Raw genomic sequence first — 144,179 nt, forward strand, 5'->3', positions numbered from 1 at the left:
CCCTTTTATCTATTTCTCATTTTAACACTAAAAAATGAGTAATTATGTGTAATGTGTTGAAACTAAAACCTTTTATAATATATTCATCACCTTTCAAAATCAAGTTGTTAATCATAACTAGATTCTGAATCATATAATTCCTCATCATCTATGAACTCGTTAATATCTTCAATCTCATCATCTTCAATATCATCAATGAAGTGATCATGATGCAAGTTATCCATTGGATGATGTATATCATTGTTGCCTACTTCTTCCATTGGAGCAATTCCATCAAACAATAGTATCGTCTCATCGTGTATAACACTTTGGTGTGCTCTTAAGGATCCATCATCTTGGTAATAATCAGTATAAGTTAGCTCATTTGATCCACCAAATTCATCATTTAATGTCTCAGCCATAAAAAGTTTTGGTCTAACTTTGCAAGCTGCCCACCATTCATCACTAGATCTACCCCCACTTTGTGGGTATCTTGTGTAGTAAACTTGTTGTGCTTGTTCAGCTAAAACAAATGGCTCATCTGATTGAAGCTTTGATTTATGTTTGATATCAACCAACCCATATCTTTCATCAATAGTGACACCATTTGGGTCAAACCAGTGGCAGCGTAGGATAATTACTCTTTGATGTCCAAGATATGATAATTCTAATATATCCTCAACAATTCCATAATAGTCTAAATCATTCTCACCATATATATTTCCCCGAACGCATACCCCACTATTCATGGTGGCTTTATTATGTCCATAGTCCTTAGTATGAAATCTATATCCATTAACTATTAAGCCATTAAAAGAAGTTGCAAATTTAGATGGACCATAACTTATCTCTTTAATCATTTGATCATCAACTTGATTTGTACTTACCTGTAAATGATTTCAAAGAGAAAAAATGGTTGCATCACTTAGTATATATTATGAACGTTAAAAAGAACATTATATACATTTATGAGTAAGTTGACTCACTTGATGTTTCAACCATTTACTGAAGTTTTTATCGCGAGTTTCCACTATTTCATCCTCATCAATATTGGGATTTTTTTCCTTTAGCGAATCCTCAAATTGTCTAATACATATAATAAATTTAATAAGAAAACTAATTTCACTATAAACTACCAAAATTGAGAAATTAGGGAACAAACTTACTGGAGATAAGGTTCCACTTCTTTGCAATTTACAAGAACATATGTCTCAGCAATTTCAAGCTCTTTATCTGTTAATATTATTTTTTGACCCTTGCCAATAGGACGACATGGGTATTTAAAAATAGACAACTTATCATCACCATTGGCATCTTCACCACCATCATCATTTCGAGGAACTTGAGTGTGTCTTGTTTGTATAGTTGGATCAAAGTACATAGAAGCAAAATTAGAAATTTCTTCCACAATATAAGCTTCACAAATGGATCCTTCAACCCTTGCTTTATTTTTAACCTTCTTTTTCAAGTACAACATGCACCTCTCAAATGGATACATCCATCTGTACTGCACTGGTCCTCCAACCTTGGCTTCATAAGGGAGATGCACAATTAAATGTTCCATGGAATCAAAGAATGCTGGCGGGAAAATCTTTTCAAGCTTGCAAATTGTTTCAATAATGGAAACCTTAACATTGTCCATGACAGAAGTACGTATCTCATGTGCACAAATTTCTTTGAAAAACAAGCTGAGTTCTGTTAATACTCCCCATATTGGCTTTGGCAACATATCACGAAATGCCAAAGGAATTAGTCTTTGCATAAAAACATGACAGTCATGACTTTTCATTCCATATATCTTTCCTTCATCTATATTAATGCAACGTGATATGTTAGATGCATATCCATCTGGAAATTTTAATTGTTTTATCCACTCACACACTTTCTTTCTTTGATTATCATTCAAGACAAATGTTTTTCCACCCAAAATGTTTCATCCCTGTAACGATTTCTACATTTTGCACATGGACAAGGAATGTGTCCCACTTCATCAATAATTGCCAGGTTTCTTGTGGCAACCCGAATGAAATCATCAACTCCATTTCTAAATTCTTCACTTACAAGGCCATAGTGGTCTTTTCGTCTTAACATCCAACTTCGATCTGGTCTCATTACTCTTATTTTTTATTTCACAAAATAAAATAATAAGAAATAGGATTAATAAGCTATTATTAATCTTTTGTAAAATTCAATCTATATATAAGAAATACGATTAATAAGCCTAACAAATCAGCAATGATAGATAACTGTCTTGGCTATATAACGAATTTAGTTTTGGCCAAGAAATAGGATTCAACCTATATAACAATTCAGCAAAGACAGATAAATGTTTTTTAATTAAAATTAAAATTAAACCTATATAGCAGCCACAGGTCATAAATTAAAATGGACTCAACAATTAGCACACATGCATAAAACTAAATTAATTAATTATCAATTAATAAATATAGATAACATAATGGAAGTGGAACTGAGGCTGAGAAAAATGTAAAAATACATGGTATGAATAATATAGTGAACGTGTGGTGGTTTGACATTGAAAAGCGGTGACAGCATCCTCAAAAATCCAAAGACAGGTAGATAACATTATGGATGTAAATATAGAGTTAGAGAGGAACAAATAAAGGCCAAGTTTTGTAGATTTACTTAGTTTTTTATCTACCCAAAATCTCCCACTTTGCATGTTCTGTCCTTTTAGTCACGTTCAATTTCTGTCACATGTTTCAAAATTGAAATGTATGTCCATAGTTCCTTGTACGTGTAGTTTTAAAAATATGAATTTCAGGGTTTTGATTATTGACATTGAACCCTTAATTTAACAGATTTAGGGGGTGCTTGTTATTTGTTGAGATGTTTGGATTTGCAAAACTTTGGTTCATTTAGGTTTTTGAAATATGTTTGAATCCCATTTCGCACATGATGCTGTTTAGCAGGGTAGATAGAGATTGATTGTGTTGTCATATAAACAACATGTGTATCCCTGTATCCATTGAATTCTATTGATTTCTCTTTCTAGAATGATTACAGGATATATAACTACCATATATATTGCATTACAAGAAGATTAATTATTATTTATTTTCATTGTCTTGTGATGTCTTTGTTAGACAAAATGCCATGGCTTGTGGAGTTTGAGTGTAACCTTTTTTTATTTTGTTAATCTCTCTTATAATTCTCTTATTTCTACAAATATAATTAAAACTAGTTGCATTAATAAAAGCAAAACAGCAACTAGTTGGTTCAAGTTATAGAGTGGGGAAGCCCGTCAAGACCTAATGGGCCAACTCTGATCCACTTAAACCAAACTTAAAAACCATTATCCAATTAGTCCAATTTATCATTTGATTTTAAAACATTATTTTTAAGTATTAAAATGTATTATTATTTTTAAATATATTTGTAGAAATAAATATTTAAATTATGTTTGTGTATTGGAAAAAGAAAAGAGAATATATAAATTTTTACTATAAGTTAAAAAAATTAGCACATACGTAGGTTGAATAAGTTTTTTTTTTTTGGAAAAACTACTATTTTAACCTATGCATTAACTATTTTTTAATTTGTGAGAGAAACTTATTTCATCTATTATTTTTATTATTTTATAAATATTTCAAGAGAAATTTATTTAACCTTTGCGTTAACTATTATTTTATAAATATAAAAAGTTTCTAAATCTCATAGTTACATTTTTATGTAAGAATCAACATTTAAAGGCAAAGTTCCAACTTCATAAATCATACAATAGTGAATGAAAAAACTCACCTGCAATTTATGACTATCACCAACAATAAGAGGTTTTTGGTTCTACTTTCACAACCTGTCAAAAAAAAAAAAGTATGCAGAGATCAACTTCCTTACAACTAATTATCCAGCTATTATAATAGTAGGAGATCAGTAAAATGTCTCCCAATAACTACACTATTAAAAGGTTAGGCTTCGGACTTGTAATAGGCACACAGACAGACATTTAAAAGCCAAACCAAGGCTCAAACTTAATTAACAAGCATCAAAATAGATTAATCAATTATATCCTAAATAAAGTATATAATGAAATCAACACAAATAAAGATTATTAGTGTTTCTTTCTAAAGTATGTTAATTAAAATGTTTTCTTTTAGGAAAGAATCAAAATGTCTGTATGTATGTAATTAAAATGATTGTTTTAGAAAACCATTAAAACATTTGAAGCAATCGGCGTGAAGATTCCACGTACCAAAGCTACAAAATGTTGGCTTTCTTAAATGTTGCGGCATTAAAATTATAGTAAAGAATCGTGAAAGGCACTATATTAAAATTATAATTTAATTTCCTATTATTATTATAGCACGGAACTGTGTCCTTTTTATGTAGTGGTGACTAAGATGGTGGCGTGCGTTCATATCAGTGTGTGAGATTGGAGACACTAAAATCCAATAAAAGTGATGTGTAGGAAGAGGCACGTCACGTAATATGGTGCATTTTGCTGAATCACTTTTCGATTCTTGGGTCATTCTTGCAAGCCATTGAAATAAATAATAAAATATTAATTATAAAAAACATTGAAAAAAAGAAGAGGTAGATAAGGAAACCTGAATGGAGGGAATCAGAAAAAGCAATCGACGCCGTTTCAGCAACCACCGCAAACCGTACGGAGACTGGTCGTGGAAGTAATCGACGCCGTTTCAGCAACCACTAGGGTTCGACCCAAATGCGACCCAGCGGCCGTAAATCCACAACAACAAAAAACATTATTCAGAGAAAAAGCTTTGTTGTTCTCAGATTTCACAAGCAAAATTAAGAGAATAAAAAAGAAGTAGGCAAAATTAAGAGAATAAAAACCGTACGGAGGAAGACTGGAGAAGTAGGGATGGGGAAGAGAAGGGGCACGCAACTTTCACCTTTCTACTTTTACCTTTGAAAAAGTAATTTTACTCTTAGAGTTTAGGAGGGAAACTAAAAAATAAGGCACTAACAACTATTTTTTCCTTTATTTTATATAAATATAAAAAATATTAGTTAATATAATTTTTTAAACATATTATATTATTAAATATAAATTTTTAAAATTTTTTATTTGATAAATTTAAATAACTTTTATCTTTATAAATGAATTTAATTTAAACTATAATTAAAAATAACAATAAGCTAAATAGAAATAATACTGATAAAAATATACAAAAAGATATATTATTATAATTTTAATATGATATTATTTTAAATTCCAAAATAATATTAAAAAAGATAAATATAAGAAAAAAATTATACATAGTAATAAGTTGTTGTTTTAGTTTTAAAAATAATAAAATACTGGTATTTAAAAAAAATTAAAATACATTAAAAATGAAGTGAAATATTTACTCTATGCAATTAGTTTTGTTTTAAATCTCATGTATTTATTACTTTTACCTCTTATAATATTACTATTGCTTTTATTTTGAATACTTTTAAATAAAAAATTAAATTAAGTTGATTAAAATTTTATAATTTAAACTACTGAAACGAATATTACTTAATATTATACGTGTTTTATATTTTTTTTCGGAGAAAAGGTAAGTGTATTTTTTTCTTCACACAATCATGCAATATTTATTAGTTATAGAAAATGCATTAGTAGTAAGATAAATACTTTAAAAAGTAGTATTTCTTTTAACAACATTATAATAAAAATTTTATTTAAGATTTATTTATATATGATATAAATGTACTAAAATTACAATTGTATAAAAATATAATAATATTTGGAACAAAAAACTTATACAAACGAAAAGTATTATAGCATACTAATGTGGCAAGAGAGAAGAAAGTAAAATTATATTTATTGAAAAGAAACACACACACACACACATATATATATATATATATATATATATATATATAGAGAGAGAGAGTTATGGAGAAAATGTAAATTAAATTAAATTAATTAAAAAAGATAGAGTAAAAAAAATATGTTGAGCAAAAATGTTTTCGAAAAAATCGTGATACGTGTTTAGAAAAAAAAAACTTCCTTTATATATAATATGATAATTAAAAAATATCTTGATAAAATTGATTAATATATATATATATATATATATATATATAATTTATGCTTACTTTAATTTTTTAAATATTATATATAAAATATAAGCTAAATATTAATTTAGAGTTTTTTAATGTTGATTCTTACAATTTTTTAAAATTATTTTTAATCCTTATAGGATTATCCTTTCTCAATTTCAATCTTTATAATATTTTTTTTCAAAGTTTAGTCAATATAAGTTTATATTTTTTCTTTCTAATTTTTAGTTGTTAGTACGAAGTTACATGAACTAAAGTGAAAGAAAATTATAATATATATTTAAAGAACTAAAATTTGAAAAATGCATATTTATAAGGATAAAAATTTAAAGAACTAAAATTGAGAAAACATGAACTTACAGAGACTAAATTCATATATAAATCAAAATAAAAAAAATATTTTAAATTATCATAATTAAGAAAACAAAACATATACGGACTAAATTCATATTGTAAACATATAAATTATATTTAAAATTTATGATGATATATATATATATATATGTGTGTGTGTGTGTGTGTGTTTTAAAAAAATATATATGAGTGAAAATTCAGTTACATCAAAAGTAACTCTTAAAAGAGTTATTTAATGAATGTAACTACGTTATATATTGAATTTCTTATTCAATAAATTAAGTCTAAAAATTTGTATACTTTATTTTTTAATCAATAATTTTATTTAATAGATAATGTTAGATAATATTTAATAATTTTTAAAATTAATATTAGATAATATTTAATAATTGTAAAAATATTTTCAAATATTCAATAATTAAAAAAAATGAAGAGATAACAAATAAGATAAAATATATATAAGTAAAATAAAAAGAAAAAAATATGAGGAATTTCAAATACTTACTTTTTTGGGAGAATTTGAAATTATACTATTTCAAGAAATTTTACAAATATTTGAATTTCAAATTTTATTAGCAACGAAATCTCTTATTTGCGAGGGATTAGCGAAAAACCTTTTCCCTCGCTAATTTGCGACGGATTTGCGAGGCCTTTGCGAGGGCTATCATTAGCGAGGCATTTGCGACAAGAAAATCCCCTCGCTAGATGAAAAAATTCATTTTATAATTTGGCTCATAATTTGGCGAGGGATTGGCGAGGGATTTGCGAGGGCGTAAGTTCCTCGCTAAATAAGCACTAGCTTTAGCGACAGATTTGCGAGGAGATGAAGGTTGGTCGCAAAATGATCCTATTTAGCGAGGGAATTTAGCGAGGGATATAAAACCAAGCTATTTCCTCGCTAATTAGCGAGGGATTAGAGAGGAACTGTATTCCTCGCTAGTCCCTCGCTAATTAGCGAGGAAATAGCTTGGATTTATATCCCTCGCTAAATTCCCTCGCTAATCCGCGAAATTCTTGTAGTGTGAGGGCCCAAAAGGCCTTCCACCTTTTGGGGGAATAGAACATCAAATTGATTTTGTACCTAGAGCAAGTCTACCAAATATGCCTGCTTATAGGACAAATCCACAAGAGATCAAGGAAATAGAGAACCAAGCTCAAGAATTATTGGACAAGGGTTGGGTACAAAAAAGTTTGAGTCCCTGTGTTGTTTGTCCCTAAGAAAGATGGAAAATGGAGAATGTGTTGTCATTGTAGGGCTATTAACAACATCACAATCAAGTACAAGCACCCAATCCCTAGACTTGATGATATGCTTGACGAGTTACATGGTGCTAATATATTTTCCAAAATAGATCTTAAAAGTAGATATCACCAAATAAGAATTAAAGAGGGTGATGAGTAGAAAACTGCTTTTAAGACTAAATTTGGATTATATGAGTGGCTTGTTATGCCTTTTGGCTTAACCAATGCACCAAGTACATTCATGAGGCTTATGAATCATGTCTTGAGAGAGTGTATAGGAAGATTTGTGGTTGTTTATTTTGATGACATCTTGATCTATAGTAGGTCTCAAGATGATCATGTAGGACATCTTAGAGAAGTTTTGATGATTCTTAGGCAAAACCACTTGTTTTGCATATGTTGAAAAATGTACTTTTTGTGTGGACCATGTGATTTTCTTAGGATTCATTGTTAGTAAAGAAGGGGTTCGAGTTGATCCCGAGAAAATCAAGGCTATTCAAGAGTGGCCAAAACCAAGTAATGTGAGTGAAGTTAGGAGTTTTCATGGGCTTGCAAGTTTTTATAGAAGATTTGTGCCTAACTTCTCTACCATTGCATCACCCTTGAATGAACTTCTAAAAAAAGATGTACCTTTTGAATGGACCAATAAACATGACCATGCATTTCAACTCTTAAAGGACCAACTCACAAATGCACCAATACTAGCTCTTCCAAATTTTGAAAAGACTTTTGAGCTAGAATATGATGCATCTGGAATTGGTATAGGAGCCGTGTTATTGCAAGGAAGACACCCCATTGCATATTTTAGTGAAAAACTAAAAAGTGTCTCCCTCAATTACCCTACTTATGACAAGGAGTTGTATGCATTAGTTAGGGCTTTACAAACTTGGGAACACTATCTAGTGTCCAAGGAGTTTGTAATCCATTGTGACCATGAGTCACTCAAATATTTAAGAGGTCAAGGTAAGTTGAATAAGAGACATGCCAAATGGTAAGAATTTCTTGAACAATTTCCATATATTATTAAATTCAAGAAAGGCAAGGCTAATGTTGTGGCTGATGCCTTATCAAGAAGAAATACTTTGCTTGTGTCTTTGGGAACTCAAATTCTTGGATTCTATAATATTAAGGAATTGTATGAGAAAGATCTAGATTTTGGTGATATTTATGTGAAGTGCCAACAAAAATCTTTTAATGATTTCTATATGACTGAAGGGTATTTGTATAAAGAGGAAAAATTGTGTATACCTCAAGGATCTATAAGGAAACTATTGACAAAAGAAAGCCATGAAGGTAGGCTTATGGGGCACTTTAGGGTTGATAAAACTCTTAAGTTGCTTAAAGAAAAATTTTCTTGGCCCCATATGCGAAAAGATGTCCAAAGGCATTACCTTAGATGTTTGGATTGTTTACAAGCTAAGTCTAAAGTTATGCATACACCTTTGCCTGTTGCTTCATCCCTTTGGGTAGATATTAGCATGGATTTTGTGCTAGGATTACCTAGAATCCAAAGGGGCATGGATTCTATTTTTGTGGTAGGAACTAAACTCCTTTTTTCTACTACTTGCCATCCTCAAACTGATAGTCAAATTGAGGTAGTTAATAAGTCTCTATCCACTATGCTTAGAGCTATCTTGAAGGGTAATCATAAATCTTAGGGATGAGTATTTACCACATATTGAGTTTGCCTATAATAAGGTAGTCCATAAAACTACCAATATTTTTCCTTTTGAGGTTGTTTATGGGTTTAATCCTTTAACTCCAATGGACTTGATACCTCTTCCTAATGTTAATCATTTTATACATAAGGAAGGTGCTTCAAGGGATGATTTTGTCAAAAAATTACATGAGAGGATTAGAACTCATATACAACTGCAAATTAAGAAATATGCTAAGTCCAACAATAAAAGCAAGAAACCAATAGTCTTCGAGGAAGGTGATTGGGTTTGGCTTCATTTAGAAAAGAATGTTTTCCACATCAAAGGAAGTCCAAACTTAGTCCCCGAGGAGATGGACCGTTTCAAGTCCTACAACGTATCAATGATAACGCTTATAGGCTTGATTTACCCTCTGACTATGGTGTGAGCCCAACTTTTAATGTTAGTGATTTATTACCTTTTGTAGGGGCTAGTGATGATGAGGATGACTCCTTAGATTTGAAGACGAATCCTTTTCAAGAGGGAGGGGATGATGGAAGAGCATGGACCAAAGGTCCAACCACTAGAGCTATGACTAGGCGACTACTTGAAGATTTGACTGCTTCAGAGCTTAGTGGGCCCAATGGGCTTGGTGGGCCCAGGGTTCTCTTCACATGGGCTTTACATGAATGACCACCTCTTTTATTACATATTTAGTAGTGTAGGATTTCATGTTGTTTGGTCTTGTATTATGGACCTTAGTCTAGGAATTTTTTGGGCTTTAGGCTTATTGGGCCTAGTTTTAAGCTTCATCAGCCTTTGGGCTTTTGGTACCTAATATTGGGCTCATTTTCATTCTTATATTTTTTCCTTTCCATGGCCATTGTATTTAGGCCATTAGAATAGGAATTTAGAAGGAATAAGTATTAAGCATGAATCATAGAATGTTAATTACATTTAGGAGTAATTAGAGTTTCATTTGAGTCACATGTTTTGTGTCAAAGGTGGCTGCATATATGTACACTTAAATGAACCCTAAATTACCTCTAAATACAATTAGGATTCTAGAAGGGAGGGCTGCACATGGCATGGTGCAAGTGGACGTCCAAATTTGAATTCAAATTTGGCGCCACTTTGTGTGCACATGGGAGTGGTGCCAAATTCCATTGATCCATGGCTTTATATACTTGAACCTTCACTCTTGTAATTCACTTTGATACTTAATGAGATTTCTGAATTTTTCAACCAAGTCTCTTCCTCTCAAAGTCACCTAAAAAGCCTAGTCTTAGCCTTAGGAAAATCACTTCTCCTAAGCCTTGTCCGTGGGCTTTCTTTTGGTTCTCTAGCTAGGATACTTCCTTCCTTAGCATAGGGAAACTCTCCATTCTTCTACAATTCATCCGTTCATGTTTGAGTACTTCATCAAGGAAGAAGGTCCGTGAGTTTGGAGGAGGCAAGGGAAGATCAAGAATCATTTTCACCTACCTACTTCCATCAAAAAATTTGTAAAAAATATCTGTAAATTATTTTTAGCAAATAAATTCGTAAAAAAAATTGTGAAATTATTATTGCAAGAAAATTCGCAAAACATTTCTGCGAATATTTTTTTACAAGAAAATTTGCAGGAAAATGACATTTTTCTAGTAGTGAAATAAGCATTATACATGTTTAATAATAATCAATATATTTCTAAATAATTTTTTAATAAAAATAATTTGTTGATTTTTAATTAATATTTAAAAAATATTAGATATGTTTTTCGAGCTGTGATTGTTTTGATTATTAGTTTTTTCCTTCTTGAATTATTGCTCCTTTCATGTGCTTAAAAGACCAAAAATAATGTTACACCTACTATATTAATATTTTAAACAAAATATCTCAGAAATTTATACTTACTAGATTTTTTTTCGATAATTCAATGTGAGAAAGTGAAAGAATTACCTCCAGTTATTAACATGAAGTACAGAAACATGATTATATGTACAAATTATTTTTATGTGTATTTTAAAATTACGAAGAAAAAAAAGGTTTACACTGCATATACCAAAACTGGTTGCATAATGCATTTGATACTTTCTCACATTACAGTAATGATATTCCGATCATAGAAAGTCCACAGACATGGACTTAAAAAAAAAAAAAAAAAAGATAGCATCCAGTTTTGCTCAGAAATATAGACAGATAAAAAAATTATATATAAAAAAAATTATATATAATTTAAAATATCAACATCAAACAATTTAAAATGAAAAAAATTATAAAAGTCTTAACATATAAAAATTTACACATATCAAGTTTGCACATTTAATCTAAAACATTTATCTATAAAAAATTTAAAATATATTAAGGTAGAAAAAGGTGCAATATATTTTAAATAGAAAATATACTAAATTCAATACTTATTACTTATTCTTATTTATTATCAAAATATTAAAATCATTAATATTTTAAAATCCTTCGTAAAGCTAATAAAAAATAATAATTCTCTTGAATGATTTTTAAGGTTCATAGAATAAGTCCTCAAAATTTGTAGATATCACGGATCAAACTTAATTTCTCTTATAATTATGCAAATTTTTTAAAAATAGGCTCATTAATTATGTGGACCGCAAGCTTTGCAAGTCAGCTCGAGGACTTGAACCCATATAATGACCCTTACTTAATGGATTGTCAAGAATTTCACAATCATCAATTATAAGATTTTGGATTGGGTTAACAATGAACGGTGTCACATAGGACCATTCTATGTCAAGTAACTTGTGGCCTATTTAGTGTATAGCTCATTAATGCTTTGTTTGAGAAAAAAAAACACAACAAAACAAGAGATACAAATGAGATGGAGAGAGTAGAAAATAGATAAAATAAAAAATGAACTTTTTTGAATAGTTTAGTTTAAGATAAATAAAAGAATTGAAAAAGAAAAAAAATGTTGTAAGATTATTTGATTTGAATAAAATCTAAAATAAAAGGTTCATAACATAAACATAAAATAAACATAAAAGTATTCTATATTATTTTTATTTTCAAAAAAAAAATTCTTATTTTATAAAACTCACTTAATTGTTTTCTAAAATATCAAATCTTTTATTTATTTATTTCTAAAAATTGGAGTGTTATAACCCCCCTTAAAAGAAATTTCATCACTGAAACCAAAAATAGATATGAAATAACTCAGACATATTTTCTGAGTAGGGAGGTATGGAAAATACTAGGAATGCTCAATAAAAAAAAATGAAGCAAGACTATTCAAAATAGTTTTAAAAATCGGATCAATTATCAAACTTGTTAGGGTACTGAGTCAGTGGATTAAAAGTTGAATCGGTAGATCATTAATTGAACCACATTACCCAGTTTTTATTAAATTTTTTTTAAAAATATTCATATTAAATATATTTTATACTTATAAATTTCAATAAATTCATATCCCATCTTAAATTTCAATTTCCATCTTATTTAAAATTATTTTTATTTTTATTTTATATAAAGAAATACATAAAAAAGTTGCATGTTAGACTATATATTAATAAAAATTAAAAATATAAATAATATGTATATATATATAACATACCTGCAATTGATAGCACAAAATAATATTTGTAATATCTAGATATTATATTATTAAATATATAATTTAAAATTAATAATATACTATAAAATTATTTAAGTTGTATATATTACAAACAAATACATTAAAACAAGTGGTTATTATTATATTTTATAAGACTGTTTGCTCTTCCATGAGTAGGGTTCAATTCTCATGTTGTGTTTTTTTTTAATTTCTTTTTAAAAGTGATAAAAAAAAATTGTGGTTGAACCGGTTTAACCCACCGGTTCATTAAAATTGATCGATTCACTCTAATTTGAAACGAGTCAAATGCATAACCAATCTAATTTAAGGCTTGGACCGACTAGTCCAAGCCGATTTTTAAAACTGTGCTATTCAATAAGCAACTTCGCCAACACTTTTTCAAGGATTTGTACGGATTAATGAAACTCAAAGTAAGCTTACGAGATCTTAATGCTAACAAATTCTAGTTTAAGGAGTTACTTCCAAGAATACACGATCTCCCTCATTAACCTCAAACTCTTTTTTCTTTTTATCATAATAGCTCTTTTGTCTTCTACGGACAATCCCTCATCCTCTCTTGGATTAGCTTAACTTTTTCAATTGTTCGTTGGACTACTTTATGTCCCAAGACAAGGTTGCCTCCAGGCTCTAACTAATACAAGGTAACCTACACCCTTTCCCATACCAAGCTTCACAAGATTTCATTCCACTACTTGAATGATAGCTATTATTGTAGGTAAACTCTATTAAAAGTAAGAAGCTAACTTGACTACCCTGATGTCCTAAAACACAAGCTCTAAGAAGATCCTCTAAATTGGGTGAATCTCTCAATTTAGTCATCAGTTTAGGGATGACAAGTTGAAATCGGTCTAAGCTTCATTCTTAAAGTCTTATGCAAACTTTTTCAAAATCTAGAGGTGAATCTAATAAGAAACTATGCTAGAAGGGATAACATGAAGTCAAACTATCTTACTAAAATAAAGGTTTGTCAACCTCTCTAAAAATTACATATGGTTAGTTAGAGCATAGAGAACGAGTCCAACCAACTTGTCCACTATCACCCAAACATCTTCTATGTTTTTTGTGATTCTAGGCAACATAACCACAAAGCCTATAGACATGTTACTCGATTTTCTCTCACACAGATTCATCTAGAGGTTGTAACTTTCCTTAAGTGATATACAGCTACAGACATAGTAGTGATTTGTGAGTATGTCAACATGATGCCACGTAATTTTTGTAACATACACATATATAATTAATATTTAAATTTTGTTTTATGAGTTGGGTTAGATTAAATTTTTCGCACTAAAACTCAAAGAAAAACTAGTTTGATTGGATTAGTTATGTTTTACTTAAACACTCTAAAAACTCAAACTAAATTGTTTGGATTGGATTGAGTTAAGTTGGATCCGTGAGTACTCATACTTGTGAACATCCCTAAATGAGAATGTAGTTGGTGAGAGATCGGGAGAAATAAGTTTACTTTTTTATTTTTAGACACAAAATTAAAGGCCCAATTTTCACATTAAAAAACAATTTCACATTAAAAAATTCAAACCAAAATAATTAGGTTAGTTTACGTCGGTTTATGTTCATAGGTTATCCATGAGCTCTGGCATTGCCAAGCGAATCAGATCAATGCCTTTCTGTAGTCCAGTCTCCCAATGAATCCAATCTACAACTTTTAGCAATAGTCAATAACAGAAAGAGTGACCTGAGTGAGCAAGAATTTTGCCTTGCAGACAACAAACTTACCAACGGACAATCAAGCCTCACTGGAAGACCCAATTCTTCCTGCAAAGAAATCTTACATTCGGCCTGTACATTACAAATAATTACCGTAAGACAAGTTCAGCTAAAGAGATACAAAGGAAGGGTAATAAAGGGAAAGTGTAAAGAACCTTCCCAGAAAGGTCATCAGCAGAATAATTGCAAGCAATATGTTTATCACATGACGGGTCCCATTCAGTGACATCTATTCCATTTGTGATCCCTAGTCAACAATAAAATTATTACAAGTTTGAGCATCAAGGCACATCATTCAGCAAGAATTAACAATACAGTTTCTTGTTTTGAACAAGCGGAAGCATTAGACAGTGTCATGAGAGAAAAAAAAAATAATGACAAAAGAAGCTTATGGGCTTTGTAGTGATTAGGAAAATACAATTTGTTTGCTACTGAATTGGTGAAATGGAATTGGGATGTTATTTTGAAAATAAATTAGAGGGACTTCAAAAAATTTCTATTCAAAATATAAACCAATATCATTACAACAGATTCTATGACAACACAAGTCAAGATTGCCAAACAAATGAGCAAATAAACAACTTTGACGAGTCCAAAGCAGAGTTAGCATTTTCCCCAAATTTATTACTTAATTGACTTGCAAGAAGTTATCTGAACAAATCAGGTTGATGGAAAAGCAAAATGGAGAACGAATTGAACCCTCCTTAACGTTGGCATTTTTGTCCCCGTTGGTAGATAGGCCCCTACCCCTCAGTTTGTCTGTTTTGTGTTAATGATTGGTCACCACTGTCACAGTTGCCCGATGTTTATTTGGAAGAGAGGAAAGAAAACAAGGGAAGATAGAAAATTTATAAAAATTTGTTTCTCGAGTTTCCTTTCCTCTACTCTTTTCTGTCCACTTTTTCTTCAATAAAAAATTAGAATTCTCAAATTTCAAAACTGTTTGTTCTTCTTTATTTCTCTCTCCTTCCAAACAATAAATATGGTGTTATGTTTCAATTATCCTAACACGGTTGACCAAACCATCACATTAACTTCGGTGTTTAGAAACCTAGGTCTGTTAAATTTAGTCGATCTACATGAAAACAACAACATCATTATTGAGCTCAAATGTATAAAATACGATCTGAGACTTTATTGAAGATATGCATTTGCACTTAAGATAAATTATCTGGCCCAAGCTTGGGTTTAACTTGCTTAAAGACATATTGTTGCTTCAGGAGTATAAACCACGTATTGTCAACTAAAAAAAATCAGTCATAAATCTTTCATAGTTTGAGCTTCAACAAGTATGCTATAAGAAAAATATATAATAAAAAAAAATTAAGAACATACCATTGAGAACGCTTTTTCGACTACTTAATAATTCATGTAGACTACATCCACCTTCACTGGTTGTTATCTCCCAGGAATAGCCCTGGAAAAGGAAGGAAGATCTTTATGCATTGCATATCATTACATAGTAAATACAAGATTCTTCTCTTCTACAAAATTGTCAATTTGTTATGATATCATAGTGATGTAAGGTTTTAACTTCTGGGCGAAACAAAATTTTAAAATGAAAAAGAAAGAATACTGAGCAACAAAAGAAATACCCAATATTGAAGACAATAAAACAGAAGGAAGTAGAATATATAGGATGCAGTATTAGTACCTTGCTTACCGTAACTATCCGGTCAGCAGTAACAATGGCACCTTTTAGAAAGTTGACTGCTTCACCCGTGTCAAGAGCATGCGTCCTTGCCCACGTAGGGAACACCCATCCCATTGCTCCATACTATTCTGAAGGTAGCCCCAAATTACTATATGTAATTGCAGGTTCCACTCCGTAACATATAATTTCATCAGCTTCTATGCTGGTATAAAAAGACTAAACTTAAATATGTGAGCCATACCATGTAAGAATTTATCACAACTACTTCTGTAGGCCATTTATCGTACAGTTTCAGAGTCCTTACGTTACAAACTTCTTAATTAATATCAATATACATTATATTTAGCAAAGCATTACGAACCCCATTTGTAGTCAAAGACAACATTTTCCAAGACTGTCCATTAACACAAATTAGCAACTTTGATATGCATGCACAGCTGCAATCATGTTCAAATCATTCATTTCAATGCGACAAAAACCAACATAATTGTATTCTACATATTAATAAAGTTCAAAAAGAATCACACCAAATGGGATTGTACTTAGTTGTTGGCATAAGCTTCAAGATAAAAGCAATAATTAATAATTTTCAGTTTTTAACAATGTACTTGTACCATGAATTCTAAGTATCTTACTAAAACAGAGGTAAACAGAGGTTTGTCAACCTCTCTAAAAGTTACATAAGGTTAGTTAGAGCACAAAGAACGTATTCAATCAACTTATCCATTATCACCTAAACATCTTCTATGCTTTTTGCGGTTCTAGGTGACATAACCACAAAGCCTATGGATATATTACTTGATTTTCTCTCACACAGATACATTTAGAGGTTGTAACCTTCCTTAACTAATATACATCTAAAGATGTAGTAGTGATTTGTGAATATGTAAACTTGATGTCACGTGTAACTTTTTGTAACATACACAAATATATAATTAATATTTAAAATTTGTTTAATGAATTGGGTTAGATTAAATTTTTCACACTAAAAAACAAAGAACAAATAGTTTGATTGGATTAGTTATGTTTTACTTAAACACTCTAAAAACTCAAACCAAATTGTTTGGATTGAGTTAAGTTGGATCCATGAATACTCATACTTGTAAACTAAATGAGGGTGTAGCTGGTGAGAGATAGAGAGAAATAAGTTTATTTTTTATTTTTAGACACAAAATTAAATGCCGAATTTTCACATTAAAAAATAATTTCACATTAAAAAATTCAAACCAATATAATTAGAATAGTTTACGTCGGTTTATGTTCATAGGTTATCCAGACCTTTGACCTCCGAGCAATAATATATGATACAAACACTTTGCGTACATAAAGAAATATTCTTGTCATGCACTTAAAAATATATTTTTTACATTCGATTTTGCTTTGTCAAATTATATCATTTTTACAATAAACGTAAACAAATACTAGTATCACACTCATTAACATATTATTATCGGTTGACATTTATTGAAAATTATAAAATTTATAAGTTTCATCTTTTATTTAATAAATCTTACTCATAAATCAGTAGAAGAGAAAAGCTGAATAAAAGATACAATGTACAGATTAGATAGATATTAGATGTTAATGTCAAATATAATACGCTATCGATAATGAAAGGGGGCATGTGCACAGACTATTGGAAACGTGAACGAGATATTTGAAATTTTAATCTTTAATATCCCTTAGATCTGAAGGCAGGGTGCCAACTTGCTACAATGATTGCTTAAATTAGTGATTTAATATATTTAGCATACTACATGTCATCCTATCCTACAAACGTGGGACGGTACGCCTGCAACGTGTTCGCTGCCCATGCGCTAGTCACCTGAAACTCAACTCCTTTGTCCCAACGCATAAATCATTGTGCCAACACAAAAATTGTCATTCCCTAGTCCCCATCTCCACCGACCTCAAACACATACCTAAGCTTTCCTCATGCAGGGATCTTACACTTTCAACTTTCAATCTTTATACTAAACCAAATTAAAATATCATCCCTGCTGCATCTCTCAATCTGCTATCAGAGTTACACACCAAAAACCCCAACCTCTCAAACATAACTAAACAAAATTTACTAACAAATGTTCATTAATATATGGCTAAATCAGTTTAAAAAAATCTTTATCATACATAACCTATAACAATAATAACATAACCTCATTAGAAATCACAAAACTCACATTTTGATTAATCACAAGGAAAGATTCTTAATTTTAAGTAACAAAACTCTCCATGTAAACATCAAATTTAACTATTTACTAAAAACTCGAAATCCAAAGTACCGATTAAACAAGAACACACTCATCATGTCAGATAATGAAGTACTATAAACTGCAAAACTTTCTTAGAATATTTAATTCAACATCGTACCTTTCTCTCAGAGCGGAATAACCCTACAGCGTGGATTCATACGGTATGTGGTGATTGAGAGATTCCGAGATGAGTTTCATAGGAATGAGAATGAAAATAGATTGAAGAACACAGGAAGAAAAGCCAAGTTAACATAATAAGGGAGAGAGACAGCATGATAAAACCAAGTGATAGTAGTAATTAAGCATGTTTATGAAGTAGTAATTCTGCACAATTGAAGAAAAGATGTTGAATTCCGATTAAGAAAAGGAAATTTCCAACAGAAATTGGAAGAAAAAAAAAGGAGGAAGGAAATGGAACCTCCCCGATTACATGCATATACATAATATGTATGAAGAAAAAGAAAAATCCCGAGAGAGAGGGACAAAAAAGGGGTGATGGATGGATGGATTCAATAGGTCATGCACTTGAATCCGCTGCAAACCCACAACCAGATGACGAAGAGGACGGTGCAGACGAACAAATCGAGGAGGAGGAGGACCCAGACGTGCTTCTTCCAGACGTGTTTGGGCTTGTGGTGGTGGTGGAGGGGCTTGAGGGAAACGACGTCGTCGGCGAGGACGTCAAGCGTGGAGGTCTTCTTCTTCTTGAGGAAATGGGGCTGGGGCTGGGGCTGGGGTTGAGGGGGAGAGGGGAGGGGGGGGCGGCGGCGCGTGGGGGTCGAAGCGGAGGGCGTGGGTGAAGATGGAGTGGAAGTGGGGCTGGAAGGAGAGGGGGGCGAAGTGGTGGTTGGAGGGGAGGGTTTGGCGGAAGGAGGAGCGGAGGCGGTGGAGGAAGGGGAGGGTTTGGGACTTGAGGAGGGTGTGGTGGGAGATTGTGAAGAAGACGAAGGGAGGGTCTATGAGGAAGGTGAAGCTGCGGTTGTCCACCGTGTGGGAGAACATGGAGTGGTTGGGCGGGGCTTGGGCCACGCATTGGGCCGCCAGAGACTCCATGCTCGCCTCCTTCTCGCTCTGGTGCTGGGCCAGGATCGTCGTTGATCGGGCAATGCACGCGTACTGGATCAGCTCTGGATTCGGAATCATTGCAATTCGATCGGAAATAATAATAGTAATAGATGGATCTTCACATTGGGATTGATTGATTAGGGTTTTGGAATTCTCGCATGAGATTACCAAAAATGATGGCTGGGTGGCGACGAGATGGGATGGGATTGCCTGCGCACCGCGCCCAACTCAACTCTCCCTAATTACCAACTTCTCCTCCCACCTCTTTCTTTCTTCTACTATTCCCAATCTTCTCTCTCTATTTTCACATCTCCTTTCTTCCCTTCACTCCACATATATCTTTTATCAATCATCCCTCTTTTTCTAAAATTAAAGAACCAAATAATATCTGTATACTAAATTCTACTATAATTTTTTTTTTTATTTTTCTCTATGTTTATTTCCTTTTTTTATCTTATTATTTATTTTATTTAATGATGAAAAAGGCAATATGACAGTCTAACCTCGTCAGTTAAACCAAATATAAAAGATACACTAACTCAATTTAATCCAATTTTTATACGAGTTTTTTAATCAATTCTTTTTTTAATTAGGCTTGGTAGGCCATTTTAACAACTATATTCTTATTCATGTATTATTACCGGTAAAAAAAATCAATAAAATTTAAATATGATACATATGATCTGATAGTGTGTTGTTTTGTTTTTTTTTAATTAGCATTAGAATTTTATCTCATTAATACATGTTAACATTTAGGAAACGAATGGTACATAACAATTTTTTTATGTTTGGAATTACAATTAATGAGAATCTTATTAATAAAAATGATGAAAACTTAAATTTGATAGACATAAATGTTTCTAAGAATGTTTACGTGTTATTTAGGAATATTAATTTTTCACCTCTCTATGAAAACAATTTCATGAAAAATCTATGTAAAAAGCATTTTTTAAAAATATTATTTAAACTTTTCACATATCAAAAGTCCACTTAATAAATTTTTTTATTACTCATATTATCCCGATGAAATTCTAAAAACATCAATTTAATATATAAGAATTAATAGAGTTTAAATTCTACTAAAGAAAAACTTTTTTATGTAAGATTCTTAATTTTTTATTACTTTTATTAATTTTAAAAGACATCATCTTAAATAAGCTGGAGCCTATTTTATTTAACAAAATACACACCTAATTTATTCCCTATCATAAACTAGGGCTTACTTGACCTTTCTTAATAATGTAAAATGCTAAGTTGATCTTAAAGTTAATTAAATTTACATATTATGAAAAGTTTTAAATAAAAAAAAAAACTTGAATTATATATTTTTAGTACGATGTAACATGCAATAAAAATTAAACATATTATACATTAAAAAAAAAACGCATATCTTATGCCACGTAAATTATTCTTAAAATAGTTCACATAACTTATTTGCCAAGACTTAAACAAGATGTAAGCCAAACATGTAGGTTGCAGGCCAGCATCGAGTTACCTTTGCCTAACCAACTCTCTCACGCAAGTGGGTCAGCTTCCGGACATCAAAGAGATGCATGCACAAGACAAAGATTGACGCATCTTGCAATTTGTGTCGGTAACCCGCGATAACACAATTCGCATCATTTTTCATACTTTTAACCAATGATCTAATAAAGGCACAGTTCTCAGATGGTGTAAACTCAGCATGGCACATGACCTGTTCTATAATCCTACCCAATACAAAAGCAATAACTATGCATCAAAATTGATTATTATACTTTCTCCCTTGTACGGTAAAAAACTTCTAACTGCATTAAATATTAGGATAGTTACAAAGTGGAATTTCAATTGGTATAAAAGATTCTACGAGGACTGCCTAGCTGAGTTTATTTACCCTATCATATAATGAAAAGAGTACAGCTCAAGATGGGTGAGATATGTGCATCCCTAAAAAGAATTTGTGCGTTTGATAATAAAATTACACCAAAGTGGTGGACTTAAACGAGCAAAGAAAAAATGGCCTACTTCTTGTTATCACTAAGCCATAATTATGAACACGAAAATCCTCTTAAGCAGCCTGCGTGTTCAAAGAATATATTGCGTAAATCTTTTATGAAAACTTTGTTTCAGCTTTCAGCAATAAGGAGGGTCAGTGAATGCCCAGTTAATGACTTCCTCGTATTGAGTGGCAGCATTTACCCATGTGTAATCTTTTGTCATACCTCTTTTCATCAATCCCTCCCAAGAACCCTTGTGTTCATTATATGTTTGAATGGCATATCTTAGAGCCTGTCAAAATTAATAAAAGTTAAGATCATAATGACAACAATAGCCAAAAAAATAAGGAGTGTAGTCAGAACATTACAAAAATGAGAAAAGTTTGTCAGTCCCTCCGTAGACTTTTTTAATGAAATGAGATTGGTACAGATTCCTCAATGTTTTGGTAACTTGATATGGCTATTTTTATAATCTAATGGCTAACTCAGGATTCAAGAAGCCAAACCAATGATAGCAATTAGAGATAAATGATCCCCTACCAAGAACCATTTCATTAACCATCTAGACCAAGCATACACGATTGTCATTAGACCAAGGGTCTCACCCCCAATGAGCTCAGGCAAGAATTGGTTGAGTTTTGACGAAAATTATGCAGTCATATTAGACTATATTGTTAGAGAAATCAACTAGTAATATGATAAAAATAATATAAGTGAGAAACAATTCTTACTTTGTTACCCAATTTTATAGAGTTGAGTCATGTCAAGCCTAAATTCTAAGATATACTTTACTTCCTCTATAAAGATGGTGCCCTTCCTCGTACTCAAGAAAAAGGAAGACAATACTAGTTGAAAGCTCAAAGCTTATATGCTAGGAGTTAAAATTGAAAGTGTTTAATAAGATTGACTAATAAATTGGCCGATAAATTTAAATAATATAAAATGACATATTTTAGTTATTTGAGATAAAAATTAATTAATTAATTAATTAATTAAGATAAAAATGAGGGGAAAGGAAAGTAGGAGCTTCATAAGTTATCTGAGGTAGAATATGAAAATAAGCTAAAAACTACTAAAATAAGACTAAACAAACTTATTTTGGCCAAACTAATTTGAATGGTAGTCAAATTAACTTATGCTCCTCTAATACCTACCAAACACACTCAACCTGTTAGAATAGTTAGGTAATTATAGTAATTACATAAATAGGACAGCTTATGTGTTATGCAATTATGTTAATTAGAGTAACAACTTATAAGCTTTACTATATAATTCAAACAGCTGAATTTATGTCACGTTTCTCGTTCCCTCTCTTTCTCATGATGAAAGCACGAACACCTCCCTTGGTCGACATATTGCAATGTCAGACAAGTTTTTGACGTTGACACTCAATAACACATGTCAGACATTTCTAATAAGGTGTCCAGTTAAAAAATTGTTTTTTGTTGGCTTAGACACTTAAGCCAACACCTCTAAACACCTTGAACACTTGAATTGACCTCCATATGAATGAACACACTAATATTATTAAAAGAAATTCTTTTTTTGACTTTTAGACAAGTCATCTTAAAATATAATAGGAAATATAAAAAAGAAAAAAAAAATAATGTTTCTCACCTTTTATTTAGGCTTGTTATCATAGAAAAAAAGAAGGTTGGTTTAGAAAGGTGAATATATCATCAGTTTACATATTTTGTTGTTACTCATTTCATTTCATTATGATCTCTCTCTTTGTATGTGTATGTCGCGTTGTCTTATATTTTAAACATTACTCGTGTTAGAATATCGGTGTCCGTGCTAGAATTTGAGCTTCGTAGCATTCTCAACACAACCATTTTGATGATTTTTATTTTTGAAAGTAAACATTTTGATAATTAACAAGGCATAGACTAGAAAATTCCATATCAATTTGCAAAAGACAAATAACAGAATTATCTACACTGAAATATTAAGATGCTGTCAAAGTATGCTAAAAATTAAAACAATGAATCTGTATGGACAGGAAATCAAGCTTACCGCTAACATGCTCTCCTTTGTTAGTGGAGAAAATGTCCACCTGTCAGTGAAGTATAAAATATTGTCAAATAATATATAATGAACATATTCATCTTGTATTAGTGAAATCCTGGGGTTGTAAAGTGACCTTTGACAGTCATATAAAAAAATATAAAGTATAGCAGGAATCCATAGATTTAGAAGGCTAACCGTTAGTCCACATACTTGCAGAAACCTAACTTTTGATAAACGGCCATGTCTTTTTGTCAACTTAGATGTTACCTTTTTCCTATAACTACAACAACTCCAGTTGACAGTTGTAACCACCTAATCTGTTCTTACAATGAATATTTATAATTGGCAAAGTTACATGCCATTCACATTTTATCCAGGCTTGTACAGGCTTACGGGAGTTATCTGATCCATGTAATACTTACAATACTTCTACACATTTAAATTATTCACTATCAGCAATAGGAAATATCTAACTTCCTAGATTCATAGCAATAAATTTAGATAAGAGCCATGATTATGATACAAGTTCCATTATTTTATTATCCTATAACTATGTTAGTTTCATTTGGACCAAAGAGTTGTAAGGTTTATCAAGAAAATATGGAAATTGGATAATTGAAAGATAAAATATTCCAAGCTCATGGATAACATACCCAGTGCTTTCAGCATTGCTATCTTCAGTATATGGATTGAAATTATGAACGGTATCCTGTATGAAGGGAAAAACGTCAAGGCAAAGAAATCATATTGAACTAGTCAATTGCTTATATTTTCTTAACTTACTCTTAGCCCCCCAGTTTCATGAACAACGGGTATCGTTCCATATCTCATTGCATACAACTGATTCAGTCCACAGGGCTCAAATGCAGACGGCATCAACAGTATATCACATCTGAATATACCAGGAAGACACAGTAAGAAGCAAAATTGATGTGGATACAGTAAGGAAATTTTGAATAACCAGCAATTGTCCTATAAAGGATTCATAAATTTTGGATTACCCTGCAGTTATTTTATGAGATATTGGGACATTAAATCCCACCCAACCCCGAAATTTATCTTTATAAGCTGACTCCATTGCTCTCATCCAATCTTCATAAATAGGGTTTCCCGAACCAAGCATTACCTAGAAAAAATAACTAGAGACTGTCAATCATATAGCAGGGTCACAAATATACAGTACATTCCTCTGAACTCAGAAGTTATACTTACATAAATTACTTCTATAAATTAGAATTCAAGGGGCCTCTTACTCTAAATTGAAATTATTCATACAAGTAGGTCACATTTGAGAAATGTTCAATCGTATGGATTCTTTTTATGGCAAGCATCAAGATGTTTAAAATTTTATTTAGCAGGCATTTTTTGCAATGTCTCAAGGTGTATTTTATACCCTACCAGTAAACACAGCCTACATTAGATACCAGTATACCACCACTCCATGGATTGAATTATTTGCCAAGACATGCATTTATAAAAATGAATAATGATATACAAAATCACTTACAAACTGAACATCAGCTTCCATGAGCTCTGGCATTGCCCAGCGAATCAGATCAATGCCTTTCTGGTAGTCCAGTCTCCCAATGAATCCAATCTACAACTTTCAGCAATAGTCAATAACAGAAAGAGTGACCTGAGTGAGCAAGAATTTTTCCTTGCAGATAACAAACTTACCAACGGACAATCAGGCCTCACTGGAAGACCCAATTCTTCCTGCAAAGAAATCTTACATTCGACCTGTACATTACAAATAATTACCATAAGACAAGTTCAGCTAAAGAGATAAAAAGGAAGGGTGATAAAGGGAAAGTGTAAAGAACCTTCCCAGAAAGGTCATCAGCAGAATAATTGCAAGCAATATGTTTATCACATGAAGGGTCCCATTCAGTGACATCTATTCCATTTGTGATCCCTAGTCAACAATAAAATTATTACAAGTTTGAGCATCAAGGCACATCATTCAGCAAGAATTAACAGTACAGTTTCTTGTTTGTACAAGTGGACGTGTTAGGCAGTGTCATGAGAGAAAAAAAATGACAAAAGAAGCTTATGGGCTTTGTAGTGATTAGGAAAATACAATATGTTTGCTACTGAATTGGTGAAATGGAATTGGGATGTTATTTTGAAAATAAATTAGAGGGACTTCAAAAAATTTATATTCAAAATACAAACCCTTATCATTACAACAGATTCTATGGCACAAGTTAAGATTGCCAAACCAAACAAATGAACAAATAAACAACTTTGACGAGTCCAAAGCAGTTACCATTTTCTTCAAATGTATTACTTAATTGACTTGCAAGAAGTTATCTGAACAATACAGGTTGATGGAAAAGCAAAATGGAGAAAGAATTGAACCCTCCTTAAATGTGGTATTTTTGTCCCCTTGGTAGATAGGCCCCTGCCACTCAGTTTGTCTGTTTTATGTTAATGATTGGTCACCACTGTCACACTAGCCTGATTTTATTTGGAAGAGAGGAAAGAAAATAGGGGAAGATAGAAAATTTATAAAAATTTGTTTCTCAAGTTTCCTTTCCTCTACTCTTTTCTGTCCACTTTTTCTTCAATAAAAAATTAGAATTCTCAAATTTCAAAACTGTTTGTTCTTATTTATTTTCTCTCTCCTTCCAAAAATAAATATGGTGTTATGCTTCAATTATCCTAACATGGTTGACCAAACCATCACATTAACTTCGGTGTTCAGAAACCAAGGTCTGTTAAATTTAGTTGCTCTACATGAAAACAACATCATCATCATTGAGCTTAAATGTATAAAATACGATCTGAAACTTTATTGAAGATATGCATTTGCACTTTAGATAATTATCTGGCCCATGCTTGGGTTTAACTTGCTCGAAGACATACAATTGCTTCAGGACTATAAACCACGTATTGTCAACTAAAAAAAATCAGTCATAAATCTTCCATAGTACAAGCTTCAAAATGTATGCTATAAGAAAAATATATATTAAAAAAAAAATAAGAACATACCATTGAGAATACTTTTTCGACTACTTAATAACTCATGTAGACCACATCCACCTTCACTAGTTGTTATCTCCCAGGAATAGCCCTGGAAAAGGAAGGCAGATCTTTATGCATTACATAGTAAATACAAGATTCTTATCTTCTACAAAATTGTCAATTTGTTATGATATCATAGTGATGTAAGGTTTTAACTTCTGGGCGAAACAAAAGTTTAAAATGAAAAAGAAAGAATACTGAGCAACAAAAGAAATACCCAATATTGAAGACAATAAAACAGAAGGAAGCAGAATATATAGGATGCAGCATTAGTACCTTGCTTACTGTAACTATCCGGTCAGCAGTAACAATGGCACCTTTTAGAAAGTTGACTGCTTCACCCGTGTCAAGAGCATGCGTCCTTGCCCACGTAGGGAACACCCATCCCATTGCTCCATACCATTCTGAAGGTAGCCCCAAATTACTATATGTAATTGCAGGTTCCACTCCCTAACATATAATTTCATCAGCTTCTATGCTGGTATAAAAAGACTAAACTTAAATATGTGAGCCACACCATGTAAGAATTTACCACAACTAATTCTGTAGGTCATTTATCGTACAGTTTCAGAGTCCTTACGTTACAAACTTCTTTAATTAATTTCAATATACATTATATTTAGCAAAGCATTACGGACCCCATTTGTAGTCAAAGACAATATCATTTTCCAAGACTGTTCATTAACACAAATTAGCAACTTTGAAATGCATGCACAGCTACAATCATGTTCAGATCATTCATTTCAATGTGATAAAGACCAACAAAATTGTATTCTACATATTAATAAAGTTCAAAATAAATCACACCAAATGGGATTGTACTTAGTAGTTGGTATAAGCTTCAAGATTAAAGCAATAATTAATAATTTTCAGTTTTTAACAATGTACTTGTTATAAAGGTATTTCAGGATCTACCAGTCTAATTTGTCGAATGTGACTTAATAACCATGGATAACATGCAGCCAAGCTGAAGGCGTATGGATGGAAAGTATATAATAGAACTCGTAGAGACCCTTATTTTGTTGTTGATGCTTGAAAGCTCACTTTAAGAAACACAGATTAAAACATGATGTCATTGCCACTGCTCTTACCTGATGTGCTATATTATGTATCACTAATATACTACGTGCATCCTTATATACCCCATGTGGACGATACTTCGCTGCCAAAAGTCTGCACCACAATCAAAGTACTACTACTCATCCTCAGTAAGAAAATAATATCAAATCAGACAAATCACAAAAAGCTTCAAATAAAACTTAAAAATGTGAAAATCCACATGCTATAAGGAAGCCTAATAACAATTAAATGGGTAAATTGCACTCACCTTCTTAGAGAGATGCTTAAATTACATTGCTCACTCTCACTCCCCTAATTTTAAAAAATATTCTCTTTTCCCCGAGAGACAAAATAAGCTACACTTTTACTCATTTTAATGTAAACAAACCTCTTGGTTACGGTGAGCAATTATGAACAAGCCTTCTAGGGACATTTTTCTTCTCTGTGCAACTTTCAGTGCCATAGACAGCTAATTATGAACACTAATATTATTTTAGGGTTTTATAAGATGGAATGAAATTTTAAACATTTCTAGCATTGTTTTTGATGATATTGAGATTCACAAAGAGGGGAAATTTGTACCCTAAGAAGCCTGTTTACATTACAATGGATTAAAGCATGACACATCTTAATCTCTAAGGGGAAGCTAGTGTAACTTCAACATCTATAATGAGAGGAGAGGATAATTTACTCTAATAATAAAAACAGAAAAGTGAAGTTTCCAAAAATATAATAACCAATTGCAGGACTTTAGGGGAACCATTAGAAGAAAGATAGCCTTTACCAAAGCAAAGGTATTCGCTCCTTTATTTAAATAAAGAAAATCTGACAGAAACAATATGCTTGGAGGAAAAGCTTATTATGTTGCAGCTCTTCATTGCAAAAGAAAAGGGAGGGGGAGAGAGAGAGATTGGTAAAAGGGTGGATAAAGGTAGGAATGCGTACACTGGAACTAGGCTGGCATGCCAATCATTAACAAGGAATAAACAATTTTCTCCATAAGTGAACCCTCCCAATGGAAGCACCAATGGGGCTTCACACGCTGCATGGCAGAGTAAAGTGAACCGAAACTGTAAAACCAAATGAGAAGGAAATTTATCATTATTAGTGAATGTATAATACTAACATCAAAAGGCTATAATCAAGAATATACCTGATTATCCCCAAAAGTCCCAAACTTGTCTCCATATGGATTCCCTGGTCTGTGGAATGAGGGGTGATCCACAAACACCTAAAACAAGAAGGAAGCAACACCGACCATCATCCGCAAAGAATCAAAGTAGATCCTATGATGTAAGAAGTAAAGTGGTTCTGAACAAGCCAAAATTAAAAACTTCATACATACCCAATCAACCCCTTCCCTGAACTCATGGTAAAAGCCAACTTCTTGGACACCTTCAAAGCAAAACAATTTGGTGGGCCGATCCAAATCAACAGCAGCAGCAAACTTATCATCCTCAGAAGTACCATGAATGTATCTTGGCGTGACAACCATGACGCGGTGGCCGCGAGCAGCGAGCGCTTTCGGCAAAGAGCCGCAAACATCAGCAAGGCCACCAGTCTTGGAATACGGCGCAGCTTCAGCAGTCACAAAAACAATGTTCTGTAACACTCTAGTCTCAGCTCCCTCTCCATCTATACCTTCAATCTCAAGTTTCATAACCTCATCGCCACTAGAAATAGAATCTACCTTAGCTGTATCCCCCGCTTGCGACACTCTCATCAACTCTTCAAGACCTGTGACAGTTTCATCAACTCATCAAGACCAAAACATAACCTCAACCTAAGCTTTAATTCTTTAATCGTCATCATCACATAACATAAGAACAATTTTTTTTATTAATAAATAACGTTCACACAATATTTCAAAACTAACAAACAACAACTAAAAACTAATTTGCACTTTTAGTTAGCTAAGTGTTATTTTAACACGATCAGAATCCATTTCGACCTCTCGTGTACCAGATACACGCATACTACTCATTAAAAAAAAAAAAAAAAAACAGAGGAATTTAATTTAGCGGAATTAAATAAGGGTGGCGAGATTTTCACATACATAGAGAGTGACGTGTTTATGAATTTTATCGTGGAAATGAAAAAGAAAGGTATCGAATCAATACCAGAGTCAGGAAGCAAGCGAAAGCCAACGAGATAGCCAAAATCGTCGGTTTCTCTGGCCAAGACGAGAGCTCTATCGTCTTTCTGGCGAGAGAGTTCGTCTTCGAAGGCGAAAGGTCCATCCGGTGAAGCAGCGGCGCCACCTTGAAGGTTACTGGGAAGTGATCGCAATTTGAAAGTCCTAGTTTTTCCTCTTAGCAGAGAAAGGAAAGTGGGTGAATTGGAGTAAGCTTGAGGCGATAACGACGATGGTGCGCGTGGATGGAGGTGAAGGAGAGGAAGGAGTTTGAGAGAGTCCATGCGTGTGAGAGGAGGGAAGGGATCGGTGGTTGGCAAATGAGAGATAACAAAACAAAAAGACAAGTTAGACACTCGACACTCGACACTCGACACTTCACATGACGTGAGAGGTGCAACTTAGATTTGGAAAGAGAAAACACGTACCATGGCGTCAGATCCAGAAAAAGCGCCAACTCCCAGGCTATTTATTAAAGATCTTCGCTTTATCTTTTTTTTATTTATTTATTATTATTATTTCTTTTTCTTATTCAACTTATTTAATGAGAATGTCTCCCATGATTTTACTTGTTCCTTTTTTGCTTATATATGATATCATCAATATTTCTTTTTCTTACTCTTTCATAAATACTTTGATATGTTATTATTAGTATTTAATGCCAATTCCTATTTCTAAAATTGTAATGTTTATAGTAGTATTCAATGGGTTTTAATTTAATGTGTTAGTATTGTTTTATCATTATGCCATTTTAAGTTCAATTTTATTTTTATTGTTTAATATTTGTGAAAAATTGTTTATTCTTATTATCACTATTTTATACCAGATCTTATTTATGCCTACTAGCAAATATATAATTATTGTCATTCTTGTATGTCTACATTTTTATTACACTATTTGATATACAACAAATTCTTTTATTATATTGCATTGATGTATATATAATACTATAGGAATATAGTAGAATGAATTAACATACATGTAAAATCAATTATTATCATATCCGTGGGTCCATATTTTTATTATGTTAAATTTAATACATTATAACAATTTATTTTTATCATGCATGAACATGTAATAAATAAATGCAAACAAAAAATACAATAGTGCCTATCTTTATTTGTAATTCAATGTGATGTATTTTATATAATGTTCATTCAACTTATTGTTTTCAAAAAGGAAGTTATTTGTTCTTACATAATTTTTTTTTTGAAAGAACATAAGCTTCAAATCCCGTTGCAATTCTACAAGAAAAAAATCTGCATACGCGATGCATTTGCTCAAGTGTTTGGGAATAATTGAAAAAAAAAATGTAAATTTTTTACTTTTTGAAATATTTAAATATCATTTAGCCGGGAAATTAGTTTGGTTCTCATTCACATTAGCCTTATTAAGCACTAGTATGGTATTCATTCAATACGATAATTCAAAACTGTACATTTTTAATGGAAAGAAAACACTCAAAAAAACATTAATTTTGACAAAAAAAAAATCAAACTTTTTTCTTACATGCGAAACAGAACATAAAATGGGGTTCCTAATAGCATCACAACCTCACATTCTCACTTTTTGGGTGTTTGGGGGGGGGGGGGGGGGGGGGGGGGGGGTTATACAATCTCAGATATTGTTGTTCATGACACAACACCAAAACATATTAAACTGTCCTTAAATAGTAAGCACCATTGCATGTCGATGACCAAAGTTCAAACCATTAAAACATGCTATTATTATAATATTAAGAAAAATTAATTAATTAATCTAGTCAAGCCCAACCATTGGCTCCAAGGGGAAGGGCCCAATCCTCAATGCCAATATTATCTGGGCTGCCGCCAGATATCCGTCTAGATTGGAGGCGAATCTCGTTAATTTTTGGGTTTGGGCTCCTTGGGAACACAGGAGCTGCAGAGGCCCCACCAGTGCTAGATGAGTCACAGCCCAACCCAATGGCAAAACTTCTCCTGGTGGATGAGTTCCAGTGAGGCCCAGGTGAGCCCCGTTGCTTAAACGGGCCTTGATTCCGAGTCTTGGCCTTTGTAGACTGGGTAGGGGCCATGTAGCTAGGTACACCTGCACTGTGGTTGCGCTGGTGGTACCTATTGGAGATTGGGCTTGTGTCAAAAGACTCTTGGTGGACGAGGCCCATGTTAGCATGAGTTGAGTCCAGAGCTGCAGCCATGTCCATTTCAACTGTCTTTTCTTCAGACATGTCATCAGTGACAGAAGTGGCTGTAGTAGAAGCAAGAGTCCTGTAAAGGGTCTCACGTGACCCAAAGTGCCTTAAGTTGTGTGATTGTGATGACATCCAACGTTCCAACCAGTTCCAATCCAATTGGGCTCTTTCACGCTCATTGGTATAGCTTCCAATTTCCTCACCATTTGGGTCTACCTGCATGTATTGCTTCATCTGTTGCTGCATACAAAATGATCAACATTCAAAGTGCATTTAGGATAATGAGTAATCACCACTCATATGGAACTATTTACTTGCTACACTACCATATTCTTTAGTGAAATTAAGACCAAGTCTCACATTATTAAAATAAAATAAGTAGAGAAATAAGATATTATAAAACACATACTCTATTAGTAAGAGATTTTTTTTTTTTATGACCATAAACAAAATTATAATAGCGAATGGAAGTTTTGTCAAATTACTGTGCATGTGGGGTTCTCTCTTGAAGGACAAAAATGAATAATACCTGGCAGTTGAAAGCGTAAGCAAGAGCTCTTTCTCTCTTCATTGCTGCTTCATGTTTCCTCAAATCATTTTCCTTAATTTGCTGTCTACTTTGGCGCCTATTGTCCCAACCATCCATATCTAACATTTTGATGGGGCTCAAAAGCTTGGATTCATGTTCCTCTAGCTCTTTTTGGACCTGCTCCTCAACTCTGCTCTGAAGCTTCTCCTGAGTCAGCTGGATTCTACGAGCTCTCACTCTAGTCTGCACTCGGACTAATGCATGCATGCATCGCATTGTCATCTGTGCTTGCTTTCGCACATTGTGTCCCCTCACAAGCGCTTGCAGCCTCACTAACCCCTTCAGAGCCCGCAGTGCACGTCGAGCCTACAAAATTCACTCAACAAACAACACACACCCAATAACAAATCAATTTGACCTTACTTGGGTAACAGTTACTTAATTAAAGTCATAATTCAAACATAACTGGGTTAGAATGAACCATCATAGACTCAGAATTCAAAGCGTACTAGTGTGGCCTGTGGAAGACTTAACTAACACATTTACAATGAGCTGCGAGGGCCAAAGAAAAGATAGAAGCAGAGATACTAATCAGTTGAGAAAAAAAAACAAGATGACTTGAATTATGTGTACAATTTAAGGATGGGAAAGCTCAAATATCCAATCGAATGATCAAGTTGTTTACATTTTTTTGGCGCTATGGTCAAGGGAATACTTCTTGCGTGAACATAGCCATAGACAGTTAGACACAGTTAATCAAAACTTAAGCAAAAATTTCTATCAAGTTATTAACTCTAAGCAAATCATTAACATTGTACCTGCAGATAACTCCCTTCCTTAACCCAACCTAAAAAGGGGATATTTTGTGTGGTTAAGCTCTTGCTACTCCGTACACTACGAATTCAATTATTTTCCCTATAAGTTTACCGTATGAAAAATAAATTATCGTGAACTTCAATTTTGAAGAGGAGGCGATCATATAGTACTGTAAGTCTGCAAGGGTCATTCATATTAATAAAAGTAACTGGAAAACTTTGGGAGTGGGTGGCATATTTATGGTCCATACCAAACCAATGAATTGAGCTGTTACACTGTGACATCAAACAATTAACACCAACTTCACCCAAAGAAGACAAGAATAATTACTTAGTTTGCAAGAGAAGGACAATGGAGGACTTACAAGGTAGCCTCTGTAGTATGATTGAATGAGTATTGCAGCTCTCTCTTCCTTGGAATGGCGTCCATAACCTGCCAATCTCACAACTCTGGCGGCTGCTTGAGCAGCCACCACCGCAGCTTCAGCAGCGGCTGCAGTTGCCGCTGCAAAGGCAACGACATGATTTCTATCTTCAGTCACTGGCGTTGATGTGGCACTCTCTTCATTGGTAACATCTGGAGAACTCTCTGCAGGAAAATGCTCCACAGACACCTCCTCTGGCGCTTCACGCTGCCATTGCTCATCCTTTTCCTTGTTGTCTTTCTGAAAGTGAAAACCCCAACATCCATCAACTCCTAATTAGCAATCATTTAGAAAATCAAGGACTAACAAAACATCTAACAGAATGTGTTTTATTTAGCATGATGGAGACTGCCACGGATGCACATGATGATCGAGATGAATGATGTGATGGGCTGGGTTGTATGATAACTATGTGACCCAAATACTAGTAAAATTATTTATACATGTTCACATGATAGGGGACCATATACACATAATTACACTCTGCATTGGGTCGATGTCCTGAGGACCAGGTCGATCATCCTTTATGTGGTAACACTAAAGACAACAGCAACAACTAAGAAGTTCATTGACTATACTCACGAAGGAGCTATTAGCCTTCAATGCCTAAGGTAGAATGCAGTGATAGAATTAATTACGCGGCAGTTAAGCCATTTTTGCTTTCTTTAGGTTTGTTGGGGATTGATTGAGTAAAAGGTCATGATCATGACTCGTGACTAACTCAATAACTTGGACGTTACGTGTATCGGTGATTAATTACATAGTGTACACAATTAATATAGGGTGAAAGAGGAGAGAAAACAAATTAAAGAACGAGAGAATAGTATAACATACGTAACAAATGAGATAATGAAAAAATAAAGAGAGAAGTAAATAGAAAATGGGTTTAATGGTAATGTTTTATCATTGTAAAAACGTTTAACACAGTAAATCAATCAGAAAACATCATTGTTATGACTTATAAAATAATTATTGTAAAATGAAATAAACTTACGGTATATTATAGTTTGTGATTGGATGATGATATAAAATTATTTTATATTATGATGTGCATGGCCTTTTTTCTCATTGGAAAATAGGATGGAAGTGAAATAGAAGAAACACCGGATGTGTGTATTCAACAAACCTAAGTTAGAATCCCGAATTCCTTTTGATTACTCAAGGTTAACTAGTTCATTTTTTCCTTGTTTTCCCGATTAGAAACATGAAACAATCTTAGAAAGTCAAATTCGCCGTACAAAAATTAAAACCTTAAATTAAAATTAGCCTTGAAATGATGTTGCCGGAAAAACATGAATTTGATCTGAGTAGTCTGTTGTGTTTGGAGCGTATGAAAGTGATAAAATTGCCAAAAATGAATATGATAATAGCTAAAGGAATAGATTAGGCAAGAATTTGGTTATGCCTATAAAAAATAAAAAAAAATGGAAAATCGTAATGATTGTAAGATAAGAAATATGATTCTGTAAGAAGAGAGGAATGGATGACGTAAGAATTAACCTTTTTGTCGGGAGAGTCTTTAGAAGAGGACTTGAAAACTTTCTTGACGGAGGAGAACCAGCCGGTTCCTTTCTTCCCCATGGTAGAGGAAAGGAGGATCTGCGAGGAAGGTGTGAGAGAAAATGGAGAGAGGGAATGTTGGTGTTTGGGGTTTAGTTGGCATTATTGAGATTCATGAGAAAGTAATGTTTGGTCATTTAGCAGAAGAGAAGAGAAGAGAAGAGAAGAGAAGAGAGAGTGTGGCACTGGACTGAACTGGAAGACAGAGCACGAGAGAGAGAGAGAGATGGTTAGTAACCGTAATCGGAGTCGGAGAGAACAGAAGAGAAACTATCTAAATAGGACACAATCATATAAAATGGCACCTCACATTCTCATATCTCACTAATGTCAATCAAATTTTATGTTTTCAATTAATTATAAATTATTTTTATTTTTATTTATCTAAATTATTTTTTTTCTTCTATTTTCATTTTAGTCTTTTTATTTTTTAAATATAAAATTTTAATCACTCCGTTAAATTAATATTTATTAATTTTTAAATTTTAATATTCATTTATTTATATTTTGATATTTAATAATATGATATTGAGAGATAAAAATATAAATTAAATTTATTAATAAAATAAATATCAATGGTCATTAAAATATAAGTAAGGATTTTTTTATATTATTTTTTAATTTATTTTTACATTTCACGTTATTTAAATAGTAGCATTTGATAAATTATTAAAAAAATATTAAAATTTAACGATTAATAAATATTAAAATATTCAAGTAACGATAAATTAAAATTTTATATTTTTAAGAATAGGAAATTATGTATCTTTATTTTAAAATAAAGAGATCAAATTGTATATTAACATATTAGAAAGACAAAAATGTAATATAGTTCTTTAAAATATACTTATATATAAAAGCGATTTTTTTTTTTAACACAATTTTTAGACTATTTGACCTTTAAATTTTTAAATAATAAAAAATATTTTTAAAAATTAATTATTTTTACGAATTTAATACTTGAACTTAAGACTTTAATGTGTAAAGACTAAATACAATATCAATTGATTCAATACATATTAATAATTTTTAAACATTTTTAAAAAAAATTATACCCCCATTAATTTTTATGAAATTGATAAATTTTAATTATTTTTTTGGTAAATAATTTTTAATTATATAATGATTTATAATTAAATAGTTACACAAGAATCTTTTTATGTTATCTAGGTATTTTGATAAAGTTTTAATTAAACTTTGTCCAGTCATTTACCGGTTAGTAAAAAAATTATAAATGCACTAATTAATAAGGAATTTATATTTTTCACTAAATAACAAAAATTATAATTTTCCGCTAATTAATGTATTTATAATTCGGTCAATTAACTGAGTTGTCGTTAAATCGGTACGTTAAAAATTACTGTTTTTTTGGAAAATATTAATAAGTATCTTTAATGAACTGGTATCAAAAATAAAATAAAAAATAAAAAATAAATATTCACACGTTGATCTAACTTTATTTTAGTTTGGATTTAGGTTTAATTTTTATTGCGACTATTTTTTAATCTTTTCTATCTTTAAAAAAAATTTATTTTGACTTTTAATAAAAAAAATTTACATATTGATAAGACATTGGTTAGCAAAAAAACATTTATTAATAAAAATTATAATAATTACAGTAAAGTTTGAACCAAAGACACATACATATTATCTCAATCTAGTGAATCTACCAATTAAATTAATTAAATACATGAATATATTTTTTATGTCAAATCTTATTACAAAACTTCTTTCTTTTATTTATAAATATGATTTGTGGAATATTTTAAAATTAACAATTAATAATTAGTTTACACTTATAAAACGTGATTTTTGCTATTCAATACAGGACCTCATTTAGTTCCTATAATTTAGTTGCTTTTTGCTTGAATTTTGGGTTGAATCAGTTTAGGATTGGTTGGAAAGGTAAAAGGGAAAAATGGAAGATTTACATACCGTAGTAGTAGAAAGGGGAAAAAAAAAAAAGAATTTTAATTTTTTCTTTTAATTTTAGTTTGACTTAAATATATTTTTTAAATCATTAATTTAATATTTTGTTTTTAATTATTATTATTATTTTAATTTATGTATTTCATAAATTAAATATTATATAACAAAAATTTATAATAAACTATATGGACAGATAATTACTATATTTGAATATAGAAATTATATTTAATTTTTTTATAAATAGATATTTTGAAACATATAAATTATATATTTTATATTTATGATAAGTAATTTAAACTATAATACAATATTATTTTTAATTATTGATAATTTTATAAAAATATTAAAACTTAATTTATAAGTGAATATTTTATATATATATAAAAAAATTAATTAGATAAAAAAAAAATTTAAAAATATTAAGAATGCTTCGATGAAAAGCTAACTCCTAAAAATACTTTTAGGTAAGATAATTTTCTTATTAAAAAATTAGATAAATAAAAAATAGATTAAATAAAAAGTTGAAAAAAATATTACACATGTTGTCATTAAAGAATGGCTCATTAAAACATTTTTATATAAAATAGTAGTTTATATTTAATAAATAAGATTGATTTTTGTGATTTAGCACATTATTTTTTCACATCATCTTTAAAATAAAGGAAATTAAAAAAATAATATAAAACTAAAATAACAGAAATAATTTTTTGAAGAGTAAAATATAAAATATTTAATTTATAAAAACTAAAAATATATTTACAATCTCCCTCGTTTATTCATAAAAATTGATGAAACATTATGTATTCATGCTTACGAAGGAAAAGGATATAAACACAAATTTTATGCCATGTAGAAATTAAACATCCTAAACACATGCACAACATAGAAAGAAAGAGAAAGATCAATATCATATATTAAATTTTTGCACTCGTATAATTTAATATTTTCAGGATAGGAAATTAATTAAATATAATACTGATATATATGCAATGATCAAATTATACTAAAAATTTATAATTTTTAATAACTAGTATAAATATTTTGTTTCATCAAATATATGCAATGATCAAATTATACTTATATAACTTTTATCAATTATTATATTATTAATAATTTATAAATTTTTTTATTTGACCGTTCAATTTTTATACTACCTTGAAGGTAATTAACTAGTATAATACTCCCTTTCTTTTTATTTATAAAATATTTCCCAACTAATTCACACATTTTGTGAAAAGTAGTTAATATAGTTAATCACATTAAATTTGTGAATAATGTGTGTTGTTATTTCAAAACTACACTTAACTTTAAAAAAAATATTATCTCTTTATTTAATTGTTTCTCATCTAATTAATTAATATTTAGAAAATAAATAATTAATCAAGTGCATTTTAGGAAAAAGAATAATTAATGCATCTAAAATTAGGGGGGGAAATCTAATAATAAGAGACAAATAATTTTCTGAAAATCATATAAAATAGATAGGGGAGGATTAATTTGTAAAAAAGTTTGTTGTAATTTGTAAGTCACATATATAAGTTTTCTGACAAGTTTAGGCTTGAAGATTACTCATCATGATGGAAAATGGTTCCTTCTGCAACTGTTGAATAGTGAGATATATAAATATAATTGATGTGCGTTTTGTTTCCTTGTTACTTTCATAAATAGAATTCACCTAGAAGTTGCTACGTACGTGAGTATGTATTTTGATAAATAATTGAACTTCAGAATTTCTCCAGCACACAGCTCCATGCCTTCTAAATTCATGCCTACATATATATGAACACTTGTTTTTCATAAAACCTCGTCCTTTGGGTTAAGAGTTTGTTGCCCTACATCTATAATGTGGTAGAAACATAACATAAAAATAATGTTAATCTTAGGAAATATGTAGGCAAAGAAAAAGGTGAGGGTAATTTATTTGCGTTCTTCTTCATGTGACTCAGAAGTAGGTAACGAGTCACGAGCTTGAAGTTGAACCCTTGCTCGCACGTCATGTACGCTGCCTTGTCCATTCTTCAACAATTGGTCCCCACTCACTCCATTTAATTAAGAATCTGAGGTACTACGCGATTAAAATGCAAACCAAAACTAGTTTTCCCACTTTATTAGTCATTCAACGATATCAACTAGTTGGTGAAAATTAATGGATACCCATAAAATATTACAACTAATTATCCTAGGTTTTCCTATATTGATGAGAAAATATAATTCAAATTCAACACCTCCATATCTACATGAAATCCTCCTTCACAAGGAAATATAATTCAGCACCCCCCACAAGAAAGACATGAAAGAGAAATAGATTAATATTGCAAAGCAACACGAGCTCCCATTATGCATAGTGGTGGTTGTGAAAATCATTGATAAAAGGAGAAATCAGTTGCAAGAACTTTTGCCTTCATCCACATCCATGCTTTAAACACAATATCATTAAGAACTTTTATAAGAGTTTTCCGTTAAAACACACCCCATTGCCATGAAGCTAGAGGGACCATAAAGTAGCTATTCATCCACAATCTTATTACTCTTTCTATTTATAACACAATTTGTGATGCCACCAAAAATGAGAAACACAATTGTATGGCCAGGACAATAGAAATACCCCATCATTTGTATCAATCAAGTTAAAACATAGTAGAAAAAGTGACATCCAAACATCAAATGTTGAGTAGTCTCAGGTACAGTACCATAGAAAGGGCAAAAAAATATTCAAGTTATCAATATTGATCCTCTTATCTAGAACAACTTTTATCTAAAATTCTATCAAAAGCAACCCTCCACGTAAATGGTTGAATCTTCAAGGTACTATGCTTTTCCACAAAGCCTTGAGGAAATCTGAATTTTCGCAAAACATAATTAAGAATTGATATGCCAGTGTTTCGTTAGTTCCATTGTTCTTTATCCACCTTAAAATTGAGTGTGTGTTTTTGTTTTTTTTTTCAAGGATATTTGTCAACCTATATATAGTCCTTCACACCGCTTAGGGACAGATGCATTTAAAAGAACACTTGAGAAGGGGATGAATTAGAGAAGATTTTAATAAAATTAGTCTTGTTTGGTGAAGTAAATTAGAAGAAATTTGTGATGAATAAAGTGTGAGTTCTATGGTTTCAAATTCACCCCTTTCACATTAGAGAATTCTCATGGATTTGTACACAAGAGTCATCGACAATTAATTATATCATCTTATATACAAGTTTCATATTTAACGATTAATGTACCTTATTTCAATACATTACCATCCTAAAGCGTTATTTAAGTATAGAAACAAGTCATTATATTCCAATACACATTCAAGCTAATGCAATATGCATCTATCACTTAAAAAAATTTGGTTAAAATAACATAATTGAATAATGTCAACTAGCATAAATCATATATACTACTTTATTACATAAAAAAAATATAATCATTTGTTGTATAGGGGAGATAGTCCGATTATGCAAACTAACATATCTACTATATTACATTAAAATATATAATCTCACTACAATATAAAGAGAAGAGTAAAATGGTACTTTATATTTATATTTAATTATATATATATATATATATATAACTATATACAATACAATTTTAAAATACTAATTTTTTTTAAGTCTTACTTAATTTCAGTCTACATAACAATTACAAATTTTATTATATTTTACTCTATTTTCTACCTATTTCAAACAAAATCAATTATCACTTATTAATTCTATTTCCTCAATTTTTCTCATCTTCCAAACAAAGCATTAGAGTAATTCTTTTTGAAGTAGAAAAATTATTGAAATATATTTACTTCTCTTAATAGAGTAATTTTTATATATGGGGTTAGAAAATCAAACTTTGTAAACATGTTTTAAAAAATCAATTATTTGTGTTAGAAAAATTATATTGCTCTTAGAATTTAGTACATGAACTAATAAGTTACCGCATCATTTTAAAATTTTTGAGTTATAGATCTTATTTTTGTGAATATCAATATCATTTATATATAATTTGTGCAATTAATTGATCAAGGTGGATGCAACTTCAATCCAATTAATGATCTTGATCGACATTATATAGACTATCATGTAACTCTTTCTTTGACAAAAGTATTATATTCCTCTCATACCCTTTGTAAAACTTTTATTTCACGAAAGAAAAAACCAACTTATTTTTCATTTCTTTCCAAATTAGTTGAGCAAAACAAACATCTCTCCGTTATCCAATCTATCATATCTATAATTATATATAAATAAAATTCATCATTTTTATGTATACAAATTTTAAGACATTTTTTATATCTTATTTATTATGGTAACTGTACAATTCTTATTTTAGTAAATAATATTTTAGTAATTTCATTGAATAAATTTAAATAAAAATTATTATTGTTAAAAAAAATATATCTATTTTGTAACTTTCACATTTTACAACACTAATAAGACACAGTATTTTTTTTCATTAGTATATATATATATATAATATTATATATATATATATATATATATATATATATATATAAGAGAGAGAGAGAGAGAGAGAGAGAGAGAGAGAGAGAGAGAGAGAGAGAGAGAGAGAGAGAGAGAGAGGAGAGAGAGAGAGGAGAGAGAGAGAGAGAGAGAGAGAGAGAGATGAGAGAGAGAGGAGAGAGAGAGAAGAGAGAGAGAGAGAGAGAGAGAGAGAGAGAGAGGGAGAGAGAGAGAGAGAGAGAGAGAGAGAGAGAGAGAGAGGAGAGAGAGAGAGAGATTGCACTTTCCTTTTCACTCTTTAGTCTTTAAGCTTCTTCGTCTGCACAGTCAAGAGGCACTGACAACGAAAACCATGTTACGTCCTCTTCCTCACTCCCATCCATTTTATTTATTTGGCTTCAAGAAGCTTACTTGTTCTCAGTGTAAAATTTTAATATTTTTAACAAATCATAATATTTATTCATAAATTTAAAGATTCTCACATAAATAAACTACTTATAATTAAATAATATTATAAGAACTTTTATATTTTTTATAGATACAATATTTATTCATAATATTTAAAGATTCTCACATAAATATATAAACTCTTAGCCCGATTAATTATAAAAATTGTTAAAAACAAATAGTACATGTTAATCAATTAGTAATAAATTGTTTTAATTTAACTAATTGTCGGAAATTTAAATTGAGTATGTAATTGTGTTATTTGTTTAGAGGATTAATTTTATCATCTCCAATTTGAACATGATTACTTTCAATTAAAAATATTTATAGTTTAAAAAAAAGTAGTATAAGTTTGAACTTTGAATAAAATCAGACAATAATACATAGGAAAATATTAACATGCACACAACGGTATATATATGAGTTAATCACCTATATATTGCCAATGTAAAAAAAAAATTTAACACTAGCAATTAATTATATCTTTTAATTGTATCATATCACTATTAAAAATAAATGTGTTTATAGTAACATGACACAATTAAAATATATAATTAGTTGTCCGTGTAAAAAAAATTTTACACTGACAATATATAAGTGATTAACACACACACACACATATATATATATATATATATATATATATATTTCAATAAAATTATGTTAAAACCATTGATATATATGGTGGTTTTTAAACACCCCTAATTTGGAGACACCCATAAGACATCCATCCATCCACAAGACAAAAAAATCTGAGTCAAACAAATATTTTATTTTTTAATTTATTAAAAAATTAAAGGGTAAGGAGTATTTTTATCTCGTAGTGGATGTTATAAAACATTTTCCCACATCATATAAACTTTAATGTAACGATATATTTTATTACAAATTACTTGCAGCAGTAGGCGATTTCGCCGTTGTTTTCTGATACAAACTTGAGATCATATATATCACCGTGCATATTCAACAGATGAGCACAATTAGTAATTGTATTGTATCTCTTTCCCTTGTTGAGGTGTGTTGATTGCAACATTTCTTTTACGAGTTAATCATCCATATTGTCAGTGTAAAATTTATTTACATTGACAACCGATCATATCTTTTAAAGTTATTTATTTTATTATTATTTTATTAAATAAATAATTAACATGTCACTCTTAAAAGATATGAATGATTGTCCGTAGTAAAATTTCTTTTACATTAACAGTGTATAGGTGATTAACTCTTTTTTTATTGCTAAATGTGCTTTAAGGGGTTGTGGTAAATAAAAAAGAAAAAAAGAAACTAAAAATTTATTGAGCATGAATGGGTAATGGGTTATTTGCTTGCTTGCATCGAAAGGAAACAAGATAAAAGGTATGCATTAGAAAGGCCGGTTGTCTTATTTATGTGCCCTCCTTTTTCATTCATTTCTGATCCCCTTGTAATTAAGTTTGGTCACATGCACCTTTCATTGTTTCTTTTTTGCTTACGTCCTGCTCATTCATTAATTAATAACTTTATATTAATGTAAAAACTATTTTATTATCGCTCAGTTACAATTTATTATATATAATAAGTTTATTAACTTCTATAATATTTTTTTTAAAAGTTAATTCTAAAAATAATTTATGATTATTTGATGATATACAAAACAAAAAATGTACTAGTCTTATATGTCTATTAAGCTCTATAAATAATCTTATATGCAACCCACATCAATTTTTGTTGTAACTCATCCAATAGTTTTTTTTTTTTTTTTGTGAATATATAAATATTTTTGTTATTGTGTGTCTTTAGTGGAAGTGGATATTGGGGTTGGATTGTTAAACTTTCTTCACAGATATTGAGGGTGTACTGCACTTGCACTTGGTAAATGAAGAAAGGGAAATTTGGGAAAGGTGTTTATGAGCAAAACGTGAAGATTGGTTAAGGTTTAGGTGGAGAAGACAATTCAAAGAGGCAAATGCAGAAATTGGGCTGTGAAATGTGAGGGAGTGTATGGGCTAGCAAAAAAAAAGTGAGTTCAAAGTAACACGCTTGGGTAACAAGAAAAAAAAAAACTGTTTATGAAACCCACTTAGACAATTTGCAATAGAAAAGAGAGAGGAGTTCCTAAGAAGCCCACCCACGATTTGGGTTATCTAGTTGGTCCACTAAGATAGTAAGATTAAACCTACATTTGATATATATTAAGATATAAGACAATAGTAATAGACAAATGCTAAGTTACTAGAAGATTTTTTATTTTTATATACATAATAATGTTAAATTTTTAATATTAATTATCATAATAAAAATACTATTATTTTAATGAAATGATGGTGGTGAAAATGTGATCACAACAATAATACTAATAATAGTGATGATAATGATTAGGATATGATAGTGATTGATAATAACAATAATCACATGTGACAATAATAGTGGTTTGTGATAGTGGTGGGAGATGACAAACATAGTGGTGTTGAAAAAATAATGGAAATAATACAACAACAATGCTAATGAAAGGGTGAAGATGAGTATTAATTACGACAATAATGATAATGATAAAGGTTAGGATAATGTTAGTAAATAAATTATTTGTCTTGTTCCATGATCCTTTTATAAATTAAGTTATACTTATCTTATTTAATACCAAACTTTTTAGCAAATCAAACAAGTCATAAATATTACCATTGAGATAAATAAAAACAAAAGAGATTTATGTAAAATAAAATTACTAGCGAATAACAAGGTGTAATTACCATTTAGATTTTAATAGTTTTGTAAAATTTTATTTTTTGGTTCTTATAATTAAAAATATTTCATTTTAATTTTCATGTATATCATTTTTTTCTCTTTTAATTCCTATCATCTAATACTACAAGGACTATAAGGTAAATATTATGAAATTATAAATATTAAATAAAAATGATATGTATAAAAAATAAAATATATTATTTTCAATTATAAAATTAAAAAAATCGATGAAATTAATAGACTAAAAAACTAATTAAACTTATTATTATTATAATTTTATATAGAATATAAATTTTATTGGGTCCAATATGTATTATAATTATTTTTTTTTTTAATTGTAGGTTATTATTTGGTGTAATAGTTAATGTGCACTAAATTATATTGGTGTGATTTCTAAACGACTTAATTAGAGATTAAAGTTTAAACAAGTTATTCTAAAACTCATTAATTTTCTTATTTCAAATAAGTCACCTACCTGCTTTGGTTTAAGAGCCTAAGTCATGGGAGTAACTAAGATTGAGTTGAAGCCCCAAGATGTTTTAAATTTTTGTTAGTATTAATTGGAGTAATGGAAGTTATTAAGATGCTGGTTTAACTTTTAAATTAGTGGTCCTAGTAATTAAGTCCTAAAGATCTAGTAGATTCGTTGGTAGGCTTTGTTAAATGCAATACTAATTAAAGTAGAAAATGCCTTAGTTCATTCGGAATGTTGAGTTAAATTTAAGAAGAAACAATAAAATAGTAGTAAAATTATGTCATGGGAGATATAAGATTATAAAATTTACGATTCGGTTATAGTCGTTATAGAGAGTAATCACCATGACAAATATACTTTCTTCTACTTCTATCCAAAATTTTAAATGGGTGTAAAAGATGAGTATATTGTTAAATCAACAAAATTATATTCTATTCATAAAACTCTACATGAAAAAAATTGGTCATTTCCAAATAACATATAAAATTTATTATTAAATAAACCAAAATCAATTACAACTTTAAGGCTTTATGTTTATGACCATAAAAAAAATGAAACGATATTTAAAAAAAAAATCTAAGAAATTTTCGGCACATGTTCCTAATAGTTTAGTATATGAGAAGCAGTAAATAAAATCTCAAGAGGACATGTTATTTAAGATAGAAGATTTTTTTATATGTATAATATTAAAGTTAGAGAAGAAAAAAAAAATAAAATAAATGATGTTAGATTGAGATTAACCCAATTTAAACTCGTTTGTGGTTGGGTTAAATTTACAAAAAAAATACACAAATTCATAGTTGAATTTTGATTATCTATTCAACTAAACTTGACTCGCTTACACCCTTATTAAAAACAAATTTGGTATCCTTATGAGAATAAGGCTCTGGTCAATTGCCTACTTTGACGGTACTTAAAGCTGACATAATGTATAACTAAGTCTACAAATTCTTGTAAAGTTTAATATGATACCTCAGTATAAAAATTTAAATTAATGTAATATTTTTATAAAATACCCATCAATCTGAATTAATAAAATGAAATATTAAACAAGTTTTTATTTTTAAAAAATTGTAAGTTTAACCCATGCATTAAAAGTTTTCAATTTAATAATTACATCATTAAAATTGAATGTAAAATATACGTTATTGAAAACTTTAATTTGATAATAAAATTGTGTCGTTTAAAAATTGTGTCAGACCATACTTTTAATATATATGTCCACTCTATAAAATCAAAGTTTAAGTTTAATTTATTATTTATCATAATTTTTTTATAGGCATGATCTTGTCTATTTAGGCCAATTTTTCATTAACAGCGTTAAATATATCAGTAAATTTAATTTTAAATAAATAAATTATTATATTTTTAAATAAGTGTAAAACTATTTTTTTAATTTGCATTATATTTTTTTGGATGATAAAAATAATTTACTCTATTGTTATTAAAATTTATAGTTTAAAACAAAAAATAAAAAATTAACCAAAAAATAACTTATGCATATCATGTATATTAACATATATTCACACAATTTTTTTTTAAATTCTTTATATCCTATTTAAAATATTCTAAATAATCAATCATAACAATGAAAAGAAAAGAACAGACAAAGATACAACTACTAAAATTTTTATTTTCATAATTTCATATGAGCAAAGAATGTAAAATGTTTAAGTATAGTGAAAATGTAAGTAATATTTTAATTTTTTGTATTACAAAATTATTTATTTAATTATATTGTTAATAATGTAATATATATATATATAATATATATATATATATCATTTTTATTATATCATATAGATAAATAAGTTATTCTATCAGATTTAATAAATATTTTTTTATAATTTTGTTTAACTTTTAATTTTTTTTTAAAAATTTAAACTTAATTTTTTTATTAAATAAGATAAAAAAATATAAATATCGTTCAAGGCCTATAACTATTTACGTCTCTATTTATATTATATGAAAATATTTATTTACATATTTGTATGATTATTAAATTAATAACATTAAATATTAAGTCCAATATATAAATAAATAGATATTGATGTAATAAAAAAAAAAAGAGATACACTACAAGACACGGGCATGGATTTTAATGCGCATAAAAATGACATATAAATATAATTTAAGTTTGCAAAATAATTAATTAAAGAAATTGAATATTATTTGAAAATGTAATAAAGCCAAGGAAGGTGGTTCATAACATAAGCAAGTGTTTGTTGAGTCAACATTGGAATTGTGAGAAAAGGCATAAGGAGGGAGAAAAGAGAGATTCTCCTCTTCCTTTTACTCTCTGGCCCCTATTCGTTTCTCAAATTTCACATTCTGCAATCACAGTCTCAGTTTCACTCTCAGTCATGTTTCAACCACCCCCTTCCTCTGCCATCAAACAGGTTAGTTTCTCTCTGCATTCTCCTTTCCCACGCCATGCAAAATTAAACTACGCTTCCTAGTTTTTCCCCCTTTACTTTTCGGCTTAACCCAAGAGGAAGAGAAATCGCATGTTTTCAACAGCGGGAAAAGGCCAACAAATTTGTTCTGCAGTCACGATTTAATTATTTCGCCTTTCATGTTACTTAATTTTAGGGGTCTATAATAATAATAATAATTTTAATTATTCTTATCTCGTCTTGTGTCAACAAGTAACCTGCATTTTTTCTTACCCGCATTCGCGTTGCTCTGGGGTATCGCGATCAAAGTTGTGACCTATTCTTGAAACACGACATGATTTTCGTTGTTCATCCTAAATTTATTTGAAATTTGTTGACTCTTGGAAATAGCACTTGCATTGTTCTATGCTCACGTTTGTAATGGAAGAAAATCGTATAACCCACATTGTTGGTGGTGGTGATGATTCTTCTGCAGAAAAGGTAGAAAGCGACACCCATTAGTACGCTTACATTTAGGTTTGACTTGGTTTGCAAGTCCAAAATAAAGGTTATGTAGACAATGTTATTTTACACGGGCTAGTTCTTTAGTTGTAGCTGCGTACAAGGGGAGAAAGAAATGACTTAAAGTGCAAAAATTATGCAATTTCATGTTTGAATCTACAAGAAAAGTGGATACTTTTTAAAATCAAAACATGCCTTGTGGTGAGGAGAAATTACACTTAAAAAAGAGATATAGAGCCTATTTGGATGCGAGTTAGAAACACTTTTGAGAGTTTCTTTATTGAAAATAATGAGTGTTTTCTAGTAGAGAAAATTTCAAAGTGCTTCTAAGTTAGTATCCAATCAGACTCATACTTTTATGAAAGAACATTGCTTTTTATATTTGCATATTTTCATGAATAGATACATAATTTTGAAAGAACATCTTTCATACTACTTGTATTTTTTTATGAATAGACAGACAGATACTTTTATGAGAGGATGCAACCTTTCATTATTTTGAAAATCTCTTGCACACATACACCAGTAGCTTAATTCCATGCAGCTAAACTCTATTGTCCCTCTCTAATACTGGCCTGTTGCTTATTTGTGTACCTTTTCACATATGCAAACATTATCTGTATTTATGAATGCCAACAAGCTCCATTTGTGTAGCATTTGGTTCATACAAATGCGCTATCCATCCAAGGGGCTTCTTCCGCACTGGTGCCAGTGGATTTGAATGAAAACACTGTCAAGGCAGAGGAGAATGTGCAAAATGAAGAATTTCTTCAAGCACAATCCTTCATGCGACACTCCCAGGTTGCTTATATTTTATGTTGTTTTTATGAATGAAAAAGGATGACTCTTTTCCTCTACTAATTGCTTGTAAATAAAATAATTTCATCTTACTTCTTTGTGCGTGCACAAGTTGTATTATCTTTACTTAATGGCAGATGCACGGTTCTCTTAAGTTTATGGGTTTCAATTGAGTGATGATGCTTTATTCTAAATTATAAACTTACCTCATACCTGTGGAATACTTACAGAAACTTGAAGAAGAACTACGTACGTTAGGGATGAAAATTAAGCAGCATGAGAACAACCTAAATCATTTGAATACTGAGAAAAGCAAATTAGATGACTCCATTCTTCATTTGCAAGGTACATTTGTTGTGCATTCCAAGGGATTTTTCTTGTTTGGCAGGTGGACAAGAAGATAATTATAATGAAAATATTTATAATCCTGTTCTGTAAGGTGCATTAACAGAATCAGTGTTGTTAGTTTTCATATGGTTGTATGCAATCACAAAGTAGGTATTTCGATGACAACTATAGGAATTGCAGGAATTGTGTGTACTTCCTCACACACAAACTGATTTATTTATAGTCAAGAGGAATACAATAATTAGGAAAACTTGAGAAATAACAGAAAGATAAAATCCCTAAAAGTCAGCCCTAAAGATAAGCTATACATAGTTACTCTATTTACAAATATCCAATTATATGTTACTACAACAAAGTAAAATGTCAATTCATTAATATTGTTGTTATTCACCAGAAGATTCTGAAGTGTGGTGCAGTAGTTTTATCTGCTTATTTAAATATTTTTATTTTGTTTATAAGGTTTATGGATAACTATTGATGTTAGTCATATTACATTACTGCTTATGATATGCATAGATTGAAAATTGAGGTGCATATTCCAAATGTAGTCATTTGCTATTTAGGATGCAATAAATTTTCAAATTTTTATTTGTTAAACTTTTTTTTTTTTTTTTTTTTTGTGTAAGCAATCTGTTATTCCCTTTTCTGTTTTAATTCTCTACTAATGAAGATAAAGTATCATTTTTGTTTTTCTTTTTGCATTCATAGTTACTGTTGGGAAATCAGAGTCTTCAAGTAAGGCCACGATAGGTGATATGGAAAATCCCCTCCCTACAAATGATGAGGAAGTAAATAAACAGATATTGCATAATGAAAAATCTGCTGCTGGTATTTTGTGCCAGCTGAAGATTCGTCATGGAGCTAAGGCTTCTGATCTTACATTGACTAAGGATGTTGTGGGTATTGTTGCTACACTGGGTAAAGTTGAGAATGACAATCTTAGCAGGTACATTTGAGATTTGACATTTATTTTCTCTCTGGCTTGTGTGGTCACACACTTGTATCAAACTTGTAATAAATTCTCTTTTCTTTGGTCTCAGTGGTGTTACTGTTATCTTCAACAGGATAAAAATAATGTATTTCTCTTTATTGGTATGATCTCTAAAGATTTGGTTTTTAACCAAGTGGAATGATGTCATGTGATCCATGTAACCGACCTCACTTAGTGGGATAAAACTTCTGTTGTTTGTTGTTGTTGCTAATATCTATTAATATGTAAAGCACAAATGCGGGTAGTTTCACTGTACTTATTTGGATTGCAGACTTTTCTCGGAGTATCTAGGAGTGGAGACTATGCTGGCAATTGTTTGTAGAACTTATGAAGGGGTTAAAGCTCTTGAATCATATGATAAGGAAGGCTGCATAAATAAAAATTATGGTCTTCATGGGCTAGGTGCCTCTATTGGAAGGGCTTTGGATGGTCGATTTCTAGTGATATGTCTTGAATCTTTGAGGCATAACTTCAAGAGTCTTGTGCCTATGCCTTTCACTTGTGGTTGTGGATAAATTATTTATTTATTTTTTTTAACTTTTTTCATTTTGTATGTTTTAGGCCCTATGCTGGTAATTATGTGGTTAATGATGCACAACGGAAGTTGGATATTTTAAATCCAAGATTGCCCAATGGAGACTGTCCAGCCGGATTTCTTGGCTTTGCAGTGAATATGATTCATGTAGACAACTCCAACCTATTTTGTGTAACTCCCAGTGGTTATGGCCTCAGAGAAACTCTCTTTTATAATCTCTTTTCTCGTCTACAAGTATACAAGACAAGGGCCGAAATGATACAAGCACTTCCTTGCATAAGTGAAGGAGCTCTTTCCTTAGATGGAGGGATGGTTAGGAGTTGTGGTGTATATTCCTTGGGCAATAGGTAAGAGTATGAATGACAGGATTTTAGTTGTACACAATGTGTAATCTCTCTCTCTCTCTCTCATATTATATAGCAGGTTGAAACCTTAAATTATGCCATCCTGGGAATGGAAATAACTCTGTTTTCCATTTTGAGTAGAAAACAGAAGATATTGGCGGGAGAATAATCTTTCTTGCAATTGTATTCCACAGAAATCTTTTCAATTTCTTAAGATGTGGGTGGTTCAGTTGGATTAACTGTAGTATACAAAAATAATGCTATCCATAATGGCGTCCTACAATGTCAATTATCTCAATATTTTACTAGAAATTGTATAGAAACTTGTGATATGAACTGAGTCTTGATATATTTTCACACAACATAGAACATCAACGGATGATCATTGAAACTTGAAAATTTAATGTTTTGCAGGTTCTTGCTTTGATACACTTTTTTTTTTTGTATTAACTGATGAGGAACTGTTATGTTTTTCAAATCTGTTTATAGATCTGTTTTTTTTTTAAAGAGTAAGCTTCATTTTTGAAACATTAGATTGCTGTTTGTTGTAATTTGTTGTCAAAAGAATACAATAATCAAATATGTGAATTCAAAAGGCCTGGGGAATGTGCAGGGAAGATGTTGATGTGAGATTTGCCCGACCTGAAAGATCAACAGGGCTTGATAGCCACCACATTGAAATTGAGAGAGAATTGAAGGATGTCAAATGGAAGAAAGAAAAGATTCTGGAGGAATTAAAAAGGGAACAGCTGTTGTTGGACATGACGAGGTTCAATTTCAATAAAAAGAAGACTGATTATCTCAAGTATTTGGCACAAAGTTCATCAGATGCCACTCAGGTAATCAATCTATCTGGAAAATGGATTTTAAACCTAGGTGATTTAGTCATATGTTGTTTTGACCCCATGCAAGTCAGTTTAAGTTACTTCTACCAACATTTTAGGAATTTATTCTATTATTTAAAGTCTGATTGGGTAAACTTATCTAGAAGCATTTCTGGGAGAGAAAAATAGAAAAGAAAAATGAAATAAGTTTCTCTATGAGTTAAAATTAACTTATTTACAAGTTAATTTTTAGAAGTTCTTTTATATGAATTTCTCCAAAATTTTATTTTTAATTTAGATATAAGCTAATTTTAGCTTATGAGGAAACTTATTTTGATTTTTCTTCTTATTTTATTCTATTATAAGTACTTTTGGAGAAGTTCCATTCTCTTTTAAAGCTCCAAAGTTCCTTTCTCTTTGAGGTAGTTTTGTTTTGTGAATAATTATATTCTAAAAGACTATCAAACTCAACAATGGTTGTTGCCTATTAATTTCAAGAGAAAGAGTCTCGTACTGAATACTGATGCATGCATATGTTAAATTATCTACTTGCAAGCTTATCAAATATCTAGTGCACATTGTTGTTTCAATTGATAGAAGCTTTCCATTTCTGACATCATTTGAATTATAGTCTTAATTGTGATATAACTCACCGTAGTTATGCTACTTCAATCTAATGGCACCATCAGGCTCAGACCGCTCCTGACAGATTCATATCTAGATGATTGAATTAAGGCTGACAGCATACTATGAAGAAGAGAGTCTGTGGCTGGCAATTTGTTGCTTGTAGCTATACCATTTTGTAATGTGGCTCTGGAAGGAGAATGTTCTCATTTTGACTTCTTAAAATTGGAAGATAAATTTTGGATAGTAAAACAAACACATTGTTTTTCTGAAGCTGGAGGTCTTTCTTCAGTTAAGGCTTTAATTTTAATCAAGTTTTGCTGTGAAGAAAAATCAGATTAGCCTTCCAGACACTGGTATCAGATTTACCTGTCAGTATGCATGATTATCCTTCGAGACAAGACATACAGTCTAGGATAACCTTTTCTTGGTTCTTTGTATATCTGTTAGCCCATCCTACTCCTGAATTGAGTGTGATTTGAGGCTGTGAATATTGTACATCTCTGTTAACCATTTTTCCGCTCGTAGTTTTAAAATTTTTCATTCAACTGTAGTTCTCCGTCTTCCATTATTTTTTCTGCAGTTTTTGAAAGTCCCCCTTTCTTTCTCTTTCGATGGGGAATCGGTGGATTGTTTAATGACGTCTGGATCATTTTAAGCGGAGAAAAATATTCCCAAGAAAAATTTAGATTGAATAACATTGATTTGATAAAAATTAATTAGTTTAATTTACCAAAACGAGAGGGTAAGTTTGTAAAAGTATGCTGGATTGCATATATTTTCCAGTCTCCGTGTTTGGTTCGGTTATGTACTTGATTTGGCCTTTGGATTAGAGGTTGTGTTGTATAATCCAATAATCCATCCTGCATGCAGTTTGGTTTAAGAGAAGAAAAGAAGAGAAATGTAAGCTTGCTTGATTTAAAGGGGATAGGAAAATATAGATAATATGTTCTATATATTTATAAATAATAAATATTTGATATAATTGTATATAATTTGTAGTTATTTTTCAAGGAAAAGTACCTACTTAGTGAAAAAGCTTCAGCAGGTTGAACATGTAGTTGTTATGTAATTGAAGGGCCAATGTTGTGCCTCCTGAAAAAGGTCAAAACTCTTAAAATTACACTAGAGGTTCTGGAAAAGGACAAAACAATATGAAAAGGTCTGATAGCAACACGGTGAGAGAAAATTAAAATAGAATGCTAAAAGAGAGGATACATGCAAGAACATTATCTCCTCTGCGAGTTGTTTTCCTCCCTCAAATGTCTAATCTCCACCGTTCATTCCTCGGACTCTGAACATGGTGTCCTAGTTATTTACTCATTGGGTGCAAAATGGAAATGAGCCCATAAAGTTCTTGTTTAAGCTGAAGCCCATTCTATTGTTTTGTTTCCTTTTTTTTTTTTATTTTATTATTTTTTTTATGAGTTAGACTTTACGCGTTAAAAGAAAAAAATGATGTTAAAATTGAGTAAGAAATAATCAATCAAGTTAAAATTATTTTTTCAGAAATACTTGAAATTTTTAATTATACCAATGGTTGCATTATTTCAAAACTTTTTATTTACTTTTAGTTGAGGGCAAAATATATTTTTAAAAATTAACCATGAAATTCAATTTTCTTTTAAAATATTTTTAATTAAATATATTTATGACTTTAACGAGATTATCTAATAAAAAAAAGGCAGTTTAGATCATAAAAAATCCAATTTTTTGAATTAGTATTTTCTAAAAAATAGTTTCCCAACAATGTTTCTTCAAATTAAATAAATTTTAGTGATGAGTTTATTTTGATATTTTTACTTTTAACTATCATGTAGCGAATCTAGTTCCAATAAATTAATTCAAAAAATAAAAATAAAGATAAAAAAATATTTAGAAAGGTTATTGGATTGATTTGTCATAAAGGTAAGAAATTTTTAAGCATGTGCAGTGAATTGCTTCCTCTCTCTCTTTTTTTTAATCTTTTTATAATTAATGTATGTATAATTTTGTTCCTCTAATTCTTTCTTATTCAAATTTTGTTTGTTAAAATAAAAAATATTTTTTTAATCCAAATCAATTGTACATAAATTTATGCGTAACACGAAAACAAAAACTACTTATTCACCATTTATCCGAATTGAGGACGAGAAAAATCTTTAAAATTGAAAAGATATTTTTAGGAGCTGGTTTATTTTATTTTATCCTTAAAAAAAAAAAAAAAAATCTGTTCAGAAGACGTATCTTACTCCATTTCGTGAACCTCTCTGCGGTTCACTTCGCTTTCTGAAACCGGTGTTTAGTCATTCGTGGTTCTTCGGTACTGTAGCGTTTCTGTTTTACTCACGACAACACAACATCATCTAAATTATCAAATCACTCACCTCTTCCTCGCGCCAACCTTAATTCTTCTCCTTCAATGTCTCCTCCCCACACATCTTAACTTCCCTATTCATTATCCACTCTCCAATCCAAACGACAACCATGCTCGCGTTTCGATCCAAGTCCTGCACTTACAGGGAAACAGCCACCCTCGCGCTTTGCCACTTCAGGCGATTGGTCTTCACCTTCTCACGCGCCGGCACCCCTCGCTTGCCTTCTCCGCACGCCGCCTTCGGGGAACGGGGACGCTGGAACGTCGCCGCCTCGTTGGGGGACCCACCGGAAGTATGGTCCGGCGGCGGGATTGTCGTTCGCCCCGGGAGTTCCAATTTCGAACTCACCGGCGCCGCCGCCCCCAATTCCGGCGATTCCAAGGAGGGGTGTTGGGGCGGCTCCAATTTGGGGACCAATTTCCCGACGCCCAAGGAGATTTGCAAGGGGCTCGATAAATTCGTGATTGGACAAGAGAGGGCCAAAAAGGTGGCATTTTTATTTTGGGTCCGTTTTTTTTTTTTCTGTGAGTTTTGGTGGTCTCATTTGTGGTTCAATTGCGTTTTTCAGGTGCTTTCTGTGGCGGTTTATAATCACTATAAGAGAATATTTAACGAGTTCCCTTCGCCTAAGTGGTTGGTGCCGTTACTTAACTGTGTTTTTGTCCTTTCTATAATGAGTTTTGCCTTTCATCAACTCTGTTGATTGTGTGTTGGTTTTTAGTGATTTTCACATGTTCTTACTATTTGGAATGTTAGGCCTGCAGGAGATTCAGATGGTAATGTGAAGGCTGAAGCTGTTGATGATGATAAAGTTGAACTTGAGAAAAGCAATATCCTTCTAATGGGGCCAACAGGATCAGGTAAACCAGTTTTTGCCTTCTGTTATATTGTTTATAGTCTTCTAGTTTTGCATAATGAGTCTGATTGGATACAAGTTAGAAGTGTTTTTGGGTCCTTTGCATTTCATATCTTCATTTCTTTGAACAATTCATTAGTGCCTTGTTATTCCTGGTTACTAGTGTAACTTGTTTTTCTTTGATGCCGTTTCAAGGACAGGGAAGACATTACTTGCCAAAACCTTGGCTCGGTTTGTAAATGTGCCCTTTGTTATTGCAGATGCAACTTCACTTACTCAGGCAAGTTTGTGAGCTTTATTCTTGTTTTCTGATTTTTCATCTCCTTGAGAAAGAAAAAAAAAAGAGGGGCGGGGACAGGGGAAAAAATTGTTTTTGTTTGGAGGTTTCTTCTTTTCAAAGACTTGAAAGCTCTCTATAGGTTGTAACTTTTCAGCATAAAAGACACACATTTGTGCCATCCTGTAATCTAATGTTCTCAAAAGGTGTAGACAACCTGTGCAAATTCTGAACACAAAGAAATATATATATATATATATATATATTCACACACACACACACAGAACATTTCCTTTCATTAAATTCAAAATGCCCTGAGGGTACTTTGGGAATCGTTTTCTTCCCTTTTCTCTGTGATTAGAAGTCATGCATTTATATGTCTTTTTCCATTTTTCAAAATAATCATATTCATCTTAACTTTTGCTCTGTGGAAGTCGTGTGTTTATGTTATGTGTCTAACCCCAAATGTCACCTTTGTACAGGCAGGTTATGTTGGAGAGGATGTGGAATCCATATTATACAAGCTCCTCGTGGTAAATAATATGAAAAATGACTGTGTTTTTAATACAAAATAGTAATTTTTATGATAATTTATGTCCAATCATTGAGGGATTAATTTTGTTATTTGGACAAAAAATGTAAACATATAAAAGTAGTATTTCCTTGCTTTTTAATGTTTCAAAGCCTTATTCATGAGAAGCGAAACTTAATGGGTTTAAAATGTTTGATGTGTGATTTAACCTATTGTAGATCATAATTCATAAGGTTTCAGTTCTTGTACTTCTATGGTTTGAACATAGCATATAGTGCTGTGCTGACTTGACTTATACTTATGCATGCTATTGCAAAACTTCCTGTTATTGGGAACTATTTTCTTCTATCTTCAACTCACTTCAGTTATTTTGAAGTATGATTTTCTCCATGTCCATGGTCTATTAATCTTTAAAAAATTTATTGCATTTTTTTCAAGTGTACTGGTTGCAGTTTGATGTAAGAATCATATATGAACAAACATAGCATCGCAAACTGTAGTCTGAATCAACATTGCATGAGTTTATTTCAGGTTGCAGATTATAATGTGGCAGCTGCACAGCAAGGCATTGTTTACATTGATGAAGTTGACAAGATTACCAAAAAGGTTCCTCCCTGTGACTTTTTTTTCTCCCATCTGTCAAATTTCAAAACCAAATATTTGTCTGCTTTTTTCAACATCTACCTTTACATTTCAGGCTGAGAGCCTTAATATCAGTAGAGATGTTTCTGGTGAAGGTGTGCAGCAGGCATTACTAAAGATGCTTGAGGGAACGGTTAGTTCTTTTCATAATGATCAACATTGAAATGTAGTGCGTTTATAGTTTTGTGAAACTGCTGCTTAAATGATGTTGGAGCAGCAAAGCCAAGGATAGTTAAATCTCCTGGTTATTTATCTAATTCTGCATTTTAGCAATTTATTTTATATTGATCCTGTAGCATTCTTTCCAATCAAGGTTGTCAATGTTCCTGAGAAGGGAGCCCGAAAGCATCCCAGAGGTGACAATATTCAGGTGTGTGTACAGTAGTCTTTTGTGTCCTACAATTTCAGGTATTTATATGCTTGTAGGGACAATCAGATATATTTATGGTGCTGGTACATGGGAGCAATAACATTTCAATATGAGTGTTATTTTCTAAAACCCTTGAGAGATCTTAAGTGATCTTTCTTGTTCTTTTTTCCTCTTCATTCCCCAGTTTGTTCATATGTTTTTGTATACATGCACTCTGGCTTGGTTGAATTTTATTTCTGGTATATTATATATATAATATATATATATATATATATATATATATATATATATTTGAGAGTTGGTATACTTTAATATTACTTAAAAGCATCTGTAGTTTTCATTTTATTTATCTTTTGTGCTATACATGTCTCTTCACAGATTGACACAAAGAATATACTTTTCATTTGTGGAGGAGCATTTATTGACTTAGAGAAAACGATCTCAGAAAGGTTGCACATATCCTGAAAATTTAATAGTAATGATATTAATAATATGGGGTCTGCAGTGTTTCTGTACTCAACTAGTAACTCTTTTTGATTCCCTCTCAGGCGGCATGATTCTTCTATTGGATTCGGAGCACCTATACGTGCAAACATGAGGACTGGTAAAGTCACAGAAGCTGCTGTTGCATCATCGTTATTAGAAACTGTAAGTTTCATGAAGTAGTTCTTTTAAGGATAGCGGCTCTTACCGATCCGACTGAATTTGATTTGGATCTTTACATCTTTGAAAATTATTATTTGGCAGGTTGAAAGTAGTGATCTTATTGCATATGGTTTAATACCTGAATTTGTTGGGCGCTTTCCTATACTTGTCAGTTTATCAGCTTTAACGGAAAACCAACTCATTCAGGTAGGCTTCATGTGTGTAGCAATTCAGCTTGGTCTCAGAAAAATTGTATCTGTAATGCTTTTCTCATTTGGCTGTGTTCATAACCGAATGATGTATCTATGTAACGGATTAAGTATATATTGATTGATTAAACAATTGAATGAGAAATGGTGAGAAAGTCAGAAGGACTGGCATTCTCATGAGCAAAAGTATTGACTGATCTGGAATTGTTTTCATTTTTTCTTTTCCTTCAGCAGTCAATTATTTTGTGTGGTTTACTTAAAAATATATCTTCAAAAGTGCTTTCTTTTTAAACTGTACCAGGTCATTTTTCTTGCTATCTAATGCCGTTAATTATTTTAAATTTCTATAGGTACTCACAGAACCAAAGAATGCTCTGGGGAAGCAATACAAGAAGATGTTCCAAATGAATGGGGTAAATTTTTACCAGCCTCCTTTATTCCCTTGTATATTTTACAGATATGTTTTCTCTCCAATGATTTTAAGCATGAGAAAGATACAATAGTTGGCCTTATACTATATCTTGACGCAAAACCTGAACACATTAAGTTTATGGGTCTTCCTGCTTATAAATAATCTTATTTCTTGCTTGTTCATTGTAGTTTTAAGGAATAGGGAGTCAATTGCTCGATTGGATTTTGAATGACTATCATAGGCTTTGTTGGGATGAAAATGACTATTCTGACAGCAATTTGATGTTACTTGTTTCTCAGGTAAAGCTACATTTTACGGAAAATGCTCTAAGATCAATTGCCAGAAAAGCAATATCTAAAAACACTGGTGCTCGGGGATTACGGTCAATATTAGAGAGCGTGTTGGTAGATGCCATGTATGAGGTATGATATAAATTATATTTTTTGGATGAATAATTTGTTTGTAGTGTATGACATGAAGTGTAGGTGTCTCTTATAGGATCAGGGGGGCACATAACATCGAAGACAGTAAAACTTAAATGACACTGGGCAATCTTTATGCCCTGGGCCTTGGCACCCTCTTACATGCATGTAGACTTCTATTAGAATAGATGAGTTTTGAAACTTAATCAACTACCTAGTCACCATAATTTTTTTTTTGAGTGTGAGTGTGACAGTGGTCATCTATCAAAGTTATGCTCTTCAATCTTCATTAGGTTGACCGCTGTAACCAATATGTGAAGCAGTGGATTGATTACATCAGCCATTTTTGTTTAATTATTATGTGATCTTCATTTGATCATCTTGTTATGATCCTTAAATGTCTCTCATCATAATCAATGAATGTCCCCTTGTGTTTGGGATCTCGTCACGTCACAGGAGACTTTTGTCTTATGCCCGGGTCCACAGAGAAGCTATATCAAGTAGCTTCAACTTTTTGTGTTTACAGGACGTAGAACCAAACAAGCACATCATAAAAACTTGTTGGCTAAATTGTTTCAGATTATATTCCTCCCCCACTCCCCCTTTCAACAAGAGTGCCACGTAATAATTGAGCCTCTGTTGATTAGGAATCGGGCATGTTGGACTATACTGCATCATGAAATGTGTAGATTATCTAGCTTAGCATGTTCCATTTTTTGTGCAGATTCCAGATATTAGAACAGGCGATGATGTTATAGACGGCGTTGTCGTTGATGAAGAGGCCGTAGGAAGTGAGGGGCGTGGGAAAGGGGCTAAAATCCTTTATGGTAAGGGTGCATTGGATCGTTATCTTTCGGAGCAGAAAAATGATTCAGAGGTGTGTATAACAACTTGTGATACATGAATTTTCTCTCTGCTCCCATCAAATTAATTTCTAATCATGCTTGTTTGTGCGCTTTAGACCATGGAGGCATCAGCAGCAGATAATGAAGCAGATACAGAACTTCCTTCCATTGTTGCCAGCATGTAACATGTTGCAAATATTTTAGTAATCTTTGTACATATGATACATTGTTTAATAAATTAAGGGTTAGATTCAGATGGCTCCATGTGCTTTGGGATGAAAATTCGATGTATTTTTCACGGTAACCTCCGTGGTTAGTTTCGTTTGCACATATCATAGTGAGGTCAACTAAATGCCACATACTTCTTATAAGTGTGTAATACCTGATTCATTTATGTAAATTGTGGCATTATTTATGGAGCCAAAAATGTGTATCGTTAAATGGCTGTTCAACATAACTTTTTTTAGAAGAGCAACATCCGATTGGTTCAATAAAACATAATGGTAATTGCAAGTTTTATTGAACATTTCATTGGCGGGTATTTAGAAAATTCATATTTGTTTTGACACAAGTGCATCTCTGGCTGCAAAAAATAAGTGAGCATCCTCGACGTGCAGAAGCTAGTCATAGAATTTGGTGGCTTAATTATAATGATTCAATGTATAAGTGCCTATTATGAGGATTTTGTATGATAATATACACACGAATTTCATATATTTGCATTTGAAAGTTGAAATCATCTCTAGCCTTATCAAAGTAAAAATACATTTGTTTTGTCTCGCTCTCATACTATGTCTGTTTGAATATTTTATTTTGTTTTAAAAGTATTCGTTATTTTAAAAAATTTAAAAAGTATTAAAATTTTAAAATATTTATTATTTTAGAAAATTAAGGCAAGAATAACTCTCTGTAGCGGTATTCTTTAAATATTTGGATTAAATAATGTTACCTGTGCATATTAATTCACATTAATTTGCATTTGAGTGTATGCTCCTTGGAGCAATGTCTCCTCTCCTACCTTATTTAAAAATATACACTCGCCCTTGAAAAACAAAATAATTGTGTTATACACGAGTTCATTTTAATATAAATGAGCCATTTTTTTTTCTCGCGGTGTTACGTGATTATTATTATTATTTTAAAAACTTGTTATCAATTGTGACCTTGTTAAGAAATTTGTTTATATTAAAAAAATCACCAAGTGTAACTTATATTAATTTCTAAATAAAAAATATATTTAAAAGCGACAAGTGCAATTTAGCATCTAAGAAAAATAGGAGTATAATCTACTCTTTTCATACAACTATTTTCAATCTTCTAATTATACCCTCACTTTATTTTGTCAGCTCGCCTTATTTATTGCATTTATGATTTGGTATTATTTGTTATCACGATATCAATCATCAAACATAACACCAAAGCAGGCCGAGCCACGTGCACCGAAAATCAAGTTGTGAAATGTAACCATAAACTTCATCATTCGTGCCCTCTCTCTCTCTCCATGTTACTTAATACGTAGTATAAAAGAGTTCTAAAAAGTTGGGTGAGAGTGCAGAAAATGAGAACTAAACACACTTCATTTTCGTTGTGTCTAACTTCTTTCTACTGATTACTGCCTTGGATCTTCATCCTCTGATTACGGCTTTGCATCCACACGAATAAGATATCACGTCTGGCTCATACCATTTTAAGACTTCTCACACTTCAAATTTATTAACAACACTAGCTATGTTCTTAATTAACCCCTAACTGTTAAATGCATTGCAAAATAACTTTAATTAGGTGTAACTTGACGACATTATTTTCGTTTTGTTTCCTTTCTTAACCTTATTTTATCTTTAGGTACGTACGTATACTTATTTTAGAAGAAATGCACAAAAATAATCGAGTAGACCGCCAACATAATGATCATTGCTTCTAATTAAAAAACAAACAAAGTTCCAAATCAAATAATCCCTTCTTTTTTTTTTTTCAATGAAAAAGGCTAATGTTATGAGGTATCCTCCTCTATTATTATTATGTTTTTAAGTAAAGTTTAGGGTGAGAAAAAAAATGTCAAGTGGATAACCCAATTCAGTTCTTCCATTGCATGCCAAGTTTTGTCATGAAATTAGCAAAAAAATGTTATCCACTCTGTTCAAAAATTAAATATTAGAATTCCGTGAAAATTGAAAAGTTGTGAAGTAAACGGGAGTCAGTTATAGGCTGTAATTGGGAGTTTTGGTTGAAGCATTGAACTTTAAAATTAAAACAAACTCGTGACCTAACAAATGACATGAATTGTTATTTTAGTAAAAGAAATTTAGTTACCGTTGGATTGACCCATCAACAATCTAATTTGTGAAATTAACGGTTCCCTTTTCCTTTCTCTCTCTTCTTCACAGCACGACACAACCTAAGCCTCGGTAGAGAGAGAAAGAGAGAGACAACGAAGAAAAGAACCTGTTCTTCACCAGAACGGTGTTTGGTTTTATAGGATTCCTCCCATTCATCCATTTACCGATCCACGTCCATCTCCATCTTCTTTCTCTTGTTCTTTTTCCGAAGAACACAGGGAATTGAAGAGAGAAGAGGATTGAGAAAGGGGAATACCCAGGTGATTAATTCGGTGAAATTTCGGATTTTGATTACTGGGTGTTTCTGCTTTCTTCATTTTACCTTCACTGGTGGGAAGGGTTTTTGGTGAGTAGATGGACTTGGACAGCGTTGAGTGTGTGTCATCCTCTGATGGCATGGATGAGGATGAGATCCACCCCAATCTTCACCATTCTGAGTTTTCTTCCACCAAGCCTCGCAATGGAGGCACTAATAACAACAATTCTGTGGGCCCCAATGCCATGGCTCCGGCAACCAGCGTCCATGAGTTGCTGGAATGTCCTGTGTGTACTAATTCAATGTACCCTCCAATTCATCAGGTTTGTTCTTTCACCAAATTTTCATTTTTATCTTTGGCATCTTTTGATGAATTTGAATTTGATGGCTCTTAGAAGGGGTTGAGTGGATTTGGTTTGACTGAGTTTGAGTTTTTTCTAGGGGGTAGGGGATAAGGGTAACTTAGATTTGGTTTTGGACTGGAATTGATGATTGTGCAATTATATGACAATACTTGCAATTCATGGTAATAAGGTGTCACGTAGATGGTTGTCAAATTTTAATTTCTTCTTGGTTGTATGTATTTGGCCATGGAGAAGGGTTTTATGGTGCTGTTTAAAACTTCCTTTTCTGCTTTTAGTGGTTACCAGTGTTTCCGATTCTAGACATATTTCATTTGAGGGAAGTTGATTTTAGAATAGTGTACGTATTTTGCTTATGAGTAATGAGCCACGGATTTGGCTTTTTATGAGTTAGTTAACTAGAAGTTCTGATGTATACAGCATGATTATTTGTTTCTCATGATAGCTGGACCCAAAATTGTATGAAGTCTTTGTTTACTCCCTCTATTCTCTATTATAATAATATAAAAAAAAATTGTTCTTAAATATAAGGAAATTTTAACTACTTTTATCTCTAAAATATCTTTTTTTAATGTATGATTTCTCGGTTGCACTACTTTTGGTATTTATAACAAAGACAATTTTGAAAGAATATTGTGGAAGTAGTAAAATTTAATGCGGATAAGTAACTTTCATAATATGCATAAAATCATTGTTTTTTTGCTAATAATAGGAAACAAAGGGAATACTTGTATTGTGTGAAAAATGCTTCAGGTTAGATATGTTTCAGAGTTGCAGGATGTTAATTGTCAATGTATTCAAATGCATTGTCTTGGTTGAAATTTGTTGATAATGTTGTTGAAAGTGGTTAATTCAATGTGTCTTTTTGTATTTATACATACCTGAATGTGAAACTCAATGCACATAAATCTTATGAGAAATCTCCTAGGGTATGAAGAATGTAACTAAAAAAAAAGTAGGAAGAACAACGAGAGCAAACGGTCGACTCAAGGAATCTCCAACTCAAAAGACCTATAAAAGCTGAAACACAGGCTAGAAAAGCAAGCCCATCCCAAAATAGATAGATATGCAAGTGAAAACTACGGATTTAAAATCTACCTATTGTTTGCCTAAGGCACCTTTCTTCGGCTACAACCTAAGTTAAGCTGAAGTGATCTTTGAAATTAAACAAATGCAGCTCTATCACCCCCTTTTAAAATTTATTTTTCACTTGGGAGTTACTTGGATTTAATGACAACACCCTATGGTCTCTTTTGACCAAAGTTAACGACAGAGTTTTATTTGCTGGGTACAACTTCTCTGGGAACTTGAATTAGTTAAAAGTAGATTTAATGAGGTTAATTCTTCAAATGTTTGGTACTTTCAGTGCTCAATAGTCAATATGGAGAGAGCTATAGCCCAAAATTTCTTCCAATCTTTAAAACTTTAGCCAATTTTTTATTCTGCAACTCTTGGGTTAATTTCTTCATTCAAGTTGTGCAAAAGTTGATATTGTCATGATTTAAGTTGCATAAAGGGTATTGTATAAATGCTAAAATGGGAGAGAAAATGTAACAATTAGTTTCTTTGCAGTGTCACAACGGCCATACACTTTGTTCCACGTGTAAAACAAGGGTGCACAACCGATGTCCCACTTGTAGACAAGAGCTTGGAGATATCAGGTGTCTGGCACTGGAGAAGGTGGCTGAATCACTTGAGTTGCCTTGCAAGTACTACTCTCTTGGATGTCCAGAAATCTTCCCATACTACAGCAAGCTTAAGCATGAGACAGTTTGTAATTTTAGACCATATAGTTGTCCTTATGCTGGATCGGACTGTTCTGTTGTTGGGGATATTCCTTACCTTGTTGCTCATTTGAGGGACGATCATAAAGTAGACATGCACACAGGATGCACATTCAACCACCGTTATGTGAAATCAAATCCGCGTGAAGTGGAGAATGCAACCTGGATGCTCACAGTAAGTGTATCACATTTTTTCATTCAATTTTGAAATCCTGGAAGAGGGTGGGGGAGGAGATTGTCTCCCTTTGTCATATATTTTCTGTTCAAAAAATCGTTTATGGATACATTTTCCAATGTTCACTACCACCACATATTTGCTCATCAAACTTCTATAGGTAGGCTGTTGAGGGAAGAGATAAGGGAACTGAGGCTATGATAAAATGCTATAAATGCTCATGACAATTATTTTGTCACTCCCTTATTTTGCTGTTTTACATGGCTCAACCATATTTGTGAGTCTGTTTGGATAGAAAAATTCTTAAAAATTATTATAAACTTGCATTCAAACAGGCTCTGTTTAGTTAAACAATTTTTTCCTCTTATTGTAGAGTGATGGCTAAGGACAGCATGTTTATTTTAATACACCGTCTAGCTGCCACGTGTAATCTTATCTCAGTTTATACTCCTCATTGCCTCTGATTCTTTTGTTTGCGGACTCATTTTCTTTGATAGGTGTTTCATTGTTTTGGCCAATATTTCTGCCTTCATTTTGAAGCTTTCCAGCTTGGCATGGCACCTGTATACATGGCATTTCTTCGTTTTATGGGTGATGAGAATGAGGCTCGGAATTATAGCTATAGTCTAGAGGTTGGAGCCAATGGCAGGAAACTCATTTGGGAGGGTACACCGCGAAGTGTTCGGGATAGCCACCGTAAGGTTAGGGATAGCCATGATGGGCTCATTATTCAAAGAAATATGGCCCTATTTTTCTCTGGTGGGGATAAAAAGGAGCTTAAACTCAGAGTTACAGGAAGAATATGGAAGGAACAACAGAATCCGGATGCTGGAGTGTGCATGCCAAATCTCTGTAGTTAACATGTTATTTGAAGGGCATTTTTATCATTTTGTGTGTTTGAGACACTCTTTTGGGCTGTATTTATACCAACTTTGTGCTTGTTGTAATAGATTAAGGCACTAAGGTGGCTCTTAAATTTTCAGATTCATAAGCTGTGTAATAAACAAGATTTTTTTTTTCTTTCAAATTTGCTTGATTGTAATTCGATAGTGGAAATTGGAATTCGTGTTTCTTGCTCTAAACATCAAGAGTTAAGTTGGTTGCCAGTTGCCATAATTAAAGATTTTTAGTTAAAGTTTTTGAGAATGCAGATACATTCAAAGGGTTTTGGCATTTATAATGGTTTTAAATGCCTAATATAGTACCCGTTTTAGACTAAGAAACTGTTCAAACCGCGTGAAAGTAACAAGCAGAGTCAAATCAAATAAACTGTACAAGCATTCAATTCTAGTTTTCAAAAAGTTCGAATACAGTAGTAGAATTTTATAAATGAAATGCTCTTAGAAGCTAAAAGCTATACATTGTTTAAAAGTTATATAAACTTTTTAAAATTTAAAAGTCACCTTCAAAGTTAAAATTTCTTTTGGTTATATGATCTAGAATGTTGAAACATGAAATAATAGAAAAAAATATAGAAGTTAAAACTCTTAATATTACTTTTAAATTTAAGTTTGAATTTCTTTGGGTATTTGATCTTATGTTCAAATTCGAAATAAAAAGAAATAGAAGTAAAATAAATCTTAAAATTATTTTTATTGAAGTTTCTTTTTAAAATTCTCTTCGACAAATATAGTATTTTATTAACTCATAAAATGATTTGTTTAATCCAATTTCTTCTTAAACTTAAAAACTCAATAAATTAGATCAAATATTACCAATGATATATAACTACTAACTTTCTCCTCAACAGCTATTATTACACATTCTAATCATACACCGTGCCCATGAGTATGACAGTTATTCTACACCCTTTTTTGGAATACACTTTCCAGATGGGTGGGTTCTTTCTCGGGTTTAAATCTAACAATTCTCAATTCCCATCAAAATTAAATTGCATATTGTTGTATCCCATAAAGCTGCAATTTATTTTATTGTAATTATGCATTCACTTGAATTTTTGAGGCTATGAATACAAAATAACATTTATTTCGCATATTTTTATTTTTCTATTTTATCCCCATCAATTGATCAACGTAAATACAAAATTAGTTAATTAACTATTACTAAACTCTTCATACATGCTTCTTGATAATTTTATCATAAAAGCTAGCTATTTTTGATAATGAAAACAAGATACCATAAAAGCACTTCTCCGACAACATATTTATCTAAACAATTTTATTCTCCAAAATCCATATAATAAAAAAATTATAACGATTATCAATTATATCTGTGATGGATTATTAAAATAATCTCTAAAACCAATTCCTTCGAAACCCACACTGAATTGTAAGATTTGCTTCAGCAGCTTGGCAATTTGATCGAAACTTAAAAATGTTTGGAAAATTGAATGTTTGAGCGCACGCTGCATGAAGGCGAAGGAGATCATTGGTAGCAGAACAGTGAAAAGAAGTATGCTTTATACGCACTATAATGTTGTTCACAACTCACCCCAGTGCACAAAATAAAATAAGTTGCTTCATCTTTCTTCTAACCAGTCGTCTACCCCAATGTCAATATTGCTTCACTTTCAATTTAAGAAAATCCATCATAATTCCCAGAGAAACAGTATTCCATTTTAGAAATAAAACATGCCATAATCACAGTTCCAACATCTTGTTGCTCCACTACAGGGGGTTTCGAGAAGGTTTAGACCAACACCCCAATAACGCGGTACTGTAAAATGGGAAAACCATAAATTGCAAAATCCTTTCCAACAAATTTAATTACAAGTAGAATGAATCAAAATGTTGGTAACATAGTTGATGATTCAAATCCATTTTGGCAAATTGACAAAGACATCATACCTCCTCATCCAAGCACCATCAAGTTATCTATCATACCTCTCACCTAAAGCACCAAGAAGTTCCAACTCATGCTGGTACCTCAGATGTTTTCTCTATCACCCTCAGTTTCAGTTGTTTTCTCTGCCAACTCTGCCTCAGAAGTAGTAGCATCAGTGCTACCTTCATTGAGAGCTTGAATTTCACCCTCTGGTTTAGATTCCGAATCCGTTTCCTTGTTCCCAAACAACTTGGATGGAAGCAAAGAAGCTACTGCAGCTCTTGCACTTCTTTTGGCAGCTTCGGCTGCCTCGGCCTCCTTAGCCTTAGCCTCAGCTTTCAGCCTTTCTTTCTCCTCCATGAGTTTGGCCAATTCCTCCTCTCTCCCTTCTTTCCTCAACTCCCCCTTAACAAACTCCTGGAACTCCTCATCAAAATCAACCCCATTGTCATCCAACAACGTATCAACAATTTGAAGCATCTCATCCAACCTCCCCGCATCACTCAGCACCTTCATCATGAACTGATAGCTAGCAACATCCATCTTAAGCTTCTTCACCATGAGCTCAAAGAAAGACTTGGCCTCATCAACCTTCCCAACCTTAACCAACCCATCAACCAACCTATTGTAAACAGCCAAGTTAGGCCTCAACCCAGATTCCACCATCTTCCTAAAATACCCAGCAGCATCATCAGCCCTATCCTTCCCAAAACAAGCATCCATCAACAACCCATAAGTAAACTCATCAGGACTCACCCCCTTCCCCTCCATCTCCCCATAAACCTCCTCCGCCTCCACAACCATCCCATTATCACACAACCTCTCAATCAAGTTATTAAACGACAACGTATCGGGGCTACACCGATACTCCCCCATCTTCCTAAAAACCTCCATCGCCTCCTGAAACCTCCCTTGATCACAATACCCATCCACAATCACATTAAAGCTTCCCAAATTAACACTCAACCTTCTAGGAGGCTCATGCTCATTCATCATCCTATCAAAAACCTTCAAAGCCTCATCAAACCTCCCATTCCGGGAGAGCGCATCAAGCACAGAATTATACCCTACAGCACTCATCTTCTTCTTCCCCAAAGCCTCCTCATAACACTCCATAGCCTCCTTCTCCATCCCCTTAATAAAATAGCCCTTCATCAAGCACCCAAAAACAACCCCATCTTCCACAACCCCACCCAACCTCTCTCTCAACTCCTCGTAGAGGTGCAGAACACCATCACCATCAGAAACCCTAGCATGGCCCAACATCAGGTAATGGTAAACAAGAGGGTCAGGGGCGAACCCTTTGGAATCCATTTCGGTTTTAATCTCCATGGCGCGTTGGAGTTTGCTGTTATCGACCAAACCCTTGATGAGGATTCGGTAGGTGGTGGGGGAGGGGTTCATGGGGGCGTCGTTGAGGAACTGCTTGTAGTGTTCCAAGGCGGTGTCGGGTTTGCGGCAATCGAGGTAGGTTTGGAAAAGGAGGTTGTGGGTGATGATGTTGGGGACGACGCCGGCCTGCGTGATGAAGCGGTGGAGGGAGAGGAGGTCGGAGTAGCGGGAGTGGCGGAGGAGGGCGGCGAGGACGGCATTGATGGTGAAGATGGTGGGGCGGCAGTTGGAGTAGATGGAGTGGCGCGTGTAGAGCGCGGCCTCGTCGAGGTCGTTGGCGCGGATGAGGGCGAGGATGCGGTTGTGGAGGTTGAGGCGGTTGCCGGAGAGGGCGGAGACGTGTTCCGGGAGCTTGGGGTTGTTAGGGTTTAGGTAGTAGGGGGTTTGGGATTGGGATTGGGGTTTGGGGGTGCTTTGGGTGCGGTTCAGAGCGGAGAGGGGGGGCTCCATGCGGAGCTGGCGCTTGCGGCGGCGGCGCTCGGCGGCGGCTTCCTCCGGGGAGGAGAAGGAGAGGAGGCGGAGAGAGATCGCAGAGGGAGGGCGGCGGCGGGTGTTGGCGAGGGCGCGGAGGTGCGTCAAGAAGGTGGGTTTGGAGAGAGCCATGTGTGAGAGAGAGAGAGATAGGGTTCAGAGAGGGTTTTGTTTTGTTTAGCTTTAGTGTTTGATAATGATGAAGATTAAACACTACACACTACACAGTACACAGTACACAGTAAACACCCACCCGTGGTAACGTGTATCCTAGTATGGGCCTATTGCCAACAGGCCCACAAGGAACGAGTTTGGATAATAACGGATTCGATAGGCTCTATACAAAGATAACTCCACAGTCTTGGGTGATAGAAGGTATAAGCACTAAGCAAGGGGTCTTTTTATGGAGATAGAATGTGGAAATTAATGTCTCTTTCACCCTCGCTGGGAGGAGCCATCTTAAATCCTTCCTAAATTAATGTTTTAATGCTAACAAATTTAAATATTTTTAATATAAAAAATTGTTTATAAAATTTTATAAATAAAATGATAATATAAGATAATTTTATGTGATGATATGCCTTTTGACAAGTCTATCAAGCACAAAATTTTGTTTGTCTAAGAGGAATGGATTATATATTTTCTTATTATATATAATCATCATATCATATGTTTCTATGTTATTGAAGAAATAAAAGTTTATTTTCTTCTAATTTCATAAAGGAACGAGGATTTGATTTTTGTTAGAAAGTTTGATTTAATGCACTAATAGATATCTTATTATACAAAGAGAAAATGGAAAGAAAGATGAAACAAGTGTGCGAGCGAAACTCAAAGTTTTCACAACGATCATCATCATATATGCACATATATAAAAAAGCTTGGAGAACTCGAAAAGAAGAAAGAACAACTTCAATTGTTTCATTCATTCTTTCTTTTTGTGAAAATATTTGTACTTAAAAGTTGTATCTTGTCTTGTGAAAAAGATGAAATAATTGTTATCCTTATCCAATTTCAATTATGTGTTTTAACTTGAAACTTGAAGAGACTTTGTTGTTTAATACTTGGTTTTGAAGTCTAAAGAGAATTTTTTGTTCGAAGAATACTTAGATAGTCTACTTAAAAAGACAAGTCAAATAATACTTAAGTTGAGTCAGAAGTGAATTATGAAATTTTTTTAGTTTATTTGTAAATTAAAGATAGTGAAACTTGATCGAGTTGATCAAGAATTATAGATACATAGTTATGGTAATTGAGACGAACTAGTACAAAAACATCTTGTGTTCTTTGTCTTTTGCTTCATTTACATTCCTTGAGACTTACATTAATACTTCACTGTTTTTGAAAATTAAATAATTGAGTTTTTTTAGTATCGTTCCTTGAGACTTACATTATCCAACTCTTCCTTTTAGTATCGTTCTTTACTCCATAGACTAAATGTTTGTGGATAGTTCAATATCAATCCAATGATGGATGATTTGATAAATTTAACAACACTCTTTATGATAGTTTTTTTATATCATCTTAAGCATATGAATTAAGACTTAACTTATAAAACCAAATTTATATGATGAGAGTTATTCCCTACTTATATATACTATTATAATCATCTCACTAGTCCGTATGAGATCTCCAACAAATTATATTGATAGAGAAGCTAACTTGTATGTAAATCACTAGAATTTATCAAGTTTCTAGAGTAAATATACTCTCTTCATTCCTTATTATAGGACTCAAAATTTTAAATTAGTTTTGTTCTTTTTGTAAAACTTAATCCATTATGTCTCAAACATTAATTTTTTTTTTTACTTTACAAGAATATTCTTAATAAAGAAATTTTTGAATTCAATAAATATGTGAAATTCATTTAGTATATGCTTCTTAAAATACAAGTAGTCTCCTATTTTTATTCTTGGAATGCAAAAACTTTGAAATCACATATAAAATGTTTAGGGATAATTTTTTAAAAATAAAGTATAAGTTTAAGACATTTATTCATCACAAAAAAATATTAACTTTTTTTAATTTTGATAAAAATAGTTATTTAAGTTTTATAATAAGGTTAAGAGAAAGTATTAGACAAGAATTATACATAAAAAAGAAAGAAAAGAAAACATATAACGCGTGTGTAATAAACAGGTTGTAGTCAGCTTAGACTTTTGAAAACACTTAATAATCTTTGCTTTGTCACCGATTGTTTCCGTTTATCGTCACAATATCCCACGATAACTACATTATGAGATGCATAATGGTGCGGTTGAAACGTCAATTTTACACAATACTTCTGTGTTTTACTTGCATATCTATGAAAATATGAAATTTGTCTTCTTATTAAATGTTCTTCGTGCACCTTGATCTTCCCTATCGTTCAATCTATAAAAAATTAAAGAGAAAGGACATTTTGTGAAAGAGATGGAATGGACGAATTGTTGTTTTGAATTGAACAGATTGTGAATCACTAGAACTTATCATGTTTCCAAAGTAAACCGCAAAACGAAAGCAAAATTGAAAAATAATAGTAATAAAATACAATGTACTCGTGTGTGTATAAAAATAGGTCGAAGTCAACTTAGACTTCAAAAAATTATTTAATAATCTCAACATGTAAATTATTTAAATATTTGTTTGGCCATCCAACTCCTAGCTTATGCCCAGCTAATTAACATGTACTCAATTGGTATTATTACGACATATCCCCACCTTGGAGAATTAATTTATTATATACAGGATCTGAGACATTATCAAATGAATTAGACTTATCAAACAAATAATTGGGTTTAACACATGTTGTACACTGTGAAATGGTAAAAAAACAGTGATTTCTAACGTATAATAAATTGATTCCTTTTAGAATTTTTTTTATGGAGGAACTTAACCATCTATTTACTTATAATAATATAATGTATTCTATTACTTATAATAAAAGAATGTATTGGTGTCTAATAACTCATTCTCTTAGTTTTCTTATTTTTTCTTATAAAAATAAAAACCTTTTTTTTTTTTTTTTCATTTTCATCGTCAAATTTTTCTTTAACATGGTTCCCTCACTTGCATAAGCAATGGTAATAGGTGTTATTTCTTAGAGGCTATGAGAAAATATTGTCTTCGTGTTCAGTCTCTGAATAAATTAAAAAGTCAAATCAAAGTTTATTTTTATTGTTTTTATGTTTACTTTTCTTTTTCTTTTGGTTTATCTTTTTTTTATTTATTATTATTATTATTTTTATCGTTCCACTTCGTTTTCTTTTGTTCCTCATTTTTAGGTTTATTCTTTCATTTTGGTTCGCAATATTTTGAGAAGATTATTGTACAGATTGTTTATATGATGATTTTCTTTCATTTTGGTTTCATTCTGCTATAAACACCATTATTTAGATAAGTTTTGACTCATAAGTAGAGTTACATCCATTTGTGACCTAGATCGCTATAATTTGTGTGTTTTATATTATGAATTTTAGTTTTATTTTCAATATTATTTTGTTCTTCTAAAAGTATTTACATTTTTAAAACTTATGTTTGATATGCAATGTGAAGTTTGCTTTTACATGTGTATATATATATATATATATATATATATATAAGGAGGGTTCAAACGACACCGGTGTAACTTACTAAGTGTTACACTGCTTAATAACTTTATATTAAATGTGAATTTTGAAAATTCAACCGTTAGATTGAAAGTTCATATCTCTTAGATCATATATGTCAAATTTTGTTAAAATTGAACAACAACTTGAAGGTAATCAAAATGTTCATATTTTAATATATTTTGAAATATATATTACGTCAATTTTGTTTTATGAGAATGAAGTATCAAATCATCTTAGATTAATATAAAATTTGATATATATAATCTAAGAGATATAAACATTCAATCTAACGGTTGGATTTTCAAAATTCACATTTAATATAAAGTTATTGAGCAGTGTAACACTTAGTAAAAGTTACACCGGTGTCGTTTGAATCCTTCTTATATATATATATAGAGAGAGAGAGAGCGAGAGAGAGAGAGAGAGAAGAGATCCGTTTACTGCAAGGGTAAGTCTACCTATACTTACTCCATTCAATAATTCATGTTTTACATCAAATTTCAATAATCTAACCGTTGAATTTAAAGTTTTTAATATATAGATCAAATCTGCAAATTTTTTTTAAAAAATTTAAAATTATTTGATACTTCATTTCATTAATTCAAATTAACGGATAATCATAAAATCATTTTATACATTGATTTGAATTAATGAAATGAAATATCAAATGATTTTCAAATTTTAAAAAAATTTGTAGATTTGATCTATGCATTAAGAACTTTAAATTCAATGGTTGGATCGTTAAAATTTGATGTAGAACATAACTTATTGAACGGAGTAAATCTAGGTAGACTTACTCCTCGAGTAAACGAACCCCTCCTCATATATATATATATATATATATATATATATATATATATATATATATATATATATTCTAAGTTTTATTTTATTTTCTTAAAAGTAATTTTCAATTTTTGGTCCCTATTCAATGTCTTACTTTCTATTAGTTTTGTTACTGCTAAATTTTATCTTACATGATTTATCATGTATTTTTATTTTTTTACAACTTTAAAGGAAGAGAAAGTAAGGATGATTTGATGGGATGGGAACACCCAATATTTATATAAATTTTGACTTAAAATAAGTTATAAAGTATAGTCACGTAGTGTGTATACACAACATGTTGCAAAAAAATTTACCACATCAATATTTTTTCATTTTTGACCAACACTTTCCAATATTTTGGTAAGCATTATACATAAGAAATGTTATTAAAAGAGCAAAACAAATTTGATTTCTCATTCTACATTTTATCTTTTAATTTAGTTATTTTTAAACTATGATAAATAAATGTACATTGCATTCAAGTTTATGTATTTTTTGTCCAACAAATCAACGTGATTTAAATTATGTAAATGACACTAATATTTGATATTTCATAAAAATCTACAAGTTAGTGCCAAATGAAAGTGACCTTAATCTTATGTTTTCACTACAAGAAAAATCAAGATTATCTACGGAAAAATCCGTAGATAAACATAAAAATCTGTAGATAAATGTCAATTATCTACGGATTATTTAGGAAAAAAATCTGTAGATAAAATGGTCGTAGATAACGTTATCTAAGGAATTTTTCGTAGATAACGTTATCTACGGAACATTATCTACGGAATTTTCCGTAGATAATGTTAACTACGAAATTTTCCGTAGATAATGTTATCTACGGAAAATTCCGTAGATAACTCACGAAAGTTGATAACTTTCAGGAATTTTTATTTAATTTTAATAAATTTATTAATGTAATAACCCTCATAGTTGGCCTCTCAAGGATGTTATTTCATTACACTTCACTTTTCAACATGTTTTGTCCTTATTGCACATTTTCTGGGAAACTTCCCAGAAGGTCACCCATCCCTATACTATTTCAGGTCAAGCACGCTTAACTGTGGAGTTCTTATGAGATAGGCTACAGAAGAGCTAATGCATGTTATCAGTATAAGTAGTACAAGTTAATTCATTTAAGTACAATCTCATACTTATACTATTTTTGGATCCCTCTCATTTTGGTATGTTCAGACCGCTATAAAAATATAAAAATATATATAATAATTATATTACCAATAATAATAATAATATTATTATATTTAATTAATATTTATTTATAAATATACTTACTTGTATAATTAACAATCTACTTATTTCTATTTAAAATTAATATTATGATACAATTTAAATTAATTATTATAAATTTAAAAGTTTAAATAATAATTTATATATTTTAAAATGATAAGGGCTGAAATAACACTAGTGTAACTTTTACTAAGTATTACACCGCTCAATAATGTTATATTAAATGTGAATTTTGTAAATTCAACCGTTAGATTTAAAAATCATATCACTTTATATGTTTATATCAAATTTTGTTAAAATTGAACACAACTTGAAGGTAATCAAAGTGTTCATATTTTAGTATATTTTGAAATGTATATATTACGTCAATTTTATTTTACAAGAATGAAGTATCAACTCATCTTAAATTACTATAAAATTTTGTATATATGAGCTAAGAGTAGAAAACTTTTAATCTAACGGTTGAATTTATAAAATTCACATTTAATAAAAGTTACATTGATATTATTATAACCCTTCTCTTTTAAAATATTATTTTTATAAATTAAATTTTAACATTTTAAATAAATTATTAATTAAATTAATATATTTATTCATCTTCAATCTAAGATATAAAATTCAAAAAATGTATTTATTCTTGTTTTATTTTCTAATTATCAATCATTAATAAAATATTAATTTAAAATCTTATCTAATTATATCCTAATATTTTCATATCAAATTTAAAACCATATATTAGTATGTTATTTTTTTTATCATCAATTATTTTATAAAAATAAAAAATTAAAGATGAAATTTTTTAATAATATTTATTTTAAAATATTATAATGAATTAAATAAAATTTTAAAATATATTTTAATCATAAATAATTTTAAAATATATTTTAATCAAAAATATATTTTTTGATCAATACGATAACTAAAAGTATTATGATAAATAATTAAATTAAAAAAATTAAATCTTATAATGATTATTTTTTTAATGATGCTAAATTAAATATTCTAATTATTTTACAATAAATTAAAATGAAAAGATAATAAAATATGTTAATTGATGTTTCAAATATGTAACCTAAGAAATTTATTTACGGGTGAAGTTATCTACGAAAATTTCCGTAGATAACTTATCTACGGAATAATCCGTAGATAAGTTACCTATAGAAATATCCGTAGGTAACTTATCTACAGAAAAATCCATAGATAAATTATCTATGGAAATTTTCATAGATAACTTATCTACAGAAATTTCCGTAGATAACCAATTTTTAATAATATTTATTTTAAAATATTATAATGAATTAACTAAAATTTTAAAATATATTTTAATCAAAACTAATTTTAAAATATATTTTAATCTAAAATATATTTTTTGGTCAATATAGTGACTAAAAGTATTATAATAAATAATTAAATTAAAAAATTAAATATTATAATGATTATTTTTTTAATGATGCTAAATTAAATATTCTAATTATTTTATAATAAATTAAAATGAAAAGATAATAAAATATGTTAATTGATGTTTCAAATAAAATGTATTACCTACGAAATTTATCTACGGGTAAAGTTATCTACGGAAATTTCCGTAGATAACTTACCTACGGAAAAATCCGTAGATAAGTTATCTACGGAAAAATCCGTAGATAAGTTACCTACAGATTTTTCCACAGATAAGTTATCTACGAAAATTTCCGTAGATAACTTATCTAATAACAATTTTAAAAATATTTATTTTAAAATATTATAATGAATTAACTAAATTTTAAAATATATTTTAATCAAAAATATATTTTTTGGTCGATACGGTGACTAAAAGTGTTATAATAAATAATTAAATTTTAAAAAAATTAAATCTTATAATGATTATTTTTTTAATGATGCTAAATTAAATATTTTAATTATTTTACAATAAATTAAAATGAAACAATAATAAAATATGTTAATTGATATTTCAAATAAAATATTTTACCTACGAAATTTATCTATGGGTGAAGTTATCTATGAAAATTTTCGTAGATAAATTATCTACGGAAAAATCCGTAGATAAGTTATCTACGAAAATTTCCGTAGATAACTAAATATTATCTATGGAAATAATTCCGTAGGTAATATTCCGTAGATAACTAAACATTATCCACGGAAAAAATTTCGTAGATAATATTTCATAGATAACTAAACATTATCTACGGAAAAAATTTCGTAGATAATATTTCGTAGATAATAATCATTTTTCTTGTAGTGTTTGATCACAAATTGTTTATATATCAACTATATTCAAATATTTTCAATCATGTGATCAACTAACAAATTAATAAGGTGTCTTGCTAATCTTTCAGTATGCTAGTAGATGCATTACCATTTAAACATTTAATATGGAATGTGATATGCACTCCAAACATATTAGGTGGAGCTAAATTCAAGTTATGATGGATCTCAATTTTTGGTGTCATAAAATTACATGTTTTGATAGTTTATGTGTCATTTTTAACTATGAATATTGTTATATTAAACAAAATAGAATTTGTTAAGTGCAATGTTAAAATACACAAATGTCAATATTTTTTTTTTGTTTTCAGCTTGGTACACTTGTATTAGAATATTAATCTATTATAATAAGAATGTTTAGTTATATATATATATATATATATATATATATATATATATATATAGTGTGTATACATTTGATAAATGTCTATTGTATCTAAAATGTTGGATCATTTAAACACTTATTTAACTTGAATTAAAATGTTTCTTTTCATTTAACCCCTATAAATTTATGAAGAATCAAAAGATTGGATAAATTAGTACTTTGTAAAGAGTTGATGAAGTTTTATTTATAAAGTTTTGGGTTTATGTCTTATAGGTATCAAAGATGATCAAAGGTCTCAAAGCATACTCAAAATCGCTCAATCATTTGTAAAGGGTTGAGTGATTCAAAGGTAGAAAGCAAGAATTGGAGAAAATCCAAAACCGCTCAATCATTTGGAAAGGGCTGAACGATTTGGGTCTAGAGAAGGATGAAAATTTTCTCTTTTAGGGGCTCAGTTGATTCAAAATGGCTCAGTCCTTGAAGTTGCTTTACTTTGAAGAATCCTTCAAATCGCTTAGTCATTTAGAAAGAACTAAGCAGTTTACCCTCTCTCTCCCATACTTTGTTTTATTTTGCTGCACATATATAAAGCTAAAAGGACATAACAAAGTGCGGAGACAAAACACACGAGGGCAAAAATAATAAAGCTTGCAAAAAGTCTAAGAACCAGTTGGGAACGAGGGTTCTAAGGATTTTCCTTTCTTCTTCTTTTACTCTTTTTCCATGTATTATGGATTGGTTCTCACTACCATGAGAAGCTGGTCCTTTTCTTTTGTTGGGATTAAATTTAAACCATCAAACTCTTATGTACTCTTTTTGATTCATATATAAGATGATCTATTATTTAGTGTTAGTGATTTGGATGTTGTTATTACTGCTAAGGTGAATTGATCACTTATCTTGGATCTTTAATTTGGATTTTGGTTGAAAAATATTTTGTAAAAATGATTTTGAATCAAATTACCTAACTACTCTAAAGACTAGGGATAGATTTAGAGTTGTTAGTTGAATAAATTTTTAAACTTAATGCAAGGTTTTCTAATTTGATAAATAGAAGAATCATTTATTGAGTTAGACTCCTTAGAATTTCTAAATACAAAGAATTGATTTGGAGTGAATTTAATGAACTCAATAACATTGGATAATCGAAATCATATATAGATATCTTAGGAGTACACATGGGCGAGATGGGTAAAGTTTAATCCCAACATTTTGATAAACTGTTATCTTCCTGTGTTACTATTATTTTGTTTACAATCTTTTATAATTTCATTATTGAAATTTTAACAACGCTATGTTTATAAAAACTTGGAATCTTTTTATTTCAAACTTTTACTAAAATATCTAAAATTATAAATATCTTTCAAGTCCTTAAGATTCGAAAACTTGTACTCTCTTTATATACTACAGTAACTTTGTGTGCTTGTCTCAAAATCTCATCAACATTTGACATAAATAAAGACTATTTTTAGTGTATATGTGTATCTTATGCATGTTGAACTATATATAGATTATACATTTCAAACTATCATTAAAAACCAACTTTAATCTCAAGTTTTTATTTGCACATAACAAAACTAGCCTTCCCTACTGATAGAGTAATGATTCAAATACGTTTCATTAACCAAAAAATTATTTGTTTTAAATCTTGGTTGATAAATAATGGTTTTCAAATTGTCATATTTCAAACACATTATAATCTTATCGTTAATTGAATAAATAATAAAAGATCAAATAAATTAAAATTAATGAAGTTTATAACAACTAATTTAACTTATTAAATTCATTATGTTAAACATTAACCAAATGTAATATGTAATAAATTATCTAGACTATATATAGCTCATGTTAAGATTCAAATTTTCCTTTTTTTTTGTTAAGCATATTATTCAATTGGAATTCATTTATTTTTTTACTGTCAAATATCTAATGTTTTTTAATACGTAGTTGCATTGTCCCAATTTACATATCGCTAAGATATATTTCGTTGTGGTGCTAGAAAAACTTTATCTTTTAAACTCAAATTATCATGCTCCTGAAGTTATTGAAATTATAAAAAAAAATATCATGACTTTGTTCCAAATCTTATTCTGGAATTGATGTTCACTCTAACTATGCATTTAAATATATTACCAGTTTTTGAATCTCCTTTTACAATTCTTGCATTACGTAATCAATAGATTACTTATATAAACAACAATACTATTAATATTATCTTAAGAAATTTAAAACATGTGTATAACATGGGTCCAAACCGTGCTTTCATCACCTTTGTGAAGACATGGGTACTGTACTAGTTTTAAGAAGAAAGAAAAACTATCTATTTTAATGACCTTAAAATGGTAAAAAGCAATAAATATATACTTATCTATTTTTGGAAGAAGTCATAAAATCATAAATATTAACAAAAGGGTATAAAAACTGATAAATATGTACTCATTTATTTAATTAGTTGTTGATGATGAACAAGAAGCATATGTTGATAATTATAACTTAGTGAAGCATATTTAAAAATGTTTGAGAGACAATAATTAAATTGAACTCTATTTTAATAATATATAATTTTTCTACATGTATTTTAAAAGTTAATATTAATTATATATATTTTAAATTAAAATTTTAATAACTAAAATGTAGTATATACTTTTATTATTTAATAATAAACATACAAATATATATTAAATTGAAATTAAATTAAGATAAATAACAAAATACAAAAGAGAGATATATCATAGGTTTCTTTTGAAAAACTTAAATGAATTAAAGAAAAATTTGATTGAATTGTTTAAAATAAAATAGACAATATGATATTACATTAAAAATATGACTTTTCAATGCTTATAATGAAATATTTTAATATATATAATATAGCAACTCATATAACTTGTTTTATTGGAAATGCTCTCAAAGGTTAGGTAATACAAACTCAGTCAATCGAATTCGTTTGAATCTTATCCCTTTTTTTTATTTATTATAAATACATTTAAATATATTATTAGTTTCAAAATCTCTTTTTATAAATTATTTTTAAGGTAAGTTAGGTTAACTTACATAATGTTAAACTCTACTAATAATTTTATCTATATATAATTTTAATGTTAATTTTAAATATTTCAATAATATATATTATGTGATTATAATAACTAATTTTATACTTATACTTTTAATAATTATAAATATATACTTATTAATATATAATAATATATGTTATATATATAAATAATTTTTAATAACGACTATTGTATCATTATAGAGTGTATATATAGTGACTTTTGATTAATATAACAAAATAGTTAATGATGCACATACAATATTTAGATTATGATATACTTGGATCATCTTTATCCCTACAAGACAGCAAGCATATATATATGTCGATAATACAGAAAGTAAAGTTATACGTCCGTGTGGCAAAACAATAATTTTTTAATTTCATTAAATCTGATTGGGAAATTGAATTAGGGAAGCGAAATGGATTGATGGTATTGCTAAGCATATTGTGTGGTATGTTAGAAATATAAATAAACAAAGTCAGATGACGACAGCCAAAGTTGGGGATTAAAGTCTACCAACATGACGCTGACAACGATCACCACGGTCTAAGAGGATCTTTGCAATTGATTTTTTTTTTTTTTTTTTTTAATTTGTTTGTTAAAAATTACATTATTTTAAAATAAAAATTTAGATTTAAATACATTTTTAATTTTTATAATTTTTTATCTCTTTAAAATTAAAATTATTATTTTTATCTTTATGTGGTTGATTTTAACTATCTTTGTATTTATCATATCGTCAAATAATTAGATATATTTATACACTAATTAAAAAATATCTTGCTAAGATTTTCTTCTTTTAGAAAAGTCAAACTTCATTTTCAAAGATTGTGACTTTGCCTGCGTCTTCAACAACACGTTTGGAAATGCAAAACCAATGATAACAAATTTAAAAATCAAAACACATATTTAATTAATAACAAATTTAAAGTAATTCAATCTCAATTTTGATTCAATCTTTTTACTCTCTCATAATAAAAATTCTCTTACTTAATATATATGTAGGGAGATGAATTGACATCATCTATCATCCAGTGTGAATGTGTGATGCAACAAGTTTATTCTCCAACATTCAAGAACAAAGTTAACTTCAATATTAGGGGCTACAAAAACTGATTAGACCAAATTTCATGTGAAATATTCATATGTTCCAAATATGTTTTTAAAAAATATAAATTATTTTTTTAAATGCCATTCATGAATTTATAACAAAAATTAATACTTGTCAGTGGAGTGATTCAAAATAGAAAAATGTCTTATAATCTAATTAATACGAGGGAAAGCTAATAAATATTGTGAATGAAATTATTTATAACTTCTTTCAAAAAAACAATAACAAAGAATAGCATGTTCAAAATAAAAATAAATTACATTTTAATATTTTTGTTTTAAAAAGAAGTAAAGAATGCAATTGTTTTCGTGATAAAGATCATAAAAGGAAAAGTAAATTATTTATCTAAAAAATGAAAAAGTCATTATCTTTAAAATAGATAATGTAAAGGAGAACCGGAAATTTTATATAAAAAAACAAGGAAGAAATAAATGACACTTAAATCTTATTATCTAACTTCTAAATAAACAAATTACTATAATAATATATATATATAATATATATATATATATATATAATATTTAAATTTAATAACATCAAAACAAATACTAATTTAACTATTAGGTTAAACAAATAGTTAAATTAGTATTTGTTTTGATGTTATTAAATTTAAATATTATATATATATATATATATATATTAAAATAATTTCTGATTAAATTCTACGAGTAAAGATTAGTATTTAATTATGAACTTAAAATTATGACATGAATTATATCTATAAAAAGAAATTAGTATTATTACAACGTTTAATATGGTAAAATATTTTCTATTTTTCTAAATATGTAAAAACTTGATTTTTGATATCTCTAAATATGCAAGGATATTAATTTAGTTTCAGTCTTCTCAAACATATGATGTAACAGAATTAGTTCATGTGAAATAAAAACGAAATGTAACAAGTAATGACATATTATTACTTCCAAAGTCACGCTAGCATTTCAATTAATATAATTATCCTGAAAGACGATGTCGGATGATATTGTATTTTGTAGAATCAATTTTCTTATTCTAAAGTATGACGTTACGCAACACCTTACTCATAATTCTCAATTTAATTATTTAATATTTAATATTTATTTTATAAATCAATCAAATTAATTATCTTAGTTATAGGAATCATTTTTCTAAAATAATAATTTTAAAAAAATCAAGTTAATATATAACAAGTTATTCACCGAATAATATTTGTATATCTATTATAAAATTTGAAATTATTATACAAATTTTATTATAACATTATTATTATTTATAATATTTGAAACATTATCGAGTAAAGAAACCAAACTATAGTTAGATATATTTACACAAAAAGTGATTTTGGTACATCAAAACTATATATAACTGATATGATATTTAGATGAAAGAAAAAATCTTATTTTAATACAGATTTTCCTTCTTACTTATATTAATAGATTCATATCCCAAATTGATATAGATTTATTATAGGATTGACATGGTTAGTAGGGAGTAGGTAGTATGTGACCACCATGAGACCATCAATATATATAATTTGGTGAATATGCAAAAGAAGATAACTTGATGCCTTGGAACGTCACTGAATTTTCAATAGTATTAACAGTCCAACTAGTATCGAAAAATACAACCGAAGTAACCATAGTGAAAGGTCCAAGTATAACTGCTAGCTAGGTCCATCTCTTTAAGATTTTAAAAGATATGTTCATATATTAAGAACAAGAAAACAAGAAATACAAAAGAAAGGAGTGAAAGCATTTATCAAATAATACAAATTAATTAACTAAGAATATATATAAATATTTACATATCATTATTAATTACAAATTTAGATTTTTACTCCATGGAGGGATTTGATTTTTTTTGTTGTTGTAATGACTACCCAGGATAAATAAGTTTAACTATGGTACCAAATAATATAAGGATATTTCACCTTAAATATTTACTCATTTAAATCCCTAAGGTTAAACTTCTAACTACAATTTAATTCAACCTATTTATAATATTTTTTTAAAAAAATTACAATTTACATTTTTTGCTATTTAAAGATATAAATATATAGTTATACTATATCTATAATCAATTAACTAATAGTAACCAAATAATAAAGTTAGAAAAAAATTTAATCTAAATAAATGATAGTTAATATTAACAGAAATTAATTAAATAAAATGAATTCTAGACACCTCATTAATTAGAGTTAAAATTAACATACATTAAATAAGTAAGATGAGGTTAGAGACACTTCACTAAATAAATATAGATAAAAAATAATATAAATAAATAATTAAAATAACGTAGAATTTTAAAAGAGATAAAAGTCTCTTCCTCACACCTTTAAATGTAACGACCCGCCATGGTCTCTACACTTAGTAGAATCGCACTACTACTAGTGAACTAAGGAAAAATATTAAATTGGATAACTCATACATACAGGTATAGATAAGAATAAAAATAACCAAATTCTTTAAATACAAAATAAAATGCCATATATGTACAGTCATCCCAAAAATAATATTCCCTAGTGTCGGTCAAACAGACAAAAATCGCTACCCAAAATGGTAACCCTAACACGAGGATCAAACTCCCCGTCTCGCAGCGGTCACCTCGACTCCAAGCTAGCCCTGACCTGCTCCCATACCAAGTATGATCATCGCAGTTCCACCACATGGAAACAGAAGGGTAAGCTAGAATTCACAAATGAATCATAATAATCTATACTACACAATCTATTCATAGAGCCACACCATACACTCTATCCAATACTACTCATGCATAAAATACAATCCACCAATCATGAAGTCAAACACCACACTTCATCATATTAATAATCATGCAATAAATGCATCTCATGACAGATATCAATGCATATCAATCATTTAATGCGTCGTCACACATACACCTAGGAGATCTCCACAACAATAGAGCTGTATAAGTGACATTCCATCCTACCGAAACCACCCCAACCGTTTTCACGCCCAATGCGCCCGCTCGGTCACAGCTAAACAGGATATATAATCCTCCCTCGGGTTTTACTCGGATGATGTCACTTACACAATTGGAAGTCCAGATCCACCGTCAGGTATAGCACAGCTGGGTACGGGCTTACCACGACCTTGGCATGCATTAACCAAGTCAATTGTGGAGTTCGCCCACCGACTATCCGCAAGGATCCACGCACCTTCCCGAGTACTTGGTTAAGGGAAATAACCCTCGACCTCATACCCCGCTCCAACACTAGCTAAGGACTTAGAGGAGACTCACCCAACCTAGTGGCCTATCTAAGCACCACTCTCCCAAATCCAGTGGCCTCCCAGAGCACCACTCTCATATATCAGTGGCCTATCCAAGCACCACTCTCAAGAGACTCTATGTGAGCTCTTCCAGTTCGAAAATATTTTTCCTCTCCTCAAGTCCTAGGCTAGACTCATGCCATAGGCATCACATGCAATCATGCATCATACATCATAATGGTCTGCCCACCATCATGATCAACAATCATACACATGTCATAAGACATCACATGCAATAATGCATCATACATCATAATGATCTGCCCACCATTATGATCAACAGTCATACTCATATGAACATATACGCATGTCATATCATATTCAAACATTCAAACGTATCATCACAAAGCATACATATGAATCACACCTCACCATACACCATATATCATACATACATGATCTAAAACTTCAACTTTAAACATGCATAAGCATCAATTCATTCATAAATATATTCAAGCACAGTGCCGTCAACTCGCGCCTGGCCTAACACCAACCCAAGAGCTCTAAGCTCTTCCACGCCTGACACGCTCAACCTGCGCCCGGCCTAAAACTATTCAGAGAGTTCAAAACTCTCATCCAAACTAACAAATTCAGCCACATGCAAATAATCTAGCTTCCCTTACCTGAAGATTGGCTCAGATAGCCAAAGACTGAACAAAAGTAGAATTTCCCCTCGAGGCTCAACTCGGAACTTCAGTCCTCCCAAAACAAGCTTTCTAATCTGAATTTCAAGAAAAGTCAGAAGGAGTTAGTGATCTAGAGGAGAAAAGGAGTCAAACAGAGAAATTTGGGAGAGAAAGGAGCTCACTGACCCAGAGACCTTCTCTCTAAAACTTCTCTCTAAAAACTCCAAAACTCCTGAAGGCCCCCAACCCCCTATTTATAGACTTTCGGATTGGCCCAGAACGGCCCGTACCGAGTTCGGAATGGCCCGTTCCGAACTCCCAAATCACGCACAAAATTAACGCCCAGAACGGCCGGTTCTGAAATCAGAACGGCCCGTTCTCCCTCCGGAACGGCCCGTTCTCCCTCCAGAACGGCGCGTTCTCCCTCCAGAACGGCCCGTTCTCAACTACAATATGTAGTTCAATTCAGTAGCTTGGAACGGCCCGTTCCAGTTTGGGAACGGCCCGTTCTGGGCTACTGAATCAGCCTCTTCTTTTTTTTTTTTTTTTTTTTTTTTTTTTTTTATAACAATGTTACATTAAAGAAGAGTGAAACTGCTTAAAAAAAAACTTAAAATTGAGTAAAATGAATTTTCTCACTTTTCTTCTTCTTCCTCTTTCTCTTTCTTCTTTTTCAATTTTTTCTTATTTCTCCATATGATATGAAGGTCCTCCCACCCGTGCATATTTATAGGCAATTTGTAATGATTACCAACATCAATAATATTTTTTTAAAATAAATTCAAAAGAATTTTATTACTTATATTTTATATTATTAAACATTTAAGATTTAACAACTTAAATATTTATACTTCATAATAATAATGTAATTAAAATATTACTGTAAAAAATATTATAAATAAAATTTAAAAATTTTATAATATAATTAAATATCACATATTTTCATTTAGTTTATTGGGAATATTGTAATAAAAAATTTAAAATATTATAATTATATAAAAATCATCCTTCACAAGTTTTTTGGTAAAACTTGAAAATCCTCCTTCATATGACCTGCTCTCTCATTTAAGATAGTGACCCCCTCTATAGGTCAGATAATTTTTCTCATATCAAGAGTCTCTATTTATTGACTTTACACTATTATTTTAAAAAAGAAAATAAATCTCTAAAATAAATACAATATATTTCAATTATAAATAATGTCTTAAAAGAATTAATATCTTTTAAAATTTAAATAATATCTTAAAGATTTAAATTAAAAAATTTGAATTATTTTCTTAATAAAGCTTAAGAGTAAGTTATATACAAGAACATAGATTAAATTAAAACAAGCCATGATTTTCACGAATGAAATTACTTTTTATTCATTTTCTTAATTTATTTAAATCAAACTATTTGTCCCTACATGGGAAGAAAATGTCATCGTATTGAGAATGCCCAAAATATGAGCATGCATCCATGATCTTCTGACTTGTTAAACAACTATGGATAAGATACCGACAATTCAGAAAATAATGGAGTTCTTTTGGGAACACCCAAAGAAAATGCCCTCCACCATTGCTTTTTTGTTTCATAATCAAGACTTTCGTTTCTTCTAGTAATTCTTTTTGAATCTTATTATAAATAAAATTAAATATCAAAAAATGATTTAATTATTATAAAATAAGAAAACGAGTAAAATAAAAACGACATAGTTCATCCGAATTTTAACTTAATTAAATCATCAAATTAATCTATTTCAAAACAAAAAAAAAAGTCCATTTTATATGTATTTTATATGAGTCAAGTCTGGAAAAAGATGACAACACGATGGATCACTTTTTAATTTTTGTTTTTTCTTTTGTGGTGGAAAGAGTCTCATTCTCTTTACTTGAGACAGATGCAGCTCCGAAACGAATTTAGATAAAATGGAGCCTGCTTTTACTACTTTTGTGTAGATCATGAATAGGAAAAGTTTAATTTCAAAACAACGTGCAATGTTCATTCGATAAACTATTTTATTTGATCATTTTTTTTTAAGAGGACTGTATAATCAATAGAGTCAATTTAATGGTGAGAATAGAGATAGCATAATATTTTTTTTTTGTTTTAATCTGGTTAATATCATTATAATTTTTAAGAATACTTTTTTATAAAAAAAATAAAGACATTGAAAATTTGTTGATAACAAGTTTAAGTTAACCTAAATAAGACATGAAAATCAAATGAAAATAAAGAATAAAAATATAATCTAATTTAAATATTATTTTTAATCATATTTGTAACAACCTGCCTTAGCCGTCACACTGCGGAATAACACAACACCCTACTGAAATATATACTAAAATAGTATTATAAGAATATTTACAACATAACTTGCTAAGCAAACAACTAAAAAAATTCAATTATACACAACCACATATACTACCATAAGGTAGCCTACAAAATAAACATTCACTCCAAACATATCATGTTGCCTCCAGCAGTTATCTCCTAGCCTATCCCTGCTCTGCTCTCATACATCGTATGATCATCGCAGTCCAAACCACATGGAAACATGCAAGGGTAAGCTAGAAAAAATAAACAACTCATAATAATAGTCACCATATTCAACACAACAACAAGTAACACATGTATTACATACCTCAACAACACATATATTTAAAAGCAACTTACAACACTGGTAATCTAACAACGCTATCATTATTATCATGATTGTTCAACATACAACGTATGCAACTTAGCATCACTGTCATCATTTTCATCAACTTGTTCAACATATAATAAATAGTACTAAAACAACATATGAATGTAAAAATAACCTGAAACACAACGTCACTACCAACAATAACAACTTATTCATCATGCAACACACAACACATAGACAACACATATCTCAACAACACCTTCATAACACATCAACATATACAACTAATATCATCACAATATCAACTCATCAATACATATGCGTCGTCACACATTTCAACTCGGAGATCTCCTACAACACATGGTGATCAGCTTAAGTGACTAGGTTCTACCGAACCGATAACACAAAATCTTTTTGGACTTGCTAGGTAAACAACAAATTTGGATAAAAACCTACAACACGATAACGATTTCTCAAACTTTGCCACTCAAACAAGAAATTAAAGTATAATACTATGTCAGGATAAGATAGTTGAATTTAGGCCTACAACGACATTAGCTAGCTCAACCAAGCCACATATGGGATTAGCCTACTGACTATCCTCCAAATACTACAACCATTCGATACTCGGCTAGGAACTAAGTTCCCGACTTCGTACTTTACTCGAATTAGCCGTTTGTAATCGGTATAGCTCGACCTAGCCCCTATACCGTGGTCGTTTGATACACGTGTGCCTCAACCTTGCTCACACACGGGACCAACTAAGTCCTAGAGGAGAACAACACATCAACCACTCCAAGGGACAACTTGATGGACTCTTTCCACCAAGGGGTTGATCATGGACGTCCAAGGTGGGAAGAATCTCCTTGCTAAGGCCAAAATGATGACCTTAAGGGTGGATGTTCCTTCAAGGGTGAGGCAAAAGGAAGGTGGGTGTAAATGGGTTGATTTAGGCGAATATGAGAGATGATGGGAGGATGGTGTTTTGGGTGCTTCTAGGTTGGCTCTCTTCACTAAGTGGAGGTGAAGGCCACTCAAGGAACCCTAAACTCACTCAAGGGAGGAGATAGGAGGGGTAGGCCGTGTAGACCTAGTGACTAAGGAGAGGATTTGAGGCACAAAAGGCTCACTCAAATTCATATATTCCAAAGTATTTACAAGGTGTGGGGTGTTGGGTATTTATAGGAGGGGAGGCATCTAGGGTTGCATTTGGAGTAGGCAAATGCATTCCAAATGAAAATGCAAATGAACCCTAGATGCAACTTGGTGGCCAAGGATGGAATCTTTGGGTTTAGATTGGCTATATCTAGGTGCATGATAAGACCATGCAACCTTTGCCCTCCACTTGGGCCTAAGCCTTTCTAACACCAAAAATAGACCCAATAAGCACCAAAAATGCGTCACCCTCTAATTAACACCCTAGCCCAAAATTAAAAACCTTAATCATCTAGAGCACCCCATAATACAAGGGTAAAATGGGAAATACAAAAGAAAATAAATTCTATGACTAAAATACCCCAAAGTACAAGGGTAAATTTGGAATCAAAGATAAGGGCAAAATAGGAATAAAAATAAATTCTATAAAAACTTAGGAGCTAAGGCCCAAAAGTAGGCCTCACTCCTCCTATGGTTTTTCAACACTAACCCATTCCTTTTGCTTCCTTCAATACATCACCTCTTGGACTTCTTGGCCTTAGTGTTATTCCATCATTCCCTCCCTCTTGAAAAGGATTTGACCTCAAATCAAGAGGTTCCTCATGGTGGGAATCATGACCAACAAAAACATAAAAATAAGCATTAGAGGTAATAGTATATGATAGAAATGGAAAGTGTATCCTAAGAGGAGTTCTACTAAAAATGCTAAGAAGATTGTCTAAATTAAAAGGACTAGACTCTCTAATGTTAAGGATAGGATCCTCCCCACGGTGAAGTCTAGGTGTATAACTAAAACCTAAAAAGGTAAAAAGACTAAAACTATAGCACACAAATGCATTAGTCCTAAAAACTAAAATATCTTGTTGGAGGTACCCAATGTGGTGACCTAGATATGTACTAGAAAGTAAAGAAAACTTAACTAAAAAATTACCTAAACAACTTTGTATTGCATTATTTGTTAGATACATATGAGAAAAAGGTGTCAAGAGGAGTTTAGAAAACTCATATAATCTAAGTTTGTCTTGTAGGGAAGTAACCAAGTTAAGTTGAAATAAGTTTGAACTTCCCTCAAGATCAAAAATAGAAAATAGGACACCATGAGATGTATCCAACAAATCATACAAATCAAAAGTTGGGTGCTTTATGAGGAAAACTAAAGTAGAAAGAGGCTTAAAGAGAAAAGGCATATCTTCCTTGGGCACCACCAAGGAAGTAGCACAAGAAGTGGGACTAAGTGAAGTCCACTTCTTCTTCACTAAATCTTGAAGTTGAGATTCTTTTTCTTTAAAAGGGATTTGTTTTTTGAATCTCCACTTCATGACTAGTGGCAACGTGAGAGAAAGAGTTAAGGTCTTGATGAATGAAGAAAGTCTTTTTTAAATCATTTTCAATGGGACAGTGACTCTCCTCAAGCATAAGCCCTTTGGAAGAAACATTATCCTGCTTACTCTTCTCTAAGAGTGTTGGTTGTTGTTTTTCATTTTCTAACCACTCTTGAACTTTTTCTATACTTTTCTTTATTTTTTCTTTCTTTTCTATTTTCTTTTCTTTTTCTTTTCTTCTAAGTTCTACCTCTCTTGTTGTATTTTGTTCTTCATGCATACTCCTAGGGACTTTAACTTCGTTGCCTATTTTAGATCTAGTTGGAACAATCCTAGGTTTGGATCCACTAGTTTCTACCAACTTTGCAAGTAAATTTCTTATTTCCTCATTATTCTTTTCAAACTCTTTTTCTTTTCTTCTCATCTCTTCCTCTCTTTTTAAATTTTCCTCTTCTTTTTTTCTTAGGTACTTCTTTAGTTGCCTAAGTTCATCCCTAACACTAGACTTAGAACTACAAGAATTATGACCATGTACACTACAATGAGCACTCATCTTTGATCAAGAAAAGGTTTTCACAAATTTGTTTTAAAAAAAAGGTTTGAAAAAGGTTTTCACAAAGAATGAGTGATAAAAAGGTTTTCACAAAAAGGTTTTCAAGGTGCAAGATAGGTAGGAAAAGGCCTAAGTGTACAAAGTGAACTTTCAAAGGGAGGTGGACTACTAGGAATCACTTAATAACCAAGCCTTATCAAGTAAAAATTACTAAGCCTTTTCCACTTTTCTCACAAAACAATTTGGCACAAAAATAAAGTGTGTGTGCACGTTCCCCCTAGTAGGCAAAAGAAAGCCTTCTAAACGGAAATTGAGACAAAAATAAAGTCCTAAGCAATTATACTACTAAAAGCTTTAAAACATGCAAAAGAAAAACACTTAAAGCATATACTAGTCGAAGTCCTAGGTGAAGGTTTTCAAATCACCTTCAACTACACAAACTAAAACCAAAATGAAGAGGTTTAAAAATGGCCAATTACAAACCAAGATAAAGAAATAAGGCCCAAATACAAGTGGCCAAAATTGAGCAAAATGAGCAAGTAAGAAAGAAAAGAAATTAAAGGTCTTCAACTCCTCCAATTTGGCTCCCCTTCACAAGGAACAAACAAAGTTAGTCCTCTCCTTTGGTGTTTGCACTCTTTGAGATATGATATCCTTCTCCAAAGCACTTGGGACCTCACGGATTTAGTCTCCACTCAATCCCCCAAAGAAGTTTTGCTAAGGGTTTCTTGGAGGTAGTACTTCACCTACACCCAAAGATAACAAACCAACCAAGAACAAGAAGGAGGCCAAAGGAATAAAACTGAAAATGCTCAATTAAAAGGCTAAACTCAAAGAGAGATTAATGAGACAAACATAAGAATTCCAAAGAAGAAAAGAAAAAAATTAAGACACATTAAAAAGGCTAGCACACAAAGGAAAAGTCCTAGAATGGCACTAGAATGGAGTTAAAACTTTAATGGTTTTCACTTGTGAATTTTTAAGTCCATTTTGCTAGAGGTCCAGCCACGGTTTTGTGTCTCAAAATGGTCCAATAAGGTCCAAAAATTCAGTCCATGTCTAACTCCAATGTGCAAGGGTAATTAGGTCAATGTCCACAAGTCTAGCAACAAGTCCTTTTTGTTTTTCTTTCTTTTTCTTTTAGCCTTTTTGGTCACGTTTTTTTTTAATATTTTTGTCCAGATTTTGTTTCTATTTTTCTTTTTAAATGTTGCTTGGTTTTTACACTTGTGGGTGATTAAAAATTCAGCACATATAAGGAGTCAAAAATAGAGAGACAAGTGGCAACACATGAGTGGGTATAGAAGCATTTTGTGAGTGGAGTGTGTCTTGTACTATTTTCTTTTTGGTGCAGATTTTTTTTCAAAGATTCCAGCACTCACACACAAAACTTATCACTCACACATGTGCATAAAAGGACAAAAGAATAATCATGTAATGATGTGCATGGAAAGGTGGCCAATCATGTATGTGTAGGAAGGAAATAACACATAGATTTCAACACAAATTTGGAGCATGCCAAGGACTAGTTAACATGCATGAATGACCTCTAAATGGTGCAGCAAAATTTAGGCCACCTCATGGAAAAACACATACATTTCATATTTTCATGGTTTCATACATCAAATGGGTGCATCATACATATATTTTTTTTTGTCTTTTTGAGAAAGGTGAGATAAACACAACTTTTGACAAAACTTTAAAGGTAAAAAGATCAAAAATAGATGAAAGACATGTTCTTGATGTTCATAATATATTTTTCCAGCAACAAGAGTAAAAAACAAAAATGGCACACAAGAACCTAAAACTCAAGAAAAACCCTAAAGCACAAAAGGAGGCTCATGAATAAGCAATGAACCATGGAACAACATGAGATGACATTTTTAATAAGGTTTTCATGGATGACAATGAACTCAAAGATGACACAAAACAAGACTAAAAAAAAGAAAAGACTCAAAGAAATGGAAAGGAAGCTAGTTACCCTTGAAGATAACCTAAGCTCTTGATACCAAATGATGGACTCCTTCCACCAAGGGGTTGATCATGGACGTCCAAGGTGGGAAGAATCTCCTTGCTAAGGCCAAAATGATGACCTTAAGGGTGGATGTTCCTTCAAGGGTGAGGCAAAAGGAAGGTGGGTGTAAATGGGTTGATTTAGGCGAATATGAGAGATGATGGGAGGATGGTGTTTTGGGTGCTTCTAGGTTGGCTCTCTTCACTAAGTGGAGGTGAAGGCCACTCAAGGAACCCTAAACTCACTCAAGGGAGGAGATAGGAGGGGTAGGCCGTGTAGACCTAGTGACTAAGGAGAGGATTTGAGGCACAAAAGGCTCACTCAAATTCATATATTCCAAAGTATTTACAAGGTGTGGGGTGTTGGGTATTTATAGGAGGGGAGGCATCTAGGGTTGCATTTGGAGTAGGCAAATGCATTCCAAATGAAAATGCAAATGAACCCTAGATGCAACTTGGTGACCAAGGATGGAATCTTTGGGTTTAGATTGGCTATATCTAGGTGCATGATAAGACCATGCAACCTTTGCCCTCCACTTGGGCCTAAGCCTTTCTAACACCAAAAATAGACCCAATAAGCACCAAAAATGCGTCACCCTCTAATTAACACCCTAGCCCAAAATTAAAAACCCTAATCATCTAGAGCACCCCATAATACAAGGGTAAAATGGGAAATACAAAAGAAAATAAATTCTATGACTAAAATACCCCAAAGTACAAGGGTAAATTTGGAATCAAAGATAAGGGCAAAATAGGAATAAAAATAAATTCTATAAAAACTTAGGAGCTAAGGCCCAAAAGTAGGCCTCACTCCTCCTATGGTTTTTCAACACTAACCCATTCCTTTTGTCTTCCTTGTTGAACCTAGATCAAGGGCAAGGCTCCCTCTCCTTCATCTCTACATCATTTCATGGAGAAGGAACCCATCACAACTTCCCAATGAAGGTTTTTCAACAAATTGGGCTCTCAAAGCACCATAACACTCTCAATCCACACAATGGGATAAGCAACTTCAAAAACATCTTCCCTAGTCCTAGTGATCAACAACTCATCATCATAGCACAACAACACAGTTATCATCTCATCAGCTCAACTATCAACTCATTTCAACTTTAAACAACACATTTATCATCTCATCAGCTCAACTATCAACTCATTTCAACTTTAAACAACACAATTATCACTTCATTAGCTCAACTATCAACTCATTTCAACTTTAAGCAACACAGTTATCATCTCATCAACTCAACTATCAACTCATTTCAAATTTAAACAACACAATTATCATCTCATCAGCTCAATTATCAACTCATTTCAACTTTAAACAACACAGTCAACTCAACAGCTTAAAAGCTCTACTCATAATTTACAACTCAACCATCGTAAAGTAATATCTTTTCAAAACATAATACAACATACAACTTTATTACAACATAAAACTCTCATCTAACAACTTAGCAGCACAATCTACTAATAAATTTTGTATAAATCTCAACACATCTACACACTTCACACCATGCTTCTCACAACTCATAACATTATCATCATGCTCTTCACAACTCTCAAATATATCATCTCATCACATTTCACAACATATAAATAGTCAACACATAACATAAATAAACTTTAACAACATACCACATATTCAACACATTTTTATTTAGCACAACAATTCACTCAACATATAACTCTTCAACTCATTTAGCACCTCTACACAACTACACCACTTCACAACTCAAATACAACATGCATCTCACATCTCACTACTAAGTATCCTCATCATGCTACACAACGTCATCTTTCAATACAAAACACTTCAACTCATGCTATGCCATCATCTCTAACTACTTACAACATTCAATATTTTATCATCTATTATCAACACACAACATTTTCATCACATAATACAACTCATAATATATGTTCACAACTCATCTATCATGCCAACTTACACACATAAACCACATAAAACAATCTAAGCACTCAAAACAACTTTCAACTTAACCAAATCACTTATTGTGAAATGGCAGCCTTCAGATAAAACAACATATATGAAGTTATATTACTCCTATCATTCTCATCCTTATCTCATATGAAATATAAGAATATTTCCTACAACTCTCATGAAGACATATAGTCCTAATTCCATCATCTACCTTGTTAAAAATTTTAAAAACCGCAATAGCTACAACCAATGCTGACAGCTTAACCCCTGTTCACTAAAATTGCCATATATGGAGTTATACTACTCCTATCATGCTCATCATTATCTCATATGAAAGATAAGAATATTTACTACAACTATTATGAAGAAATCTAGTCCTAATTCTATCATCTACTTCGTTAATATTTTTAAAAACCGCCAATAGCTACAACCAATGCTGATAGCTTAACCCCTATTCACTAAAATAGTCATATATGGAGTTCCAAACCACCTTTTTGGGTGATTCTGGTGCCATTGGAAAGCTAACATCCAAGGCTAAAACTTTTATGAAGACCCTAAGACCAAATTCGGTCATCTAGCCCCAGCACTGCAACACTCAATTCAGCGCTCCAGATTAAACTTTCTGCCCTTCCATGGCTTCCCACATGTTTTTCACCAAAAACTCATCAAAACTTACAACCCGAAGGGACCCAACTCTTGCACTTGCAAGAAAATAGTCCTACCATCAACATGCAACTCAGAAAACATCACAAACCCCACATGCAACAAGAAATCTGACCCAATCCATCAAATTCTTCAAACAACTCAAAACCTCTCTTTCTAATTCCACACAATCCAATTTAATCAACATGCAACCGACAATTTGCTGCAACAATACAATATTTTGTCCCAAAATCAACAAATTATAGCTTCCCTTACCTCGGGGAGGAAGAACGTCGAATCTAGGCTGTCTGAGGAAGAAGGAGAAGAAGAAATGAAGATGCTTGGGGGAGAAAGACTCCAAAACTAGCTTTACTGCTTTCCTTGATTCTTAACAACTCCACCTTCCAAATCAAACACCAACACCTAGGTTTCAGCCAAGAAAAGGAATGAGAATAGAGTGATGAAAAGAAGAAAGGGGAAAAATGACAAAGAGAGGGTTTGTGGGTGCGGAGAGGTGCGAGTCTTACAACATTTACTTAATGTCATATTATAATCAATTTTATAAATTTAATAATCAATAAATATATATTTAATGGTGAAATTTAAATTACAAATTTTAAAAATTATAAATTGTGGAATTAAAAATTAAAATAAAATTATAGTTTAAATATTATAAAAATCAGAAAATACAATGTAGCCTATTAAATTAAGTATGTGCCCAATATTATCTCTATTTTTCAGAATATTAATAAATATCAAAGTCATCAACTTAATAATTTATGATTGCAGATATTTTTTATTTTAAATTTAAAAGTTAAATAAATTTATGCATAAATATATAACTAAAAATAGTATACATTAAATCTTAAATTTATATTTTATTATTTTCGTGATTGTCTCGGAGTAAAAAAAAACTGTGGGATGAAATACGTAGCATTGTGGCTAAAGCAAGGCCATTGAAGTTATTGCCTTAGGCCCCCAATCTTAATTTTTTTTAATAAATAATTTTAATATAAATATAAGTAATATATTTTATTATATTATAATTAATTAATTAATATATAAGATCATATAATTATTTAAAATTCATATATACACACATAAATATTATAATAAGATTATTAATTTGTAAAATTTTATTATAATTTAAAAGTTATTTTACATTTGTTTTAAATTTTAATAAAAAAATGGTATTGAAATGAATATAAAGATTAATTTTTATAAAAATAGTATGACTTGTATATATAAAAAAATTAACGAAAATGATAGTGATAAGATTATAAAATCATATTAATTTGATTATTCTAATTTTTTATAGTTTTAATTATTTTGTATAAGTATTAAATTTATTTATTTTATTATATTCACGTTATATTATAAAAGATTTTAAAATATAAAATCACTTTAAAAAATTATTTAAATTTCAATAAATAAGATTTTTGAAAATAAAATAATATCTTAATTTTATATTAATGATCATGAATTTTTTTTTCTAATTTAAAAATGTTAAAAATGATTAATTAATAAAATAAATTACTGTTCCATTAGAAGTATTAAATATATTAAAAAAATTTAATTTATTAAATTTATGCAATCTATGTTTACAGAGTATACTGCTACATAGTGATTGAGATTGAATTAGTTATTATTACATATTAAATTTTTTAATTATTAATATTTAATTAAAAAAATAAAAAAAAGTTAATTAAATAAAAAAATATAAATAAAAAATTTGTCTTAACCCTACAATTTGTTAAACAAGACCTTAGAAATAAGTAAAGTTAACTCAATGAAATATGAGTAAAGAATGGTTTTTAAATAAGATAAATAAATTAAAGGTTATGCTCTTGGACGTTAATGTGACACATAATGATGTTACTGTAACAATTTTTTTTGTTCGCATGACATATGACGATGTCATCATTATAATGAAATTTGGTAACAGAAACTTAAAATATAAAGTTGTAAATTCACAAGAATGATTTTGTAAAGAAAAAAAAAGTGTGGAAAAGTTAATATTACAGAAATTCCCTGCTATTTATTTATTTTGTATTATTTCAGTCCCCTCACCTTCGCTTATCCAAATCAAATAACTACGTAGTATTTATTTATTTATTTGGTAATTAACTAATAGTATGTTTAAAAATAAAAATAGAAAGGAAATAGTATACAGTATGGAGTATATTATATATTATTTATTTGGATGTATTTATTTATTTATTTGGTAATTAACTAATAGTATGTTTAAAAATAAAAATAGAAAGGAAATAGTATACAGTATGGAGTATATTATATATTATTTATTTGGATGAGGAGAGGTTGAACTAGTTAGAAACATGAAGACTTAGATTTAATTTTTGTTGTAACTATTTTTGTAATTTTTTCTATCTTTATAAAAATAAAAAGGTTTAAATATGTTTTTAATCTCTTATATTTAGGGTAAATTTGTTTTTGGTCTTTCAAATTTAAAATTGATGTTTTTAGTCCCCGTAATTTCAAAAAATATTATTTTAGTCCTTATATTCAAATTTTGTTAAGAAATTTATCAAATATTATTGCATAAAATCTATATATTGGTGTCTCTGTTAGTGAAAATATTACATTAAATCTAATTCTTATTTCATAACCATCTTAATTTGTTACTTTTAGATGTAATGACCCGCCATAACTGTCACACCATGCAACATACGACTAACTACGCATATACATATACTGAAACAATAATATAAAATATACACATCTCAATTCTGAAGAATATGTACAACTACATTGTTTGCCCAGCAACCATATACAACTATATATATATAAGTATCTACCAACAATTGGTAGTCTACAAAAATAAAATCCAACTCCCAGCACCGCCTATGACTCCACTGCTACTCTCCAGCCTATCTCTACCCTGCTCCTATACCACGTATGATCATCGTAATCCAAACCACATGGAAACATGCAAGGGTAAGCTAGGTAAAATAAACAACTCATATAATTAAGTATGCAACACATCAACACATAAAATCATTTTCTCATTCAACACTAGCAACAAACAACACATATACTACACATCTTAACATCACTTCAACAACACCACATGAATCGACATCGTATCAACACATCAACACATATGCATCGTCACACATTTCAACTCGAAGATCTCTTACAACACAGGGTGAGCAGTCTAAGTGGCTAGGTCCTACCGAATCGACAACACATAACCTTTTTGGCTTGCTAAGTAAACAACAAATTTGGATAACAATCCACAACACGATAATAGTTTTTTAGACTTTGCCACTTAAATAAGGAAGTATAGTACTTTGTCAAGATAGGATAGCTGGGTTTAGGCCTACCACGACATTAACTAGCTTAACTAACACTTATGGGGTTAGCCTACTGACTATCCTCCGAATACTACAACCCTCCAATACTAGGTTAGGAACTAAGTTTTCAACTTCGTACTTTACTCGAATTTGACCGCTTGTAATCGGTATAGCTCGACCTGACCCCTATACTATGGTCGCTTCATATACGTGTGCCTCAACCTTGCCCACACACGGGATCAAGTAAGTCCTAGTGAAGAACAACACAACATCCACTCCAAGGGACAACTTCCCAAGGAAGGTTTTTCAACAAATTTGGGCTCTTAAAGCACCACAACTATCTAAATCCACACAATGGGATGAACAACTTCAAAAACTTCTCCTCTAGTCCTAGTGATCAACAACTCATCATCACAACACAATCAACACAGGTTTCAACTCATCATCTCAATCAACTTTCAACTTGAACAACATAGTTAACTCATCAACACTGTTTAACAACACATTTTAACAACACAACAACTCATTCGATTCATACATATAACCTCTCTACACAACTACACAACTAAGATTCAACATGTAACTCTCTACTCGCAACTATGTCTTCTCATCATACTACAATATTCATCATTTATCAATCATAATACCAAACATATTCACGCCTGGCGCAAGTCAGTTTGCGCCCGGCTTGAACCCAACCCGAGAGCTCTAAGGCCCTCTCACGCCCAGCGTAGAATTATCAAGCCCGACGTCCTTGTAGGTAGAGACTCTCAGGAGTCTCCACGCCCGGTGCACCCATCCTGCACCCGGTGCCAAATCAGATAGAGACCTCTAAGGGTCTCCACGCCCAGCGCACTCACCCTACACCTGGCGCCACATTAGTAACACGAACTTCAAGACCACTATCTGATATCACGCTCGGCGTGACTCTCCCCACTCCCGGCGTGACCCATCCAGAGACACCCATTTCAAATCGCGCTCGGCGCGACTAACCTTGTGCCCGACGTGATTTGGCAATGATGGTCCTTGATGAATGCACGCCCGACGCAAATTCAATCAGCAGCCTCCAAAAACCCAAAAAACTGCATCAAAACCTGAAAATCAACAAATCCAGCCACATGCAATCCATGGGATGAAATACATAGGCTCCATATAACTCAAAAACAAACTCAGATTCAACATGCAACCACTCTATGCATCAAAGTCACCAAAAATCCCATTTTTCCCAAAACCCTGAAAAATGAGCAATTCATTCAGTTTACCCTTTGGTTATCAAAATTCGTGTATCAATTGAGTTCTTAAACTCACATGCAACCAAATAACCTACAATCTAGGTTCCCTTACCTGAAGATTAGCTTAGAACAACAAAAAAGAGGAAGAAGAAGAAGATTTTCCCCCGAAACTCAACCCTTGGACTTCAATCCTCCAAAACAAGCTTCCTAGCCTAAATTTTAAGAAAAGATAGAAGAAATCAGTGATTTAGAGAAGAAGAAGAATCAAACAAAGAAATTTGGGAGAGAAAGGAGCTCACGGACCCAGAGTCCTTCTCTCTAAAATCTCTGTCTAGGTTTCTTTGAGAATGAGCTTACAAGACTAAAGCCTTATATACTCTTCTCTCTATCATCCACTAAACCTTGAACCAACTTACTACGTTACATTAGATATGTTATTGATGATTTGAGGAACTAAAATAAGATTTTTAAAAATTACATGAACTAAAAATAACGATTTTAAATTTAAGTGACCAAAAATAAATTTATCTTAAATTAAAGAACTAAAAACATATTTTAACCAAAATAAAAGTATACGGTATATTATCCCGTGCGTATGTATATATGTACATATTTTGGTGGAGTCGTATATAAATCGGGAAGGTAGAGACGAGTGATGACGACACTTGGTGGGCCCAGGTACCAGCTGGAGTAGATAGAAAAACAGAAAAAAAAAAATGAAAAAATTTGGCCTCTGATTACGATTTTACTCATACTATATAGTCTGACGATTATAAAATGCAACGCAAACTCCAAATTGCAATTGCACTTGCAAGCCAAGCTAATGGCTTAATAAACGTACCAAACTTGTTCTCCTGCGCCGTCTTCATCCCCATTTCTCCATTTATACATATTCAATATTCAAGAACCTCAACACAACATTAACAGGTTACTTTCTCTTCCCCTCTTTCTTTGTTTCTGCACTCTGCATGTCGTAAATCATGTGCCTTCCTCCTTCTTTCTTTCTTCGGAAGACAGGTTCAATTTTGCGGAAAACTCGGGACAGTACCAACTCATATGATGTTATTTTTTTGCTTCCTGAAGTCAAATTTCAATGTCTCTACCTCGTATTATCATTAGATTCGATTTTGTTCCGTTCTTTTCGTTTTTTTCTTCAAAGAAAATTGATTTAGATTTAGATGGAATGGAAATCTACATTTGAACTTTTTTTTTTATTAAAAAAAACGTGGTTTTGTTCTTTGATTGCTGAATGATCCAGTGTAGATCCTTCACTAGAATTTTCCTAGTTGTCAATTATTCATAGCAGATTGTTTTTGCACTCTCTATAAGCCCCTTTTGTTTCGTAGAGAAAAAAAATTTATGGTGAAAAGGAAATATGGAAAATAGAATAGTGATTGCTTTGGTGGGAGAAAAAATACAGAAGAAATATTAAAAAAAAGTGATTAGACTCATCAATTATTTTCACTTTATTTTTTTTATTTATCTATTTTTTTTAAATCTGTTTTATTATATTTCTCACGATTTAATTTTTTTTATTCACTTTGATTTTTTACTTATTTATTTCCTTCTATGATAATAAAAATTAATAGAAAAACAAACAAAAGAGATAAAAATAAAAATAACTACATGAGTATAAATAATAAAATATAGTAATTCAATTTTAAATTATTATATTGTCTTTTACAGATCATGATGTTTTTAGATGGTATAATTTTTTAATTTTTAAAAACTAAGAAAAGTTCTCCTCGTTATCTTTTCTGCTGTCCATGTCGAGGGGAAAGCTTTTTTACTTTGTTCACGATCTCACTTTCTAAAATTGTCTTTTCTTTACTCTTTTTTAATTTTCCCTTCTATTTTTATTGATTGACTCTTTTAGAGGTGTCTTAAACACTTAACTTTTATCCTAAATAAATAATGAGATTGTCAAAGTCAAACTTTCATTAACAATTCGTAAAAAATGGTTAGTGCAATTAGTTATCTTAAAATATATAATTCATTATACTAATAATTTTTTTTATAAATTTGTTTAATGTAATTTTAGTTGAGATAAGTTAGACAACCCTACAAATAATTGATATGAAAGGTGAGAAATTTTAGTAGAAGCGAATATTAAGTTGAAAATTTGAACTATATACTTTACTCCTCGTTAAGACAATAAAAGTTATATAATCTTCACCTAACGGCCTCGAGTATTGTAATCTTGTGCTTAGTGAAAAGGTGAACAAAAATAAAATATAGAGGCACGAGTAATGAATGAATGTGACTTTTCGATTATTCAGCGGCTCTAGCAAAGTTTCTGGTCTCACTTTTTTATTTATCAACGACGTGAATCATGTTAGTTTTATGAACTTTACGATAATTCAGTTACCTTGCTCAATTATATTTTTTTTTACACTGGTCTCACATTTTATTTTAAGATTTGTTATTTTTTTGAAAGTAAAATATAATTTTTTGGGGAACATGTTGTTTCCATAATTGATACCTTGACGTCCTCAGAAAGCCTGATAAGTGATACCCTTTTATTTGATCAGTACTCAATCTTTCTCTAGTTATCACTTACGTTATTTTATCCTCTTTAATTGTTCGTTAATTGTAGTTGTTCAACTTAGTTCATGCACCGATCTTGTAAGTAAAGAGTCATTTATTCAAGTTCTAGTCAGCTTTATGCAATTTATCCGTGACTGAATTGTTTGTTTACATTGTACGGTTGTGAATTTATATAATTAATTATGTTGTACCTTTCACCAATTGTAACCAAAAAAATACCTTTTACCAATTTTTTGCAGATAAGCATAATTGTGATTAAAACTGTGGTCCTTCACTGGAATGAATCCATTGTTTGTCAAGAAGTTTGAGAGTGAGTTTTGTGGTTCTATTTAATGGGCTGTTGCTGTTCAAGTTTAAAGAAAACAGAAGCACCAGGTTATGAGGAACCCACGGTTCTTGCATCTGCGACACCTTGTGAGTATCATGATCCATCACTGAATGGTAAATTCTTCTAGCTTTGCTGTTATAGTTTTGATTTGCCTTAGGCTAAGAAGCATCAAGGTCCTTTTAATAGCCCACGTTTCTTGTAATTCTGTTCCACCTAGTCTTTATATATACGCTATCGGGCATTACTTCCCCAGTTTCATGTAAATTAATAATGACTTAATGCGCGTGTAAGGTTTGGTAGTATTTTAATATACTTTACAGAATAAACGGAAATGCTAAAACTTCAATTTCAAATTCATTGGCGCAGTCCTTTCAGTCACACCTAATTACTGATAGTTGATTTTGGCAAATGATAATCTGACTAACATGCATGAAAAAACATGGCCTTGTTGCTCAATGCTCTAGAATTTGTCATTGTGGCATTAATCTGTTTCTTCTCCATGTAGACAGTTAACATACAATCCCTTGACATCAGTGCTTGCATTTGCCAAGGATGATTTCTTTACTCTATCATATATTTTCCACCAAACTTCAAGTTCTAGCAAATTCTGATTAGTTTAAGAAATGAAAAAAAAAAATTACTTGAAGAAAAATATTTACAATCACAGACTAGAATACAGCATTCAATTTCATTCTACACAAGTTAGGAACTAGAAATTTGTACTGTCGTAGTACGTGATTGATAGTGACCTCGTATGCTTTCTCTTTTCACAGCTGATAAAAAGAAGCTTTGTTTGTTTGTTTCTTTCTTCAGTTACCGTTAGTGAAGTGGAGGCCTTGCGTGAACTGTACAAGAAGTTGAGCAATTCAATTGTTGAAGATGGTCTTATTCACCGGGTGAGTTAGGCCTTTAAGTTTTCCAGTTTAGATGACATGTCCTTAAAGTTGGTATCTAACTAATCTCTTAGATATTTTACTTCTTGATCATCTTTACATCCAGGAAGAATTCCAGCTGGCACTGTTCAGGAATAAAAACAAGAGAAATCTGTTTGCAGATAGGGTTTGTAAATCTAATCCATGCTCTATAGTTTAAATTTCTATGACCCGAAAGTTCTTGGAGACTGTGCTATAGGTTAATGACTTGCAATATCCGAATTCAAGTTGCTCAGGATGTTAACTTTACAGTGGAATTTTTTCAACTGATGTATCATACAGTTCTACATTGACAGTCATATCACTTCTTTTCACTCTCATACTCGTACTGTTTCATTCTGATGCATACTCTCATTTGTTTCTCCATAGATTTTTGACGTATTTGATCTCAAGCGCAATGGAGTTATTGAGTTCGGGGAATTTGTCCGATCATTGGGTGTTTTTCACCCAAATGCAGCTTTAGAAGATAAGATTAATTGTAAGATTGACTCTTCCAACATAAAGATTTCAAATTAATATCTTATTTTCCCCCCTAGTTTTGAAGTTTCCGTTATTATGTAATCGCAATAAGAGCAGAAATGTCATTTAATTACATACAAATTTTGGTGTGTCCTATGTCTTATTTAACGGTCTCTCTTGGTTGAACTCACCAATACTTGTGATTTTCAATAGAGTATAGCTAGCATTTCTTTTGCAATAAATATGCACTGGTTATTTATGTTCGGTTGCCTTAAAGCTTTTCAGTCACCCTGCAGATACTTATATTTTGTTAAACTGGGAATAATGATTTTGCAGTTGCTTTTAGGTTGTATGATCTAAGGCAGACAGGGTTTATTGAACGAGAGGAGGTATGGTTTTTCTTTTATTTCCTTGATGAAATCACAACGTGAATTTTTTGGTTATTTTAGTCTTATCCATAATTCATATATATGTGTGCTCGTTCAATATACATTTGCTTAGTATAATGGTTTATCTGCAGTTGAAAGAGATGGTATCGGCACTTCTGCACGAGTCGGATCTCGAGCTTTCAGATGATATGATCGAAACCATTGTGGATAAGGTTCATAAACCATAATGTTTTACCATATTTTTATTACTTTCAAGTTTCAAGAGCTCCTTGAACTTGGCGTTCCTTAAGTTGTATACATTTTCAATTTATCCACAGACTTTTAGTGATGCTGATACAAATGGTGATGGAAGGATCGATCAAGATGAGTGGAAAGCATTTGTGTCCAAACATCCATCCTTGATAAAGAACATGACTCTGCCATATCTGAAGTCAGTATTTACTCTCCATCAACCCTTTTTTTAGTAATCTCATAAAACTTTTCTTCTGATGCATGTCTCCACCCCGTGTTGCAGGGATATTACCTTGGCATTTCCCAGTTTTGTTGTAAGTACAGAAATTGAAGAGTCAGAGATGTGACTTTAGGAGGTTTGGTTCTGCAAAAGCTCAGCCACCAAGTGCTATTCTCTCTAGTAGCTAAATAGTGATATTCTCTTGAATTGTTAATTCCAATGCTAGGTTCGCTTGTACATTATTATGTATATACGAGGGATGTAAGTAGGGTATCTTCTTGTGAGTTTGGAGGTATCAGAATTTTGCTATGGTTGTTTTTAATAACCACCGTAAAACATGATCACTATATGTCTGGCCATCTTTCCCCTCTCCACTGTGCTTATGGTGGAAGATTATTTTCAATGTTTTCTCTTTGCATACAAAGTTTTTAATTCAAAAAATTTTGTTTGAGTCAACAGAAATGCTATGTACTTCCTTTGAATATTTAACTTAATTCAATTATATATCGATACTATTAAATTATTTTAATTGATCTACGTATTCATGAAACATTCTGTTTAAACTGATTCCCCTCAGTTTTTTCATGCTAATGTCTGTCCTAAATCTAGTTGATTTGAGCAAGTAATTTGAAAGATTAAAAATAAATTTATCTTATATTTATATTTAAAGGATTTAAAAATATATTTAATTCCTTCTAATTGATCGCATAACCATCCAACTTTTAACCTTGAGGATCAAATTTGTTAGTTAGTCATGCTGCTCCCAAATATGGTGGCATCAAATATGATTCACGTCCTTTGTTTGTTTGTTTGGTTTCTTCCTTTTTTTTTTGTGATCAACAAATGAGAGCTAGACGAACGAAGAGAGACTGAAGGTAGAGAAGTATATAACTTACAAAGTAGCCTTAAAACTTAGAATTGAGGAGAAAAAGTGGTGCATTTTCTAATTAAAAGAATTAAAATAAAAAATAATTGAAAAGCATATTTTATTTTTTAAACATAATTTATATATTATAAATAATTATTTATCATAAATTTAAAATATAATACAATTTATATATTAAAAATATTTATTTATATAAAATAAATATTTTATTGCCCTACATTTCACGTACTAAAATATTAATATTATTCAAAGAAGAAAAAAAAGTGATAAAGAAGGAGTAAATAAATCATGATTTCTGACGTTAAAAAATGAATTTTTATTGGTTGTCTTCGTTTGCTGTGCTTGTCTTTTCTATTTTAGTTATACTTTAATTTAAAAATATAATTTTTATAGTCAGCTAGATGATTGCACCCAAAACACATTGATTCATGTGAAAGGTAGGACTCAATCTTTTGTGCAGAGTCACTGTCCAACACCACGTCACAAACTCACCTGCTAAGGTAAGCTTTGTCATTTTTTTTTTGGTGTTGTGGAAAAAAATAAAGTACACAAAATAAGAAAGAAATGAAATTAGTGTAGAGAACAGCGATCCTTTTCGTACACTTCAAACATAAAATTTGGAGGATTCTTCCATGTTACATGTTGAGTCCTTAGTCTAGTTCCCCAACTTGTAAGAACATAAACTACTTGATTAATCTCTCTCGGGATTCCAATAAATACAACTCGCCAATCTTTCTTTACCAAATCTTTGATATTATTGATTATATCTCTATGTTTATGAACAAGATTCCTCTCCCAAATAGCGCGTTCAATCGCAGATATCGCATCAATACAATATGTCTCGCATACCACTTGTTTGTAACCAAAATTCCAGCAAAAAGATAACCCTTCCTTTATAGCCAAAAGTTCAGCTCGTAAAGGATCACCCCCTATTTCTGAACTGGCAAAACCACCCAGCCATCTCCCTAAGCTATCTCGAATAACCCCTCCAAACCCTACCCTATTCTGACCCTCCAACCAGCTACCATCAATATTTACTTTAATCCCTGGATAATCCGGTAGGGACCAGCATGTGTTTTCCAACCATGTTTTCTTAGAATTAAGCCACAAATTCAATTCAGCAAGGGAAACATGCACTTTCTTTAGCACCGAAGGCATTGACCAACGCGGACCTTGAAAAACCATATTGTTTCTATACCTCCATATCCACCAACTGGTCATGGCCAACTTGACAGCCTCAGAATGCATAATGATGTCTTTGAACCATACAACGCTCTCGGAGCTGGTGAATAGATGAGGTGGAGTATTTTCTAACCGAAACCAGATTTCACGGGAATGTGGACAATCTCGAAGTGCATGAAGGATTGTCTCTTGCCCACCTGAACAACGAGCACAAAGGTCAGTCTCCCCCAGCCATTTGTCATTTGTCTTGCCGAATATTAAAAAACATTTTAATTTTATAAAATTAATTTTAAGATTCAGTAATTTATGAATATAAATTTTTATTTTGAAATAAAATTATCAAAAATAAAAATTAATATAATACACTACAATTATATCTTCATGTTTAATTAGCGCATTTTTAAACATACTACATATTATAAAATCACGTTTGATGTTTTAAAATAAAACGAAATTTAACTACAGTACAATAAAATTATTTAGTGTTATTTTTTTAATTAAAATTAAATTTTATGTCGATAATTCATACAACAAAGTTTATTAAAAACAAATTATTAAAAAATTAATTTAATTGATATTAATATCCACAAACACATGGATTAGGGATGACAATAATAGGGGTAAACACCAATTCAAAATAAATAAATAAAATTGAAAGGAGAAAATATAAATGGGTAGATTTGAACAGATTATCGATTTAGGTGAGTTAAAAATATAATTTAAAATAATTAATTTTGATTGAGTTCGATTTGAGTTTTTAGATCTACTTGTACTTGAATCCAATTATCCAAACAAAATAAAGATCAAAGTAATTATCATTTAAATTCAAAAGTTAAGTTTATTTTGGCTCATCTTTAATCTTTATTGTTGATGCACAAAAAATTCTATGATGATGTAACTTGTAATTTCCTTTTTTATATCATATTTCTAAAAAAATTATTATAATATTTAAATTACTTGAAACTTGAATAGTTTTATTCATTTTGATTCTAAATGAACTAAATAATATTTAAATGGTTGAATATATAAAAAAGGATACAATAATTAAAAAGAAAGAAATAATAAATTGGATAAAAGCTTTATTTGGGCCAATTAAATGATTCAAATTTTAATACATCTTTATTTGTAGAAAATCGTTTGATAAAATCGAGACCCTCTAAAATCAAAGTCCGTCTAAATCGATAAGTCATTTGGTCAAATTCAGTTTTAAATAACACAAAACTATGGATTATATTGATTTGGGCTATATCAACCCGAAACTGACCATATCGGACCAGTGATCACCCCTAGGCAATAGGTTTCCTAGAGTGAGTGATAAGATCTGGCCACTACCTAACTCTATATCTCTATATTCATTTAATTATTTATTAAGCGGTTTTTTTTTTTTTTAATTTTAAAAGTATTTTGAGTATTTATAGATATTTGTAATATTTTTAAAGGAATAAAAATTAAAAAAATAATATTAAAATTTTTAACTTATATTTGATGTTAATTTTTTTTATATAAAATATTAAAGGTAAACAATTGACGTTAATTTTTAAACTTATATTTAACATGAATTTTGTTGAGTTATTAAAATAAAAAAAAACACAAGATAAGTAATAACTTAAAATATATTAATCCCATAAGTTCAAATGAAAGTCTCAACTCAGAAAACTAAAGTAATAGGAAAAAATATGATAGTTTAAGTAATTTAGGGTTATTTATAATCTTTTTGATAACTATAATATTGATATGAAATATCTATTATTAGAAACAATGACTAATTTTTGTTAAGAAATACAAGTTGTTTCTAAACCAGAACAACCCATTCCCAACTCCAAAAAAGGCCTAAAATCCTAATTTGGAATGGTCATTCCACGTTTCTAGGTGCCTATAAAAGCGTGCTCGAGGCATGTGCTTCCACAGACGCGATTGAGTCGACCTAGTCCTAACAGAAACTTTCTCCTCCCTCTCTGTATTTTCTTGAGTTTTTTGAGGCCTTTGTAAAGTGAAAGACTGCCAAAATGTGCCTTTATATCAAGATTTGAAGTCTTTTTTTTTTTTTTTTTTTATAAAAGCTTGCTTTAGAGGTATTTTCATCAGAATCCCCCCCCTCTCTCTCTACTTATTTATAGAATTGTTTTATTCATAATATTAGTATCATCATGTAGACATCAAGTATGTAAATAGCTAATAAAAAAGGTAAATATTTAATTATTTCTCATTATTATGCTAAATTCGTCATAGGGTACCGGTTTAGGGCCTTGTGGGTGCCTAAAACCTTCCTCACACGTATTCGACTCCCGAACCTAATTCTAGCTATAAATGCCACAATTAATTTTCAAAAACCTTTTCCTCTTTCTGATGTTTTGAGTAAAACATTGGTGACAACTCTTTAGAACCTTTTTTTATAAAAAAAACATCGGTGAAGGATTAGTCTGGTCTGGTCCTTAGGCATTCCTAAATCGATAAGATTTTCAAAATGAAGTCCAAACCATTTGTGGACAAGATTAGAATTTTTCGGGTTCTGATAGATGACGACTCCACTAAGGACACTTAAAAAGAGTTAGACCCATTAAATGACGAATTTAGCAAAATAAAAAGAATAATTCAAATATTTACCCTTTTTATCTTGTTTGTAAATATTTATCTTGTTTATATTTATCTGATTGTTTATCTTATTTGTAAATATTTATCTGTTTGTTTATCTTGTTTGTAAAAATTTATTTGTTTGTTTTAGTGTGGCTTTAATATTTGTTTACCTGTTTAAATTTATGTACTTTGTTTGAAATTAAAAAAATGTACACAAACCATTGTACACAACAATTCTCCCTACACCCGGGGGCAACAATGAGATAACCATAGGGAACGATTGACGTACAATCAACTCAAGTGATGACTTTGAGCTTGTAGGTCTCTGTCAGAAATCACTCTCACTGTGATAACCTGTTACTCTAACATAATATTATGACGAACCCTAGAGTTTGTTAGGTGACAATGACAAAGATATTAGGTCCCTATAATGAGGGCACCTTGGGGGCCTTTTAAAGACGGGTGAGAACAGTTAAAACTACCCAATATTATGCACCTTTCTTTGTAGGGACCTCAACCTATGGATTTGAATGTGATTGTTCGTGGGTGTTCATTGATTGAGCTTATGTCTGTGCATTTGTATGTGTATATTGTTTGTTTGTTTGTTTTAAAATAGTTTCCCTAAGGTAAAGAAAACACTAAAAAAAATGCATTATCATGAGAGAAAACCTAGTGTGGGAAAACAAAATCTGCGAGAAACATGCATTCCTTCATTAAAAAACAAGCCATCATGCATTTTTTTTATAAAAGAAATCATTTAGAATCACCAGAAGATCTCTAACAAAGACTAACAAACCCTAATCAATATGACATTTGTCATATCGTAAGACATTAAGAAAAGGAATATTTACAACAAAGGTAATGAATCACCTCCACCTTCAAAGAAAACGTCGTCTTCTTCAAAGGAAGGTCACTCAATCTTTGTTAGAGACCTTCTCATGCATATTTATTCGCATTAGCCTAATAGAACATATTTCCCCCTAAAAGGTGGCTTTTCAACACTCTGTGCTTATGAGGGCTTAAAGAGGAAGAGTTATGGAAGCCCTAGAAGAAACGCTTTCTGAGGAGCTCACGTAGCTCAAAAAACAAATGGCCAAGATGTTTGAAACCATGAACAAACTGCAGCACGACGAAAATAGCGCCAGCAATGTCAGAGATGGTTCTAGGGTCCATTTGAATGCTTTGGAAGAGAGACTGAGGGTTGTTGAAGGCCATATTTTCGATGTCAAGGAAGTTGTGGAGATGTGCCTAGTACAGGGCATTGAATTCCCTCTGAAATTCAAAGTCCCAGACTTCCCCAAGTACAGTTGGGCAAGCTACCTAAGGGGTCATCTAACATTGTATTGTCAAAAGATGGCCACTGATACTGGTAACGAGAAACTCCTGATACATTACTTTCAGGAAAGTTTATCGGACGGAGCATTGAACTGGTAAATGCAATTGGAGGGGGGCAGAATTCAAACCTCACCAACGCATTCCTTAGGTGCTACAAGTACAACATTGACTTGATACTTGATAGGTTAGATCTTCAAAGCTTGAGCAAGATGGACAAGGAACCCTTCAAAACCTATATATGCTCAAGTAGAACCCCCACTATCGGTCAAAAAGGCCATGACTTTTTTCATCGATTCCCTAAGTGAACCCTACTATGCTAAGATGATATGGAACACATTAACTGTTTTTGCTGACATAGTCGCTATCGAGGAAAGAGTCGAACAAAGCTTAAGAAGTGGGAAGATAGGAAAGACCTCCAAAGGCCAAGAGCTCGAAAAAGGTTCTTTGAAGAAAGACAGAAAGTGAAATCAACATTGTAAACTTCTCTGCCACTCTGTAGACGGTCGAGGAAGCACCAAAGGTGGAGAGGAAATTTGACAAGATTCTTACAAGCTAACCAGAGTTATTTCCCACCTACTAAAAGCATCAATGCTTGTATGGTTTCTATCGCAAAAGAATTTTGAGCTACCTTATCCGCGATGGTATAGGCCCAAAAAAACTTGCGATTATCACTCCAGGTCTGCAGGACATTCCATTGAGAATTGCAAGGACTTGAAAATAGATGTGCAAGGGCTTATTGATGCCAGGTGGCTTAAGTTTGAGGCCAATGCACCAGACATTGATACGCAACCATGATGAGTAGCAATCTCGGAATAACTTGTTGAAAAGCTGCTAGGGGACTCTCTTGGGGGAGAAATATATAAATTTTGCTTTCATGTCCAACTTATGACCTTTGCCCATGGCCATGATTTCATATAGAATAAAGGACTGTATAAGTTTTTTACATTCATCAATAACAAACGTCATTTCTACAACTTTATGTGTTTATTCTTTTCTCTCTCTTCTTGTGCATTAAATTCTAAAACCAATTATAGTACCCAAAAAACAAACATGACTGAAGATAATAAAATTGATCAAACTTTGAACATATATGATGCATTATCTGAGTCTGAGGTAAATGAGAAGGTTATTTCTCCGAAGATGCAAAGATTACTGAAGAAATCGAGAAAGTTAATCTCAGACAAGGAGAGGATAAGAAAGTGATTAGACGCAGAACCATTGGATTCTCATTACATAGGGTAATCCTATACAAAAGAAACTTCAACTCAATCTTGTTGATGAAGAAAGTACAATCTTGATCTATGAAGGGATTTTCAACACCCATACATCGGGCAACACCTATCTCCTTGGCACATGGGATAAAGATAGTGTTACCTATTGAGGGGGACCCAATCACGAAGGTCCATATGTGTTTAAACGAGCTTTCTCAAAAAGACATTGATCCTCCCTGACGTGGATGGTAAGAAGCTTTCTCACTCGAAGAACTCTGACACAGTAAAAAAGTATTATGCCTGAAAATATCGCTTGCAAAAGCCCACTAGAATGAAAACCTGCAAAGGGTGTCCTAGGCAAAAGTTAGGTAAAAAAGAAGAAAATTTCCTGCTAGGATACGTCCTAGGCAAAAAATTAGGGATTTAAAAAAGATAAAAATAGCAAGCAACAACTATCCAAGTTGAAAACCGAAAAGAGGTTTGAATACTTCTTGAAGAGGCCAAAGTTCTGCGAAAATTCTGCTCAATACTCAAACATGTAGTCTAGGATTATTAGGAGAATTATTGTTCTTATTATCCAAAGAAATGTTTATTTAAAACTTAAATACTAACCTACATCGATCACCCATTGTTTTTAAATACCTCTTGTATTCCTTTTTGCATAAAGCTTTTGAAATCAATAAAAATATCTTTTTCTTTCTTTTCTCTTATCCAATTATAATGACATATATTGTTGATGGTTGTCAAAAATTGAACATGTCCACAAAAAAAAATAATCATAAAAAAAAAGAAAAAAATGACCATTAGATTGAAAACCTATAAAGGTCGGCCTAGGCAGAAGTTAGGATTTTCTAAAAGGCAAAAAAAGAGCCCTTAAGACGGTTTAACACATTAATTGGCCAATATGACTAATGATGTGCATTAATTAACCGAAGCGTTTCACTCGTAAAAAGGAGAAAAGGAAAGCTACCATTTGAAAACCAAATCAAAATATGCATTGCATGCATCCAAAAGCATTTCACAATAACACATTAATAAAACTCCTTCATAGATCTGAAAATTTTAAATATCCATATATCAGCAATTACTGTTCACAACAGACAAATATCCTCCGTGAACAGAAACTAGATTAAAACCCATAAGCTAAAGCTAATCAAAGTAACAGAAGCTAATTAAAACCTAGAAGGTACTACAACAAAAACTAGGGTTCCGACAAAAAAGGAAACGAAAGCTAACCTCCTTGAACTTGTGAAACTACACCAAATATTAGGGTTCTTCCTCTGATTTCACTTGGAAATTTGGGGCTTTGGGTACTGCCATTGCCAACTATTGAGAATGAGTGATGCGAGTGCCAGAGATAGAGAGAGTGCGAGCTTCTGAGAGACAGAGAGAATGCGAGAGATAGAGTGAGTGCGAGAGACAGAGAGACTGCGATGCGAGAGACAGAGAGAGTGCGAGTCCGAGAGGCAGAGTCATAGAGAGAGTCTCCGAGTCCAAGCGAGCAATAGAGTGAGTGTGAGAGTTCTGTCTCCGAGTCCGAGCGAGCAACTAACCAAGTCTGGAAATCGAAATATATTAATAAACCAAACCTTTAAAAAAATAGGTTTAGTTTTTTCGTTTTATTTTAAAAAATTAAATCTGGTTTAGTTTTATTATAATTGGTTCTAGTTTCTTAAAAATGGTTCGGTCTAGTTTTAAATTCAGTTCAGTTTTTTTAATTTTTTTGAACACCCCTAAACCTCCCTAAGTCCCAAAATGGCACCCAAGACGAAGTACATCAGACAAAACACAATATTTGAATTAATGTTATATTTATTTCTTGTTATGAATTTAGATTATCTTTTAAGAGCATTTAATACTTTATTCCTTAACAGATTGAATGAGAAAACTTCCTCGAAGACATTAAAAAACTGCTAAAAGTGGAAAGTAAAATCCTTGTGTTAGAAAGAAATAGAAGGATCCCAAAAATCACAGAAAAATAGATAGGAAATTTGAACACGCTGCACTGCTGATTCAGCCACTGCTTTCTACCTTACCTAAACGAAATAATGATAAGTAGCTACCAAGATCAGATAAGAGATGGGCATCTTCACGCAAAGTATTAAATGCTTGCAGCAATGGCTAATTTACTTTCTCTCTCTCTCTCTCTCTAATCTCGAAGAGAAGATAGACCAAGCATCATGAGAATATTGCTCAATGGTCATTTTCTTCTAAGTTACTATATAAGGGATTCTCAATCAAGAACAAAAGTAGTGTAGAGGAAAAAGATATACAATAAGAGCGTGACAACAAGCAAATAAAAGAAGAAATGAAGTGCATACCTTGTAAAAAAACTCTATCTTGTACAATTTATTTGTGCTTAAGTTTCATAGCATCACGTCTAGAAGAGAAGAAGCTATCCTTGTAACTTTTTTCAAATTTATTTGTAAGGGTTGAGCCTGAAGAGGCTTGTTTAAAAGAATACTTAGTGTTGAGCCTAGAGAGGCTTTTTAAAAGAATACTTAGTGTTTGAGCCTAAAGAGGCTTGTTTGAAAAGAATACTTGGTGATTGAGCTTGGAGAGGTTTATTGAATGAATACTTGGGTAGTTGTTTGAAGAGGCAAGTCAAAGACTACTTAGGTTGAGCTAGAAGTGACTTGTTGAAAAAACACTTGTATCTTGAAAAAGATAGTGAAACTTAATTTGGTTGGATTAAAAATTGGACATAGTCTCTGTGTTTGAGACGAACCAATATAAAAGATTTATACTCTTTCGTCTTACTTTTCAGTACTTCATCTATCAAAATTTTTATTACTTCACTACATTTCAAAAGCACGAGTTTTTGATATATACTATTCAACCCCCCTTTTAGTGTGAATCTTTTTCTCCAACAGGTAGGGAACTTCATTGCGAAATAGGGTGTGAGACCACAACACCTAGAGTGTTTAGGGAGGGTCGCCCAAGTATGACGTTGTAGGAGGTTGCAACGTCCACCAACAAAAAATTTAACACTTAACTATTTGGTGTATTTGTCACTATTGAATTTGGTTAGAAGTTCTATGTAGCCTCTTATGATAACTTGTTCACCAACAAATCCCAACATGGGCTCATCATATGCTTTGATGCCATCGTTAAGTAGTTGCATTTGGAGAGAAGTGTTCTAATATAGAATGTCAGTCGAGCTGCCTTGTTTTAAGAGGGACTTCTGCACTTCCCAATTCGAAATTTGGATCAAGATGGACATGGGGTCATCTTAATTTGGATCCATGCCAAGGAAGTCGTCATTAGTGAAAGTGATTGGAGGTAGTGACCTGGGTGACTTACCATGTGCGATACTAACATTGTTGATGGCTTTAAGGTGTCTTTTGTGTGAAGAGATGGTAAAGCCACCACTTACAAATCTGCCAACAATGTTATGTATAACCCCTCTGACTTTGCCTTTCTTGTTACACTGATTATTGATATCTTCTTTTGAAGGATTACAGTCACGCTTGTCTTACTAGTGTTGATTGTCCTTCTTCAAGCTTTGTGCTCAATTTTGGGGACGATCTTCTCAATGACTATCCCTTTGGACAAACTATTTAAGGTGATCGACCTAGATTAATTCTTCAATTTTGTTGTGGAGGGCCCAACATTCCTCAGTTGTTTGACCAACGATCCTTTAATATTAGCAATGCTTATTGCAGTCATCATTGTTACGTCATCCAGGCTTGGGGAAAGTGAGTATTTGAGAGTTAAATGCTTCCTAAAACATGTTGATGCATGGACAAATGAAGGGGGCATAGTTGTTGTATCTTGGAGATTTAGGGGCTGACCAATCTTGAACTTGTTGTCATTATAAGACCACAATTTGTTTGACTTGAGGCATTCTTCCTTGATTTTGGTTGAAGACCAACTTTTGCACCAACTTGCCTAGTGTTCTTTCTTCCATTTGAATAAAATTGGCAGTTCGGATTCTTAGGTCATTCATGTCCTTAGATGCGTCTCAATAAATGTCATTTGAGAAAGATCATTTCTTTAATGCTTTTAGCATGACAGTAAGGGAAACCTAAAGGTGAAGGTCTCATATTTTATTGGCAATGACAGATAACCTCTCCCTGAAAGTTCGGAGTGGTTTGTTGTTGTCCTATCTCATTTGAGCAAGACCAATGTGAAAGTTTTGTGGGGTCGACTAGTGGCGAATCAGGCTCTAAATAGCTACATCAGGATGGCATAGCTAGGCACGTTGAACATCAGTAAACTTGTATACCATAAGAGTGTGGGGCCCTTAAGTGTTGTAGGGAAGATCTTGCACATGACTACGTCCTTTTGAGTGTGACTATGCATTCTATTTTTGTATGCAGCTAAGTGTTTGTCTAGACAGGTCAAACCATCATACGCTCTCATAACAAGGTTTTTCATCCTCTAGAAGTGGGGTGTAGACTATGGCATCTATAAAAGGATGTCCATGACGTTCACCATTGCTCATCCAAGGGAAATGCAAGTGGGGAGTGCTTCTTCTCGCGAAATGGGATTCTTAAGCAGTATGCATGTCTTGGGATGATTTAGAGGGAGTGTACTTCTTAGTTGTGGAGATGCTAGTTTCTAAACGAGTGTTATTGTGTTCTCAATGTAGGGTTGGAGTTCTTGCTCGTACTGGGCTTAATCAACCTCTTAGCATGCATGATCATCTTCGTGTTGTTGGTGAATGGTAGCCAAGCTTCTTGGTTATGTTTGTGTATGACCTCCATCCATTGCAATAACTCAACATTGGATGGTGGAACAATGGGTCCATAGCGGCGATAGTTGCCACAAGTTCCATGGGTAGGGTTGAGGTGGCTGTAAGGTGAGGGATTGTTGCTCAAGAATTGGTTGTTATTCATTGCGAAGATTCCTACCATGTTCTTTTTCATCGTTTGGTTCTGAGTGAAAACCATGCGTGGTCGGAGGAAAGTTTTACTATGGCCCCATGGTGAGGGCTAAATGTTTTTACCAAAATCCTGCAAGTTCTCTGATGACAGGAGGACACCCTCGTTGCTTTAGTATTCATGGCGGTGTGGGACACTTGCAAAGACACTCTAACACCAAGTTAGATGAAAGTTTAGGTTAAGAATTGAGTGAGTCTAGAATGATACTTAGTGCCCCTCAGGGTTGGCTCAAGGCGGAAGCAGGTAAAGCAAGGGCTTTAGGCCCCCAATTTTTTTTAACATTAATATACTACTATAAAATTAAAAATATTCAATTTTAAAATTACACCTAAAATAATTTTTAGTTAAAATTTTAAAATATCCTTAACGATTATTAAGTGTATATTGGTACTATAAATACTATTTAATGATTAATGATTTTGAAATTTCTCCTAATCAATAATAATATTTAAAAAAAAATATTGAATAGTTATTTTAATACATAAAGAAACCCTAAAACTTTCTAATTTCCTATCTCTTTCTATTATTCACGTCTATCTCCTTCCTTTCTTTTTCTCTAAGTCTCTTTTACTACTCTTTGACTTCTTCTATATTATTGCTTCAATTTGAGTTTTTGACATTTACTTTGATTGTCATTAACCCATTATCCAATTGCTACACTATTATTGTATATTTCTGTTTGTGTCTCTATTTGAAAGGCTTAGAGGTAAAGGAAATTAGAGTCTGTGTTGACTTTTGTTCCTTTTAAGTGCGTTATTGTGTCACTGCATCAGTATCAGGTAAAATCTAAAAATTATATCCTTATTTAAATTAGTTGAAGCTAGTGATGATCCTAAAATGAAAAAGTGAAGTTGATTGTTTAGCAAAATACAAACTTGAAAATTCTGAATTTTTGTTAAGCATGACTATTTGGTATGACATATTATTTGCAGTTAACTTGGTTAGTAAAATGGATTTGAAAATGCATTGATTTCTATTAAAGAAATTCTGTTTTGAAATGGATGTAGAGCCTATATTTCGTGAAAGACATATTAGTCATAGAAAGAAATAATTTGATAAAAGTCCTGAGAATGAAATTGTAAAATTACTTCAAAAGTCATTTAGAATTGATTTTTTTTTGTTTGTATATTGTAGATAAAACAATTACCACACTCCAAAGTATATTTGAACAATTTAAAATATATGGCGATATTTTTACTTTTTTATTTAGTATTAAAAAATTAAAGTTACTGAATTGTGTATTTTTGAAAGAAAAATGCCTAAATATTGAAAAATCTTTAAAACACATGATAATTTGTTGAATTTTGATGATTTAAATTTATTTTCAGAATTAAATATATTAAAAGAAATTATAGGATTGAAAAATGATAAACCAATTGACATTCTTAATTATATAAAATAAATAAATTCTTTTCTAAATGCATATATAGCATATAAAATAATGTTAACGATTCGTTTATCTATTGAGAGGAATTTTTCAAAACTTAAATTAATAAAATATTTAACTTATAACTTAATTTTAAAATAATTCAAAACATATAATTATAACTTAGTTTTAAAATAATTCATGAATTATTATCTTAAGATCTTGATGACTCAGTAATTATTTATTGTAATATTAAAATGATTTGACAAAATTATATTAGTTTCTTATTATAAAAAACCCATATAATATTGAATTATCTAATTGATTCAAATATTAAAATGTTAAATTAATAGCTATTAAATCGTTTGTTTAGAAAGAACTGAACTCAAATTTTTTTTAAACAGGCATTGATAATGTATCGTGATTAAGAGAAAGAAATTCTATTATAGGTAATCATCCAACCAGTCATTGACATTAGTATTCAATAAAAAATAAAATTGTGATTTAAAGAAATAGATGATCATCGAACCAGTCGTTGGACCTTTCACACTAATAATAAGATCGTGAAAAAACATACCAGATTAATTTGTTTTTCCTAAGATTTGGCCGAGTATTATATTTTTCATCGTTATCTACGGCTCTATGCAATTATTATTTGACGAAGTACTAGGGCGTGATGGACCATGGACGGAAATCATCCCCTTGTCCTCTTCCTCTGATAAACTCGAAAACCTTTCTTTTAAGTCAATATAAAAATAAAAAAAATAAATTGAGCAAATTTTATTCTACATTTGTTTCCCTATCTATCTATCAATCAAGTCCAACGCCATCCCCAACCCAACTCAACATTCACATTCAACAACTTCTTCCTTCCTTCATCCTCTTTCTAGTTCCTTCTCCTCCCAACCACAAACACTTCAACTCCCACATAACCCAATCAGTTTTCAGTTTTCACTATACATTCCATTTTCATCTCCTATCAGACTATGTGTCTGAATCTAAAATATTCCAATTGAATATTTCTTCCTTTTCATGGCAGATCCTATCCGTCTTCCACTCAGGTTAGATTCCAATCACCCCAGTACTCAATAAAAAAAACTGGGTCAGCTTCAATTAACGTTAGTCAATTAAAAAAAAAAACCTTTTTTTTCCCTTTTCTTTTCTGGGTTCTTACTCCATACATAGTTCGCGATCGGATCCGGTTACAGTGGATTGACTCACAAGGTTTTAATGGGCCTACCATCCTTAGTTATCATTAGAGAGTTTGAAAAAGGTTATGGTATATTAAAATTTATTGTGGGATGAAGTGAAAACCAATTAACCTCAAAATTCGCATTCTTTCCTTTGATTTATTGCTTACTCCATCTTCTGTCTTGCTTGGGGTCCAAGGTTTTTTCGTTTATTTTCAGTTATGATGCATTGATTTAATATGTACGTTGAAGCTTAAACTTAAAACTTGTTTCAAAGGATACGTGCCTGTCAATATCAAGGACAACTTTTTAGCTTCTTTTGTCCCTTTTTTTATGGTTTTATGTTTCTGGTCTCCTTTGCTTTGTTGTTCTCCAACTGGATAATATTCTCAAGTCTTTTGGGTTTCACTCTCTACACACAATTTCTAATGGTTTTGTCTCCTTGCTTATAAAATAAAAATTCTGCGATTGTGGTCATTCGAGCACATTCAGTCAGGCTCAATGGCAGAGGAATTATTCGTAATTAGTCATTGAAGAATCCTTTAATTTATTTTTATTAATTTTCATTGTAATTGGATCTCGGTGCAAATGGTTTTATACTAGTAATACGATTGCTATTGTCTCTGTAGTGAAAGTTACTTTTAATTTTATTTTTGCCCGTGGGGAATGCTCTCATCATAATTATTTATGCTCTGTTGCAGTGCAATCTCATACCTGTTGGTGTATCACTAATGCAATCAGTTGATGAATGAGAAGAGGAATCCGAAGCGTCCAAAATCACTGCCTTTCAAAATGCCTGTGACAGACTCAAATGATCCTCAGAATTTTGATGACAACATTCTTTTCCCTGTTGAAGAGATTGTACAATACCCATTGCCTGGATACGTTTCACCAACTTCAATAAGTTTTAGTCCTGATGATAGCTTAGTTTCTTATTTGTTTAGTCCTGATAACTCTTTAAACAGAAAGGTTTATGCTTTTGATCTGAAGACCAATACACAAGAATTGTTATTCAGTCCCCCTGATGGTGGACTTGATGAAAGCAATATTTCTCCAGAAGAAAAGTTGAGGAGGGAGAGGTTGAGGGAGCGTGGTTTAGGAGTGACGCGGTATGAATGGGTGAAGACAAGCTCAAAAAGGAAATCAATCATTGTGCCATTGCCTGCTGGGGTTTGTTGTTCCTTTCCTTTTTATTAAAATGTTGTCTTATGTTTTTATTCATGAGAGAAAAAGTGCCAGTAGTTTTTAAACATATATGTTTCACTTTAGTAATTAAAGCTGGTAGGAGCACCTCATAAACACTTGGAATAGGCTCACATTACTCCAATAATCTCACCATGATGGCACCAAAATGTTATCTGTCTTGAAGTGCCATGCCAGTCCCTTTATACACTTGCTTGGAACAAGCTGTCAACATTTAGATGTTCTATAAGAATAAATTAAAAGAAGCTTCAAATGCTGATTTTTATTTATTTTTTCTTTGTTGTATAGGGTGGCCTATCATTCTGCAATTGTCTAACATAGTTGAAAGGCAGTTTCTGGATTTATTTATTAACCTCTTTGATTTCTTATAAAAACTGAGCTTCTTGTCCTCGATTTTGAAAGCTGTAACTACAATGATTTCTGTCCCATCGGTGTCATTGGTATTGACTATGCTTATGCCTCCCTGATACTAGTATATATATAACAATGTGATACCAAACTGTATATATTCTGTTGTGTTTTGTATTGTATAGCTGTGTATTGGAATGAATATTTTCCCTGTCTTTTTGTATGTTATATTGAGTTTGATTTGATTATTAACTTCAAATAGTCTAGCTTCTTATGGTTATTTCCTTTTCCCTATGAACAGATTTATATGCAGGACATTTCCCTTTCTTCAAAAGCAGAGCTCAAGCTTCCAAGTGTATCAGGTTCACCCATTATTGATCCACATCTCTCTCCGGATGGATCAATGCTTGCCTATGTAAGAGACAGTGAGTTGCATGTTCTGAATCTCTTGTCAAATGAATCAAAGCAGTTGACCCATGGGGCAAAGGAAAATGGCTTGGTAAGTTCAGCACATGGCTGCTCTTTACCGTATTTGAGTTACTAAATGCATTTCAGTCGATTCATGTATGGAGTTGACAAACAGATGTAATCTTTTTAGGTGAAATATCTTTTAAAAAAAAGTAACACCTAAAAGATTATATGGTAATATATCTCTCTGAAACATTCCAAGGTTCACCTACTTCAAATCAGCTGCACATATCCTATTTTATCTCTGTATAGTATATGTGTTTGATTTCAATTATGAGGCATCTTACTGTTGAATTTGGTTAAGCTTGGTTCTTCTGTCATTGTTGTCAATGGCCAGGATATTGGTAGTTTAGTGCAGTGTTGATTCTCTTCTAGGATTAATATCTCTAGTAGAATTCTAAGGTTCTTTTCTTATTTTTGAAATAAAGCTCAAGTGGATTAAGATATTTGAAAATTGGAACTTTAAGAGTCAACTACTTTTGATCATCCAATAGGCTTTGGGCTTGGACTTGTAGAGTTGTCATTCATACGATTGCACAAGGATTTTATTTTATTTTCTAATAGATGTTTTTTTTTCTTCTTTTGTTTGACTTTTACATTGTTTCAGTCTGAGAAAATTTGACACTGGCTTTGTGTATTGCAGACTCATGGGCTTGCCGAATATATAGCTCAGGTGAGATTTACCTTAAATTTATATATTACATCTTTAGTAGACTAAATTGGGGGCTTTGCATTCCTTGTACAAACTATTCCTTCCTTCCTCTTATGACTGGGAAAATTGTATAATTAATAGGTTCTGAAATGATGGCATTATTTACTCATAGCTTGTTAAATTTTTCCTTAGGTCCATTTTATAGTGCCAAGAACCAACTTGCCTATAATTTAATATGTTATGAGCTGGCCAGGGAATGATTCTTTTCTTTAACATAATTTTCGGATTTCAGGAGGAGATGGATAGAAAAACTGGATACTGGTGGTCACTGGACAGTAAATATATCGCTTTCACTGAAGTTGATTCTTCTGAAATACCACTTTTTAGAATTATGCACCAAGGGAAGAGCTCAGTTGGTTTAGAGGCACAGGAAGACCACCCTTATCCTTTTGCAGGAACTTCAAACGTGAAAGTGCGCCTTGGGGTTGTTTCAGTAGCTGGAAGCTCCATTACTTGGATGGATCTTCTCTGTGGGGGCACAGGACAGCAAAACAATGAGGAGGAATATTTGGCAAGAGTCAATTGGATGCATGGAAACATTCTCACTGCTCAGGTCTTGAACAGGCACCACACTAAAATAAAGATTATTAAGTTTGATATTAAAACAGGCCAGAGGAAAAATTTATTGGTGGAAGAAAACAGCAGTTGGATCAATATACACGACTGTTTCACACCTTTTGATAAAGGAGTTACCAAGTTTTCAGGTGGATTTATCTGGGCTAGCGAGAAAACAGGATTTAGACATCTTTATCTTCATGATGCAAATGGGGCTTGTTTAGGACCCCTCACTGAAGGTGATTGGATGGTTGAGCAAATTGCTGGTGTGAATGAGGCTACAGGTCTAGTATATTTTACTGGGACCTTAGATGGTCCTCTGGAGTCCAATTTATACTGTACTAAACTTTTTGTTGATGGAAGTCAACCACTTCAGGTCCCTGTTAGACTTACACACAGCAAGGGAAAGCACATTGTGGTCCTTGATCATCATATGCGAAATTTTGTTGATATCCATGATTCCCTTTGTTGTCCTCCAAGGGTGTTACTTTGCTCGTTGGAGGACGGAAGTCTAATCAAGCCTTTATATGAGCAGTCATTTACAATTCCAAGGTTCAAAAGGCTTCAGCTTGAGCCACCAGAGATTGTTGAAATACAGGCTGATGATGGCACTACACTGTATGGAACACTATATAAGCCTGATGCCTCAAGGTTTGGGCCTCCACCTTATAAAACTATGATCAATGTTTATGGTGGTCCAAGTGTACAGCTTGTTTCTAATTCTTGGATTAGTACTGTTGACCTAAGAGCACAATATTTGAGAAACCAAGGCGTCTTAGTTTGGAAGGTCAGTTCCCTGAATTTTACTTGATTATGGGACAATTATTTTTTCTGCTTGTTTTAAATTCTTATGCATCCTGATTTTTACAACTCAACCACATGATGAAACTCAAACAGAGAGGACATAATTACAATATACTGAATCTGTTTAATTTATGAACCATTGAGAGTAACATGTTTGAATGGGCAATCCATCTATTTATCCATGGTAAAGGTTGACAGGACTAATAGTGACAGAACCAGCTTTAATTATGAAAACTTGAAAATGTATTGACCCTTGCATTTATATTTCCATATGTATGCCCAATGGTTGTTACAGTACTCTGTGATGTCCCAAATGCATAGGTTTTTGTCCCTTGAGCTTCTAAATTGTGAAGGTTGTGCCCATTTTTATAACATGTAGCATGGAAAAATCTAGCTGTTGCCTCTACAATATCTGTTTCCTAGTATATGGACAGCTCATCCTTCCAAGTTAAAATTGCTTTCCTTGTTTACAGTTAGACAATAGAGGAACAGCGAGACGGGGGTTGAAGTTTGAAAGCTATTTAAAGCACAAACTTGGTCAAATTGATGCTGATGATCAGCTAACTGGAGCAGAGTGGCTTGTCAAACAAGGGCTTGCAAAAGCTGGCCACATCGGGCTGTACGGGTGGAGCTATGGGGGATATCTCTCTGCCATGACACTCTCAAGGTATCCAGATTTCTTCAGGTGTGCAATAGCTGGCGCACCTGTAACATCATGGGATGGATACGACACGTTTTACACTGAGAAGTACATGGGATTGCCATCTGAAAACAAGTCAGGATATGAAAGTGGTTCTGTTATGAACCAAGTGCAGCAGCTGAAAGGGAGGTTGTTGCTTGTGCATGGCATGATTGATGAGAATGTTCACTTTAGGCACACTGCAAGGCTTATCAATGCACTTGTAGCAGCTGGAAAAACATATGAGCTAATCATTTTCCCAGATGAACGGCACATGCCACGCCGTCATAGCGATCGAGTTTACATGGAAGGGAGGATGTGGGACTTCATTCAGAGGAATCTGTAACATAGTTTTTTCATTCATCTTTCGTTGTTCTGTCTAGTTGAATAGGAAGAGTAGTTTCTTAAGTTTTTACTTTTTACCCAAGAATTTGTTTTATTTCTTCTTGCCTTGTTGCTGGTAAGCTACTTTGATGACCATTTGGTCCACTTTGCGCACACTAAAAAGAAACTTTTCTGGCTATCAAATAACTGAATAACCCTTTAAAAATCAAACAGTCTAGATCTCATCTTATATCCGGAGGAATTATCAACAGACTAGTCTAATCTAAATTTTGAAATATGTTGATCTTCCTTCCCTTAACTCGGTGTGCAATTAGAAAATCCTTGGTGGACGTATATTGAATTAGAACTTTAACCAAGGGATATATTTAATTTTATAAATTAAGTATTGCTTTGCTTACAATAAAATGAATTGGTTTAACCATGGAGGAATTGTTTGTCTATGTTTTGCTCCATAGATCTAAATGTCTAATTTCATAGGAAAGCAAGGTAGTTGATGATGAGATACAAAGTCATGTAATTGATTCTCTCATTTAATGAAAGGTTAATAGCAGTCACTTTATTAAAGCCAAAGAAAAAGGGGTTATGCATAATAAATGTCCATTAACAAGCATTAGCTAGGTTGTCCAATTTTCACGTTAGGTTGAGCAAACAGATCAAAGTCCCCCAAGTGTCAAACTTGAAAGACAATCAGACTTTTTGGTGCTATCAAAATAAATGGTAATTGGTTCAATATGATCATGTTTCTTGATGTCGTCAAAATGTATCATTTCAAGTTGACTTCACACCATTCTCTTTGCAATATTGGAAACTCAAGATTATTAGAAAATGTGTTAACTTTGTTAACTTCACACCTTTCCAAGTTGTACCTTTCCGACCTAACTGGCTAACTTTGTTAACATTGACCTCCATAAAAATCAGAATTATCAGAAAATGCGATTCCTTTATTGATGTTTACTTAATAATAATAGATACGCCAAGCTCTTTGCAATAAGATCATTGGAAACTCCTTCCATCTAGCGATTTAGTCGAACCCCATCTTTGAAAGAATAAAAATAAAAATAATGTTAATTTTAATAGGGCTAAATTATCCCATTAATTTTTTATCAGTTAAAATATTTATTTTTATTTTTTATTTTTTATATTTGAATCAATTTTATCCTTTTAAAATAATGATCATTTTTAATTTTATAACATGATTTTGAATCAATTTTAACTAATTAAAGACATAAAACTTGTAACATTAGATTCATTCATATGAAAATCATGAAATGCAATTGACGTTTGAATCCAAAATGATTATAATCACAGTAAAAATCGTATGAAAAATATATTTCATTAATAACTAAAAAATAATATAAAATTAGATTTTTTAATTTTTCATTTTTTTTTATCTTTATAACACTTTTAGTTTGAATTTTAATTATATTGAATAGTTTTCATGTAAATAAATTTAATGAAATAAGTTTTAAGTTTTGAATCAGTAAAAAAAAACTCAAAATGACTAAATCAACTAGCTTCTCCCTTGATTTAGCCTTCCTTTTAGTTGGCTTTTTCCTTTTTGTTGTCTTTGCTTTTTTTTAGCTTTGGTACTTACCAAAAAAAAATCAACCAAAATTTAAGAAACAAAAGATAAAAAGAATATTTAAAAAAAAATATATAATAAAAATAAATTAAAAAATAAAAAATATAATTTAGTCATTTTAATAGTGTACTACTAGAATTATATGAAATTTATCAATAATTAACAACTCGAAGTCCGCAGAATTGTAACCCTGTCGGTTCATGCGCATTACAATTTATTACATGCATGTATCTATATTTTATGTAGGCATTTTCTTTCTTCTTCAATGTTTGTTATCGTTATCAAGTGTGTTATTTTTTCATCATGAAAATTTGACAAAGAGAGTAAACTTTCGTTTTATATGTTTAGTTGTTGCATATTTAATTCATACATTATGGCTTACAAAGAAGTGAGATAAAAATGGGAGAGATGACGTCGAAAATGAAGATATCCAAAGAGAAACTAACAAATAAATAATAATATAGTAAATAATCGATTTAGTCCTTGAAATTTTAATAATATTAAATTTATTCCTAAAATTAATAAAAATGGAAAATAATTTATGAAATTGTGTATTATCAATCAATTTGGTCTCTAAAATTGTAATTGAAAGTTAAATTAGTCCTTAAAATAAATAAAACGGTAAATTGTCCATGAAATCATAAATTATCGATTAATATAATCTCGAAATTGTAGTCGTTAATCAAATTGGTTCTTAAAATTAAAATAACTCAATCACAATATTTACATGTATTATTTGAGTGAATGCGTTTTGGAGGCATAAAACAAAGGTTTAATAACACATTCTAGATGAGTTCCCCCCTACCCTATATCGGAAAGTTTTTTTTTTAGAATAATTTTTTAATTTAAATATATTTTTAATTCTTATAAAATAAATGTATTTTGATTTTAGTCTTTATAATTTTTATATTTATTATCTTCTAAAAATTAAAATAGTTGTTTTTATCCTTAAAAAATGAATAACTTTTGATTTTAATTTCTATAAAATATATATATTTTTTTTTATTTTCACATCTTTAAAATCTTAAATTACTATTTTTAGCCCCTAATATTCATTCTAAAATAGATAAATAATATTTGTTATGAAGATTTATCAAAAGAAATTTAGAGGTATTACATACTAATATGGTATTAAATATGATAAATACAAAAAATAATTAAGAAAAATCACATATTATTAGGAACTAAAAATAAGTTTCAATTTTAAACAGATGAAAATATATATATATATATATTATTTTTTTTGAATAAAAATCACAATTAAAAGTAGCTCATTTTATAGAGACTAAAATATATTTGAGCTTTAATTTTTTTTATCAATCAATTTAGAATGTTATTTCAACCTAAAAAAAAATAAATCTTACCATCTCATATATTAGAACAATATTTAGAGAACCAATATAAATTATCTATGTAAAAAAATCCTTTTTTTTTCTGCCAGTGATTAAACCCTATTTTTTAGTGATTCAATCCTCCTAATTGGAGTCATAAAGCGTTGTCATGGAATAAAATGCATAGATCGTACAAGAATTTGTGATCCAAGGTCAAACAGATAACTAGTGATCCAAGAATTTGCACTTAATCCACCATTATTTATTGAGATTTCCTATGAGTCTTATTAGGCCCAGTTCTTTGTATAATTACTTTGTTTGCACATAGCTTTGCGAGCTCCCAGCACTTTGGCACTTTAATAGAACCTTGTTATGCTTTAAAGGAACAATTCATGTATTAATTAAAATGGTTAAAGGTTGGATATAACTTCTTGGAAAACAGGAATTTACTTTGGTATATGTCTAGTGATTAAGATAATGTTTGATATTGAATTTTTTTTAATTAAACTACATTTTATTTTTGTAATGAGATTCTTGAATAGAAATTGTGGGAATATGTTTGATTATTATTTAAAAATTTTAAAACAATATTTTAGGATCAATTCTCATGTGAGAATTTAGTGCATTGCAGTTAATTACTGTTGGAAAAAAAATTCTTTTATACACAATAATAATAATAATAAGAAATATTAAAATAATATCATAAAAGAAATAGAGAAAGATCACACAAATTTATTTAACGTGGTTCAGATTTTCTATTTATTAGACTTACATCATAATTTTAAAAGAGAAAATAAATCTCTAAAATAAATATAATATATTTCAATTCTAAATAATATCTTAAAAAAATCAACATTTTTTCTAAATAATATCTCAAATTTGAATTTGAAAATTTAAATTGATTTTCCAACAATTAATTCTTAAAAAAAATTCTTATTATTGCCTATAAAGATGAGAAAGTTTTAATCCCCTTTTATTTATAACCTAATATTTCTATTCTTATCTCACTTTTTTTTAATACATGCTTAAGCATTTCATATATTAACTGCAACCCAAAAGTTATGTATTGAATAAAAATAAGTCAAAAAGTTTATATATAATGGTGTGGCTGCTTGCTTCAAGAATATATAAAGCAATGTGGCAGATAATCAAGAGATCTCGGTGCTGTGGAAAATTTTCCAAAAATGGGGAAAGGTAGTAGATGTGTTTATTCCCAAAAAACGGGATAATCATGGACGAAGGTTTGGGTTTGTACGATTCTCTGGTGTCTACGATGTGAAAGGTTTGGAGAGGAGTCTTAATTCTATTGTCATTGGAGCACGGAGGCTAAAGGTCAACCTCACTCGTCATTCTCGAAATGTGAGGAGTAACAGTCATGTTGGTACGCGGATGCAAGTTAGTAGACAATGTGCCTCTGGCAGGGAAATGCGTAGCCATAGTGACTCATATGCGGACAAATTAAAAGGACAAACCAGGTTCAACGCTAGGGATTCAAAGGGAAATACGGTGGTATCCGCTAAGAGGGGTACTGAATGGGTGAGGAAAAAGGAGCCTTGGGCTCATCTTCATTTCTCGGTGGATGATAAGGTAATAGAGGATTGTCAGCGATCTTTGGTGGGTCGGCGCCATCGTCATATCCAGTTAGATACGATACGTCAAGAGCTATTACAAGAGGGTCTCCTGGATATTAAGGTGACAACGATGAGTGATGATATGGTTTTAGTAGAATCGGATGCTTGTGTTAATCTTAAGGATACAGTGTCACTATATAAACAACTTTGGGAGAGGTGGTTTTATGAGATAATTGAATGGCATCCGAGGATGGTCTGTGTACGACGTCAAACATGGGTACGTTGTTATGGCATTCCCCTTCATGCATGGTCAGAGAAATTTTTCATTAAAATGGTATCTTCAATGGGGGATTTCATCCAAGTAGACGATGATACACGACAGAGAAGGCGTCTTGATTATGCCCGAATTCAAATGAGTACGACTATAAGGCATTGATCAATGAGGAAACACGGGTATTGGTGAATGATTTAGGTTTCTCAGTGCGCTTGGTGGAGGAACATGGAGGACAATTTCTGACAACAGAATGGTCCAGTGATGATAGCAACTCTGAGGATGCTTCCGTCGATCAGTCACTTAATTTGGAGGATGTGGAAAATTATTCCTCTGAGGATGATAGAGGAATAGAGGAACAACCACCAGAGATGATGGACAAAGCAAGTAGCAGCGGTGAGGTCTCACTGGGAATTGCCAATGATGATTATGGTCAGAATGGCATTGAGGGGGTTACGAAAAGGGTAGAACACATAGTGGAAGGGGTCAACGAAACTGCTATGGAAGATGGTAAAAGTACTGAGTCGGGCATGGAAGGTAATAACGTAATTGTAGGGGTTAGTAACAAAGGCACTAAGAATAATCATTGTGGGGCAGTGGGGAATACGAAGAATCATATGGTGAGCCCGATGAGGGAGGTATGCGTTGACCAACATGTCGCAGTAGTTGATAATGGTTTGATTACCAATATGAGCAGGGTGATTCGTGAAAAAGAAGATGCGTCTAGTAGAGGGGGTGTTGTGGAGTGTCATGAGCCAACTATAAGAAATAATGTGAGAAACGCACTAAACAGAGCCAGAAAGAAAATGCAGATCCAAGGAGCACCTCAAGATTCATCATCATTGCCAAAAAGTTCTTTGGCTCCAGAGACTAGTGTAGGTGGGGGAAACTCTAAGGTGGTCCATTCAAATGATATTAATGGGGCCAATTCAGCTGCTAATGCAGAACGATGTTGTGATGAAGCCATGGCAAATCGTATTCTATCTATTTGCAAGAGTATTGGAATGGAGGTGCGTGGAAATGAAGATGAAGTGCGACAGAAGATTATATCCATGGAGCAGAGGGATCGTATGGCATCGGTTGATATAAGGGGAGCCTCATATATGCAATGAAAGTTGGTACATTCAATTGTCGGGGATTAGGGGGTGAAGTGAAAAGTCATCGCATATCAGAGCTTATTCGATCTGAGGAGCTAGATTTTATTGCTATACAGGAGACTAAATTGGAGATGTGTGATACTGCTCGTTGTGCTCAATTATGGGGATCTACAAAGTTTGAGTGGTTTGCTTCCCCTTCTCACGGTAGGAGTGGAGGTCTACTTTCAATTTGGAACTCTGATAGAGGTAAATTATTATTTTCGTTTTTTGGTTCTGGTTTTCATGGTGTTTGCTTGCAATGGGGTGTGGATGCGTATAGGTGTGTAGTGGTCAATGTATACTCTTCTTGTCACCTTGTGGATAAGCGGCGGTTATGGGGAGATATAATAATGTCTAAGAGAGGTTTTGGGAGTTGTTTATGGTGTATAGTGGGGGATTTCAATACGGTGAGAAGACTAGAAGAGAGAAAAGGGGGGTTTGGTGACCATGGTGCACGGGATATGGAGGAATTCAATTCATTTATAACTGAGATGGAGTTGATTGATGTACCACTGGTTGGGAAGCGATTTACTTGGTTTAGGAGTGATGGATCTATAATGAGCAGGTTGGATAGGGTGTTGGTATCAGAAAGTTGGAGTGCTCACTGGGGTGCAGGATTTGTGAAGGTGATCCCGCGAGATGTATCTGATCATTGTCCTTTGATTTTGAACCATAAGGTGCTAAATTGGGGTCCTAAACCGTTTCGCTTTAATAATTGTTGGCTTTCTCATTGTGGTATTGAGGGTGTGGTAAGGTCTGCATGGGAGAAACAGGTCCAAGGTCCGTGGGCTGCTCAAAGATTACGATCAAAGCTCTTGAATGTTAAAAATGCTCTAAAGAAGTGGAATATTGAGGTGTTTGGTAATGTGGATACCATGATAAAAAGTCTGACAAATGAATTAAAGGAGCTTGATGCGAAGAACGAGGAACAGGTTCTTATACAATCAGAAAGAAATAGGCAAAAGGAGTTAGTAGCTGGGATTTGGAGTGCTCGGAGAAACAAGTTAACCTTGCTAGCTCAAAAGGCAAGAATTCGTTGGGGTAAATATGGTGATCAAAATTCCAAATACTTTCATGCTTGTATCAGGGGAAGACAACGACGCAACCAGATTGTAGCCTTGAAGATGGGTGAGCGTATGGTAGAGGAGGTCCATGAGATCAAAGAAGTAGTGTGGTCATATTTTGATGAGCACTTCAAAGCAAGAAGTTGGCTTAGACCACGATTGTCACTTGCTGGTTTTCCGGTGGTGTCTAATGAACAAAATGCAAGGTTAGTGGGTGACTTTACTGAGGAGGAGGTAAGTTGTTTAATTAGGGAGAGTGACGGTGACAAAAGCCCAGGGCCTGATGGGTTCAATTTTGCTTTTTTAAAGAGATTTTGGCCTCTTATGAAGGTGGATGTGATGGACTTGCTTGCTGAGTTTCATACTAACTTGAAGATTCCAAAGGCTCTTCTGTCTTATTTTGTGGCTCTGGTCCCTAAGGTTTCTTGTCCTCAAGGTTTGACAGACTTTCGTCCTATCTCCCTGCTGGGGTGCTTGTATAAAATTATCTCTAAGGTATTGGTGAATAGATTGAGTGGTATTCTTCCATCAATCATCTCAGAGAATCAGTCTGCTTTTATTCCTGGTAGACACTTGTTGGATAGTTTTTTAGTTGCTTCTGAGGCTATTGACTATGCTCAGAAATATAAGAAGCAAATTTTTGTTATGAAGATTGACTATGAGAAGGCATATGACTCCGTGGAATGGGACTATCTGTTGTTCATGATCCAAGGGTGTGGTTTTCACGAGAGATGGGTCCGATGGATGGAAGCTTGTGTATGTGGGGGAAGCCTTTCAACCCTTGTGAATGGGAGTCCTACAGCAGAAGTATCTTTGGGTAGAGGATTAAAGCAGGGGGATCCGTTGGCACCATCTTTGTTCTTAATTGCTGCGGAAGGCCTCAGACTATTGATGAGTAGGGCTTCAGAAATGAATTTGTTTAAGGGTTTACACATAGGCGATGAAGGTCCTCCGGTTTCTCTTTTACAGTTTGCGGATGATACTCTGATTATTGGAGAAGCTACTATGCAGAATCTGTGGTGCTTAAAAGCAATCTTGCGTGGTTTCGAATTAATTTCAGGCATGAAAATTAATTTCCATAAGAGCTGCGTGGTCGGTATTCATTCTGGGGCAGATTTTACTAATTTGGCGGCTGCTTTCTTACATTGCAAAGTGGGTCAACTACCTTTCAAGCATTTGGGCTTACCTCTTGGTGCTAATCCTAGGAAGTTGTATACTTGGAAGCCAATGCTTGATAGCCTTCGAAAGCGTCTATCCTCTTGGAAGTATAAACATTTATCCATTGGAGGGAGAGTGACCTTAATTAATTCGGTTTTGAATGCTATTCCAATTCATTTTCTCTCATTTTTTAAAGCTCCAAACTTGGTTATTAAGGAAATTGTGGCTATCCAACGTGATTTCTTGTGGAGAGGTGTCAAGGATGGCTCAAAGATTCCTTGGGTTAAATGGGAAACAGTGTGTAAGTCTAAGGTGGAGGGTGGACTAGGTATAAAAGATGTTAGATTGTTCAATTGGGCACTCCTAGGGAAATGGGTGTGGAGGTGCATGCAATCTCCGGGTATGTTGTGGGCAAAAGTTCTCCATCATAGGTATGGTCGTATTGAGTCTTTTTCAAATTGCTCAAATGTGGATAGGAAGGCATCTTGGTGGTGGAAGGATATAGTGTGGGTGCTACATCAAGGGAATTATTGGTTGGACGAAAAGATTGAACGTTGTATTGGTGATGGTACTATGACCCGATTTTGGGAGGATAAGTGGATAGGTGGTTTGCGCTTGTTGGAAGTATTTCCTCGGTTGTTCTCCTTTGCCTTAGACCCATTGTCAGTGGTGGCAGATAATGGAACTTGGGAGGGATCTACATGGGTGTGGCAGGTTAAGTGGAGAAGAGAACCTTTTGTCCATGAAGGTAGGAGTGTGAATATCTTGTTGGATATGCTTAAGGGCTTGCAAGTTATCTCGTCAAGGCAAGATTATTGGAGATGGATTTATGACAAGGACGGTGTATTCTCGGTGAAAAGTGCGTACCTTTGGCTGCAAAGATCGGTAGGTGGAGAACTCAGAAACTCTTCGGATTTTCAACTAGTTATAAAAAGACTTTGGAAATGTAAGGCTCCGATCAAGTGTTTGGTCTTTTGTTGGCAAGTGCTATTGAATGTGTTCCCGTGCAAATCATTGTTACAAGTACGTGGTGTGGAGTTGGAAAATAATCTCTGTTCTTTTTGCTCTCTGTTTGTAGAAAATCCTCTTCATCTCTTTCTAATGTGTCCGATGGCTTTTAATACTTGGTTAGCTGTTGCTAAGTGGTTGGAGGTTACGGTGGTGTTCCCCAATTCTATAATTTCTCATTATTTATATTGGACGAATCTTGGCATATATGAAAAACATTCTCAATTATTGCGAGTAGTCTGGGTTTCTGTCATTTGGTCCCTATGGCTTCATCGAAATGTTATTATCTTTCAGCAAGGTACTATAGATGCCAAGGAAGTGTTGGATAATATTAAATTGCGTTCATGGAAGTGGATAAATTGTTCTATCCCTGTTTGTTCTTTTAGTTACTCAACTTGGTATAATAACCCAACATTGTATTTCTTATAGTTTCTATTTTAGATTTTAGACTAATTTTGTATCTGTATCTCTTGTAACGGGTTGGAGTACCCCTTGTACTCCTTTTAATATTAATCTCTTTTGCTTATCAAAAAAAAATAAAAAATAAAGCAGTTGGTCTTGGTGCAGTAGAATATTCACAAATTCACGATCAAATAAGAACAAAACGAGGTAAATAATAAAAGGAATGGTGTAAATTTAGCTGTTCAAATAGAACCTCTTTTTGCCATAAACAGTATAGAGAACAATCACACAAAAATGATTGCACATCGACATATATATTTTGTTTTTTAAGGTCGTGTCTTGGATATCTTGAAATGTGTGTATATATATAATAATTACTTTAATAAAAACTTTATTTAAATATACTTTATTTAATAATTTATATTTTATATTAAATTTTAATAATTTAATTGTTAAATTAAATTTTTTAATGTATAGATTAAGATCGTAAAATTTTAAAAATTTTATAAATCATTTTATACTCTTATTTCATTATTTTAAATTAATGGATAATCATAAAAATATTTTATATGTTACTTTTAATTAATAAAACAAAATTTCAAATTTCAAATTTTTTAAGTTTGCAAACTTAATCTATTAAGAACTTTTAATTCAATAATTGGATCATTAAAATTTGATGTATAATATGAATTATTGAATGAAGTATGTATAAGTAAACTTATTCTTGAAATAAATATATTTCTTATATATGTGTGTGTATGCATATGTAAATCAACTAATGTGGAGTTGTTCTACCTTAGTAACTTCAAAATTGAGTTTTTGATATGCAAATGTGTTAAATATTTAGAGATAAAATTTTGCCCTATATAGTGGTCTTTGTCCTTATGAAAAATACATGTGATCTATAAAAAAGATAAATCAAAATATATATTTTTTTCTTCAATATCATAGTAATGGTAAAAAAAATGTATGCAATGTTATTCTTATTAGTGTTAGGATATAAACAAAAGCTCATATTATTTGAATAAGAGGAAGAATACGAGTTTATAAGCACATGAATATCTCTATTGATATGAAGTCTCTTGAGTGACGACTAAAAGTAAACAATAAGAATTTAAATTCAAAGTAGACACCTTTAATATAATTGTGGAGATGTGTGCGAATCTTTGGTGCACAACAAGTGATTTTAGAGTTGATGGTTCGACTAGGTGATTAGCTTAAACAAGTATTAGGCAGTGAAATTAGTAGTGTATTCATGTTTGGAGATCATTTATGTCGAAAGTCTTCTTGATGGTGTAGAAGTCAAACAACGTGTCCTATTGATATGTGAATTAATGATGACGTAAATATCTAAAGCTTATTGGCAATGATAGCTAAATTTTAAGGATCACCATTGAATACTTGTATATTGAAAAGAAGACTTTTGATAAGGGGGAGGTTAAATCACAATCCTTAATTTGAGAGGATGATTGTTAGAGCAAATCTATAAGAGGTTAAATCTAAAGTGAACAATATCATAATAATATGAAGATATGTATGAACTTTTATTGCACAATAGGATATAATATAATGGGCTTAATATCACTAAATGGGTCAAAATATTGGTCTATTTTTGACAAACTAAAAAAACATGATTGATTACATCTTACAAGAATTTATATGAAAATTTTAGCCATTAGTTCTTGAGCTTTTAAATGTATTTTTATCCCATTTGAATACTTAAATAATTGTTTGTTAAAGTCATCTTAATATATTTCTAGGGTATTTTTCTTAAATTCCTATGTTGCTAGAAGTTACATTGGAAATCATGAAAGTATAGGGCTACACTTTCTAATAACCCTTGACACCCTTAACAGTTTAAGCTCATCAAAGCTTCAATAGCCTCAACAACCTAAGCACATCAAGTAACCCTTTACAACTGTTGACAACTTCAACAGCCTAAGTCCATCAAGTAAACCATTACACCCCTCGATAACTTCTATAGCCTCGGAAGCCTAAGCACGTCAAGTAACTCTTTACACCCCTTGACAACCTAAGCTCATCAAGTAACCCTTTACGCCTTTCAGAAGCATAAGCCTTACTGATATGGTGCTGACTAAGGGTGTCAAACAAACATGACTTGATAATGTTGATTAGGTTATGGGTAAACAAGGCTAGAAATTTAATCTCTAATTAAGACCATATTACCTGATGGAGGGTCATGGGCCAAGGGCCCAACTACTAGGGCTATGGCCAAGAGGATGCATGAAGAATGGGCTAGTGCTCAAGAGAAGCCCATAGTACTTTTTAGTTGGTCTTTGACTCAAGCCCATGTAGATTAGGTTTAGGCCCATTGGGCTTGTATTGTGTTTTTAGGCCTTGTATTTTGGCCAAGTAGTGTAGGAATTTCATTTTATTGTAATTTGAATTTAGGTTTAAGAAGGTTGTCATGTGCATCTCAATTTATATGTAATTAGTATTACATTTAGAGAGCATTTCGGCCATGTGCACTCATGCACATGGGGTGTTCGAAATTCACTCTCAAATGCATGCTAAATTACATGTAAATTAAGTAGCACATGGGGTGACCGGTTTTGGCACCAAAATTTGAATTTAAACATTCAAATTTTGGCGCCTAAGGTTATATAAACCATACCATGGTTTAACTTAACCTTAGGTTAAGCCTAACTTGTCCCACACACTTTCTTAGCCAATATATTTCCTTAGGTCCGTGTAAATCATTCACTTTGGCATATATGAGAATTTCATTCTTTGAATAAACTCTCACCAAAGTCACCTAGGAGAACCTCTTCTCCACTTCTCCTTGAGCCTTTCTCTTTGTAGAATTAGGATTCCTACTTCTATCCGAGACTGTTGGCTCAACTTATGTTACATTTGCTTCTCCATCTTTGCTTCTCATCCTTGCGTCACTCTCAAGGATCTGTGGAGGAGTTTTGTTCAAGTCTCATGGAGTTTTCCTCATGAAGGCTCCATCAAGTGGTATCTAGAGCAAGGTTTCATCAAGAGATAAGTAACACATCTTTTGGTGATTTGTTTTTCATTTTTGATCCATGTCATTGTGTTGTTTGTCTTGATTGAGTTTCTTTCACTAGATCTAATTTTCTCCTCATCTAAATTGATAGATCTAGTTTCGGTTGCTTCTTGATTCATACATGTTTTTGTTCTTGTTCATATCCTATGAATCATATCTCTAAATGTGCTTTAGGATTCAGCTTATGTGCTTTCAAATTTTTTGAGTCTTGTTTCAATTTTCGGTCATATGCTTAAATTTTTTAGTCTTTTGAATTTTTGAATCTTCTTCAATATGTCTAGTGTCATGTTTAGCCATTTATATGTCACATCTTCTTAGCTATGCTTGTTTAGCTTTTATTTTTTGTTTCATTTGAGTATGAATATGGACTTTGACCGAATCCAATGTGCTTGTGGTGCTTTTGAATTTTGAATGCAATTTGAGTTCATGAATTACTACTAGATCATTAGTAATTCTCCTTTAGAGTTACCTTGTTGTCAATGTGTTGTCTAATTTTTACTTTTGAAATTTCTTCTATAAATCTTCTTTTGTGTGATAAGCTTGTGCTAGAAATTGATTTGAAAATTTGAATTCAAATTTTGGAAGGAAAATCGTGGCACATGGAGTGAGTTAAAACAAATGAGAAAAGCATGACCTAGTGACTTACATTTCAAAGCAATTTGCGTCTCATTTGTTTTTCAAAATGCAAACCGGTTTTGGTGCATATAAAAGTTGTGATCGAGAGTTTGAAATTCAAAATTCAAAGGAAGAAAAGGCATCTCCTAAAAGAAAGTATATAAAAAAAACAAAGCAAAAGAAAATTCAAAATAACATTGATTAAAAAAAAAGAATATATCCAACAAAAGCCAAAAGGAGATTAAAAATTTGTGTATGCTTCTCGTTTTAGTTATTGTGGTGGAGAAAACATTTTACATGATGCTTCATCTTACATGTTGATTACTCCTTATTCTTGTTTTTGATTTGTCAATCTAAATCTAGAACCATTCCTAGGAGTATTCTTTCTTGAAGCTAGCCTAATTGTCTTCTTTAGGGTTTAGGGTTTAGGGTTTAGGGTTTAGGGTTTAAGGTTTAATCTCTAAATGTGGCCTAAGTATAAGCTAACAAGTTTCTTTAGAAGCTAATTCTACAAGGGTCATCAAAAGAGAGCTAAGGAAGACTTGTGGAAGAGTGACTATCTTGGGTGAATTTTCGGCTAGCTACTAAACACGCATCCTCATCCCTTAAACACCTTGATCTTGGCTGCTGCATCTCCTACAAAGCTGCGGAATTCAACCTGGAAAATTGCTTCAATTTAAAAAAAAAAGTTAGAAAAGGAATTAGAAACGAAAATTTCAGTGACAAAATTTTTAATTGCAAATCCGTCTCTAAATCCTTTTCTAATTTTGGTGGCTAATTTCTTTCAATTTTTAAGCCACCTTTGATCCGTTTTCTATTTTATATTTTTGATTTCAAGTTGTAATTGGCCATTTGGAGTGTCTTGGAAGTGTCTTTGGTACACAATCATCTCTCCATAGAACCTTAGTTTGCGTTTAGACTTGGTGGAAGTGGTCCTTGAAGGTCTTTGGTACCTATCAAGCTTTCACCTTAGGAACTCGTTTAATTAGCCTTTAAATTCAGTAATTTAATTTGTTAATACATACTTGTTCGACTAGATAGATCACTAACACAATAAAAACAAAAATATTTTTTCATTCAAAATGGTTTTAGGTGAAGATTAACTACAAGGGGGATTAGTAATTTTTACTTGAAGAGGCTTGGTTATTAAGTGACTCTTAGTAGCTCACCTCCCTCCAAAGTTCAATTTGTATACTTAGTCCTCCAAGTACTTAGTCTAAACCTTCAAAATTTATTTTAAAAAATCTTTCATAAAAGAAAAACTTTCGCCCATAATTGAAGAATATTCTCCTCATCAAAGTGATAGTGATGCAAGTGCATACAAAGATCTTTCAAAATTAGCACATGACTTGAAATCACTAAAACTTTGGAGAGAGAAAGAGGCCAAACAAAAATTTAAAGAGAAAATTGAAAAAGAGGCCCAACTTGCACTCTTAGAGGAGGAAATTCGGATATTGAAGCAAAAGGAAGAAACATTACACATGAAGCACCGTAGTAGGCATGGGAGTTCTCAATTCCATAGTTCAGCCCTAGGAGAATCTATGCATGATGATAGCCTAGCTTTAGGAGATCACTACCAACCACCTCCTAGAAGAACCCATAAGACCCCCAAAATTAGGGAATCCAAGGTGGATCTCCCTTACTTTCACAGAAAGGATGATGTGGAGGGGTATCTTGATTGGGAAATGAAGGTTGAACAAATCTTTGCTTGCCATCAAGTAAGTGAAGAGAGAAAGGTGTCTCTTGTCACTTTAAGCTTTCAAAGCCACGCCATGCATGTATTGGTGGACATCCCTTGTTAGGGATAGGCGTCTCCATAATGATCTTCCAATTCAATATTGGAATGAATTGAGGAGTGCATTAAGGAGGAGACACATACCCTCATATTACACTAGGGAGCTTATGAACAAGCTCCAAAGACTCCAACAAAGAAACATGAGTGTTGAAGAGTATAGGCAAACAATGGAGTTATAGTTGATGAGGGCTGGGATTAGAGAAGAAGACAATATTACCATTGCTAGGTTTTTGAGTGGTCTTAATTTGGAAATAAGAGATAAAGTTGAGCTTTTACCATATCGAGATTTAAATGATTTAGTTCAACTTTGCATCAAGGTTGAACAACAAGTTTTGAGAAAAAGTTTCAAGAAAGAAAGTTCATTTTCATCTTCTTGTTACAAGAAAGATCACATGAGGGAGGGTAAGACTTTTGAAAAGAAAAGATTTGAAGCCAAGAGCTGAGAATTAGAGGCTTATAGTTGTCATACAGTGGGAGCCCGAGAAGTCATGTTCTCCATTATTTTTCCTCCTTTTCTTCTTTCATGAAAGATTCAAGGTAAGAGAAACTTGTAGATTCCTCTTTATGATATTGCATGTGTTGATTTACCCTTTTTTGGTGGCTTTAATGGTTCAACTTTTGAAGAGGTACAAATTAGTGTTCTTGGTCTTTTGTTGTTCTAGGTAAAATGAAAAATAAACTAATGATCCTACTCCCTCAGGTAGTTACATGTTGCTTAAATTAATAAATTTGATTGATTAACATGTATGTATGTTGAAATTTGGCCGTTCTTTCTAGAGATTTGTAGGTAAATGGAGATTTGGGAGAACGCAAATCACAATTCTACAAAGTGTAGAAATCGCCATCACATCGAGCACAACATCATGGCATCAATCGAGAGTGCTTTAGAAACTCTCTGTCTCATATTTGTCGTGTGTGGGATGTGTAATGATCCGACAGGTCTTACACTTTACAGTTAAGCATTCCAAGCAGTGGAAAACATAAATTTATTTACTTAAGATTAACATACAAACAATCATTGAATATACATGCAACAATATATATATATATATATGTGTGTGTGTGTGTGTGTGTGTGTGTGTGTGTGTGTGTAAAATTCACCAACTAAAAAGATAAATGTCAAACCCTTAGTGGGATTACAACTATAAATTATACATACACACACATTAATCCAAATTGAAAACATAAATACTAGGTTGTTGAACAAGCAACTAATTTATACATAAACATAAATCATTTTTGTACAAGAAAGCTTTTAAAGAAGATATTCTTAGAGTTTTCTATATTTACACTTCTATTCTCTATTATTTTTCTTGTTCTTTTGAGTTTTATAACTTCTTATATAGTAGCTTAATTTGAAAGAGATAACCGTTGTAGCTTCTTGAGTCTGATTCATAGAACTGTTTCATCTTACTCCTTCGTCTGATCTTTAGATAGAGGAAATATTTGTTATTGCATTAAATGCTTCAATTAATGTCTTTCACTTAAACGTGTTCTTTATCTTTGATAGACCAAGCTACTTATCAAAGTAGAGTAGCAAAGTGGGAACACTAAGAAGCAAAGTCAGCGTGCAAGAGAGAATGCAATCTTTTTTTAGCACATTTTTCGTGAAATCCAGGATTTTTGTCCTTTTTTCATTACTCTTCATGCTTTCGTATACTTTTAACAGAATGTGAGTTTCAAGACAACAACTTTCTGTGAGACCTCTTTCCTTGGCCGCTTCTCCTTTCTCTCCCTCACTTTCATTTTCACACTCACTTCACTATTTTCTTCTTCCCCAAATTCCCTACTCACCTTGCTTGGGTCATTCTCTTCCTTTGATTGTTCTAGGTGCTGAGTAGATTGGTGGTGGCTTGTTGAGACTTTTCTTCTCCGTCTCTTTTCTCCATTCAAAGCTTCTTCTCTCGTTCTTCTCTTCCCGGAGCTCAGAATTCTTCACCGAGGTAAGGGAAGTTAGGATTTTGTGTTGGTTGTTGTTGAGTGAGTTAGAAACTCACGGATGGTGTGATTCTTGAGGAATTGATGGTTGTGTTTGAAAGATTTTCGTTTTCGGGGTTTCGGGGTTTGATGAAAAATTTGGGATTTTTGGTGATTTATGGTTGCATGCTGAAAATGAGTTGGTTTTCGTGTTGTTTGATGAAATCGCGACATTTTGGATGGATTGCATGTGTATGGATGACTTGATTTTGCAGGTTTTGAAGGAAATTTGCAAACTTGGTGAGTTGCTGCTTGGTATCACGCCGAGCCCAGTTCTTGGCATCGGGCACGTGACCATCAGAGGGCTCTATTGGGCAAGCCTGTCAGGCGCAAAGTTGTGTGCGCCGGGCGAGCTTGAGAATAGGAGCCTCTTGTTGGACCACGTCGGGCGTGGTTGGACCATGCTGGATGCGATATTAGTAAGTAACTTGGTTTTTGGGTTTCTGATGTTGCGCCGGGCGTGACTATGTCTTGCCGGGTGTGGAGACTCTTTGGGAGTCTCTGCCAAGGGTGGCACCAGGCGCAATTGGTGTTGCACCGGGCGTGAGACCTTGGGGAGGTCTCTGCCTCCCTTGCGCCGAGCGCAGTTTTGGCACGTCGGGCGTGTGAGGCTCCTTAGAGTGTCTGCCTCCTAGCACGCCAGGCGCAATTGGAATTGCGCCAGGCACGTTTGAGCCTTGGTGCTCTTTGGTTGGGCCACGCCGGGCGCAGATATGTATTTTCTATATATATATGCTGTTATACGCCGATATATGTTGTTGTATGTTGATATATGCTGTTATATGTTGATTAATGTTGTTGAGCCGAGCTGAATTGTATGCTGATTTAGGCTGTTAATGCTGATTGATGATATTGCTGTGTGGTGAGATGTTTATGATGAAGTATAAAAATGAGTTGTGTTGTATGCTGTTATTGCTGTTATGTTGTGCTATGCTGCATGCTGATATAAACTGTTGTAGGCCGTAAGGCTGAGCTATTGTAGGCCGTAAGGCTGAGCTATTGTAGACCATAAGGTTGAGCTGTTGTAGGAGATCTCTGAGCTGATATGCGTGACGACGCATTTTTTGTTTACTGCTGTTTTTGCTGAATGATGTGAGCTGTATATGTGAGGAGTTGTATGCTGATGATTGCTGAACTAGATGATGTGTTGATAAGCTATAGTTGTTTATAATTATTGTACTAATATATCTATATATGCTTATTCTTTTCATTAGCTTACCCTTTGTTGTTTCCATGTGGTTTGGACTACAATGATCATACTGTGTATGGGAGCAGAACAGGGATAGGTTGGTGTGCGTGAGGCATGTCTGCAGTTGGCAGATAGAGTTACTTTTGTTGTTTTTGGCCACTAGTTTGGCTATTCTGGCTGTATTTTGTACTTGGACTTTTTAAGCCCCAGGCTAGACATATTGTATATACTTTATTTGGATATATGTATGTTTTATTCTGTGTGGTGCTGGTGTTGTTTGCTGTGTGACGGCCAGGCGGGTCGTTACACTTTCGATCTATTAAGGTATAAAACATTCATTTG

At 32.0% G+C, this 144,179-nt stretch overlaps 11 protein-coding genes across 21 annotated transcripts in view; 5 read left to right on the forward strand and 6 right to left on the reverse strand.

Annotated features, from left to right (window-relative positions):
- LOC145959038 (uncharacterized) overlaps positions 1-2,230 on the reverse strand; it is a 4,613-nt gene extending 2,383 nt beyond the window's left edge. Inside the window, exons 1-2 of the mRNA XM_083076964.1 lie at positions 1,146-2,230; positions 966-1,065 (exon numbers count right to left, since the gene is read on the reverse strand). Coding sequence (XP_082933090.1) covers positions 966-1,065; positions 1,146-1,768 — 723 coding nt within the window. The 5' untranslated portion in view covers positions 1,769-2,230. The remainder of the gene's footprint in view (positions 1-965; positions 1,066-1,145) is intronic.
- Positions 2,231-14,287: 12,057 nt separating this feature from the next.
- LOC109814435 (soluble starch synthase 1, chloroplastic/amyloplastic) lies at positions 14,288-18,731 on the reverse strand. Of its 6 annotated transcripts, XM_083076967.1 has the most exons (6): positions 18,590-18,731; positions 16,220-16,421; positions 15,901-15,982; positions 14,721-14,812; positions 14,575-14,637; positions 14,288-14,494 (listed from the first exon to the last, which is right to left on the reverse strand). In XM_083076967.1, the coding sequence occupies exons 2-6, from the start codon at positions 16,331-16,333 to the stop codon at positions 14,450-14,452; spliced, it is 396 nt and encodes a 131-aa protein (XP_082933093.1). In that variant the 5' UTR covers positions 16,334-16,421; positions 18,590-18,731; the 3' UTR covers positions 14,288-14,449. The 6 variants fall into 6 exon arrangements, with proteins under 6 accessions (XP_082933093.1, XP_020234452.1, XP_029130406.1 ...); XM_020378863.3 differs by having other exon boundaries at positions 14,288-14,637; positions 16,229-16,421; XM_029274573.2 differs by having other exon boundaries at positions 14,288-14,637.
- A 72-nt stretch (positions 18,732-18,803) lies between these two features.
- On the reverse strand, positions 18,804-19,846 carry LOC109814434 (SNARE-like superfamily protein). Its single transcript, XM_020378859.3, is given in 2 exon segments — positions 18,804-19,217; positions 19,219-19,846. Coding segments are annotated over 2 exon segments (633 nt in total). The 5' UTR covers positions 19,615-19,846; the 3' UTR covers positions 18,804-18,980.
- Positions 19,847-21,301: 1,455 nt separating this feature from the next.
- SS1 (glycogen/starch synthase, ADP-glucose type) lies at positions 21,302-30,172 on the reverse strand. The gene is made up of 15 exons (XM_020378830.3): positions 29,729-30,172; positions 28,954-29,345; positions 28,762-28,839; positions 28,554-28,678; positions 27,641-27,722; positions 26,826-26,999; positions 26,517-26,598; positions 25,346-25,437; positions 25,200-25,262; positions 25,030-25,119; positions 24,524-24,648; positions 24,306-24,414; positions 24,176-24,231; positions 23,529-23,568; positions 21,302-21,804 (listed from the first exon to the last, which is right to left on the reverse strand). Exons 1-15 carry the CDS (start codon positions 30,024-30,026, stop codon positions 21,649-21,651), a joined length of 1,962 nt encoding a protein of 653 aa, XP_020234419.1. The 5' UTR covers positions 30,027-30,172; the 3' UTR covers positions 21,302-21,648.
- A 1,030-nt stretch (positions 30,173-31,202) lies between these two features.
- IQD21 (IQ-domain 21) lies at positions 31,203-35,539 on the reverse strand. 2 transcript variants are annotated; one of them, XM_083076965.1, is made up of 4 exons: positions 35,182-35,539; positions 33,622-33,921; positions 32,442-32,807; positions 31,203-32,146 (listed from the first exon to the last, which is right to left on the reverse strand). In XM_083076965.1, the coding sequence occupies exons 1-4, from the start codon at positions 35,260-35,262 to the stop codon at positions 31,505-31,507; spliced, it is 1,389 nt and encodes a 462-aa protein (XP_082933091.1). In that variant the 5' UTR covers positions 35,263-35,539; the 3' UTR covers positions 31,203-31,504. The 2 variants fall into 2 exon arrangements, with proteins under 2 accessions (XP_082933091.1, XP_020234420.2); XM_020378831.3 differs by having other exon boundaries at positions 31,203-32,152; positions 35,182-35,536.
- An 11,933-nt stretch (positions 35,540-47,472) lies between these two features.
- Positions 47,473-53,169, forward strand: DMS3 (defective in meristem silencing 3). 2 transcript variants are annotated; one of them, XM_020378857.3, is made up of 8 exons: positions 47,473-47,654; positions 48,807-48,953; positions 49,181-49,295; positions 50,007-50,244; positions 50,561-50,752; positions 50,851-51,171; positions 51,782-52,007; positions 52,651-53,169. In XM_020378857.3, the coding sequence occupies exons 1-8, from the start codon at positions 47,619-47,621 to the stop codon at positions 52,696-52,698; spliced, it is 1,323 nt and encodes a 440-aa protein (XP_020234446.1). In that variant the 5' UTR covers positions 47,473-47,618; the 3' UTR covers positions 52,699-53,169. The 2 variants fall into 2 exon arrangements, with proteins under 2 accessions (XP_020234446.1, XP_020234447.1); XM_020378858.3 differs by having other exon boundaries at positions 47,474-47,654; positions 52,682-53,169.
- A 1,658-nt stretch (positions 53,170-54,827) lies between these two features.
- On the forward strand, positions 54,828-60,702 carry CLPX (CLP protease regulatory subunit X). The gene is made up of 15 exons (XM_083076969.1): positions 54,828-55,460; positions 55,542-55,606; positions 55,730-55,833; positions 56,030-56,113; positions 56,593-56,639; positions 57,170-57,244; positions 57,336-57,413; positions 57,594-57,650; positions 58,029-58,099; positions 58,199-58,298; positions 58,398-58,502; positions 58,855-58,917; positions 59,216-59,338; positions 60,063-60,215; positions 60,300-60,702. The coding sequence occupies exons 1-15, from the start codon at positions 55,083-55,085 to the stop codon at positions 60,366-60,368; spliced, it is 1,572 nt and encodes a 523-aa protein (XP_082933095.1). The 5' UTR covers positions 54,828-55,082; the 3' UTR covers positions 60,369-60,702.
- A 1,823-nt stretch (positions 60,703-62,525) lies between these two features.
- LOC109814431 (E3 ubiquitin-protein ligase SINAT5) lies at positions 62,526-66,178 on the forward strand. The gene is made up of 3 exons (XM_020378856.2): positions 62,526-63,098; positions 64,710-65,096; positions 65,594-66,178. Exons 1-3 carry the CDS (start codon positions 62,874-62,876, stop codon positions 65,954-65,956), a joined length of 975 nt encoding a protein of 324 aa, XP_020234445.1. The 5' UTR covers positions 62,526-62,873; the 3' UTR covers positions 65,957-66,178.
- A 1,310-nt stretch (positions 66,179-67,488) lies between these two features.
- EMB1796 (Pentatricopeptide repeat (PPR) superfamily protein) lies at positions 67,489-70,100 on the reverse strand. The gene is made up of 2 exons (XM_020378855.3): positions 67,904-70,100; positions 67,489-67,772 (listed from the first exon to the last, which is right to left on the reverse strand). The coding sequence occupies exon 1, from the start codon at positions 69,873-69,875 to the stop codon at positions 67,983-67,985; it is 1,893 nt and encodes a 630-aa protein (XP_020234444.1). The 5' UTR covers positions 69,876-70,100; the 3' UTR covers positions 67,489-67,772; positions 67,904-67,982.
- A 31,527-nt stretch (positions 70,101-101,627) lies between these two features.
- SOS3 (Calcium-binding EF-hand family protein) lies at positions 101,628-106,492 on the forward strand. Of its 3 annotated transcripts, none has more exons than XM_020378838.2 (9): positions 101,628-101,784; positions 103,644-103,845; positions 104,546-104,628; positions 104,732-104,791; positions 105,034-105,142; positions 105,460-105,512; positions 105,644-105,724; positions 105,830-105,942; positions 106,027-106,492. In XM_020378838.2, the coding sequence occupies exons 2-9, from the start codon at positions 103,737-103,739 to the stop codon at positions 106,088-106,090; spliced, it is 672 nt and encodes a 223-aa protein (XP_020234427.1). In that variant the 5' UTR covers positions 101,628-101,784; positions 103,644-103,736; the 3' UTR covers positions 106,091-106,492. The 3 variants fall into 3 exon arrangements, with proteins under 3 accessions (XP_020234427.1, XP_020234429.1, XP_082933097.1); XM_020378840.2 differs by having other exon boundaries at positions 103,644-103,818; XM_083076971.1 differs by lacking the exon at positions 101,628-101,784 and adding an exon at positions 101,853-101,874.
- A 13,672-nt stretch (positions 106,493-120,164) lies between these two features.
- On the forward strand, positions 120,165-125,917 carry LOC109814419 (prolyl oligopeptidase family protein). 2 transcript variants are annotated; one of them, XM_020378833.3, is made up of 6 exons: positions 120,165-120,464; positions 121,295-121,763; positions 122,446-122,643; positions 123,256-123,285; positions 123,557-124,666; positions 125,157-125,917. In XM_020378833.3, the coding sequence occupies exons 2-6, from the start codon at positions 121,338-121,340 to the stop codon at positions 125,706-125,708; spliced, it is 2,316 nt and encodes a 771-aa protein (XP_020234422.1). In that variant the 5' UTR covers positions 120,165-120,464; positions 121,295-121,337; the 3' UTR covers positions 125,709-125,917. The 2 variants fall into 2 exon arrangements, with proteins under 2 accessions (XP_020234422.1, XP_029130400.1); XM_029274567.2 differs by lacking the exon at positions 120,165-120,464 and adding an exon at positions 120,974-121,112.
- The last annotated feature ends 18,262 nt before the right edge of the window (positions 125,918-144,179 follow it).

The sequence above is a fragment of the Cajanus cajan genome, chromosome 6 (assembly GCF_000230855.2).
Source record: "Cajanus cajan strain Asha chromosome 6, NIPB_CcT2T_4, whole genome shotgun sequence".
Taxonomy (NCBI): Eukaryota; Viridiplantae; Streptophyta; class Magnoliopsida; order Fabales; family Fabaceae; genus Cajanus; species Cajanus cajan.

Coding starts and splice junctions, on each gene's coding strand:
- LOC109814419 (XM_020378833.3), top strand. CDS start 121,338: ATGAATGAGAAGAGGAATCCGAAGCGTCCAAAATCACTGCCTTTCAAA. Junction 121,764..122,445: donor TTGTGCCATTGCCTGCTGGG/GTTTGTTGTTCC, acceptor CCCTATGAACAG/ATTTATATGCAGGACATTTC. Junction 124,667..125,156: donor AAGGCGTCTTAGTTTGGAAG/GTCAGTTCCCTG, acceptor CCTTGTTTACAG/TTAGACAATAGAGGAACAGC.
- LOC109814431 (XM_020378856.2), top strand. CDS start 62,874: ATGGACTTGGACAGCGTTGAGTGTGTGTCATCCTCTGATGGCATGGAT. Junction 63,099..64,709: donor TGTACCCTCCAATTCATCAG/GTTTGTTCTTTC, acceptor GTTTCTTTGCAG/TGTCACAACGGCCATACACT. Junction 65,097..65,593: donor ATGCAACCTGGATGCTCACA/GTAAGTGTATCA, acceptor TTTCTTTGATAG/GTGTTTCATTGTTTTGGCCA.
- CLPX (XM_083076969.1), top strand. CDS start 55,083: ATGCTCGCGTTTCGATCCAAGTCCTGCACTTACAGGGAAACAGCCACC. Junction 57,245..57,335: donor TTGACAAGATTACCAAAAAG/GTTCCTCCCTGT, acceptor TTTACATTTCAG/GCTGAGAGCCTTAATATCAG. Junction 58,299..58,397: donor CATCATCGTTATTAGAAACT/GTAAGTTTCATG, acceptor ATTATTTGGCAG/GTTGAAAGTAGTGATCTTAT.
- SOS3 (XM_020378838.2), top strand. CDS start 103,737: ATGGGCTGTTGCTGTTCAAGTTTAAAGAAAACAGAAGCACCAGGTTAT. Junction 104,792..105,033: donor GAAATCTGTTTGCAGATAGG/GTTTGTAAATCT, acceptor GTTTCTCCATAG/ATTTTTGACGTATTTGATCT. Junction 105,725..105,829: donor TCGAAACCATTGTGGATAAG/GTTCATAAACCA, acceptor ATTTATCCACAG/ACTTTTAGTGATGCTGATAC.
- IQD21 (XM_020378831.3), bottom strand. CDS start 35,262: ATGGGGAAGAAAGGAACCGGCTGGTTCTCCTCCGTCAAGAAAGTTTTC. Junction 33,922..35,181: donor AAGACTCTCCCGACAAAAAG/GTTAATTCTTAC, acceptor TTTCACTTTCAG/AAAGACAACAAGGAAAAGGA. Junction 32,808..33,621: donor CATACTACAGAGGCTACCTT/GTAAGTCCTCCA, acceptor TGAATTTTGTAG/GCTCGACGTGCACTGCGGGC.
- EMB1796 (XM_020378855.3), bottom strand. CDS start 69,875: ATGGCTCTCTCCAAACCCACCTTCTTGACGCACCTCCGCGCCCTCGCC.
- SS1 (XM_020378830.3), bottom strand. CDS start 30,026: ATGGACTCTCTCAAACTCCTTCCTCTCCTTCACCTCCATCCACGCGCA. Junction 28,679..28,761: donor GGACTTTTGGGGATAATCAG/GTATATTCTTGA, acceptor TTGGTTTTACAG/TTTCGGTTCACTTTACTCTG. Junction 24,649..25,029: donor TGGAAGCTGATGTTCAGTTT/GTAAGTGATTTT, acceptor TATTTTTTCTAG/GTAATGCTTGGTTCGGGAAA.
- DMS3 (XM_020378857.3), top strand. CDS start 47,619: ATGTTTCAACCACCCCCTTCCTCTGCCATCAAACAG. Junction 47,655..48,806: donor CTTCCTCTGCCATCAAACAG/GTTAGTTTCTCT, acceptor CCATTTGTGTAG/CATTTGGTTCATACAAATGC. Junction 48,954..49,180: donor CCTTCATGCGACACTCCCAG/GTTGCTTATATT, acceptor GAATACTTACAG/AAACTTGAAGAAGAACTACG.
- LOC109814435 (XM_029274573.2), bottom strand. CDS start 16,333: ATGGGATGGGTGTTCCCTACGTGGGCAAGGACGCATGCTCTTGACACG. Junction 15,983..16,219: donor GGATAGTTACGGTAAGCAAG/GTACTAATACTG, acceptor TTCCTTTTCCAG/GGCTATTCCTGGGAGATAAC. Junction 14,813..15,900: donor TCGAAAAAGCGTTCTCAATG/GTATGTTCTTAA, acceptor ATTGTTGACTAG/GGATCACAAATGGAATAGAT.